Here is a 144,179-nt window from a genome sequence, read left to right as displayed (position 1 = left end):
GCCCTAGGAAGGAAGCAATGGCAAACCACTTCTGAAATCTTGCCAAGAAAACTGCAGGGATTTGTCCAGGCAGTTCCCAGGAGTCAACACTGTCTCAAAGGTACCAATAAATAAATAAATTAAAAAAAAATCTGGTATTTGGTGACCAAACCCATCTTGGAGAGAACGTTTCGAAGGAGTTAAGGGATGAACTGCATTAAGAAAGGGCTTAAAGCCTCTATTTTGGCCCTTATTGCCTCCCCAAAAAACCTCTAAAAATGCAAAAAAAGTGGTTATACTCACTCTAAGGTACAGAGGACCCAAAAGGGATGATAGTGGGTGGCACATACCCCATAGGCAGCACTTTTTGCATCATTGGTCTAGTCTCTGTTTTGTTGGTTTGTTGTCTACTCAAGAACACAAACTAGTTATTTTTTGTGAAAAAAATGCTGTGTAATGCATATAGTGCTTTCAAGTATTCTAAGCAGTTCACTTGTATTACTTAGTTGTAACCCTTAAAAAATCTATATCACTGGGCATATCCACACTACCATTTAAATGCTCCTGTCCTGTGCTCATGCCAGCTTGACTCTAAAGCCAATCTAAGAAAATCTGTCTAGGCTAAGATACTTTGGCAAATTTGCAAAGTGTTTATTCTGGACAGCAGACTGCCACATCCTCTCATTAGACCGTTCCCCTCCTGCTGTGCTCTCCCATACTTTTCTTCCACTAAACAGTGACCAATACTAGTGAGGTTTTGCCTTCTAGGAATATTTATAATTTTCCATGAAATAAAAATAACCAAAATACAGAGTGCAAATATGCTTATTTTAAGGCTGTGTGGCACTCTATTCTTTGACCAAATATTGTTGTTTGAGAACATCCAGAAACATTTCCTATTTTCAGTCTGGGTTCAGTAATGGGGGTCATGCATCCTATTACAGAGCAATTGAAAGCTCTCATGAACTCATTCAGGTCATATCCACACTGCCATCCACACTGGCCCTGTCATAAGCACAGACCACCAACAGTTTCCACTTTGTTATACTTCTGGTTGAGTGAACAAAAACAGAAGGTAAATATCTTTTCTCAGAGTTGAAATCATAAAATCATAGAGTTGGAAGGGCTGTTTAGGTCATTGAGTTCAAACTCTTGCTCAATGTAGGAATTCAACCCAGACAGATGACTGTCTAAACTTGGCCTCAATGTGCCCAGTGAACGGAAGTTCAACGGAACCCTTAGTAACTGTCAAACTATTGTTAACTGTTGGAAAGGGTTTTTTTGTTTGTTTCTCCTGACACTGTTTTCTCCCTTATTTCCAAGATGCTAAATTTGGGCCTGGTGATTTAAATCTATTCAAGGAATAGAAGCATTCCCTAATCATATTTCTATCATTCTCAAGCTTCAGTTCTCCTCCTTTATCCTGCCCTTCACAATTTCCAGGTGGAATATTTAGCTCTTTGTTGGAGAAGTCTGAACCAAAATAGGAGCCAATTAACTTTGTGTTTTCATTGTTACTGGTTAACATTTTGCTTGCTTCATTGAGAAGCTGGTATACTGATTCTTTTCTCTGAATATATATTTAAAAGCCTTTTTGTTGTTCCTTTCCATTCATCATTTGCTAATCTCAGCTTACTCTGAGCTTCTGCTTCCTTGACAACTCTGCAGTTGTGGCCACCTGTTTGTAGTCTTCCTTTGTGGCCTGGCTCTGTTTTCATTTCCTATATGTGCCCTTCAGTAAACTTTTTGTGTGTCAGTGTTGGCATTCTTTGTTGCCTTCCATTTTTATCCTCACTGGAATTGTTTGCAATTGAGCCACCCAACTTAAGCACCTTTTCCCATTAGCTTCTCCTGCTATGGGATTGTACGTATGATTGTTCTGATTTTATTTTTAAAAATGCTTTTTTGAATTCCAAGGTACCTATCTGATTCTGCTCAGTTTAGTTTCTCTTAAAATCAAGAATTCCAGCATTACGTGGTCACCTTCTCCCACTGCTTCTGTTACCTCCACTATGTCAACTAAATCTTCCCTATTGATTAGTATTAGATCAAGAATAGCTGATCTCTTCTGCTTGATCTATCCTCTAAAGGAGAAAATTACTAGCAAGACTAATCAGGAATTTCTTAGAATGACCATGCTTGGCAGAGTTTCTCTCCCAGCAGATGCTGGGGGTAATTAAACTCTTGCATCATTATGACTCCATGCCTGTTTGAAAGATTTGCCTTTGCTTTTGGAAAGCATCATCCATGTCTTTTCCTTAGTTGGACAGATGGTAGTACAGTGCAAAAGTAGTTTTGCTTTTATTTCTTTTTCTACTTACTTTAACACAGATGCTCTGCGCAGAATTGCCAAATTCATTCATTTGGATTTCTGAGCAGGAGGGGGTATTTTTTAACATCAACCTCTTCCTTTTCTATTGCTTCTATTCATTTTGAACAAATACTCTCCTTTAATTGCTACAATCCAGTCATGAGTGATCTGACCAGGTTATACATATGGAATCCTATTTCTCTTTCTGTACTAAGAACTCAAGCTCGTCTTGTTTATTACCAAAGTCTGAGCATTAGTGAATAAACAAAGAAGGCCATATGTATGTGCTTTCTGTTTTTTTTTTTTTTATTTACTAGTTTCAACAACATTCTTATTTTCTACATACTACATATGTTTTTATCTGAGGTCCTTACTTCAGAGCTTTCATTTCCAACCTATTTCCCAGATTCAGTTTAAAACTCTCTTAAGCTCACAATGATTTAGTCAAGAATACTTTTAACAATCCTTGTAAGATGCAACTCACCTCATGCCAACAATCCATCATCTAGATGTCCCAAATCATGTCTCCCCAAACCAAATCTTGCCTACTGACAATGTTTGGGTAGCCAGTCATTTACATATGGTATTCTTCTTTCACTTTCTGGTCCTTTTCCATGGATTGGAAGGATGGACAAGAGGATCACCAAAGCAACAAAGATGATAAGGGGTCTGGAGGCTAAATCCTATGAAGAACAGCTAAAGGTATGTTTAGCTTAACAAAGAGAAGACTGAGGGGAGACATGATAACAGTCTTCCAATACTTGAAGGGTTGCCACAGTGAAGAGGACATTGATTTATTCTCCAAAGCACCTGAGGGTAGGACAAGAAGCAATGGGTGGAAGCTCATCAGTGGGAGATTCAATATGGAAATAAGAAGGAATTTCCTGACACTGAGAACTATTAAGCAGTGGAACAGCTTGCCTCCCAGAGTTGTGGGTGCTCCACTGCTGGACATTTTCAAGAAAAGATTGGACAATCATTTGTCTGAAATAGTATGAGGACACCTGCCTTGGACAGGGGGTTGGACTAGAAGACCTCTAAGGTCCCTTCCAACCCTGGGATTCTATGATTCTATGATCACCTGAACCACTTGGGGTTGTTCCAAGATTTCAAATTCTGTGGTGACAGAATTGTAGCTGTTTTATGAAGCATCATTTATCCCCAGATGTATCAACAGGAGGGGATAACCACCAGCGGACTTGATAAGTTTGGGAGCTATTCTGTTATGTTCCTGATCCTTGTTCTGGGAAGATACAATACTACTTTGGCCCTACATATGTTCAATATATGCTTGTTTCAGTTTCTTCTTCTTAACTTCTCCTATGACCTAGTTGCATCCTTTCTGCCTTTCATGGTCCTTCTTCCTATCTCCCATTCTGCAGTGACTCTTTGTCTTCCCTTGAACACTTAGAAACTGTTTGTTTCATTTTCAAGGATCTGAAAACTGGTTCTGAGGATGCAGAATAATTTCTACCTATCTTGCAGTTGTTACTGTCATATACTATACCCCTCTGTTTATCTCCCTTACAGAAGGCTGTTTCAACTATCTGTTTTTGTTGCAGAGTCTACTTTCTTTGAAATGATAAATAATCATACACTCTCATTGACTGAAATGTGGTCTCACTGCTTCAATCTGTTGACTTCAAGGACTCCCATTTGTACAAATATAGCCTTCCCTATATTGTGACATTCCCCCCCAAAACCTTCCTTAAAGTGAATTGATATAAAGCAGGACACTGAGCCAGTGGGGGAAAAAAAGGGATTGTGTGATATGGTATCAAATTTTGTAACCCAAAGGCATTGACATGCACTCATAAATTTTTAGAGCCATAACAACTACATTACTCAAGCATATTTTCTTCTCTGTCTCATGATCTATGTACAGTGAAAATATTTTCTCCATCTTTTCTACACCTGGATTTCTAATGTGCATGGTTATCATGGTAGGCAAAGTAGTAGAACGCATCATAGCAGTATGAATTTGATTAGCCTTCTTCATTATGTTGTGCACAGTAGGTTAAAAGTTCATCCTAGAGCTAAGGTTTCTTCATGCCCTTTGGCGCAATGTAATATGTCTAACTATATTTTCAGAGTTACAGAGGTCTTTTCCCTTTCCTTTTGAGGAAGGGATTTAACAAGGTATTGATGGCTGTTTTGACCTATATTAATAATAGTAGCTATTGCACAAGCAGGAATAATTCGGAGAAGGTACACACAACTAGAACAACTGCATGACACAATGGTAAATGAGGGCAGAAACGGGTTTTGGAGGGAGAATGTTTAAACTGTTTTGGTGAAAAGAAGCCTTGACATATTTTAAAATCTTTGGTGCAAGTTAACTATGCTGGCACAAATCCCATAATAGCTGTTTTCAAAGAGGAAGGCAGACAAGCCACAAGCACTGCAGATCACAACTGCAGGCTTCTGTTCATTCATCTTCATTTTTCCTTCTTAGAGCATCCTCTCACAGGTAGAGAGGTTTTATTTCTTATTGTTCCTTTCTGAAGTTCTCATGTTAGCCACAAACTATGGACTTAGAGGAAAAATTTGTTCAGTATCCCCTTAAGCTACTCCACCTAACTTCCCAGGCACATTTGTTTGTATTTCCAGTAAGCTTGTTCCCTGGAGCCAAACTACCTTATATTCCTGTTACAGTCTCTGTTTACTCAGCAGAAAGCAATCAAGTACTTACCCCAGAACATACATTCTCTGCTGTAAAAGCTGCTAGACATTCTTTACTACCGAATATGACTCTTATCTACCAATTTGTCAGGAGACGAAGTGGCTGAAGTCACTTGTATATTTGATCTGCAATATATATGACATTTGAAGCAGACATGCTCCACTTTAATGACAGCCTTTATAACACAGAACTGAAAAGCTTTGCTTCAAATGCTTTTTATAAGCACTGAAGATGGGGTGATTAGCCTCAATCAGCCATCTGTCCTATGGAAGCCTTAGACCAGTGTTTCTCAACCGTAGCCACTTTAAGATGAGTAGACTTCAGCTCCCAGAATTCTCCGGCCAACCCTGCTGGCTAGGGAATTCTGGGAGTTGAAATCCACTCATCTTAAAGTGGCTAAGGTTGAGAAACACTGCCTTAGACTAATGCAGACAGAAAGCTTGGCAATTACAAGTTGGAGAGCTTTTATTCACATGTTGTAAATTTTGAGGCAGACATAAGGCCTGGCAATTGTGGGAGAGAGAAACCAGGTTTGAAGAGTTCATGAGAAACTGTTTATCTTGTAATTATACCTAGTACTGCAAGCTGCTAATCAAGAGAATTTGGACAGGAATGCTAAGAAAATAGTTCAAGATAGTCTGTAGGCTAAGCACTAGAGAGTTCCATAAAAGCTGTTGGTAAGTCAAGCTGAGAGTCCAATTACAGGGCAAAAAGCAGGAGATATTTGGAGCAGGATGTTACAGAAGTCAGGTCTGTAAACAGGAATGCACATGTGTGTGTCTGGAACATGCTCTTAAATTACTGTGCTTGTTTAGAAGAGTTGACACCTATTCTTGGCAAGGAACCATGCTGACTTCATCTGCTAAGCCCTCTTTAACTGATGGTGTGACTTAGGGCTTGGTACTTTCCCAAGTTCAGACTCATTTCCTTACTATTGGACACAGTGGCCAGCTGCATCAAATCAGAACCATTACTTAGAGCTGGCTGACGGCCTGGAGTCTAATGAAGTTAGAACTAAGTTGCTAAGTTCTCTTCTTCTGTCTCCAGATCAGTGGAGTCAGAAGACCCCATAAGACCACTTAGGTTAGGAAAGTGTTTCTGTACATGTATTGTGCATAAACAGAAGCCACTTTCTCCAATGAAGTAAAGCAGCAGTGCTGCTTAGAAGAAAGGGGATGCTTCTCTATTAGAAGGCATTGGTGGGGCACCACAACTGAACTTTTTCTCTAGGCAAAGCAACCCTTCAAAGCCTTAATTCATAGCAAAAGGAACATGGAATCAGGGCCAGATCCCAAGAGATATCCTTATATCTTGTCTGTGGTACAATAGGTCCTCTGAACTTTTAAGTGGTTTGAGGAGAAAAGGTGAGCTTGTGACAAAAACATATTAACATTTGTACCATTGTACAGCAGTGATCTATTGCCATCCAGATGGTAATTCCAAATGGTTTTCAGGGACCTGCCCCTTCACAGAAACAAAGCATGTTTTATTTGACTACTCTGAGATGTTTTCCTATACTTTTGTTCAATGTATTCCAACTATCTTTGGAGGCTGTTCATCTAGCTGTCCAGGAAAAGCTTGATTCTCTTTGTATGTTGTAGTTTATAGGCTACTGGTTCTCATCAGGATATATAAAATTGTGTTCTAATCATATGCAAAAAGTCAAGTTTAGACAGTTACAATAATGCTGTATTAAGCATTAGGATGGTGGAGTTCTTTGCATTCAATCTCCCAAAGATGCCTCAGAGCACATGTGTGTGCAGCACTGTAAAGTGTCTATGTCTTTTCCTGGGATTTTGAAATGGCTGGGGAGGGTAGCCACACAAACCCAGGGAAGATACAGGTATGTTTAGTTGTTGCAGATAGGTACTATGTACATGTTTCTACATGCTCCAATAAACCTCTGGAAGATCAAATATGAAACTGGCAGAGACCCTAGTGGACAGAGAGCTGTGGAAGTGACTTGTGCCTATCAGAAAGCAAACACTGGACTCTCCAAGGACGTAGAGAAATTGCTGAAGTTATGAAGTAACTTGCTGATGTACAGAAAATTCAGGGACAAGGGCTGAAAACAAAAAGAGACTCCTTGGAGCCTCAGCAGTCCAAACCAAGAAGTCAAAGTAACACTTAAAATAAAAAAATCTGCCCAAGGAAGTAAACGGATCTGGCAGCAGCAGTTTAAGGCTTGGTCTCCAGCTCTTACCCCAACAGTTTCAAGAAGGCTTCCAGCCTCAGCTGTGAGCATACAAGCAACTCATTCCTTCCCTCTGAGGAAGGATTTCCAGCATGAAAAGCCAGCAATGTTCTCTACCTGGGCAATGAGCTGAGTCCCAGCCGCACAACACAGAAGGCTGGGGGAGTTTGCTTATATAGGCCTGATAAGGGTAATCCAGCAGGTGTTGTTTCTGCAGGCTTCTTTTTGTCATCCCCTAGCATCTGTGGTCTTCTTCAACCCCCCCCCCCACATCTGCCTTTTCTTCAGAGAGACTTCCTGCTTCAGCAGACACTGAATCAGCACACACTCATACTCTGCTGCTGTGACTTACGCACAAGGAGGCTGTGTTTTCCCTTCACCAAACTAGCACTGGACAGCCCTATTGTATGTTAAAGCTACTCCAGACAGACAGATATATCTACTCTTTTCTAGTTCATTCAAATATGTGTGCAGTGAGCCCTTTAATGAATGCTCATAACATTCTATATATTAGAGTTCTAATGAAGTCACCCTGAAGTGACACTTTACTTCAGTGGTGTCCAAACTTGGCCACTTTAAGATGAGTGGACTTCAACTCCCAGAATTCCCCAGCCAGCCATCCTGGCTAGGGAATTCTGGGAGCTGAAGTCCACTCATCTTAAAGTGGCCAAGTTTGGACAACACTGCTTTACTTGATACCTATTGGTTCCCTCACCAAGCTGACTTTAAATATATATATGTATGTATGCTTGTGTGTGTGTGTGTTCTCAAAATTTCAAGCATGCTTGCTGCTCCAGAAAGGATAGAGACCGCCACTAGATATGTAGCCCTCTTGTCTGCCTCTTCACCTAGGTTGGCTTTTATGTACATGGTGGTGGTAATAGTGGTTGATAACAAACATCAACATTTCAATCTGATGTTCATGGACATAACATAAATGGCTGTATAATAATATCTCTGGTCTGTTATGTTTTTCTGATATTCAGTTGATTTTATAATTTCTTCAGTCTCTATCAATGAACTAGTGATATACTGATGGAAGTTTCCCATCTGTTCCAGCCACTACTTAGGCTGGTAGGCGATGAAATGATCTGAACCTAAAAACATACTCATAACTTATCTATCTACTGTACAGCTTAATGCTCTGTGACTATAAGCAGATGGTTGCAGGCAGATGTTTCATCAAATAGATTATTTTCAGGAATGCCAACTGAGCACAGGGGGTTATTATATTTGTTTGAACTCTTACAACATACTGCAAGGAAAAGAATTGAATCAAAAACTGGTTCAAGAACTAGCTGACAACTAGAAAATTAATAATAGTGAGTTTGTTTCCTGTTGCCATTTAATAATAATTAAGATTCCATCAACTTTGCAACAAAGATTTTGGTTAAAAATAGTACAAAATAACAGGACTTTTAGGGAGCTTAAAAACATACAATGTTGGTGAAGACTGAACTTGGTTGGCTGTTACTTATTATAATTAAACTTGAAGAAATAAAATATGAAGCACAAACTAAAAATACATAGAGAGAGTTAAAATAATAGATTGGGGACAAATAAAAGCAAATGGAAAAAAAAAGAATAATGACCTGGGAATGCTTTCTTGCTTTACTTATTTATCTATTACCTCAATCCTCATAGACTCCAGGTAGTTTACTAAAGGTGGCATTTATGCCTCGATATGAAAATGTGTTGAGTTTCTGTTTCTCTCTCTCTTTGCATGTGTGTAGGCATATATACCTACAGTATATGTGATTGCATACATGATTTTAAAAGATACAGGTAGTCCCTGCTTACCAACCACTCATTCAATGCCATCTGAAGTTACAACAGGGCTGAAAAAGGAGACTTATGACTGGTCTTCACAGGTGTGGCCATCACAGTGTCCCTGTGGTCATGTGATTGCAATTTGGGCACTTGGCAACCGGCACACATTTAGAATGGTCACCATGTGTGATCACCATCTGCAACTTTCACAGCTGGTTTCTGACAAGCAAAGTCGATGGGGAAGCCACCAGGAAATCGCAAGTTGTGGTCACTTATGGACTCAAGTTGTGGTCATTTGCTTAACGACCCTAGCCGGAACTGATGAACTGATGTCATAAGTTGGGTGTCATCACATGACATTTTACTTTATGACCATGCCACTTAGCGATGGAGTTGCCAGTCCTAATTGCAATTCTACTTGTAGTAGAAACATTGAAAATTCCATATTCAATGTTTCTATCTATACTGACATTTGTAGATTTGAAGGCACTCTGTTAGAAAAAACATTGCCAGAAGAACTAGTAACTAGATATTTAACCTTCATTATAGGATCTTTGCAGCTCTCTATTCTTATTTTAATTTCTCAGCAGGAGCAATTTCCCACACTTTTAAATACTACTGATCCAAGGAGAGAAGTATTTTATTTTTTCAGTTTTTTGTGCTAACAGATGTGGCACGTAACAACAAGAATTCAATTCATTTTGTGTGTTGTGTCAGTTTAAATGGCTTAGGAAATACGAATGATAAACTAACAGCAGGATTCTTCCCAATTTCTAAAGTGACTAACTGAGCAGTGTCAACAGTGACAGGAAGATGTACCGGTTTGCTTACAGCCCAGGCAACATAGATTGGAAATATTACAATTTGTATAGAGTAAATTTAGCAGAATGTGGATAATTTTCATGGTCAATTCTAGAGGTGTGCAATTTTTTTTTATTTCAAAGCAGGCAAGGGTGCTTCAGATCTGATGTAACAATCCTCCTAATATCTGTCAACTGTAAAGGAATTGCACATTTTCTAGGGCTTACACACTAGATTTGCAGACTCAGAAACTGTAATGGTGGGAATGATCTTGGGAGATAGGAGGAAGAGCTGCAGCCTAGACATTCACCATGCAAAGGGTATCTTAGCTGGCTTCTGGGTGATGTTCCATGGTGAACTAGATGTCCCTGAAGGAGCAGGGATGGTACTGCGGCTGAGATTGGTAGCCAGATGGTAAATTCTGGCTGGCAGAATCTTTCTGGATAAAGAGAGATAGTGAAATCACCTACCTGCACTTTGGACAGCTGCTCCTCAGGAAAGTTTTTGTGGTCAGCTTGTGAGTCAAGCAGCTGGGAGTTGAGGGATTCCAGTCAGGCTCATAAGTGCAATGTAGCCTGTAATGGACATAAGTGTGATGGAATGTATCTATGAGGAGGAGAGTGATGAGGGAGATCAAGGCTATCAGGAGGGAGGGGTTGCATTCCAGAAGGGGAACAAGAGACAATGCAGTCCTCAAGGGGAGTGTGGGAAGCAAAGAGGTTCAGGATAGCCACTCCCTAGAATTTCCCAGGGTATATCCACTAGTTGTTGTAGTATAGATTTAGTTCAGGAAGATTGATATCAGGTCCAGCCCAAGAACAATGATGAAACAATCCAGTCGAGTATAGTTCCTTTATTTGCTTATACCTTATAGACAGAATCTTGCCCACTCGCTCCCCACCTTGGCTTCACCAGTCTTAATCTCTTTAGATGGTGACCAAAGCTTAACCTCAACATCTTCTATTAACCTCAAGAGGTTAGGACTTTCTATTTTGCCCATTACAACTAGAGGCCTGCTGCATTACTTTTTGTTTACTTGCACATACTTGATAGCTAAAGGTATTACTTGTATAAAACTGCCTTCTCTGCTAGCATGATTTAAGGATGTTTGTATTACAATCATCAGTTTTTTTATTTTAATTATAAGTTATACAAATTACTTTTATTAATGATTCATTGTGATATTTTCTTTCTTGTGCCCTTCATATATTATTTTTTTCCTCTTCACATTGCTGAAGAAAGAGCTGATAAAAGTGTGTGTGTGTGTGTCTGGGGGGGGGGCGGTATCAGCATATTTGTCTAGTAAATTTTTTCATATTAGGTTATTCAAGAATTTTGACTACCTGTGAGTATTGGTAACATCAGCTCCTTAATTTAGTCTTTTCCCGCTCAGTTATTTATTTTTATTTCTGCAAGAATGTAAGTATTGCTAATTATGTGGGCTTTCTCAAATTATAGATGGTGTTGATAATATGAACTAAAATTAAAATTCAGCCATAAATATATTTCCCTACATGTAGAGTCTGAGTGGAAAAATCTCAAGGATTTATCTGAACTAGTTATGTATAGATTTCTCATGATCACAAACATATTTTTCAGTAAAAATAAGACTAATATTTGGTTATATTTTATTGTCTAAAATATTTTACCTATTGATTCAATTCTAAATACTGTGATTAAAAATTATATGTGACAAATCTGAAGCTGTATAACTGTATAACCTTATAAACGGTAAAGTTTATAAAAGCTGTCTTTTATTCAGGCCTTTTGGCTATAATTTTTTTTAAAAAAATTACAAGCTGCCTTAAATAATAAATCTTATGTGGATTTCTTTATTTTTAACGGTTCTGTGCCATATTACTAGTCAATAGATGTGTGGAACAGCTGATCGGCCTCAACATTATCTGAGTGAAAGATAAAAATTGAGAAATGAGTGTTTACTGCTGATCTAAAAGCATAGAAATAAGAATATGGGGATATTTTTTTAAAAAATGCCTTTAAGGCTGTTGCAGATTTCCTGCATGAAAATTACTTTTTTGCTTAAGGGACTGTAAAATGTAATATGCACAGACAGTTCCATGCATGGAACAGCTAGATTTAGGTCATCTGTGCCTTGACCAAACTTCATGTTTTGTTTATCTGGGCACACCCGAAAATCAATTGTATTAAAATTGCTTCCTCTAAATTTCTAGAGGATTCGCAGTGCATTTATATCTATTATAGCAGCCTTTTTTAATATATATTCAGCAGTACTTTTTAAGCATTCTGTATATGTACAACTGCATTTGCTTACAGCCCTATGCAGATACTCAACATGTACACACAAAAGCTAAAGGGTTGTGACACTTAAGGTACACATGCAAGCCCCCCAACCAAATCCCATGTGTACTATTCTTACTCTCTTTTTCAGCTTGGGCATCAATGACATATAACATTCTCACGTTCAAGCACATTTAAGTATAGTATGAACCTTTTCAAATGTGGTTACAATAAGGCTAACAACAGGCATACCAATACCAACTCACACTCACCTCTGAAAGTATAAAAACTGGAAACAACAGTTTATGAGAAACTGATTTTTAAAGGGTTAACACATGCCCAAGTTCATATATGTGCTCATTCAATGGTTATTGCAAAGCTAGAGTCAAATATTTCTTTGGGCCAATAGATTTGGAGATCTGGAGGTCTGTCTGCCAGGCATATCTTTGTAGAGGGAGATTTCAAGAGCAACACGTGCAAACTGAATGAAACCATTAAAACAAGGTCATTCTCTTTAGGGATCATTTCCTCAGTGGGGAGTCTAAGTAGAAATATTGGATAGACCTTTCTTCCCCATGAACGTGGGTAATCAAATGTTTTTTACCGTTATTTTTAGCCTATGTGATTGTCTTAGACTTGTCTCATTCATTAATTTTAAATTATCTTATTCCTCCTTGTCAATGTGGTTCTGATGCAATGACAACTTGCATACTTCTTTTTCAATAGAATCTAATCTCTTCAGACATGGTGTTGGTATCTGATATTTTCTTGATCTCTTAGCTTGAACTTTATTTTACTTGGAATATATCTGACAGATAAATCACAAAGTAGACATCTTCCAGCCCCTTGAGTAACTTCTAAGAGAAAAAAGGTCCAAAGGATTACAGAATGAACCTTCAGAGTGTTGAAATTTAGTCACAGTTTTGTCATTCCTACCACTTTTTTCTTCAGCAACTCCTGTAACTGACACGAGGCTGCCATTTCCACAAACTCAGTATAACCTTCTCACCCAATCTGTGTGACACAGAAGCATCATGACTTGCTGGAAAAGACTAACAGACCAACATTCTAGAGGCTCAGCCCAAATCTTTGACATTTATAATTATTTTTCAGAACTGGAAGATAAAGCCAAGTGAGGGGGTCTATGGAAGGTCTGGCCGGTTTTGCTCTTGGATTTTTCTGTGGAGTTGTCTATGTCAGAGTCAATAATTAAAAAGAAGATAGTTCTGTCCTATTAGGGTCTGTCAAATTTATTAATCAAATTTAGCTATCAAAGCTTCATATGATCCAAATTGCTTAATACCTTAAGTCACTAGTATTATCTCAAAAGGGATCCATGTTTAATTCACTGTTGGTGCCCTGGTTACTTTGGCGCACTTTTGGTTACATTATGCCAGCTTCCTTTCTGACTTTCTGACATTATGAATGGTATTTCTAATGGTCCAGAGTAGGAATAAATATTCATCCTGACCTCCCTGATGGCTACAGGAAGCCTCCTAGTGATGTCCCTGGGAACAGCAGAGCCCTTTTCTGGCTTTTGTTTTCCCCTTTTCATAGGTATTTAAGGCTAGGAATGGAGCAGGAGACCTCTAGGAGACAAACTGATCCCATTTTCACCCTTAACCACTCCCTACACGTACACCTTGTCCAATATGATGCTGAAATTCACCCATTTGCTCCCAGAATTTGCTGGCATTATTTCATCCTTTTTTTTTTTAAGAGTAGAACCAAGAGAGGCAGTTCACATCCCATAGGCTTCCATCTTACTCTCTCACACTCTTTTTTGGGGGGGAAGGGGAGCTGAAAAGTTGTGTCACTGAAAAGCAGCCATTTTGCTATCAAATTTTGCTGGTATGATCTCAGTGGCCCAGGAACACTAATGGGGTTCTGAAGCTGAGCAGACAGAAACTGCAGGTTGTCCATCTCTGCTATAACTAAGCAGAATTTTATACTTTTTTTTTTAATGTCTACATTATAAAAAATTCAGGATATTATTTTTCTGATTTAGCTATATTTTACCAACCCCATCCCTAAACTTTTTTAGATATCTATAAAAAGTAAAGACCAGTAATTTCTTGATCTCTAAACAGGAATAGGTGAATCTGAAATATTATAGGAATGAAGAGCACAGTGAAAAACTAATAGTTTTTAACAACCACCTGTTTCATTATGTCATACACAGGGAACCTCAAAAAATGAGGCAAATTTTTCTATAAACACCTCTGCTTTCTATGCATGATTTCCTTTAAGCATGAAATTTCTTTTTCTCCTAATGTTTCATTGTGTTACTCCACTTTTACTATTTTGTCCCAAAATAGATTTTGACTGACTTGAGGAGATACACATCATTTTGATTACATATTTGTTATATCTGCAGCATCAGGTTCACTGATGGCACAGATGAGGTCATAATAAATAGAAGCTGCCTAGTTGGTATTAGAAATGATAGTTGATGAGGGAATGTTTTTACAAGTCTATACCAATGGCAAGCATAGTAAAAGCTTTAACAGCTTTTTAAATTTTCCACCAGCTTTTCATTAAAGCAATGAACTCAGTTTTCCTCAGTCTAATCCTTCCAGATTTGTAGGAATCACAGCTCCTTGAATTGGCAGCCAAATCAAAGAATCCAAGCAAAACCAAATGAAAGCAACATTACACCGATCACAATAAACCAGCAACTGCTGGATCAAAAAGAAATCATAGCACTATGAAGTGTTCAACCCTAGCAGTGTCTGCGGAGGGATCAAAATGAACAAGATGGCAGGTGCAGCATTGAGATGTAAACCCCACTGATTTTATATGGACGAGCAACACACCTACAAAAAAGGGATTGCAATGCCATGTCCACCACCTTGCCTGGCAAATTATGTATTATTCAGATGATAAAACAAATGCTTAGTGGAAACTGTTAAAAGATTTTGTTAGGTCTTCTGTATTTTTACAAGTAATTGTAATGTGATGCTTGAGTTTTGTAATGACTATTTTGTAATGTCTGTGTATTGTCGAAGGCTTTCACGGCCGGCATACGATGGCTGGTGTGGGTCTTCCAGGCTGTGCGGCCGTGTGCTGGAAGTTTTGTTTCCTAACATTTCACCAGCACCTGTGACCGGCATCTTCAGAGTGCAGGAGCACAGACAGGAGCAGTTCTCTCTGTCCCCAGGGTGATGTGACCCTTTTGTGGGACCCCCCCTCAGATCTCTATAAATACCCACAAAAGGGTATTTACCCTGGGCACAGAGAGAACTGCTCCTGTCTGTGCTCCTGCACTCTGAAGATGCTAGTCACAGGTGCTGGCAAAACATTAGGAAACAAAACTTCCAGAGCACGGCCACACAGCCCAGAAGACCCACACCAGCCATTGTAATGTCTGTCTTGGATAGAATATGCATTGTTTTTTCTTTTTTTAAATGGTTCTCTATTCTCCATTGGTAACATTATTCATATAAACAAATAGCTCAAAGAAGACCTGAATAAAATGTCAATAATGTTTGATTGACATGCTGCCTACGTGTGACCACTGTTTTCCATTTTGCTTTGTTTCTTAATTCGGAATTGCCACACAGCACTTCTACTTTGCTCAGAGAAAACAGATATATTTTCCCCATGGTACTACTAGCCTGTAGTTTACAAAAAAAAAAAAAAAGCCTGTAGTTAAAAAAAAAAGCCTGTAATTAAAAAAAAATAGGCAACACATCTGTACTTGTTTTCTTACATCTATAGAAACTCTAGAGAGGATTAGAGGAGGATTACGGGATGTGATGTTTTTAGTCCCACCATTTAATAAACAACTGCATTTAGCTCCTTTGAAATAAAACTAATATCCCAATGCACTTAAATTCAACCTGTAATTTGCTCACTTTGTCCTAACTATCACCATCTCCTCAAGTGAGGTAGCATGGATCTGGGGCATACGGGGAGCACCTTCAACTAACCATTGCTCTGCCCAGGTAGCCAATGGCTGAGCAACGAGAATGCCACCTAATCAGTGATCATTCTCTGCTTAGACTTGTGATTTGCTGATTATACTGTTCCTTGAAAGCTTCCAATCCTCCATGAATTGACATGAAGCCCATACTTCTTGCTTCACAAGAAGCAAACAACCCTTGGTTCATGGCTAGGATTACCAGATATCTGAACAGGCAAAGGAGGACATAGACAATTTGAAAGTAGGACAAAGGGGCGGAGGGAGAGGACACACTTAATTGTTTAACTTTCTTAGCATCAGTGACAAAAATTACAGTGAAAAACTGCAAAAAGGAAACAAAAAAAGTATGTAGGCTTAAAGGTACACCCATCACCCTACACCTGGGGGTGGGGGTAGGGGGTGGAATAGGTTTTGTATTGGGATTTTTATTTTTGTAAGCTGCCTGGAGTCACTGTGAGTGAGTTGAGTGGCCATATAAATTGTGTAAATAAATAAATAAAATGTAGATGAAATTACTTTTTCCAGCACCAGAAAAACTGTTTTTTCTGTGCAGGAAACTGCTAGAGCCAGTTAGGAGGCAAAACCCTTCAGCATGTAATTGATTAATTGAATAATCAATAATTATTAATATTAATTAATAATTAATAGCAAGTAATAATTAATTAATTAATGTCTTGTCAATTTCAGGCAAATAGTTGGAGGGTACTAATCAAGGTCAAAGATCTGAGCTGGTTAACTTGCCCTTAGCCCTTTTTAGGGGCCTGGTGGGCCACAGAGAAAAGCTGCTCAGGAAGAGATACTCAAAATCTTGACAATATTTGATTCTAAGGCTATGCCTGCTAGATGGAGGAGATGAGGAAAAAAAGGAGTGTATGTCCTCCTTTTGCCAGACAGCCCTATTCATGGCGCTATTCTAGAAAATCCTGTAAAGTGTGTTCTTCCAGCAAATTCTTATAGATACCAGTGAAGCTGCATTGAAGGACTTTTCCAAGAGCTGATCTGATCAAATCAGATTTGTGGGGTGTGTCAGGATCTCACCCACAAGCTGCTGCAAGGAGACCAAAAAAAAAAAAAAGTTTTTCAAAGGATGGTAAGGAAGCAAAGTGTTTAGAATTGTTATCTGCACCCTTTTGCCACTGATAATTTTATGCAAATGTACAACAGCAAAGGTAGATATAACTCATTGTATGCTAGACATATAAGTTTATAGCCTCAGAAGTCTGCTATGGTGGCTAATCTGACTAAATGTGAAGGTGCTTTGTTGGGTTTCATAAATACAACCCTTATAGTTTGTAAGCCATGATTTATATCTAGGCATGCTGAGTGAATGTCATCAACTGTCATGTATTCAGTAAATCCTGGTTAAACAAGCCATTAACTAGTTTAAGTTGCACAGCCACTCATGTGCAGAATTTATTTGCTGACATTTACAAAGCTTCCTTCTATTAAAGAAAGGATAACAGTTCATAATATGTATTTGAATTTTGAATTTAGATCCCAGTCATGCAAGTTCCCACCTCTGCTTTAACAACCCTAGAAAGCCTGTTTGGAACCAATCATATTATTATCAGTATTCTTCTCTTTTTTGGTGAATTTGTCTTATATGTTTAATATTTCCTGTCTAAAAATTCTGCATCTACAATTTGTATGTATCTTGAGCATATGTCACAACACTGCTTGGGGCACACTGTTAAAAATGTGCCAAAATTGAATGAAGCTGTTCTGATCTTATGGAGTAGAGTTGATTAATACATATATGGACGTGAAGTTATGAAGTAAAGGGCTCATAAATGTACATAATAATAAATAATAAAATTATTAATAATTAATAAAAGTATTAATGGGTGTCATTTACACAGTTGTTTGAAACTAGGAATTCATAGGTTGATGATGGTTTAATGTTACAGTCCAGTGAATTGTAAAAATAGAAGAACTAACTGTGGGGACAGAAACTGTGGAATCCAGGAGAAAAAAATATTCTCTTACATGATATGAATGGATGGATGAGTAGAAACAAGACAAAAGAGTAGAGTAAAGTTGATTCTGTCATCCAGAGACCCACGAATGGATTAGAATGGTGTCTGGTGAATATCTGCTTAGGAAAAGATCTATCTCTTTCATTTACACATGCAAAAAGAATGAATAAAAAATAATGATTAATTTGATTGTTTATAATGAAAGTTGGAATGAAAGGTGATGAGAGGTTTTGAATTTGGGACACATCATTTTGATAATGATGTGAGTAGATGTTGTGAAAAAATAGACCTGGAAAAATGTGAAAGAAAGTCTAATAAAAGCAGAGTGACTGCAGGGAGAGAAAGTATAAGTTCTGCAGGAAATCTTCCAGTAGAATGAAAGGAAAATGGATAAGGGAATATGATGCAGACACTGTTTGGAAGAGTGAAAGAATTATGTTACAGTGCACCACATAGTTGTATGAGTTGTGCTACAAGAAAGTATGAAAAAGAAGCCTTACAGAATGATGAAAGAAACTGTGGACAAGAAAAAGAATCTATGTAAGATGACAGCTGGTGCAAAAAAATAAAATGAAATAAAATACTGTATAATATGCATAAAGAGCAAAAGATTGTTCTAAAGCATGTAGTCAAAGAGAACATGGAAAAGTTAAGAACATGGAATGGTTAAGAGACAGAAAATGCAGAGCAAATTTGATGAAAATTTTAAAAATGGAGTAAGTTGATGAATGTATGTAACTTGATAGAATGTTTATTAAAGAGGTGAAAAAGGGGTGGGAAAATTTTAAGACATGCAAATGCTAATAGTAAGATAGTGGGTAGCATGTGATCTGGTGTGAAGAATGTTTGCGGGGGGGGGGGGGAATTGTGTATACGAGTTTGCATCTATCTACTTCGTCATATGCAAGTTAGTGTTGGGTGTGCCAGGAGAAAATAAGTTGAATGCGGTGAGAATGAGGTACTTAAGTGTGTGTGATAAAACAAGAACAGATAGAGTGAAGAATGAATTGGTGCTGAATTAATGTGACTGGTTACAAAATAAAGACCAATATAAAGAAATATGTTGAATTTGTTCATATAGAAAAAAATGAGAGAATTACAGAACAAATATATTCAGGAATAATGAATAAGCTGAAAGGAAGGGGAAGACTAAGAAGGAGCTGATAAGATCTTCAAGAAGGAGCTGAGAAGTTGAGAGAGAGAGAGAGAGAGAGGGAGAGAGAATATGAATGAATGAGTGGATAGATGGATGGGGTATGAGCAAGTTTGGTTTACAAGAATAAAAAAAATGAAAATATATAACAAAAAGTATTGATTTAAGTGAGATTTAACTATATTTACTATTTTTTCTTGTGTCTTTAATTTTTTTGTTTCTCTTATTATTTTGTACTACTTTTCTACACTTTGCACACAGTAGGTATTTACCCTGAAAGTGAATATCATGATGGATATTTATGTATATATGCATAATTGACATTCATTGTGGTGGATAACTGTTGAGTCTTCCATGAAGTTCCTTAGGTCATGGACTTTCATTACAAGCTTGGGATTGTGCACAAATTTTAATGTACCAAAATGTTGTTGATATAAAATAGCATTTTCCTTCAGCACACATTTAATTTAGCAGCTGTAGTATTTCTAGCATTTACCCTGATTGCTGACTGAAACAAAAATTAACATTACCTTTGTGCTTGGTTTCATGAGGTTTGTGTTCAGCTAAATTAAATGTTAGACAGGATTGACAGCTAATTTAAATCTAACATTTCCTGCATGACATATGTATTTGAGGCTAAGTTTGGAGACAATCTAATTAGTTTAAAAATATATGCAAAGCTAATAACTTGTCTGCCCCCAAAGAACTCCATTCCAGGGATTCATCTGACATGGATTTAACTAGGACTTTGTTGTTTGGGGACTTACAGTCAAGGAACTGGTATAAAATGGTCTGGGTAAAGTTAACATTCTGCTTTGCTTTGAAGCCTTTGATGAGACAAAAAGAAAATGGAGAAAAACTGAAAAAAATGCTGAAGTCTTGTAATATGATATTCAGCTATATTAATTCAGGTGAAGCATCCTTCTATTTCTTCCTTAATATTCGCTGCTAGACATAATAGCTCTCAAACTCACAGCTATTAAGTCTTCAGTTTTGATTTGTGCTAATTCAAAACAAAAGGCATCCCCCATTATGAAAGCAAAGCTCCCTTCAAATATAGTCTTCATCAGTATTTTCCAAATTGGTACCATCGTGATGTCTTGGGGAGAGAACTACCAAGTCATTTGAAGAATACATATTTAGAGATGACTAGAGTGCTTTGTTCTGGACATACTATTGTGTTTATCTGCAAGTAAATGACAGAGTAATCCCTGGAAGGATCTCAGGGTTACCCAGTTAATGATGCAGTTAATGGTGAAAAGCAAAGTATGATTAAATATGAAGGAGATCTACATTTTGGGAGAACATCAAATTTATTAGAAGTGTGCACGTGCTATAATGTGGTTCTTTTATAGCATGAGGCATGGAATTGTCAAAATCCCTCACCTTGCCCCGGTACCAGTATTTCTGAAAAAAGCTTTCCTAGAGGTTTACAGCATATCCACGCTGCTGCTTTAAGCTTCTCCTGTCTATGTTCATGCCAGCTTGTCTCTAAATCAATTTAAGAAAATCCCATCTGGCACTTTGGCAATAGCTTGCAATGTACTCAGTTTGGATAGCTGGCTACCACGTCCTCCCATTGAACAATAGCTCTGATGTTGAGCCACCCCAGTTTTGTATTCCAGAACAGCACCTGCCACACAACACCTTTTGTTCCTGTGGGTGGGTCCTCCTGGACACATCCCACACACACATATGCATTTGCCCACAGGCCTGTTTTGCGGACGTGTCTTCTGCTACACGAATGGCATTGAACAATGTTCTCTGGCTTATGCATTCTCTCATTTTGTTTCATAATTAAGTGAATTGCAAGAATCAGCACTGCTGTCAGAACAATTTATTTAAATGTTGGATAATGCCCACAACAAATAATGCATCTATAGACTGATAAAGAGTTTATTGATTTCGCAATGTATTAGTTGCCATAAAGTTATTCATTTGCAAGCATTATCATTAATTTTTTTCAAAAGCTATCTTTCAGCACTCTTGCCACATAAACAAAAAGATGATAAATTGGCACATTTCCTAACAACAAATAATTAACAAAGTGAATTATATACCCAAGGTCTGAAGGCAGATGCTTTTTCAGAATGGAAAGGTGCTCCTGAAAATCCAGAAAACCTCTTCAGATCTGATATTTTTCTACCAATCTGCTGCCCTGATTGCTTTTTAAAGCCATCTTTTTAAAAATTTCAAGTCATTCTTATTTGTAGTAAGAATATAATCTTGAAGCAAATCGCATTAATTATTTATGCAGTTATGAGTTTGCTACATTCACATCTTGCTTTTCAATTAACATGACTTAAAAAGCATTATCACTTTTCATATTACAATGTTAGCTTCTAGCTAACATGTTTCGATGCTCACTTAAATTTGTCTCCTCTATGACAACCCAAGAACACCAAAGATAAGGCGAGGCGATTCAAAGTGAGGGCAAAGGTAATACTATTATCTGTGACTACTGCTTATGTGCTTGTTTTTATTTTGGCAATTAATATGATGCCTTTCAGAATAAAAACCTCCCCTTATTTGTACTTTCAAATACAAAACTAAAATTAGCAGCAACTTCACAGACTAGCATAACACTTCTTAATAATACACAGGTACTTAAAAAAAAAAAACCAATAGAATTATACATAGCCTTTTTAAAAGAGAAGCAACCACTTCTGAAAACTGCTTTTTGGTAGTCACTAGCGTAATGAACCATGATATGATGTTGGAATACTGTCTGTCTGTCTGTCTGTCTGTCTGTCTCTCCTTTATGCTGGTCTTTGAAGATTTGATTTGAAACATTTTTAAAGATTTGATCTGAAACATTTTTGCTCATTTTAAATCATGGAGTAGTTCAGGTCTAGGTAAGATCAAGTCTCTTTAAGTCAAATATAATTCCTGATGATTTCATGAATACATCCATGTAGTTTTTGTGGTGAGAATATGGGAATAGTTTACCATTATTTTCAGGATATTAACTTTAATCTCCTGCTCTGCCGTATAGCCCTGCTATTTTCTGGTGATTTCCCATCCAAATACTGAGTCTGACAGTCCTTCAGATAACCTGGAGGTTTTAATCAAAAACACTTTAAATTGAGTCTGGAAGCAAAGAGGCAACTAATGTAACTGGTAGGATATTGGTGTCATATTGTTTTAATAGTAATTTCATTAAAAATTACAACAATAAAAAATAATGCAAACTAAAAAATAAAAGAAAAAAGAAAAATAAAAGGTGCAGAAAAGAAGAAAAAGAATATAGTAAAGAAAAAAAATGAAATAAAGAAGAGACTTCCCTCTTCATCACAAGTATAAACAATTTTAGTAACTTATCCTCTTCTCTTAAAATACAACCAATGATCTCTTCTTCCCGTAACCCATCTCTTACCTGTAAACAAAACCTTAAAGCCTCATTGTTTCAGTCCTGATCAGCAAAAGTCCATTAAGGGTTACCAGAGATAAAAAGGTATCTATTTTAATCTTGATCAAATAAACCAACTTTATATTCCTTCCTTTGACTTCTAACAATTTTGATCTTTAGTCCCTTCAAATAATGTCCTAGAACTTGATTTCTTTTCATTTTTTCTTTGTCCCTTCTCACAATTTTTTTCAAAGCTTTAACAAGCCTCTTTTGTAGATCCAATATAGGATAATTTTCTAGGTCACTCTCTTGGTTTGTTATTTGTATATTTGTTTTAATTATTAAGACATCAGCCGGTTTCTTTTGTATGTCCAATGTAACATCTTTTCCCATGTCATTCTTGTAGCCTGTGATTTTTAAATACACTTTTAAATCAGTCTCAATCTTGTCAGGTAAAATTTGTTCCTCTTCCATAACATCTTTTAAACACAGTCTATCTATACAGGCAGACATTTTAAAATTAACTTCTGGGTCCATTGTTCAAAAATATCCTTCAACATGTCTAATGTTAAAATATTTTGCTTCATTCTGTAATTGTGAGTTGAGTTTGAGTGTTCTCCTTTAATTATCTTTAGTTACCTCTAGTGACCATTTTTTAAAGTCATATCTGATTATGTTTTTTTAAAAAAATGAAAACAAAATAAGCATTTTCCCATGAGAAGGATTCTGAGTGAAGCTATCCACACTACATCCTTAAGCTTCTCCTGTCCTATGGTTTAACTCTGAGCTGGTCTATGAAAAAACTGTCCAAATAGATGCACTTTGGCAGCCGTTTAAATGGATTTAATCTGGACTGCCATATCCTCCCACTGGACAATTCCCCTTCTTACTGTCCTCCCATTTCCTCTTCAGGTAAGCAATTACCTGCATTAGTTTGAGTTCTTGCAATGAATGGGGGATGGCTGAATGATCTAAAGCAGTGTTTCTCAACCTTGGCAACTTTAAGACGGGTGGACTTCAACTCCCAGAATTCCCCAGCCAGCCTTTCCCCTGGCTGGCTGGGGAATTCTGGGAGTTGAAGTCCACCCGTCTTAAAGTTGCCAAGGTTGAGAAACACTGATCTAAAGGATCACCTGTTGTTCACCTCCTTCTCCAGTAGTAATGGACCTGTGAACTGACCATCTGAATATTTGTTATTTGGAGGCCTTCTAGTATTACATCTGGCTTTCTCAAATTGCTGTTTGTGTAGATTTTTATTTTTTATTTTTGCCACAGCTGTACAGGCAAAGTCCATCTCATTGGAAATCTTGGCAACAAAGTCCTAGATGCAACTTTTGTCTGGGTTTTGTTTGGGTGGCTCAGTTGTTCCATTAGTTCCATAACAAGTGAAACTAATCATAAATATGTTATTAAGCATTATCACTGATTTATCTCCAACATATCCGATTAAAGTCATAGATTTGATGGTGGAGTATGTGCAACTTTAGATTTCCTATCATCCCATGATAAGGAAGCATTGTGTCCTGATTGTACAACTACAGTTTTATGATCCATTTGAAGCGTTTTCAGGGGGAATATAAGGAAAATCTTATTTTAATGTAAATGGACTGAAAAATCACTAGGGCATTGAATATGCAACTGCTTTCTTGTTAATATGTTATAATATGAGAAATGTTTCAGTATTCAAATACCATTTAACATAGCATCAGTTTAATTAGCTATCATTTAACATTAATAAGGTCAGAATTTTTAACAGTAGATGTCTAATTAGCTATCAGGGCCTTCATACTCATGTGTGTTCAACTCATGCCAGTGCTTAAACTTTCATAGGAGAAATAATCCAATTTCCTCCATAGAAAAAATAATACAGTGACTTAATTTTCTCCATACACCAAGCTACAATTAAAAGACTATTATATCATGCTTATGACACCAAATATATGGAAGATTTACACTTTCAAGAGGGGAAAATATTACATCTGTTGAAACAATGCATATCTATTTAAAAGCACACCACATCAGGAGAATTAAATGTACCTGAAAGGCTTTAACAAAATTAAAGAATGCTGAGTGAAGATTATATGAGAATTTATGAGAATTCAGACCAGAAGATTACATTTTCTTTGCTCATAGATGAGAGGCAGGACTTTTGCGTTCTCAGTGGTCAGTTCTTTAAACGACATACATTGCAAACCCATTGAGAAAGCTACGTTTCTGTTTATCATCTATAAGCAAAGAAAATTTAATGCAACACAATGTAATACTTTTCAAAATGTACAAAAGGTATATTACCTGGCTTGAGTTTTCATGCAGTTACTTAATTGGATTTTTATTCCAAAGAAATGAGATATGCTAAAATGAGTCATGAAGTCCTAATGATAGCAATAGAGTTGTAACAGGGTTGACTTTAATTTTAGTTTAGTTCTTCATTTTAAAATGATGCCCTATTGTCACATTTCTTAGCATGCAATGTATGATTCTATTTTGAATAAGAGCCTTAAACAGTATATCAAAATCAGAGGCGGCAGAAAGAAAGTTACTGCTGATTTAAAGAACAGCTGAGTCATTGTATTTTATTCTTGATGAGAATGTAGAAATGTAACTAAGATGCATGAACTGGAACAACTGCATGAACTGGAACCCATCTAGAAATATCTATACATTCTGAATTTACTGAAGAAAGCAGAAGGAAGAAAACTGTCTTTTTCATGCCAGTGAATATTGGCAAATGGTATTCTGTCTTAGTCCATGCTTGCCTTGGAAATTAAGCAGCATTGGACCTAGTTAGACTGGAAACTTGAGGAAATACCAGAGCTAAAGGCTACACTGGAAATCTGAAATGAAAAAAGGAGGCAGCAGCAAATCACTTGCGCTACCACATCTTGGATCAACTACAGCTTCCAAGTGGTCTTCAAGATATTCAACTGGGTATCATCAGCATACTCATTTCATTTATTTATTTGTACCTTTGAATCAGTCTTAACTCCTGGTGACTGTGTGGACTAGTTCCTGCAGTTTTCTCGGCAAAATTTTCAGAAATGGTTTGCCATGGCCTTCTTCCTAGGGCTGAGAGAGAGCTACACCTGGCCCTGAATCAACATACTGAATGACCTCACCCAGCAGCCTCAAGTTGATGTTAAACAGGAGGGGTGAGACCATTGGTCCTGTCAGAGATTCTGATTCAATCTCTTCCATCTTATCAACACTTTCTGGAACCAACCATCGAGAAAGGAGAATTACCTTAGAACAGCTCATGCTACTCAGTCCCCAAAGATGGTCCAGACATATCCCATGATCAATAATATTGGAAACCTCTAAAATCAATATCAGGACCACTGCTCCAGCCCAAGTCCTCCAGAGGTCATCAAGTTAAATCAATGCCATCTCCATACTGTGTCCTATTATACATTGCAAAAGAAAAAAAATGATGAAAATTATGATAATTATAATTTTCTCTCCACTACCATTGGTACAAAGAAAATGACTATATTTATGTTGCTTGATACAGTAAAATGCAATCAGAAGGAATGAAAGTAGCCTGCATTTTCTTGATGACATTCCAGAGTTCATCAATGACATTTGAATAGCTACTTCCATGGGTTCATCCGTTTTGATCAGAAACTGTTGAAAAGCAGGGAGATTACTTATTTCAATACTGAAGACTATACGTGAAAAAAGAAGCTACTGACTACATCTAACAATGCTTCAAGGGATCTTAGGTGGAATTATTTTTTGGCCCTCACTTCGGCCATGTGTTTTAGGCTTTTTCTTTCACTTTTTCATCAAGATTTATTTATTTGATTTTTATTCCACCTTTATTATTTTTGTTTTCTAAATAAGCGAACATACCTAATACCCCTTCCTCCTCCTATTTTCCCCATAACAACCCTATGAGGTGGATTGGGCTGAGAGAAAGTGACTGACCCAAAGTCACCCAGCCAGTTTTTCATGCCTAAGGCAGGACTAGAATTCAGAATTTCCTGCTTTCTAGCCTGGTGCCTCAGCCTCTAGACCAGACTGGCTCTGGAAGGCTTTGGAAGGATTTTAATGAGTAGAGAATATCTTAAGGAATGGCACTGTGGGGAAAAACCTTCACTCTTAAAAATAAATAGAGGTGGGAATAGTTTGCTTGATTTTTCTTTGGCTTAAAAGTGTTTTGACCAGCTGAAAGAGAAAAGTTTTCTTGCCCATGAAGATGAAGTTAATTCCACAGTTTGTCATTAGCCTGATTTCTGAAGACACATTTATAAGAGCTGGTGAACAAGTTGACTACTCTAACAAAGACAGTTTGCACATCTGCATGCTAAATTTTTTTAAAAAACTTTTGCCTGCTGCACAGATGTCAGAGGCACAGAGGAAAAGAGTAGTCAACAAGTCTTCTAGGAGGGCAGGAGGAATATGGATCTTATGTGTCTCAGCCACCAAAGGTGTCTCACACTACTCCATCATCAAAAATTAATTAATTTTTGGTTCAGTTAGACAAAGTGAGTTTGAAACCTCTATAATTTGTTCATGTGAGCCTTGGCATATGTTCAGATAACTTTTCAAAGAAAAAAATCAAATGGGACTGGAACTTTATGAAGAAGTCCAGGAAGTTAGGCACATAATGAGGGTGATCCCTCTGGAATTCACAAACTAATTTACAGGAGAAATGGAAATGACTGCCTACTGTGTAAAAATAATTGCTTCCTATACCAGCTGGTGGCAGTGTGAAGTCATGTTTAGTTTCCTTATAGTTCCCTTTCACATGGAGAAGAAGGCTTTAACAACCTGAGGGATACTTCATTTTAGGCAAAGTTCACAAGTTTAATTCGAAACTTGTCAGGGCCAGGGATCAATGTTTGCAGTTTTATGAATAACAGGGGCCTGGGCTTTAACTCAATCATAATGTGGTTAGCTTGTTTGTGACTTGTGAGTTGTATGAAACCTATCAACTATGATTCATTAAACTATGGCTTACCTGGTATCTTCCCCTGATATCCTCATTTTAGCTTAGTGGACTTTGCAAACCCAGCCAGAAGTATTAGTTTATGGCTCAGTATGTAAACCCAGGAAAATGTATTACTGAATAAACCATTAATTTAACCAAAAACAACGATGATATACAACCAGACATTGAGAAAACTTTTCAGTAAATAAAGAGAGGAAGAGGACAGGGGAAGGTTACCTCATAGTGTATTTCTTTCTATCCTCCACAAAGTCAATTGCTACCAACTCTTCCATGGGAAAGACCCCCCAAATTATTATTTTTAAACTGCTAATTATATTTAATGTACGATTGCTGATGTTATATGTACATCTTTTTGGTAGGACTTATAACTGTAATGATGTGATATGACTAAATATCCATTTATTCAATTATTTCATGGGGGAATGGTATGCATTTGGAATACTCTGGGTGAAAAAGACACTGACATTATATTCACAAAAGCTACTAACTCATGGTTAACTATCCTGTGGTTTACTGAATTAACCTGATTTCTTGAATTTTGCACATGATGCTGAAACATACCAAACTGGCTAGCTCCACAAGACAGATTAAGCTACAAGCTAGCCAACAACCTTTAAGGGTAGCATGTATGAATGCATTCTTTCTACCATTCTCTAGCTACTTTTCTCCATCTATATTTGGACTTACTTTTCAGATGGTAACACTAAAGTAGTTCTGTTAGAAGCTGGTGATTTGGGGCAGGAAAATGGCAAGTATGTTTCTCTTCAATCTGATTCCAATTGCCACATTCTGAAATGGTTTATTCAGTTGGGCTACTACTATATATATAGATTTATTCATTTAAGTTGCTCTCTTATTATTGATAATCTTTCAAGTTAAAAATAGGTGGAGAATGTTTCTTTTTGCAGAAGGAGGATTTTCACTTTCAGACTGCTGTAGAGAAGCCACTTTTTAAATCTGGATATTTACAAAACTTGCCCAAATAACTATACTTGTCAATCCAGTATAGTGTAGGATTCTTTTGAATCTGATGCATACATATGCATACATCTAATATATAACACTAAATTAAGATCAATGAGAAAAAGAAGAAACTTCACAGATCATGCTCCTTTCTCACTCTAAATTTACAATCGGTGATCTGCAAAGGTCTAGTATTATAGCCCTGGCAGAATTTAAAGAGCATATATGAAGAAAGTTCTGTTAAAAACCTATACTGAACGTCTCTTATTATATCTTTCTTTAACCCAGTGTTTCTCAACCTTGGCAACTTTAAGAGATGTGAACTTCAACTTCCAGAATTCTATAGCCAGGATGCTGGCTGGAGAATTCTGGGAGTTGAAGTCCACACATCTTAAAGTTGCCAAGGTTGAGAAACACTGCTTTAACCAACTTGCCATTTTTGCCTGTTTGAGTCATCTGAGTTAGCCATCATTATCCTTTTCATGTTTCTGCCTTGATGGCATGCCAGTGTGCCTTTCAATTGATTTGAAGTTTTAGCTACCCATATCTGCTCCTTGATTTGAAATGCCCTTATTCATTAATGATATACTATCCAGACTTAAAATCAACCCAGTATTGGTCCTGTAAAGTTGATGCCAAATTATAGACCTTGGCATTTAGACCTTATACTCACCAGCCATTCCTAAAACTCATAATAATTGTTCTAAGATAACTGGCTTAAAGTTAAGTGCTGATTCATATAAATTTGTTGATTGATAATTACTGTATCAGGATAGATGGAATTTCAATTTTCTAGATGCTTGGTTGCCTTGTGCCCCAAAACCCTTTATTGTCTCTTGCATGCCAGCATATTTCTCCTATCTGAATCTTTCATATCTAGGTATAATCGTGTTTGCTAAATTACAGCCAACCCCATAATTTCACTCTTTCAGGGATGATGTAGGAAAAACTGAGCCTCTGAATTTTTATAGCAGGACCATTTACTTTGATATGAAACTTTTTTTATGCATCAGAGAACAAAATAGCAAGATTTAAACTATTGCAATAATTCTGTTTTCCATACTTGGTTTTCAGATAAAGGCAGTTGTTGTTGTTGTTCAGTCGTTAAGTCGTGTCCGACTCTTCGTGACCCCATGAACCATCTCGCGCCAGGCCTTCCTGTCCTTCACTGCCTCCCTGAGTTTGCTCAGTTTCATGCTCATTGCTTCAGTGATGCTATCTCACCATCTCATCCTCTGCCGTCCTCTTCTCCTTTTGCCCTCAATCTTTCCCAGCATCAGGGTCTTTTCCAAAGAGATCTCTCGTCGCATTAGGTGACCAAAGTATCTGAGCTTGAGCTTCATTATCGATCCTTCCAATGAGCAATCAGGGTTGATTTCCTTTAAGATTGACTGGTTTGACCTCCTAGCAGTCCAGGGGACTCTCAAGAGTCTTCTCCAGCACCACAGTTCAAAGGCATCAATTCTTCGGCGCTCAGCCTTCTTTATGGTCCAGCTCTCACAGCCATACATTACTACTGGAATAAAGGCAGTAGCAGAAATGTATGGGAATCAGTGCCTCCAAAACTCCTAATGCTGGTATACTGACAAGTCTACAGCTTGGCCCTTTTTCCTAACCATAAGAGCGTGCTGCTATAATGCATGGTGAGCCAAAAGCCACTCCAGTAGGAGCATAACACAAGGCAGCAATCCACTGCTCTTTGTAAGGGGCATATTTTTGCCTTGAATCGGTATTTTCCCTCCATGGACACAATGCTGCTGGCACACAGATATATAGAAAATGCCCCAGTTCAACATAATTTGAGCAATTGTGAGGATGGGGTCATCTTGGTTAAGAGTACTGGGAATGGAAGCGATTTTTCTACTAATTGCTATCAGCTGCGGTCTTGGCCCAAACTTCAGTTTAAGAGTTAGGTATGGGTATACTCTAAGACATAAAGCCAAATAATGAATACACATCACATTTATGCAAAAATTATGCTAAGTTCTTAAAAATTATGCTAAGGTCTTAAAAATTATGTTACGGTCTTATGTTCTGCCTAGAATGATACTTAAGTTCCTTTGCTACAGACAGACACAGACAACAAACATTTAGATGATGCATGCTGGGACAACTACAGTCCAGGTCAGAGTAGACCAGAGGGAACAAATGCTTTTATAGCTCAAAATACATAAACTCTGCAGTGCATGTACATAGAATATGCATTGATAAGCATAGGGTTGCAAATCCAGCCTCTGTCATATAAGATCATACTGTGGATTGTGATTAATGTGAAAAAAATAGTAAATGGTTATGACAAAATAATTTATTTTTATGATGAGCAGAATCTGTTCACCAAAGTGGGTACTAGAAATTCTACTTTCCTACCATGGAAATCCAGATTTATTTTAGTGCAATAAAGAATGAGAAAATATAAACAATCCCTCCAACTGGATAAAATATAAGGTAATTTACATATTTTTGATATAGCCTATGTAGAAGCGAAAGCTTTCAAGGGACAAGTGGAAACTGGAATGGGACTGGAAAGAAAAGTGGCAAAGCTGTCACCCAGTTTCAACTGTGATACATTTGGCATCTGAGTCTTCACTACAAAAATATGTGGGCATTGATTATGAGGCCTTGTGCCTTCACTGCCAGCTTGTGGGTTGCCAACCTCAAGAGTCAAACATTTTTTACAGCTAGCTACATCTAAATCAAAATACCCCAAAAGAGCTGAGAAAATGATCATGAGTGAGCCCTCAAATATCAAAACTCCAGTCTTTAACAGAGAACAAGGAAAGAAAAGAGGAGAGAGGTATGCGGTCACCTAACAGAATGGCAGGGCATTAAGCTGGAAATAAGTGTCAAATACCAAGTGGGGTCACAAAGTTATATCAGTTGGATGTGCACAGTGTTACCGGGTGATGGGGTAACAATAAGGTAGTAACGAGAAGCCAAAGTTAAGGCCAACGAATGAACATAGTCATGCTCTTCAGAAAATGAAACTAAATCAAGCCCTAAAGGCCATGGAGTTCTAGGACCATTACAGTAAAGATTAAAACCCAGCTTTGTAGGAATTGCTATGCATTTCCTTGGGGACAGAGTTCTCAGATTGTGGGGCTACTGCTGAAAGTATCACCCCTAAAATATCCCATTCTGATAAATCTTACTGCCAGATTAGGAAGCATAGTTCCAGATGTTGACATTCATGCTCTGGCAGGCATATATCTGTACATCCAGACTTTCAGATATTGTCAGATAATCCCAAAACATTAGAAGGGTGTGTGCATACATAGAGAGAGAGTAGCCCACAATGTGTTCTTCATACATTTACAATCCCTTTGGTTTTGGTTTTTTAGCACTAGGGAATGGGTGATTTCTTCCGCAAGGTTGGTAAGTTTGAAACAAAATCAAACTTTTTGTAACCCACTGAACATTTTGATTGCAACTGCTTCATTTTCCTTTCTCAATGTTCCACTCTGTGCAATGCATTTTTCCCCTTGAAAGAGTTTTGTTAAAATAGTATATTTGCTTGTCACTGGTAGCATGACTTATATGCAAAGTCAGGCTACATTGTGGCAGTGAATGTAATTACACTGGTGGCAAACTGTAATAACACAGTTATCGTATGAGTGATCACAGTCAATTTCACAATGCTTTCTGATAACATCATAAAATGGAGTTTAGCAGTAGCACATTCATGCCTGCCAACAAACTGAAGTTCAGGGATTGGTATTGCAGCTCATACTTTATAATATTTTATTTATTACATTATCTGTTTATTCCAACATATAACCAATTACCTTGCTACCAAAAAGGACAAAAAATCCAGACTATAGAAATGCAGGTATGATCAAAGAGAAAATGAGTTTTGTAGTGGATGTCAGTACTAGAAATACAAATGTTATGATCAGAACGCTTTCAGTCAGTTCAATTGAATGCCTTGTGATTAAAAATGAGTCACTTGACTTTTTAAAGAATAGTCACTCCTGTGTACATAGAAGCAGCTAGGGAGATAACTATAGGAGAATAAACCCTTAGCAAAGTCTATTGTCAGTTTCATGAGACAGCCATTAAAACTGACGCTAAATTAATTAGTCTGCACACATTGTATTAAATGGAAAAGTTGATCATAATTCATGGTCGTCAGACAAAATTGGAACCTAAAATTGCATCAGACATGTGGAAAGCAGTGAAAACTCATTTGAAATGCAGTCTTCTTTTTTTCACTTTGTAGTGTATCTGAATGATCTCTAACTGGATTATTTATTTAATGTATCCCATTTTTAACATGTGGAACATAAAGTGCAAACATGGAGTTTTCCAGATAGAGTTCCATTCAGGCACTAACATAAACCCAACCTATTCTGGAGCTCACATTCAAAAGTCCAAGTCCTGCAGCCCAGAACATCCTTGGTGAACACCCAGGGAGCAGAGGCACTGGAAACAGCTAACACAGTGTTTTTCAAACTTGCCAACTTTAAGATGCATGAACTTCAACTCCCAGAATTCCCCAGTCAACATGCTAGGGAATTTTGATATATCTTGGCAAGAAAGGTTTGATCCACTGCTCACCACAACATCTTTTCTTCTTATTTTAAAAAGACTTTTATAAACTAGAGGTAGACAAGAGGGAAAGTTCCTAGTGACAGATGCTCATTTATTATTGTTATTTTTTTAAAAAAAAATTTCCAACAAGGAAAGAATTTATTTTTGAGTAATACACATGGGGTTTAAAAGGACCTCACTGCATTGTGACATCTGCTTAGCCTTAGCAAAAAGACTGCACTGTATCTCCTGAGCATGTTTGACTTTTACAGACTAAGACCAAAAAGGAAATCATCTCATTAGCAATATTACTTACATATCCAGAGATAGAACTAGATGTAAATCAAGTGCTGCTAATAATGCAGATATTATTTTTTTAAAGTTATTATAGATTAAAAATGAGTTGCTATTGCCTATTAGGCTTTTTTGAGATACTCAGAATGCCACAGATTTCTTTCTGGTCATTTGTCCTGTTTCAGGCTTCAAACTCACACACATGCACAGTTGTTAGGTGAGAATAGCAATTTACTCAAGGCTGAGCAAATAACAGCAACAAGGGAAGGAATGTAAATCAACAATGTACCTTGGAAAGAAAGCTTGCCTGGGTGGTTTTGCTTTCAGCAGAAGCATACAGAAGAGTAACCAAAATCCAGTCTGAAGTTCAGACAGCAAAGTCAGGTTTGTGAGCCAGTCAAAAGTCGGAGTTTCATGAGCAGGATTCACATGAATGACACACCAGACCAGGAAATCAGATGGTTGTTTCCAATGGAGAAACATAGGTTAGGGTTGACTCTTCAATCAGGTTGTAGCCAGCTATCTTAAGACAGTTTCTTCTTTGCTCAGCAAGGAACCTCACTGAGCATCTTTGTTCTGCTCTCCACTCCACTCTCCAAGTCCAAGGCCTTGGGGCCATACTTCATCATCTGACTTCTCCAGCTGCTCAGGTAGTGCCTGTGTTTGATCAGTCTCAGGTGATTCCTGGCTTGGTGTCTCCTGAGGCTGACATTCCACTGGTTCAGCTGGATCAGCTTCTTCAGAGTTGGAGTCAGAGTCCTGAGCCTTGGCATTGTTAATTGTGGAGTCAAGTTTAATTTTTTATCTGTTTAATCCTGAAGGATTCTATGACAACTTCTGTATGTTTCAAAAAGAATATACAGTGTAGAGGTATAACTCTTATCGGTGCCATCCCATGTGTTTCTTTGAAAGACCCCCTTTTGGTGAAATAAAGAATGAGTGTAAATTTAATATTGTATACCCTTTAGTATGTCTTGTAAAATCCATATTTTTGCATGGACTCTTTTCTAATGTCCCTATTTTATATTAGCAAAATTCCATAATATAAAACATTTGGTATATTATATTCATATGCATATTTTGCATGGACTTTAAAAAATGTGGGATAGGATAAAAAACAAATGTGCAAAGTTGAGGGATAATTGCAGTATAGGTTCAAGGTAAAAAAAGGTGTGTTTGCATTAAAATGAAAGTGGTTGCATTTTACCCCTGATAACATTTCCATGGGACAGTTCAAGATTTGAATACCCACACTGTATTTTGTTTTGGTTTATTTCTCATGCTAATTTAATCCAGCATGTTTAGATTTATTCTAATCTTGCCATTATCTCAAGTGGTATCCTTCTTCCACTAAGGTCGCAGGCAGCTCCATTTTCTATTATTTCTTTACAGTCTAAGCCAACAACATTTGGTCCACCCATCAATGAGGAGATGAGAAAAAGAAAAGTAGCTTTGAGAAATGAGATCAGAGATCAAAATGTAAGTAGAGAACGGTTCAGCTATTCTTCTCGAAAGCAAGGAGGCAGGTGGTCAAGCCTCCTCAGTTGTATATACCAGATGTCCACTGTAACCCAATCAGGTTACTTTCTTTATGTTCTCAGACTATCATGATCAGGACAGCGTGCTTCATCTTATGCTTTTTTTAAAAAAAATCTTGGAATCTAATCAAAATCTGTAAGATGTATAAAATGCTTAGCAGAGGCATGTTGCTTGTCTTTGGACTAAATATTCACATAATATAATTAACAAGATAAATCATACCTGGCCAACTAGATGGTACATGGAAACAAGTTTATCAGTCTGTAAAGCAGCATGCTTTATTTCTTTATCTTGAAATAGACATGGAATTGGTTGGAAGCCACTCACCTCTCTCAAAGATTTTTAGATGCATATTTATAACAATTAGTACAATAAGGGTGTTATTTATTAAGCTTGAAACCATCACAGTGGATTTTGGTGTTAGTATCTAATGCTTCTTGGGATATTATTCCAATTTAAGATCTGTTTGAGTTTTTCTTACCCTGCGATGATGACAAATTATAGGAGACCTTTATGTGAGACCTCTGCAACAGTTCTGAAAGACCTCTAGACTTGTCCAGTTGCATTACCTTACTGTATTGGAGAGCTAAGTCAACATATTTCTTTTTCTGCACTGGTTATTTGAAATCAGAATAAAGCTGAGTCTTCTTTTACTAATGCTGCAGCTTTGGAGAGCTTACTGTTTCCTCTGTTTTCCCATTAGCAAAAATGTTTGCCTCATTCCAGCTTTTAGTTTCTAACAACTATAGCATTGCTTTCTCCATGCCTTCTTGTGTCTCTGTAAGGTCACCATAGCTGAGAAATGTACTAACTTGTTCTCTTTTCATCATCACAGCATGGGAGAAGCCCTCAGCGCCTTTGCAGTAGGGAAGATTCCCCTCATAGCAGCTGATCAGAATTTTTCTGCAAATTGCTAGACAAAGGCATTAAATATTCTAAATATTAGATCACAATGGTGGGGGGTGGGGAGAGACAGCATTAGCAATGTATGTTATTTTCTTTCGTGTGGAGTGCAGGTAAGAAGTCTATAGTGGCTCAGGGTACAGGGAACATTTTTTTTTTTTTTTTACTTATCTATTGGCCAGCTGGAGGTGAGCACTGAACTGGCTTCTGGTGCATGTGGCGTGCTCTCAGTCATGACAGTTGCAGACTGGGGTGGTGCCACTCCCTCTATTAATATGATGTTTTATTGGTGTAAGAAATGTTGAGGGGAATTTTGAAATGCATTTTGTGCTACTATTTATAGCTGAAACTGTAAACAGTAGTTTACCTGGTTGACTGTGGCAAGTAAAAATCTCTTGCAAGGGATCAGGTATTATCACCTGAAGATCGTTTTGGGGCCACAACCTGGCTTACCTAAAGCAACCAAATCACACTGAAGATGGAACATAATTTTATTAGCATACATACAATAATACAGTATACAGTATACTGAGTTCTCAGCAAAATGTTGGCAGTTTGTTGGGCAGCCCTGAGCAAAGGCAAAACCAGAGCTTATATACCTTTGGACTACTACATTGCAAAGGCAAGACCAAAAAAAAAAAAAAAGGCAGACACAGTGTAAATTACAGCATGACATTGGAATGTTTTTGATAAACCCATCTGGGTAACCTTGTTATTTATCACTTCCTACTAGGTCAGCACGCTAGCTATACTGAGATATGGTCAGTGAATATAAACAATTTGGTTCATTGGGCCAGAGGTTCCTGATTGATTCTTCTCCCTGTTGCTACTCAGGGTCAATTCAGTTTACTGTGAATGTTTTCTTACAATACCACTTTAAGCAGTTCATGTGTGTGTGTGTGTGTGGGGGGGGGAGGGATTTAATAGATTTGGTAGTGAATGCACATCACATATGTATTGGGGGTGTGTGTGTCAGGGCCAGCCCAAGAACAACAATGAAACAGTCCAGTCCAGATCCTTTATTAGCTTACACCTGATAGACAGAATCTTGCCAAACTAAATCTATACTACAGCAACTAGTGGATATACCCTGTGAGATTCTAGGGAGTGGCTATCCTGAACCTCTTTCACTTCCCACGCTCCTGTTGTGGACTCAGCTGCCTCCTCTCTCCTGGAATGCACCCCCTCCTTTCCGACAGCCTTGATCTCCCACATCACTCTCTTCGTAGATACATTCCATCACATCAGGGTTACCTTTTACTACCATATTGGCTAGTTAGATAGATTTATTTCAAATCAAAATAACCAACTTTGGCATACTGATTATCTAGTGATTAGATTAGCTAGTGATGTCATTGTTTTGAGTTAATAACTGTTGGCAACTTGCTTTCAAATTTTTCCTAAGAACTGCCTGGCTACATCACCTTGATCCTATACAATTTGCATTAATTACTTATATGTCTGGGAGGCAAATTTAAAAGTTGGTTATGACCTTTAATATCCTAAATATTATGGAACTGATATCTGAAGATTTGTCTATTTTCATGGAAAGTAGGAACATGCTGATCAAATGATCCATAGAAACCATAATCTGAGTACAATTAGCTGTTGACTTGGAGACCCTGACAATAGGTAACAAGGCTTACTTACTTACATACAGCCTTACATTTGCTACAACTCAAGAAATGCAATTAGCATAATCCATCCTTATTTGGTTTCAGATGTCAAGTTATTATTTTCTCTTGAATATTTTCTTGACTGATGACTTATGGTGCTTCATCTCCTCTTTCCTCATGTCAATGTTTTGTCTATGCCATTGTTTTTTGTTTCTGCATTAATTGTTATTTGTATATTTGATGTGTGCTTGCTCTGACACTGACAAACAGAAAGGTGAGTGCATGAAGGCATGCAGTTAAACCAAATGGCTAATGAGTGAGGCATGGATTACATGTACTTTTACATGACATCAGGATGTTCTACAATCAGAGTTATTCAATCAGTGAATCCTTTTCTCAACTAATACTCACCATTGGACAGGTAAAATGAAACAGGCATATGTATGTGCATTTAAAATCATCTGGTACTGAATGGCTGATAAACACATGGAAATCATATCAATGCATCTGTGAGAGACATCTGTGAAAATAAGCCTTTTGTCTGTAGCTGCAGGCAGAATAATTGTGCTAAGAATCAGGGAATGTTTTATTTTATTTAAAAATAACACAGAGCAAGGAAGAGGGGCTTCCCAATCAGAATAAAAAGGAAGAAAAGAAAGAATCTGTAAGTAACAGGTGGATGCTCTAATGAATTTTTGAAAATGTATTAAATGTTCTTTGCTATTGACCATCTCTGAAGAGATTGAACTCAGATGTCATCACAGGTTGAAAACTAGCCTACATTTCTAAGAGCTATGGCTTATCTGTTGGAATCTAATTGTTGTATTCAGCCCAATATTTAATTAAAGGAAATATCTCCCCAACATTTTTGTGTGTTTATTAGGAACTGATTCTACAATTGAATGTGCAGGCCAAGCAGGATCATGCAACTAATGCAGCATTGCTGTTTGATGTACTTGGCAGCCAAAAAAGTTCAGAAATTAAAAAAAACAAACAGATGTAACTAGAGATAGCTGCTCTGGTAAAACATAATAATAATGTGGGATAATATGGGTGGGAAGCAAAATCCTCTACATCGTCAACTACTGTCAATATGATTAGGTCAATAGAGTACTAGCTGCTTTATAGAAGTGGAATAGATGATTGATTGATTGCTGTTTATCAGGGTGGTTATCTATCTCCAGTCTGGAGGAGAAGAGAATGGGCAAAATGCAAAACTGCAATTCAAGAAACATGTGTTAATACCCATATACCCATTTTTGGGGGGAGTACCTAAATGTGCAGCAAAAAATGTCTATAAATCTTTCTTCCCAAGGACAGCTGAAAGCTGGTGCTGAAATGGGAATGAGCAAATCTGCCTTGATGAAATGCAAATGTTATAAAAAGTAAAGCAGACAAATTCATCTCGGCCTATGTGCAGCCTTTGTATGGTGAATTTTGGGATAATTTTTCAATGGATTAGGCAGGAGGCTGAGCTGAAAAATAAAATTCTCTGTCTGGTAATAAATGGGAAAACCATAGGAAGAAATGCCACAAAGCAAGGGACAACCTGAGTGGGACGTACAAGATTTGATTGCAATACAAAATAACTCTTGATCATGAGTGATCAGATAAACCCAGGAACCACGTCTGTATTACAAGCATAGATTGACTTTTGCTATTTCAGAATTACCTTGGATGGAATAAACTACACTGGATCTTATTTTTGAATTGAAATGCACAAGACTGTGCTGTAAATTTTCTACTAATTATCCTGAGTACTAAAGTTTGGTGGATAAGGGTGTAGAAAAATCCCAGATATTTATTACAAGTTCCCCATTCCCTGGCCTCATCTCTAGGAAGAAGAAATGGCTGATTTGTGTGTGACTTTTATTAAGCCAGTTGATGTATGAATACAGTTGATGGGCTGATGATTTTGTGTACCTTTTTTTGTGGATTCAAGCAGCCTTGTTAGCTATAAGCAGGTGTGGGCTGCATGTATCTTAAAAGGGTAGTCATTCCATTTTTTAACATTTGATCTCAGATGAGGGAAGGACTATTTTATAGTTCCATCAGAAGAACTGTACTCATTAACTAAGGTCTAAGCAGAGGATATTGGTGCTTCCTTAGGAACATAATCTCTTCTCAGTTAAAAAGCATAAATCCCCTTTCTGAATACCTTAGTTACCTATTGGTTGGAGGAAGAAAAAAGAAGCTTGATTAAATGGGAGCCAAGAAAGCAGATTGCCCTTCTGATTAGAGCAGATTGGCTTAAATCTCCAAATCCACCTTTCCAAGCTAGACTGGCTTCTTTTTCCTGAAAACAAAGCTGCAGAGGTCTCCTTTGCCAGTGGAAATTTGGTAATTTTCAACAGCTATTACAGTCACAAATATTAGTTCAGAGCCAAATCCTAGGTCAAATAAATGTCTGCAATTAGTATGCAGTAGCTCTCCTCTGGGAAGGAAAGACATTCCCCCCAGCCCGCCCTCAGCAGATCACACTGTTCTCTTTCTAAACCATAATAATATACATGGTGCATTTGGGAGAGCTTAAATGGCTTGTTTCTAAAAGGCTGTCTTGCATCATCTGCAGAGGGACTTGACAGACAGCAGCTGTATAAGAAATCTTTAAATGACCTTTCAGTAGTTTAGGTAGGAGAGTGAGCTGATCCAAAGGAGCCACAGCTCATAATTGTCTGAGTACAAAAAGATCTGAACTGCAGCTTTCTAATTTTGCTAAAGACGTCAGCAATTCCTGGTTGGTAAAAGAAGCACTTACATTTTTATTAGTTTTGTACCATTTAACTCTATTCTGTCTAATCTGATCAGTCAATTCCAGCATGTTTTTAGATGGAGTGAAAAATAGGAAAGTGCATCAGATTTGTTCCATACCCAATTTCTGCAGAGGAGCAGAATAATTTGAAATAGACATTAATGTACCCAGACATACAAAAGAAAGGAAAATAGAAGATTAGTTATTTACTTAAAATATGATGATGATGATGATGATGATGATGATGATGATGATGATGATGATAATTAAAATCAATCACTGATCTTCCCAATCATAGTGTCTTTGTTTTTAAAATACAGAATTATATTTAAAAGGATATTGTTCATAAACTCATGTGGAAATTTCTGTGAAATCTAGTAAGGGTCATGCACACATAACATTTTTGTGTATCTAAAATTATTGTTGGTTATACATGAAAAGAAGCAAAAAATTACAGTAGTTCATGTTTTTCCCATTCATCCTATGGGAGAATGGAGCCTTACTGTTCTCAATGAACTTTCCAGATACAGGCATTGAGGTGGATCAGATCAATTCCAGAGTGATCCAGATTGGATCAGGCCATTGTCAGAGCTTTGAATACTCTAGACTGGGTAATCTTTACATACTTTGAATGAAAAAGTTAATTTTCACCTCCAAAAAAAAATAAAAAATCAACAATCTAGTGTTGCTAGGTCTTTATAAATTATATCAAATCCTAGTTCAATTGTTAATTCAAGTTTTAAAAATTCATCCAACTCAATTCTATAATTTGAATCCATGTGGATAATCGATTTGATTCAGCTCAGATATTTGAACCAAATTGAATTAATATGATTTAGATGTCCAGTCAGATTCATAAGATGTATCCAAAACAGCTGAACCTATTTTGATTTGGTTCAGTTTTCTGATTGAGGTCAGAATGTCAGTTTGACTCAGAAATTTAATAAAATTGCCTTTGAATCAAATTTTTGTACAGTCTTACTATTTATTTTCTATGTCTGACAACTAGTGCATATTATGAATCGTTCATGTACATGTTAGTAACAACCATTGTTCAACTGCTTATGGATTATGCAAAGGAAGAGGAAAACGTGAATAATAAGCCAAAGTACATACTTCATTCAGAACTTGGATTTAGATCCCCATCAGGATGGCAGAAGTCATGGAAGGTGGTTTTCGTATAGCTAAAAATAGATGCTTAACGCATGGCGCTAAGTAGATAATTTCTAGGACATGAGATGGAAGTACTGTAGTTCGTCATATCAAAGGCAAAGACTGGATCTCCTTTGTAAAAAGTGTTTAATAACCACACTTGCAATTCTTCCTGCAGTAAAAGAGCCTTTGATAGTTTAAATTCTGACAAGATGTAAAGCATAGGCAGTATAGCATATCATATTTTAGTCAACTGTTTCAGACCCCCTGAATCCAGCAAAAATCATGCTTTGTGTAAAGAAAAAAAGGAAGAAATGATATTTCTTATTGCAGCATACTACCTATTTCTAGAACCCTATACTGTACTTCCTGAAACTCTGCATATTTCTGGATGCTTTGCATTACATGCTCAGTAGATTTTCCCCTCAAGTTTAGCTTGTGAGTGGTGGTGTCCACAGAAATATATCTGAAACAAGAACTTATCAAGAGGTACATCAACTCTCACTTAACTATTGGCTCTCTCTGCTTCATCCTATTGGTTAAAGCCAGCTAGATAACAGGATCTGAACCTCATGATTGTATTAATCTTTACACTGGTTTATAAAGCCACCTGATAGATTGTAGACCATTAAAACTTTCAACATTTATTTTGCTGTAAGTTTTTAACTAGTGAGTATGATCTGGTTTTAAGTACAGAAAGAAAAATGTTCACTGTCAGACAAAAATATTTTGAAAATGTATCACAGGTAATTCTATATTAGGGACCCACATTTCCAGACAAAATGTCATTTTTAATTATACTAAAACATAATTTTTCTCATAGGAAAAAATATATTTTTTTATCTGTAAGCATTTATTTGATAACTGTCAGAGTTCTGACAGAAGATCTGGTCAACAGAACAAATTGTGGCTACATTTGGACATTAGGCTAACCATGGTTTATCATCACGTGCTTTCACATGCTTCTCTAACATATTCACAGATGGCTACTAGAAGTTTTTGTTTCAATACACTTAATCATAGTTGAACGCTACATATGAATGGCCAATCTTAGTTATGTTTCTTGCAACAAATACTTTCATAAGCCAGACTTTGGAATGGTCTTATTTCAAATAAACCAATTGTTCTGTGGTTCAGATTATGCTTTATTGAAAACAGAAGTGAAAGCTTCAAATTTCTCTTTGTGATCTTACTACAAAAAAAGGATGGAAGTTCAGTTTACCATCCAAATGCATTAAATTGTAACTGGTTGGTTGAAATGTGATAGCTGTGTAACTATAATTTCATAAAATGAATTGAAATTATATATCAGAAGCCAGATATTTTTAATTGTCTTGGGCATTAGATTTATAGCATATCTTGTAAACTATGCCAGAATGAAAAGTATGTCCAAAAAAGTATGTTCAAAATGGAAATGAATAGCTGGAATGCTGATTTTCAGATTGGATCCTTCTGACAGCTAAGCATGATTTACCTGTACTAATTATTGTGAAATCTTTTCAGAGTTACAGCATGTTCAAAACAAGTTTTGAGTTAAAAAATAACATAAAAGCAACCCAGAGGGAAGTTTGGTCTGTTGCACTCAACATAATTTTGTTATTGCTCAGAAGCAGTAAAGATCAGTACATTCCAAATAGGGTAAAGTGGTCATTCGTGGTAGATTGGAGGCTAATAGCCATTGATATTGATGTCAGTTAATTATACCAAGAAGTTCACTTTCAAGCTAGTAGCTGGAATTGATCTGAAGGACTTAAAAAAACCTACAAAAACTACTGCAGAGCTAATTAAATAACGTGGGCACTTTTTTGGGGTGGTGGTGTTAGGTGTCATTTTATAATCAACAGAGTGGAAGAAAAGAAAACAATAAGGATTATTGATGGTATTATTTATTAAAAGAATGTATGCTTAAGGCAATTTATTATATAAATGTTAAAAAAATGTTCAGCTAATAAAAATAAATGAATAGTGGACAGACAGAGATTACTATGATTAAAGTATTTAAATATTTGGATTAGCACAGGCATTATACAAAGATTTATGTAGGCCATCCACTGCCTCTTTCACAATAGATGACACTGACACATGTACACATACACACACATATACATAAAACAAATAAAGAGGGGATCCAAATGACGTCATGATGAGAATTGCTAACATCTGAACAATATTATCATCGCTACTTGGACAGCAAACATATTCCAAAAAGAATACAGAGAGTTTCATGACACTGACTTTGGGTCCTTCCTTCCTTCTTAAAATAATGTGCTCATTTTACCTCTGCCTATATGTTCAGTTATACTATAAAATAACTTGTTCAGTTATTGCCATGGGCAAGTTATTATTTCAGAATGCTCTGTTTGCAGATTTCCTAATGAAACCACATGTTCCAAGAATACAATATTCTTCCAAACAGCAGTGTTTCTTGATGAGGAAAATGGTTGCCTCGTCTGGTTAACTCAATATTCATTGACTGAAGTAGCAATCATTTCTGCTCTTTTTCTCCTCAACATCCACTTGGGAGGAGAAATACATTCAGTAGGAAATCTCTGTGACAAATTCTATACACATTCCATGCATACTGCTTCTGACAACTCTGGGTTCTCATCAGCAACCATGGATGATGGCTATTTGGACATTCAATTGCCTCCTGTCTTACCCCAATAGATAAAGCCATGAGTTCATAAATAGTTTTAAATGTGAAAGAAGAATATCAATAAGAATATATTTTCAAAAAACAGTCTAGAACTGATCTAAATAACCGGAAGACATTATCAGACCAAAGGCTGTTTGTCCAAATGTTCTCATCTAATTTAGAACAATCAATAATAATTGCTACAAAACTAAAGTAGTTAATGCACTGAAGTTGTAATGCACTTGATTTTGTACTTTGGATAGTTATACAGCCATCATCCAAGAGTGAGGAGGTGTTCCCATCACCTATGAAAGAGGCTGTGATATGGTCCCTGTTCATGAAGCCTTATTCTGGATAATTTTAGATCTGTCTTCAACAGGTTATAGATAAAGTTATGGGCCTACAGTTCTAGAGGACTCCTGAAGAAGTGGATTATACAGAACCTTGGCAGTTGGGTTTCAAGTCAGGGTACAGCACAGAAACTACACTGGCCATACTTCTGGATGACATTTAGAGAGACTGGATCAGGGGAGTACAACCTTCCTGGTCCTTCTTGATCTCTCAGTTGCTTTTGATACCATCAACAATGGTATCCCTCTGGAACATCTCTGCAAGGTTGGAGTGGGGCAACCTTTTGTACTTTTTTGCACTGGTTCTCCTCCTTGAAGGGATAGTTTGACAGGGAAGAAAGATCTGCTCAAAGACCTCTACTCTGTGGAGTGCCTCAGGTCTCTATAACATCTAATGCTGGGGGCAGTCATCCATTGGCATGGGATCCAAGATCATCAACATGCTGATGATGCTCAGCTATACATCTCGGCCTCAGGCCAGACAAGTGATGTGGTAGAAGTGCTGCCCCAATGCTTGGAGGCTGTCAGGGTCTGGATGGGGAATGAACCCTTCAAAGATGGAGTAGCTTTGGTGTGTGTACTAAATGATTCCAGGGAAATATTGTCTTTGACTTTGAATAAGGTTGTACTTCATCATAGTTCGCAATTTGAGGGTCCTTCTGGACTCATAGCTTCTGAGTTTTTGTACCATTACATCTTGTGTGCCAATTGTAGCCATTCCTGGATCAGGAAGCCCTGTTCAAGTTCCTCTGCCTCAGTCACTTCCTGCTTAGATTACTGTAATGTGCTATTCATGGGGTTGTCCTTAAAAAGCATTTGAAAGCTACACTAGTACAAAATACAGTGACTCAATTCTTTGGGAACTGAATTGGATGCCAGTTGGCTTCTGGTGAGATTCAAGATGCTGGCTGTTATTTTTAAGGCCCTGGACTTGGTTATCTAGGTGCCTGCCTTCTCCCATGTTCATCTGCTGTCCAATCAGGTCATATAGGGTCAACTAATGAGACCCTGAACGTGAGTATTTTCAATTGCTGCATCCCATACTCTGGAATTTGCTCCTTACAAAGATCCAGTCTGCTCCTTTCCTTTAGAGTTTCACAAAAGCAGTTTAGACCAAGTTATTCCTTCTAGAGGAAGAGGAAGGCCTGCTGTGACTGAAGGTCTGAATTTAGTGAATGCACAATTTTATTTTCTTATTTGCATAATTTTGAGATTGCTGACTGTTTTGTTTATTTTATGGGTGGGTTTATCTATTATTTTTCAGTTTTTTAATTCTGTGATGCTTTTGACTGTTAACCTCTCGAGTCTTCAATAAGCAGCATAGAAATCAAGTAAACAAACATTTGTAGCACATTAAAAGGAGATAATAATAAGTAATTATGGCTCATGCATCTCAGGCTGATTATTCATCTACTAACACTTTTTGGGTAGATGGGGGAGAATTTGGTTTGATTCATTACACAATCAACATTTATAAGCTGGATACATTTGAGTTCCAAGCCAAGTAGTTATATCATTTGGTGATATTTTTTTTAGATTCCAGAAAGGAGAAAAAAACCAAAAGTTCATGAAGGACCCTTATTTAAAAGACAATTTATATGATTCCACTTACTTTGAAATGAATTAACCTCTATTTCATAGGCCTTTCTGGGCTGGAGACCTAGACTTTGTCCCAAAGCCTGTTCTGATGGCACCTTTGATGATATATGCTATAATTTAGCATAAATAGTAAGACAATATTCCAGCAGACTAGCTGTGGTGTTCAGCTCTGAAAGGCAGTTCAAATTTAAATAAAATCTTTGGAAAAGTTTGGGGCAAGTAGGAAGGCATATACCTGTAATTACTTTTTTGGTTACTTTTTTACTTCCTGGTTGTAAAATTCTACATACATGCTCAATGGCAGACAGGTGGAAATAAAAGCATATTTGCTACAAACATGGAGTGTTATCAACAAGATTTCTTCTTCTGTCCTGTCTGATCTAGATGAATATTACAGTCTGCTCTCACCATGTTGCAAAAGTCTGGTTAAACCTGCTTTTAGGCTACTGAAGAAATGTTTTGAGTTAGTCTGTTTTAATTAATTAATTAAGTAAATAAGTATAGGGATCAGAGTGATGTGTAACACATCACTTACAGCAAAATGTTGTGAGCCACTTCTTTTGTGTTAGGGAGAGGAATGGTGAACTAGCACGTCTCTGAATGAGGGGAGATGAGACTGTGGCAAAGACCAAAGAACTGGTGAGTAGACGAGTTCTACAAAACCTTCTGGATAAGGAGAAAAAGGAGATTACCCACATGTGTTCCAGATGGCTACTTCTAATGAGGAGACCACAGGACAGTGGTCTCCCACGGGTTTCAGCACCAGGAGATGAATGGAGCAGCCATCATGCTCACCACTGTTATAGGACACTTTTATAGGACACTGGGTTCACTAATCTCACTTTCTAATCACTTTCAGAAATTACCTATTTAACTGTCTTAAGACTATTAGAAATCTTTGGAATAACAAGTTTGAAAAGCCACCTGGTGAGTTTACCTTCATTCTTGAACAAAAGAAAAGTTAACTATAAGCTTAAGAATGTAAAGAATTGGAAATAAGCAGCAAAAAGCTAAATAAGACTTTGATCCAAAAAAGTGATAAATGAGTTAAGGGTCCAGACAAATTTAGAATATTAAGATTTTTACTATAAGATTTTGGAAATAATTCTATAAATAAACAGCCTTTTGTGGGATCCAATTTTTTTGTGAATCCTAAGTCATAATAGAGATTTGAGACTTTATGGTTTCAGAAATTGGAGACTAGACAGGACTAAAGATTTCAGGCAGAAAAAAAAAATAGAAAAGTTGCCTTTTCTTTTTGGTTAGTACTAGAATTTACAAAATGACACAAAATGTTATGATGTGGGAAATACTCCAGGAGATTTTTGAAGAATGGGGTCAGAAACTAGCAGCTATTTTTGAAGAATGGGGTCAGAAACTAGCAGAAGTAATGATGTCTGCTTCCATGGATAGACTATGTCCAAAAGATGTTAATGAAGTAATGACAGATGTGAAACAAATTTTGTCTGTGTAGAAATATTAGAAGCAGAAATATTGGAAAAATTTTAAAAAGTGTGGATTATAGAACAGTGAAGACAAGTAAAATGGAAATACAAATGATAAACCAAGAGAATGACCTGGCTAAGGACTTTCTACTGGTTATACAAAAGAAGTTGGATAAAGGGTTGAAAATTAAAGTGGAAATACAAATGATAAACCAAGAGAACAACCCGGATAACGATTTTTATTGGGTTTACAAAACAGGTTTGCTAAAGCCTTGAAGGAGCCTTTGGGATGCGGGGGGTGGGGGTGGGGGTGGGGGGTGGGGGGGAATAGAAGAGAGGTCAAATCTGATGGCAACATCTGAATGAATTAAAGATGAAGTTTGTTACAAGTAAAATGAAGGACCAGGGTTAAAATAAGACATGTTTTTATAAAGCTATGGTAACCCTTTACGGATTTCTGCTGACACCAGGAACGAAAAGTTGATGATTTATGGATTTGCATATAGATAAGGGACAGGTTATAGGAAGAAGAGTTATTTATTGGTAACCTTATAAGGGATGGAAACTTATTAAGTTTGTTTATGCTTGTGATGAAAATCGGAAGTCACTTCTTTAAATATATCTTTGCCTTTTCTTTATTTTACTTCTTTTTCTTTTCTTCTTTTTCTTTCTTTGCACTTTTTATTCTTTCTCTCTCTCTTTTTCTCTCTGAGTTTAGTTTGTATTTGCTTTTACTATTGTAATCAAACTCTCAATACAAATTATTTAAAAGAAAGAAAGAAAGGAAAAGAAATAAATGGCTGTATGGCACCAAATTTAAATGAGGTTCACCCACTCCCAGTCTGTTAAAGGGGAGCCTAAAGGCTGTAGGCTAGATAGGATAGTCAAGCAATACCTAGCAAGAAGACAGCATCAAGCCATTTCTGTATGCTGTCAGCATTCTGGACATGTGTATGAAGTCATGAAGAGTTGAGTTTGTACTGATTGACAAGAGTAAGGATGCTGCTGCTGCCAGCAGAGTCCAACTAAAGCAACTGCTTTAGAGATGATATACGAACAGCAGCTCTATCTTGGATGAATTTTACTTTGCTTCTTCCTATCTAGTACCTGTTCCCAGACACCCATTCAAGACTTCCACAGCTTCTCCAGTGTACCCAACATGGCAATGCACGGTCATCACCACACCCAACCAATAGAAGACTTCATCCTAAGATTTCATATCAATATTAAAAAACAAAGCTAGAGGACTCAGCTGCCATGGCTGCCAACTGGAACCCAGGTAAAAACAGTTTTTCATACACTGGATTTAAAAGAAGAAAAAAGTTAATTTATTAAAAGTGCTGATTTTTGGAGAATGTAGATTGCAAGTTTATGTTAAGAAAGCAGCAATAATCAGTATGTTGTGTTCCAATGTGTGAACATTTTACTCTCCTTTTAGAAATACTGGTAAGCAAATGGACTGATCTTATGCAATATAAAAATAAATTTTATAAGGAATATTTAAAAAGTAATTTCTTAGGTTTTTACTTAGCTGCATCCACAATAGCACCCATGCTTAAATATTCACAATAGTTAATTTACTTCTTGTCTACATATATACACAAAGTGACATAGCAGACATATACTTGTAGTGCCGGAAATGTAAACACTTGCCTATGTTCAGATTTTTCTCCTTATTCTCTGTTCAAAATAAAGCACCAAATAAATATGACACAAAACACATTGGAAATTAATAACATTTAAGAAAGTATATAAATAAATGTGCAGTGCCTTGAAATATTTGCAGGTGTTCTTTGGGAGAGGGGGTTTGATTTATTCAACAGATTTCACAGGGGAAGTCTACTGTGATAGTGAGATTGAGTAATCTTACACATCTCCCACTTTTTTATATGTAAATAAGATTAAAATCTTTGGCTTCCAGGCTGCCTTCAACACATAAAAGCAGAATGGAGAACATGGCTATAATAGCAAAATGTATTAAACTAGTGGAATATCCTTAATAAAAGAACATATGGAATCTTTACATAGCAACAAAGATTTGTATGTTAAGTTCTGAGACAGACAACATGTGTTTGCTAAACCCTCTGGACTTCTACCCTCTTGACACCATTATAGTTTTGTATGGATTACTTTAATTAAAAGAAATACATGTGAAACAGGCATGTTGTGAAAGAATCCTCGAAGACATATTTTTAAAAAATAAAAATGGTGGATAGCTGCAACCCGGTGCTTTCTTTGGAAGAACACTTACTTGCCCAGGAAAAAAAAAAAGATAAAGCTTCATTGGAGAGGTAGAGGAGACAAGAGGAGGTAGGTGTATTTTGAAAAAAGAATTTGTGATTGGACCTGTTCAGTATAATAGACATTTCTTGATCAGTTAAGCCCGTTCCATGAGAGTAATTTGGTGGTAACACCCATAACTGCCTAAAGTTGTGACCAAGTCACTAATAAAATGTTCTGCCAAGCCATTTCCAGATGTTATTGTTTATAATCCCTGTCCCTTAAGAAAATATAAAAAGGTGGCAAAAGCCTCCAGGTGCTAAATCTCAGTATAAAGTCCTAGGAAGAATTGTGCTGCCCAACAGCTGGCCCCAATGGGTCTGTCTGCTGCCCTTTCTGGGCTCCTGGCAAGCTGAAGAGATGTGGATTTGTTTTAACTTTCTTCTCTGTAACTCTCCTAATAGTTATTCAATAGAATCCTTTTTGGCATTTCACCCTGATTGGAGCCCATTGTCTCCGAATCCTAAAGAACTTATTGGCTCCCAGCTGGCCATCATGTGGCAATTCCATTGCCTGATGTCTTGAACAGTTGATTAACGTGTACATGGTTAGTAGCTCACTGTGAGCATTCTGAGAGTACAATCCAATTATATTTCACCACGATCCCAGTGGGATTTGGCCCTTCCTGAATGGGACAGAAATGTAAAGAAAATGCTGTTGAATGAGGTCCTAGAACAATGCAAACACTGTCCCAAAGTCTCAAAGGCCAACATTTTAAAAATGTGCAGGAATAAACTAAGGAAACCTCAATTTCAGAACTTCTTTCAATTAGAAATTATTCCACTTGGGAGTTAACTATATGCAGCGTAACAGTTAATTAAGCCCTAAGATATAAAACTGTTGAAGCAGGACTTGTATGTCACTGCAAAATATATCACACAATCATCAGCATTATATGATTGCACAGATTTACAAAACGCTGTAAAATGGAAATTGTGCAGTTAATTACCAGCAGCTGAAAGAACGTCTGATAAGCTTGTTCACAGACCTTTTATCTATGTTGAAGTTATACAATTTGGCCATAAAAACGGCATGGAAATCTTGCTATGTTCATTTTGTAAGCAGTTTCCCAACATGAAATCAGGGTAACATACTATAATACCTTGTAACAGTTGTATTAAATTGATCAGCAGGTATTTAAAATGCTCCTATCTCAGCCAATAGTAAATGTGTGTATGTTTGTGGATATATGTGTCTATTTGCATTGTAAAAGCAGGATAAATTTAGCAATATTCTATGTATAATTCAACAGGCAATGTTAAGTGTTTCTTCAGTCTTGCAGCTTCTTGTTTATCTTACTCAAGGGGGAAAACATCCCAAGCATATTCCCATTTGCATTTAGCATTTTTAGTTCATATTCATTTCTATTGCTACCTTTCTTCGGCCTCTCTGGTTGCATATTTTGGCTGAGCTTAGATGATCATATTGATGTTTGAAACACGATACATATTGAAATCAGAATTTAAATGAGAAAGTTAACTTTAACAGTGGCCATGGAGTGGGGGAACCCCTCATCTTCTGAATATTTTGAAGATTCTATTCTGCAAGCTGTATTTTAAGTTTTGATTTGTAAGCACAACATTAACTAGGGGCTTTATTAGCCTTGGTCTAAGAGCTGCTCCATGTGGCATTGTTTCCATTCCCCAATCCTCCCAAGCCATTTTGAAGCAGGTCATGTGATCATTTTAACTGTTGCCAGCCATTGAACCCTGAGAGAACTCTTACCATGACCCAAACAAAGCTGCCTCCAGCTGGCCAGTAGCTACTGCAGATCCTAGGATAGCAAATTCTCTCCCTCTCACACCAAAAACCACATACTCTAAAGGAAATGCTGTCATTGCCCCACCCAAATTGTTGTGATGGGCAGTTCTGAGGAAGAGTGTGAATCTATCTATCTATCTATCTATCTATCTATCTATCTATCTATCTATCTATCTATCTATCTATCTATCTGTCTGTCTGTCTGTCTGTCTGTCTGTCTGTCTGTCTGTCTGTCTGTCTGTCTACCTACCTACCTACCTACCTACCTACCTATCATCTGTCTGTCTGTCTGTCTGTCTCTCTCTCTCTCTCCAAACTGCCTTGGCACTTGGATGCTTTTTCTTTGTTGCACTGAATAGCCTCTGAAGATGAAATGACAGTATATCAGTACTTTTACAGACAGGCTCTTCCCATTATATCGCTCCATCCATTGTGGCAGAGTGGTAGAGAGGAGGAGAGAAATGTCTGTTTCAGCTTCCAAGAACAAGTTACTAAATCTCTGTGGAAGGGAAGAGCTAAAACTCACATCCTGGAACTTTGCCACTACAGACACAAGGCCCCCCACAAGGGCCATGGAGTCATAGTGTTGCAGGAAAAAAAAAAAAAAAAAAAGAACAACTTTGCTTTTGTTTCAAACAAATCAATACCAGAAAAATGCCAGAAAAATCACTACTAGAAAAATACTGTCTCAGCTTTCAAGTCTGCTGACATCATACAGTCAGACAGATTCAGAGTTGATTTCCAGCTGCCTGAAAGCCATTGCACAGAACTGCCTTAAACCTGTTTGGATATCTATAACTGTATATAATGTATCTCCATATATTTTTGTGTCTGCCTCTGTTTTGCTATTTTCTGCAGGCCTAAAGAGTACATTTAAGAGGCAATATAAGCTCTTGTCTTATGTTTTAGTCTTTAGGGCATAGAATTTGAGTGTAAAAGATGATGGAGAAAAAAAAATGGCAAATGTCATAACACACACCCTCATCTTTTGCACTTGTACCTTGATGTCAGATGAAATTATGTCAGTGCAATTTCATAATCCACATGTCATCATTTGCCCCTGCCCTGTCCCTCCTGTGGGTGCCTGTGCTCACATTTTCTTCTCACGTTGGAATTGGGCTGGTTTGCTAGCTTGATTGTTCCTTCTGCATTCACTCTTGGCTAAGATAAAAGTTTTGGTGGAGATTCTTAGCAAGTCTAATTGAAAATCATCCCCATGACTGAAAATGATGTGCATTTGTCTTCCTGGCTGCACTGAGAATTTAAAATAAAAAATCAGTCTGAAACCAGTCAAATGGGGTCAGGTCTGGTGTATGAAGCCTTGTTCTTGCTCTTCTTCTGAAGAGACGGCTATACTCAGCCACAAAAATGAGATCGTTTCACAAAAGGAGGAAGGTATTAATATGTAGAAACTTTTTGCTTGTACAAATGAATGTGGTTTTTGGAAATTACAGCACTAGATTACCAGATAGCATAGCAGGATATGGTTTATTTCATAACAGATTCAGAGTATTCTTCTGACATGCTTCAGGCTTACAAGGAAAGGCTAGATAAGATCAAATTGCTTTTCTTCATCAAATGCTTTGTTAACTTTTCTCCTGCTCTGCCCTTTCAATAAAAGACTTTTATTCTATTTTTCCTAACATATTTTGTTTTAGGCTACCACAGTTTTGCCACAGATTAAACCACCTGCAAGTCTCCAATTGTTGTAATAACTATTTTCTATTATAAATGATTCTACTGGAAGTATATTTGACACTTCTTCTTCTTCCTTTTTTTGATAAAGGAGTAATCAAAATATTCATACATTTCATTCCTGTATTGGGCTGCTGCAGCAATGTTGAAGTTTAAAAACATCCTACAGTCAGTATATAGTTGCTGTTTCCATCCAGCAAATATGTTATAGTCACAAAGCTAAGTTACACTGGTGAATAATTAGCTTAGGAAAATATGTGTGTAGCATACTTTCTGCTGTATTCTTGCAGACTTTGAATATGACATGGGAATACGGATGATCTCTTCTGTGTGTTTAACTATGAACATGTTAAGAATGGGAAACACAAGTAGAACCTAACAGCATTCAGCATAGGGATAGATAACGTATTCTTTCAGGTTTTCCCTGCTCCTGGTTGAAGATAATAAAGTCACCTTGGTATCATACTTCTCTTTGATCTCATATAGCTTTGATTGTGAAGATTCTCAGTCTGTTTCAATTTAGTTCTAAATCCAAGAGGAACTTTTACTTTCATTGCATTTTTAGTAATGCTCATGCCATACCCAGCTCATACTATTTGATAACTTCAGCTTAGCTTAATATTTTGATCAAATATGTTGATTGTCATATCTTCTTGCAGTACAGGTAATCCTTGCCTAACAACCACAATAGGGACCAGTAAATTTGTCATGAAGGGGGAGGTCATTAAGTGAAACATGTGACTATACCCAATTTTATGACATTTTTGTGGCAGTCATTAAGCGAATCACTGCAGTCATTAAGTGAATCACATGGTTCCCCATTAATTTTCCTTGCGGAAAGCTGGCTGGGAAAGTTGCAAAAAAACCAGGATGTTGCAAACATCATAAATGCAAGCTGGTTGCCAAGCACCCAAATTGCGATCACATGATCATGGGGGGGGGCTGTGACAGTCATAAGTTTGAGGACCAATCATAAGTTATTTTTTTAGTGCTGTCATAATTTCAAACAGTTGCTAAACAAATGGTTGTTAAGCAAAGATTACCTGTACCAGATAAAGGACAGTGTAACTTGGTGTTCTGAGGTTATTCCCTATCCTGGTAAACTATGTTCTGACAACAAATCATGTTGTGAAGAGAGGTTAGGAGGGAGGAAATAAGACAGAGAAATTCATATTCAGCCAAAAATACAATAGAGGTAATAAATTGCAGTTGAATACATTCCTTATTAAGCAACAACTCAAAAGAATCATGTAATAAGATAAATATTTTCAACATATTAATTGAAAAGGCAGCCAAGAAAAGGAAAAAAAATGCATTTTATAATTTAGCTTTCTAATGTTACTGATTTACAAAGTTAGATTAAAACATTACTGCAGATCTTTTTTTATTAAAATACTTGATCTTATTCTTATTTCAATAAACCATAAATAGTTGCTGCACAATCCCAATTATTCAGTAATTGGGATGTTGCAGTCTTCCTTCCAGAAATTATTTAAATGCATTATTTTTTATGGAATTGGTGAGACAGGAACCAACAGTTCCAGACTCAGGAGAATCACTATATCAAGATATCTTAGTTGCCTCCCATGGCCTTAAAGCAAATGACTCAGAAAGGCAGGACAAAAAGGGCTAAAATTTAAATCTTGGCATATAGAACTACAGTGGTACCTTGGGTCACGCTTCTGTTCACGACCAATTCGGGTCACGACCAGCTCCGTTCGCAAAATTTTGCTTCCGTTCGGATCGGGTGATGAACAGGATCTGCGGCCATTTTCCCTCCCGTGACACGTGGTCATGGCTTCCTGTAGGGATGGGTACTCTCCCTCCAAGCAGTAACCGCCTCCCCACCCGCCTTCCTGTCCTCCACACCAGAAGTCGCGTCGAGCAAGGTTAGCATTCTCTCTCTTCGTACTGTATTTTGTGTCATATTTTTGTGGTTTAAAAAAAAAAAAAAAGGTTCAGAACGGATTAGCCGTAATTACATTGAACCTTATGGGAAAATTTGATTCAGGTCACAACTAAAATTGGTTGGCGACCAAATTCGGAGGGGTCAGAACGGATTAACCGTATTTACATTGAACCTTATGGGAAAATTTGATTCGGGTCGCGACCAATTCGGGTCGCGACCAGAGTCGCAGAACGAATTAAGTTCGTGAACTGAGGTACCACTGTATATACATATACTTCATTGGGTACTGAACAAGGCAGAAGTGTTGTAGATGGCTTCTTTCAAGTCTGCAACAAAGTAACTAAACTAGTCTTCTGTAAACCACCCACTGACTAAGCAAAGCCCTCAATGAGGAGCTCATATTCTGGTGATTCTAGACTTATGCCAGATGATGGCCCTGATAGCACTAATCTTTTAATTCCGTTCTTCTTTTCAGGTCTCTCTTTAATTATTTACTTGTAAATTTAGCCATTCTTTAGAAGCAAATACCAGCAGCATAGTCCCCTTCAGAAGAAACCCCATAGACTCCAGTTGAATTTACTTCTCAAAAAGTGAGTAAAGCCAAGGGTATCTGCAGGTGGGGGAAGGACAAGGAGCTAAGATGGCACATACAAAGGCATGGGGCTTGGATCAGGAGGTCACATCCATTGACTTGCCCCAATTCTTCTGTGTGAAGCATTGCAGTACCAGTTGTATGTATGTATGTACATATGTACGTATGTATGTATGTATGTATCTATATATTTTACCTGAGGTAGTAGCAAGTGCAGTGCTGGCTGATGAATGAGAAAAATATGACAAAGCTCCTTCTTCTGCCTGGTTGTTCCATATAATCCTACTAGCAGCTACTCTTAAATGAATTTGCACTGAAAAGTGTTAGCCTATTGCACGTCCAGATGAAAACTGTGCATGATTGTCCCCTCATGTCTTTTCTCTACAGGGAGAAATGGCGGAGGCAGTGATGCAGACACAACTGTGTTAGTTTTGTCTGAAAGCAATATTGCATAGTGTGACATCTGGTGCTTACACAGCAACTTCAAAGTATACTTTCTCAGTCATTAATCACCTTTGTGATTGACCTGGGAATAAATGTTTATTAACTGGAGGCAGTGCAACCATAGAAATCACTGTTCTGAGGAAGAGTATATAAGCAGTTTATTATTAGACCATGTAATCGCTCAGTCGACCTTTATTAGAAAATCACTTACAAAGTTGTGTGCCCAAGTAAACAACAACAACAACAACAACAACAAGGACGATGAAGAAGAGGAGGAGGAGGGGGAAGAATAATGGCCAAATAAATTTGTTTTTCAGCAAATTGGCATTTCTCTCTTCTTTACATGCACTTCACCTTTGTTGTACTTTCTCAGTTACTAGCATATCCACCAATTCAGAATTTTAGTGAGAAATACTGGAAATATATAACAATAATAGTTTATTTTATGAAATCATTTTTAAAATCAAACATAGGAAGTATTGATGTTGGGAAGTTTGCATCTGAAGCCAGTCAAGCCACAGGCAAAGCGGGGAAAGTGTGCCTACCATTAAAAATGGAGAGAAGAGACTGTAGTTAGGTGATAGAGCAGATTTTCAGGCCAAGCTGTGGTCCTTTGCTGCCTGACACCAAACAGCAATAGCACTCCCCTGCTAGGCCAAGGTGTGTAGTTCTTATAGCAGGTCATATTATTTTAGTAACCCCACAAGCATACAAATTACTCCATGTGATAAAAATCAATTAAGTAAATCATAATTATCTGTCTATTCATGTCTAAGAAAATCTGTTGCCTGTAGAAACAATTTAACATTTATTTCCATTCAAAGAATCCAAGGTCAACCGTGATGAAAAGCAGTCTTCTTTGGAGAATATTTCTTAGAACCGATAACAAAATAGACTAGATTTTCTCAACCTTGCACCCCCAGATATGTTCAACTGTAATTCTGAGAATGTCCAGCTAGCATGGTCAGCACGTGGGAAATTGGGGGGTTGCAAAGTCCAATGCTTCTGGAAGGCATAATCGTGGGAAAGTTAGAGCAGGTGATTCTGGGCAACATTACCTAATAAAATGTTGTTTTATATATCCCTATGATTGCAGCAAGTTGTGGCGATTGGTACTGAGTGAACTGGCCTTTGCTTTGAATGTTAAATAAGCCTAGGCTGGGTCTCAGGAAAAGAGATCTAAAGGTTGTAGATTAATCATCAAGCAGATTTTCCTATATAAGCCTAAAATAATAATGTGTCACAGTAGTAGAACTGATGACAAAACTTTTGTCATGGGAATTAAGAAAGGTGGCACTTATTTATTTATTTATTTATTTATTTATTTATTAAATTCATATGCTGCCCATCTCCCCCAGAAGGTTTTTTAGACATATTTTTAGAGATATTACAGCCAGGCCACAAACAGAAAACAACACTTGCCCTGTACACTTCAGTCTCCAGCCAGCTGTGGCCAAAGAAAATAGTGGCGTCAATGCAAGAACTCTGTAGCACCCAACTTGCTGCAATTCATTTACTCTAAATAGAATTATCAAAAAAAGAAGTGAAGTGACCTGTTTTGGGACATATCCGTATGGTACAATCTTCATTCTGTTTTCATACCCCCGATGTCTCACAAATTAGTCTGCAATTGACCTTGAATCCTTTTCACTTTTTGGGCCAGCCTCAGGCTACTTCTCCCCAGCAATTTGTAGCATCTTCATAGCATCCCCTGACTATTGCTGCAGTGATATAAAATCTGACTTCATTACATTATATTGGCACAATGATAATTTTCTGCCATGTGCTTTCATCCTCCTGCTTGCTTGGTGCAACCTGAAGACATCCCACTAACCATTTTTGGAGACATATCCTCATGACATGGCTTTTGTTTTATCCCCAGCCCAATATGGAGGCACATCCTTGGCTGTTAGTGTTTGCCATCTTCTCCAAAACAAATCTTGACATACAAGTGATCTAGGATGCTTCTTCATTCATAATCATAGCCACAACACAGTCAGGGTCTGGCATCTGCTGAACCTCTATGGGCTGGATGTAGCTGCTTTTGGCTCCCCTCCAGTCATTTGGCACTGCCCTCCATGGCCATTCTGGCTTGAGCTTCAGGAGAAACTAGACAAGTAGCTTCTGTGGACGCATCTGCCTGTATAATGCCTGACGTGTTTGACAATGCTCCATTCAGGTACTAAATGAGCAATTTATATGCAGTGGTATATTGGTCTTCTGAGAGATTGCTAGATCTTTTATTCAACATATATTCACTGATCTTTCAAAAGATTGGTAGACCTGTCTGTAAAATAAAGAAAATGAAAAGGCTGCCAGTCAATTGAAACTGAGAAAGAGATCCATTGCTGGTTCTGTCCCAAATAAGTGCATTACAGATTTTTTTCTGCTAATTCTGCCAACAAGGGGTTTTTGCAGGGTCTTGCTTTTTATTACTTTTATTCCCTTGGTAGGGAGGCCAGGTCATTTGCAGACTCTGATGTCATTTTGAATGCTCCATGGGTGCTGTTGACTGTAACCTTTTGCTGCCAGCACTGCCATTCCCTAACCCTTGCAGCACTTATCTGTTTGGGATAACTGGGTGAAATGAATGAATTCTGCCAGTTTTCCCTTCTAGACCAAGTGACATTAAAAAAAAAAGAAATGTAAATCTCTGTGCATAAATAGCCCAGCTGAGAGACTGGGGAGGAAAGCAATTTGGGAAGAAAAGAGAGAGTACTCTCTCCAAGTGCCATGGTCTCTTTGTGCTTCATCCTGTACACTTCATGCATCTGATTGACTTGTCAGCCAGGCTATTTTTGGATACAGAAGCCTGGAGATCTGTGTTCAGAAGGAGCCAGAGAGACAGATGAGTGGCACGGAGAACCTCCACACTGGCAACCAGTCACTTGGGTAGCTTTGAGGGCAGCTGAGGCCTGTGTCCCAGGCACCAACCCACACTCACCCAAGCCTACCACACCACACTTTAAGGAGAGCAATTGCTGGTGGTTTTTCTTGCTAGCCAATGATGCTGGGTAGGAGGGGAAACAAAACTAAGGAATCTACCAGTCACCATCCTTCAATGTTATCATAGTACAGCAGTAAGAATAGGACCATTCACAGGCCTTATTACTAAAGCAGATTAGAACTTGGTCATTGGGGTAGCTAATTAGTTCTCCCTCTAGCTGGTAAACTGGAGAATTTAGAAACAGGATTAATTCAGACGCAGTTAATTCAACTGATCAGACACAGTTCCTGGAATAACAAATACTGTACCTTTTCATTCCCATAGCACAGACCCATGTAGAACCTTCCCAACTACATTAAAAAAAAAAAAAAAATACAGTAAAGCCTTGATTTAATGGATCTCAGTTTAGCAGAGTCTGGATTCCCTGGACAAAATCTGTATGCAACCTATATATTAAATATGTAAAATGTGCATGTAAAATATGCATATGAAATATGCAGTTTTTTACACAAGAATTGTGAAACTGATTAAATTTAGGCATATCCATGCTGCCAATTGTCCCATCAGTTTGGGACAACTCTATGCATCAACATAGAAAAATAAGTTAGTAAAAACTATATCAAGTTATGCAGAGCTATCCATCTGATGTAATACTGAAAATATGGAGTGAGTTCAAAGCTTGCATTCCTTTTATGATGTTTCATTATGCCAATCTAATATAAATCCTGGGGTGCTCATATTTGGAAATCAGTGAAAAAACTATGCTTTGGTTTATTTTTTTCCTACATTAACAAGCACATTTTAAAATAGTTTTCACAATTGTTATGATCTTACAGTAACAAACAGCTTCCTAAATATTTTCTTTAGATGCTCATTTGTTTTAGGATATACCAGCACACATACAGTACATGATGCAAACACACATCAAGAGAAGGTTATTCAATATTCCAGGAGAGTACTTTGAATGATAAAGATGAAGTCAAAGTTAAATGTTCCAACTACAGACCGAAAGCTCTCATGACCCCTGGGCTAATGACAAGGTAGGTTGAAGACAGAATGGAAGTATGTGTAGTAAAAGTAAGAAATTTCAGAGGTATTTCTTTAAGATTTCTTTCTGAGCACTTCATCCTTTTATCCTTTCAAGTTAAGATCATCAGGATTTAGCCTGACTTTTAACGCTTGACTTAGGAGCTGAAAGGCACAACGTATTTGTAGTTGCCAATCTATTCTTTTCAGTACAAGGAATTCATCTAGCACAGTTAGGGATCCTGTTCCATAGAAATTATCCTTAGTACAGTTGGATGAGTGTCTTTAAAGATTACAGGCTTTCTCTGTTTGTAAAAATAGAATGTAGAAAACTCAGACCAATACATTATCAATTTATATGTCACAAATGATGTAAGTAAACTCTTACTTGAGAGGATTAGTGTGTGCATTGCCACAAAATCAGCAATGTAAACAAATGTTTGTCACTTGTTTGAAAATCCATGTAGGAAGGTAAGGGTGGAGAGTGACTGGATTTTGTGACTGACTGGTCTAGCCTCAAATAAGAATTAACCTTCTGTTCAGACTGTTATCAATAACTGGGTCTTAGATGGGATGTAGAGATCTTGAGAGAAAGATTTTAGGTTTGCAGTACATTCGACTTCATTATTTCCCAGGCTTTGATGTCTGGAAGCTTTATGATGATATTTTATGAGATGTTTTAGCTATCTGAATGGCCTAATGACTATTATTATTTATGAGGGGTGGGGGAAGCAACTTAATCTGTTAGACTTCTTTCCTCCCTCATGTCCCAACAATCAGCTTCATCACATACAGGAAATATCAGTATTATTTCTTATTACAATCCCTTTCCTTTGTACAAAAGTCTTTATTTGAAATAGCTATTCCAGAGAAAAGCCGCCATTATTTTCTGCAGATTTCATCACATTCTCTCTCAAAACTATATTCACATTTTAAAATCAGATTGAAAAGAAGCATATCTCAAAAACTCCAACAGTGATTTTAGCATGCTTCATGCACACGTTGTGAAAATGTCTTTCCATTCAGAACAAAACAAAACATGGTCTAGAAAAAGGGATGAAAGAGCTCAGATTTTCTGAATCTGCTTGATCAAGTCAGACCATATTATCTCAAGAACAACCCAAAGCAGTGACCCAGAGCAGACAAAGTCACTTCAGGAGCTCCTTGGCTGACCTCTGAGTATCTCCTTGTTCATAACCAAGAGTCATCATGGAACATTAATGGCTAACACATTTGTACCACCATTAACATAAGCACCTACTTCATCAGATAAATCTGATAAATTCATGCCTTTAGGAACTCATGCCAAATAAATTCACTTGTCTTTAAATTGCCATTTAACTTGCGTGGGGGGGGGGGGAGTTTGCACCATATCTTTATTTCACATGTAGTATTTTTGTAATATTAGTCATTCATCTTAAGCTGACAAATATTGCCCTCGCCCAAGGGTAGGCAATCTGTGGTTCCATGTCTGCATCAGCTGAACAATGGTTCATCTCTGGCCCACCCAAAGAGTACAAGATTTCTGAGTCTTAAAGAAGAATTAGAAACTTTTCACCATTTCCTTGTGATGTTATCTCTTTGTTTTGTTCATTGTTCTGAAGTGACTTGAGCTGGATGCCAGAGAAAATAATATCATGTTTTAGTTTATTTCATTATAAATATTTCTAGATTGCCTTTAATGGCAAAAATTCTCCCAAGATGGCATACAAATTATAAAAGCAATAAATACACAAAATATAAAATACTAAGTAAACCAATCTTAAAACTAACCAGCATGATGAAAAGTTAAATCCTACCCTTCCAAAGTACTTAACCCCATTTCCAACTAGAATCTATGGCAAAACAGATATGTTTAGGGGAAAACCTATACAAATAAATGGTCTAATGACCTTTTGCATGGAAGATTGCAGTTTGGAATGTAAAAGAGTAATAAATGACAAACAAAATATGAATTAAGGAATAAAATAAACATACAGTATATATGTTGCATGCCTGTGAAAATAAGAGAATGGGAAAAGATATAATAAATCTAAAGGAAGGTAAGCTAATCTTGTAGAGTGGAATTGATAAATACTGTACATGCAGGAAGTGAAGGTATTACAGATAGTCCTCAGGTTAAGGCCACTCATTCAGCAACCGTTCAAAGTGACAATAGCGCTGAATAAGTGGTACTTACAACCAGTCCTCAAAGTTCTGGCCATTGCAGCACCTCTGCAATCAAGTGATTGCAATCTGGGGGCTTGGTGCCTGGGTTGCGATTCCAATGTTGCAATGAGCCACAGCCATGTGATTGTGATTTCTGATGTTCCCTGCTGGCTTTCCATGAGCAAAGTCAATGTAGAAGCTGACAGGAAGTTGGAAGCTGCTCCCACTTCTGCTGCTTTTTTTGCCTGCCTGTGCTTCTAAGCACCTGTCCGCAGCACTCCTTGCCTCCCTGTGGCACCTGTGCATCTGCCTGTGCTCCATAGCACTGTGCTCCATAGCACCTGGAATCCTCCAGCCTCCCCACACCACCCGTGCACTCACCCACTGGCCTGCTTGCCTGGGACTCCCGCCTCTTCCCATTTAACAACTCAGGCAGACCTGGGGTTATGATAGCAACTGGGGCTGCCGGGATTTCCATTGCTAAGTGATGCAGTCATGTGACATTGCGCTTTACAACACCATCACTTAGTGACAGAAATTCCAGCTCCAATTGTCATTGTAACCTGAGGATTACCTGCACTCTAATTTTGAATGAAAGGCTAACATTTATTCAGAAATGAGGAATTGTAGTTGTGGGTAGGTATGAAAGTAGGGATCCATAAGGTATGAAAGTGGTGGTAGTTGCATGTTATGCTCCAGCAAGTGGTGATCACAGAAGAAGCAGATACGAGTTTTCATAACAATTTTGCAACATTCTGAATGGATGCAATCCAGGGGAAAAGAACAGCAGTAGCAACAATAAGAATTTTATTATATGACATGAACGGAGTGGAAAAAAATATAAGAGAGAACAGAAAAAGTGATTGGGTTATTAGGAGACTTAAGAATAAATGAGAATGGTGACTACTGAGAAAATGATCTGTTTCTTTCAAATATGTTAAGCACGTCTATTCATATTAGCATATGCCAAAGGAATGTGTCTAACATCAAAAATCTAAAACCATGATTGATAAAAACTGAGAAATTGAGTGAAGAATACAAGAGTGGAAAGTGGTTTTGAAACCTTCATAATGCCACGGTGCAACTAACACAACATCTGGGATAAAGCTCACCTCAGCTAGGAGTGGCACAGCAGCTGGCAGCCCAGCCAATATTTCTGTGCTCTCCTTGGAGTTTGCTAGAGAAGTCTGAAGGAGCCCAGGACCAATTCTTAACTTTCAGAATTGAACGTTCAGTGTGTATTGTTGATGGTGGATTGGCCAGCAGAATTCCCTACGGATCACACCAAGATTGCACGTAATAGAGAATAGAGAGGATTTCAAGACTGATGTCAGCCTTTCAAGATAGGCCAGGTCAGGATAGGGACTTCACAAGAAATACTGGAACTCTACTTCATTGATATAGGCTATAATAACAGAGTCTTGAAAGCCTGACAGTGTTTTTTCTTCCCTCTCTCTTATACCAAAGAAAGTCAAGGCAGGCCAGCTTTAAGTGTCTTTCTCAGGCTATCTTGTCTTCCTGGGCTTAATTCATGTTTTGCTAATGGTCTTTTCATTCCTTCTCCAAGGTCAGTTCTGTGGTTCTCTACAGCCTGGAAAGATGTATGGCAGAGTTCTGATAAAAAGTATATGAGAGGTGATAATAAGCAAGGTTTCAGAAGTTTAGTGAGGCTTTATGACAGGCAGAGGATATGCAGAGAGGAGTTCTGTACTTGAGCAGGTCATTGAAATGTATACTAATCTGAAAAAGCAAGTTTATTGTATGCTTGTTGATTTAGAGTAGGCTTTAATTATGCAATAGCTTGTGTGACTATGGAGTTGAAGGTTGGCTACTGAATGTGGCAAGGGTATATATGATAGAAGTAAAGCATGCATGAGAACAAATGGAAGGCTTAGTGAATCATTCAACATTAAGTGGGGAGTAAGACAAGGATGTATGACATCCTCCTTTTAATGTATTTATGGATAAATGAGTAAGGAATGCTTATGGTGACAGTAGAAGTGTGTGGCTGAGAATGTGAATGTACACAGATGATGCTTAGGTTTGCAATGGATGTTAGACAGATTATATGATGGAAGTAGGGACCTGAAATTTAACGTATCAGACTCCAAGGTAACTACATTTGTCACAGAAAATGGACTGAATTATTGTAAGTTATTCCAATGTGATAAAGAAAAAAGCACATTTAGATGAATTTGTGTATCTTGAAAGAATGTTTACTAAAGAAATAGATGGAGAAATGTTAAGATATGCAAATGCTGTTAGAAAAGGGATGTTTAACATGAGTTCTGTTGGGAGGAATATATGTCAAAATAAGTAAAAACAGTTGGGCATAAGAATGTTCTGTCCATTTTATTATAGAGAAGTGAGAACTGGATGTCATAAAATAAGTTGAATGCACTGGAAGTAGCATACTTAAGTGTGTGCAATAAAACAAGAATGAATGGGTGTTGAATCAATGTAAACTGAATATAGAAATGGGTATCCTGTATGAAAGAGGTATACTGAAGCATTTTTGTTCATATGAGGTTTAATCATAACTGGGGTCTAGAGAACAGCAAAGGATAGAAATGAATGGAGAGGTATTATCTATCTCTTGTAACCTGATACTGTATAGCTAGAAGTTACTTCTCATTATCTTTATTTTGGTTCTGGTATATCAGATCAGGGCTGCCAAAATTCAGAGAATTGATAGATGGCAGCAAAGAGACACAGAAAATTCTAACTGTTTGCCACTTTCTTGTGGCTATGTGAAATTTGCAGCCTGGATCTGGCAGCCCTAACATAGAACTTAGTACAGAAGATAATATCAGAATAGTTGAGATTCCCTACTTGCACAAATATGGCCTTCTCTTGGCTCACTTAAAAAAAAAAACTACTGAAATCTCAGTGGCATGGAAATTAATGTGCCATGCACAATTTGACAAACAACACTAACACTTTGGAATGTTCAGCCTGCAAAGGAGAACAACTTAGTAATGACAAAATATCAGTAACCAGTTTTGAAAGCTATGTTTGAGCTATTAAAGGTTCACTTTTTAAGAAACTAATATGTAACCCAACTGTTCTTGTATTGGTCATTTTTTTCTGCCTCCATATTATTCTGGTTTTTAAAGCCTTCATTTGCTGAAAATTACCCATATGCATCAATTATATCACACAACAGTTCTTTACTTTAATTAACTGTGTCATTCTCTCCAATGTGGTGAGAGCCATAAAAAACTGAAATTAACAATCAATGCAGAAACTGTTACTTTGGGATTGAAGTACTGTTTTGGCAAACACCTTTATCTGCATAACTGCAGAGCATGTTAGCTATGGGAAAAATCATCTCTGCAATATGATGGATATGTGGCTCATTAAAGTAGAGAGAGTTATTTGTTTAGCCTTCATTAACTCTTACCTGCTGTATTGTCCAATCTCTTCCAGCCTCACGTACACTGAGAGCTCTGCACCTTTTAAATACATGATTGATGCTTCATGTACATGTTAGCATGGTTGAATCAACAGCTGTTAGGCAACAAGATGAGATAACTATTTATTCTACATACCAAGCAGTTGTCAAGTAATATTAATATCCCTTAGTCAGTAAAAGAGAGCAAAACAACTTTAACAAGGTTCATGATAAACAGATGGTAAGAGTAATGGAGTCAATCTTGTATTGACTTAACCAGTTTTGTTCTATTTCTCATGTCCTGTCCCTTAGGATGGGCTTTTATTGGAAAGCAAGTTAAAAATTCAACCTCCTTAATAGCTACAACAATCTAACTGCCAATATAAATGTCTGCATTATTTTTTAAAACTTCTTCACTGCATAAGAAATTGCCTGCATATCAAATCTACAGAATATTACTAGAAATGTAGGTAGTGACAGTGTTCATTTTAAGTAGCTTAAAATCATCAAGGAAAGTATTCTTAGAAGAGAAAAAGAGTAGGCTTCCTGGATTATAGTATGTAAAGTCAGTTTCTAGAACATTTTATTGGCTGATGCTTCTTAACACCGAATATTATAGATGATGGTAATATTGTAAACGGTTGCCCTTTTTGTTATCCAAGGGGTCTAAAGTATTATTTGCATTATATGTCTTCAATAAAATCTGATTCTGCAGGCATATTAAAATATGCTCCAAGGTAAACATTTACATGACTTTTTAAAACCACCTGTTTCTGCTTTTCAGACTTAGGTACGATTAGTTAATGGAATGTATCAGTCCTGAAGACCCACGTGACATGAACCACAAAAGAACAATTTCTCTAATATTTAGTGCAAATTGGCATTAATACCATTCTTGATTGCTTAACATGAAATACTTCCACACTAAGATTCATTTTTTTAGAAAACCTCTGCATGGACTAGGTAGTAAGGGATTTCTCTTTCTGCAGGACCTGTGGTTGCTTGAGATAAGGAAATGATTTTTTTTTTTTAAATCCTTATTCTCAGTGTTTTGAAATTATTTTGAGTAAAGCAATGGCAATGTGAAAGTGCTCAAATAATATTCCAAATGTGATCTTTAGTACAACCCATGAAGGATGCATTTATCTTATCTGATGTACTAGGGAATAGTAAAATATTAAGCATTGCTCATAATTTACACGCTGGCATGATGATTTTATGAACTGAAGGTTTTATTGTCAGATAGACTAAATGACATTGACTTGACAGCAGGGACATCTGGAGGATAAAAAAAGTTAAGATGGCAGCTATTACACAGTCAAAGCCCTTCCCCTTTTTTACATTTATCTCTGCTTGAGTATAATGTATAAAGCAATACAGAATTATATTCTCTACTAATATTTATATTATTATTGTTTTAATGGAGGTTTCAATGTTTCCCCTGTGATGAATTTATAATAATTCAGAAAATATAAAATCAATCGCATTATTGTCTTATCACATTAGTAGGATTTCCCTTTATAATATTTAACATTCTAATAACAGAACAAAACAGCATTCTGAAAATTCTGCGGAGATGAAATTATGAACATACATGGACCTCAAGCCATCTTAAATTAGGCACAATTATAATCAAGCTACAGATTAGTTGCCAGCACAATGAGTGCCATTGACGTACTAATTCTGTTTCCCTCATATAGCCTCCTCATGCCCCCAAATCTATCCTAGAGAAGTTGATTTGTGGGATATGAAAAGTAGAGAAAAGGGAAATGCCATTCCATGAATGGAGATTTGCTCAGATGATATTGGATGTTCTCCCAAATTTTAGTGGTAAATCCAGTTGGAAGAGGCAAGATTTTCCTTCAAAATTATGTGAGGGTGATTAGATCTCACAACGTTCTTCCACTTCTCCATGTCAGCCTGCAGCTATGGATAGTGAAAGTGAGCATATAAGGAGCAAACGTTTTCTTTTTTTTATAACATTTTATTAAGATTTTAAAGATACATATTTAAAAGTTAGAAATGAAAAAGAAAATTGAAAATACAAATTATAAAGAAAAGGAAAAGAAAAAGTGAGATAAAGTAAAAGAAAAAAGATATGAAAAATAGATAACTTCCAATCTATCTCTGGTCTTAGGAATAGTAAGACTATCATAAGTGCTAGTTTTTAATACATTAAGTAGGAGTAATTCTTTGTCAAAACATATCCCATTACATTTATAATCTAATCTTCAAATCCCCATGTAAGCTTCAGCCCACCTGCATTTTGCAAATAGTCCAGCAACGGTTTCCATTCTTTAAGGTAATAATTATTTGAGTTTTCTTTTAATAAGCAAGTCAGTTTATCATTTTCTGCCATATCCATCAGTTTTAACAACCATTCTTGTATTGTTGGTAGTGTCTGGGTTTTCCAAAATTGTGCATAAAGAAGTCTTGCTGCGGTAATCATGTATTGAGTAATTCTAATAAGATGTTTTCCTATTTGAAAGTCCATTATCCCCAACAGGAATAGTTCTGGTTTAAATGGAATCTGTATTTGTAGTATGCACTGCATCAACCTTTGTATTTGAATCCAAAATTTCTTTGCAATTTTACATGTCTACCACATATAGTAAAACAATCCCTTTTGTTGGTTACATTTCCAACAAATGTTGGAAATTGTCCCATACATCTTTGATAGTCTTTGGGGTGTCATATACCATTGATACATCATTTTATAGAAATTTTCTTTCAAGTTATAACATAAAGTAAGTTCTAATCCTTTGGACCACATATTTTCCCATTGCTGGTTATGTATATTATGTCCAATATTTTTTGCCCATTTACTCTTGTATTCTTTAACTTGTTCTTCAACCATTTCTTCTCTCAACAATAATTTGTACATTTTTGCTATTAAATGTTCATCTGTTTCACATAATTGGATTTTAAATTCTGATTTATTCTGTTCAAATCCAAATTCTTTTTTATCAATTTTAAATTTTTCTTTGTATTGCATATAAGAAAGCCATTGAAAAGTATATCCTTCTAAAACCAATTGTTCTTTTGATTTAATTTTATATTCTCCTTGTTCTTTTTCTAATAAGTCGGGAGCAAAGGTTTTCCATATTGTGACTATATTGTTCTGAATGGAGTTGAAACTTCAAACCAGATATTTTATATAGTTTAATGATACACTTTAGTTTTTTTACATTTTGTTGTTCATCATTATGGAATCTATTGGAAAGATGGTCCTCAGATATATTAAATAGGTAAAATGTAGGTACAAGTATTTTACAAACCACACATAAATTCTGCGTATATTTTCAAAGAATCTTAAATCACTCTGATAATCTTGACTTGAAATTGGGTGGCACTTTTATTTCTTGTTATTTGTGACTGAAATGCATCATTGTCTTGAAATTTGTGAGCATTAATGTGGGATTTATGAAAGTGCTCTGTCTTGTCTTATTTCTGTGAAATCCATGTTTTTTCATTTGCTTGCTGGATTTCAGCAGTCTCTAACAAATGCTTATCTTCCTTAAATATCTGTGGCAGATTGAAAGCATCAGCCCTGACTTACAGCAATCTCCACCATAAAAAAAGAAACGTTATACTTTAGGTTGACTTACTAAAATACTTACATATTTTAAGGTGGAAATTACTAAAGTGATTTCTCTGAATAACAGTAGTTCTATAGACAGTCCACCATAATTATAGGTTATTTATAATTGTTTCTATATTTTCAGAGATTTTTTAAAGGATTTACATAGAATAATGTATCCTGTGAAGAACATTGCATCATACATATAAAAATAATTAGTAGTGATCTGTCTTTTTCAATCACACACAGAGACATTTCGCTGTGTGAAAACAGCAATACATTTTGCTTTCCATTTTCACCAAAGAGTTCAAGAGGTGAAAAAATAATTACACTGAAAAAGATTGTTCTGGTTTTAGTGCTGCTTAGAGAAACTTTTTTTTTTAAGTGACATTCTAGGGCTTCCATGTTCCAAATTAAATATTTTTTTCTTATTGGATAAAAGACTCCACTGTAAGACCTTGACATACCACTCAAGGATATTTTGCAGGTAGATGAGTTCATCATTGTTTTTTTCAATTAAATATGATAACTTTAACAGTCTGTTTATTCTTATCTTGATGAGACCACAAAGGCAAGACTTTTTAAACCTGGGCTTTTTTCTTTCTTGATGGCTAAAATTTTCCTTCTTTATATTAAAGACACACGTTTTTCTGCTAAATATTTTAATTACTTCATGCTCATGACATTGTCTTCCAGCTATCAGATAAGCACTTTGAAAAGTTTAACACTATTCATACTCACTTCATACTGTATTTGTGAAAGCAACCAACTCCTTTCATAAAAAGCAGCAAACAGTTTAGAGAAGAATACTGGGTTATTGTTCACTCACCAGCTTCTGCCACAATGTAGTTTCCAAAGTAATAGCAACAGAACAATCACAAAGTAGACTCAGGAAAGTATGCTTAGAATATGATAGTTTGTTATTTTTCATGTAAACCTGACATTATTACAGTGGTACCTTGGTTCACGAACGCTTCTGTTCATGAACAATTTGGTTCACAAACAGCTCCATTTGCAAAATTTTGCCTCCGTTCGTGAATGCCGGATCAGGTTTCCGTGGCCATTTTCCCTCCCGTGACACGTGGTCGTGGCTTCCTGTAGGGAGGGGGACTCTCCCTCCAAACAATAACCGCCTCCCCACCCGCCTTCCTGTCCTCCACGCCAGAAGTTGCCTCAAGCAAGGTTAGCTTTCTCTCTCTTCATACTGTACTGTACTGTACTTTGTGTCATATTTTTACGGTTTAAAAACAAACAAACATATGGTTCAGAACGGATTAACCGTAATTACATTGAACCTTATGGGGAAATTTGATTTGGGACGCGATCAAAAATCAGTTGGTGACCAAATTCGGAGGGGTCAGAACGGATTAACCGTATTTACATTGAACCTTATGGGAAAATTTGATTCGGTTCACGACCAATTCGGTTCACGACCAGAGTCGTGGAACGAATTAAGTTCATGAACCGAGGTACCACTGTATATGGAAAAAAAAATTCATGAATGGCATTCATGATCTAGTGACATAATAAAACATAATAATGACATAATGATTGGTTACTTTTCACTCTACAAATATGAAATAATTCCTGCTCTGAAACTGAAGGTACATTGAAACCTGACTTACATAGAAGCATGACCCAGCAGACAGGTGAGCCGTCCTTTATAAATTATAAAAAAGGTGTGCTACTCCAGAGCCACCGCAGAGAACATGGTGCTGTGTGCTGAAAGTTTCCTATCTTGATAATTCAAACCTAAACTGGCCAGCTAGACTTGAAGCTAGGTAAGTTCAAGTAAGGGTAAGGATGGGTAAGGGTAAGGATGTATCGGTGTATGACGGGGTGGGCAAGTGGAGCATTTGGTACAGAAAGTGAACTTTAAACCTAGGAAAACTACACACTGTTTGATTATTACTGGGATATATAGTCACCCTAACCCAGTGTTGTCCAAACTTGGCCACTTTAAGATGAGTGGACTTCAACTCCCAGAATTCCCCAGCCAGCCATGCTGGGCTCAAGTGCCCAAGTTCCCCATGCTGGCTGGGGAATTCTGGGAGTTGAAGTCCACTCATCTTAAAGTGGCCAAGTTTGGACAACACTGCCCTAACCCTAATCCAGATGCAGTGTCTTCAGTATTATATCTTAAATTCTAATTTATTTGGAGACACTACCAAAAGTTTGGTGGGGAGGGGAGGGGAGGGGAAAGAGTAAAGGGCCCAGATGTTTTAGTCTGAAACATCATGAGGAAAGAATTGTACAACATGCTTGAAGATAGTTATGGAAAGGAGGAGTCTGTGATAGAAATGTCCCAGAATAGATCCTAGTTTCTCCCCTTACTGGATACTGTACCCACTCACCCCCCCCCCGCCCCAATTCCATTTCACTCAGCCCAGCATGTGGGAATTCCCTGGAATGCTTCCCTGCCCGCTGAAGCTCTTACTAGATATGTAATACAGTTCACTTGTAATGCTGATCTGGCGCCATGGAGAGACAAAAGAGTTTCAGGCTTTTTAGTTTATTTGCTAATAGTTTTAAAAATCAATTTTCCCTTGCAACGGCCTGCCATATCTGCCCCTCAGGAGGAATGTTTTGCAAACTATCAGACAAATGCATACAAATATATTTGGATAAATGCATGGGCTCTGTCTGTTGTGTGAGGAAGTAGAAACCTATGTGTTTGTCTTTCAGTGAACAAAGGGGAAAGGGCTGTTTGTTCATTCACACAGAGCTAGACTCTTTTAATGGCATAGGCAGTAAATTCAGGAATCAGCAAATTCGACACAGAGATACTAGGGGCTAATTCAGTGACATTCTTGGTGCTCAGCTACAAGCAATCTCACCCTCTTTTTTGTAACATCCTCAACCGCTCACCCACAGCTCCTTTAACTAAAATTGCTGAAAATCAGCAACACAGTCCCCTCACCCAAAGCAGGTTGGAAAACTTTAATTTAGACTTTCCGTTTAAAAAAGAACTAAATTCCCCAGAAATGCTGTTCAAAACCTAGGGGAAAGGTGATGAGTTCATTTTGCATCATTGTTGCCTTTATCAATTGTTAAGTGAGGGCCTTAGTCCCTCAAGATTGCCTGCATATACTTCACAAGATGAAGCATAACAAAAGAAAAAAAAAATTAAAGCTCTGTCCACAACTGCCACAGGATTGTTACAATCTGTGTGACTCTTTTTCCACTCTAGGCCTGTCTTTTCTCTAATTTTTGCCTACATAGTTCCTCTTCAAAGTCTAGAACATGGCTTTGATCTGAATGGGTAATCCTTTACTTTCTAACGATGATTCAGTGAAAGCAACACATCAAATGCACTCTGATCCAAAGCCACAGTTAGTACAATGGAACAGTCTTTCACTGTTCCTCCCACCGCCTTTGCAGTACTGGATACATCATCCCCATACACCAAATTGTTTCCTTTATGGTGCAGAATAGAGGAGGGATCACCTGGTGTCCTCCTTTCCATTTATTCAGCTACTGCTATATACCAAAACAGGTTAAAGCTGGAACAACCAAAGGCCTTTCCCTTTGGGATAGTCTATACTAATTACCTACTGTATTGCTTCCAGGAGCTCTGGAAAGTTCTGTGCCTTTTAATATATATAGATACATACAGTAGATATATAGATTCAGCATATAAATAATGTTGTCTTGGTATTCAAGTTTCAGGACCCCTCATAAGTGATGTTGTTGATCAGTCCTTAGTAGCTATTCTGGTTTACCTATGGCTTGTTCTCAAACATTGATCATTACGCATTTGTCCGTGATAGCACCCTATTATGGCTGTTGATTACCACAGAGATAACACACACATTAAGCTCAGGTGTAGTTTCTTGTGTGAGTCCGAGATGCATCTGTCGTTCTCTAGTCAGACTCATGTGGCCAACATGTGAATGTTTCTAAGCTGTGCCAAAACCTTTCCTTTGTACAAAAATTATTATTTGAGATAGCTATTCCTGAGAATAGCTGCCATTATTTTCTGCAGATTTCATCCCGTTATCTCACATAGAAATCAGTACCATCTGCACAGGATGGTCAAAATATGCAAGATGATGGACATGGTATCAAGATCCAAGCCCTGCCCCTTTGTACATGCATGTGACATTGATGTAGGATTGAAGGGGTAGGACTTGGATTGCAACAACATTTCTACCATGTTGCTCATTTTGACCAACTCTGTGGACACTGATGGTACGATAATTTACACTAAAATTTCTCAGTTGAAATAGAAAAAAAAAATGGCAAAATCTGGTTAAAACCTTTGGCAGTTATGAGCTTTTATAATATTGGTGTTAAGAAGGTCCAGGCATCAGGGGTATTACATGAAATTCTCAGTGTTCTTCTCAGTGTATCCCTTTTTTAGAATCTTCAACTTTACAAGACTAACGTTACTGTAGTTCCAGAATATTTAGTTGAGTAATCTACTAAAATACTCCATGTGGTTTTCCAATATGTAACATAGTTTACATTGGTTATTGCGAGCCACAGAAAAAGACATTAAGTGCATTTGGGGAATGGCTGCACCTCTTGTTTCCATTAGAAGCACTTTGCATAATGATGAGAAATCATATTATAATGTAACAGCAGCCTGTTGTTTCATTTAGATCAATATTTTATGGTGAGAAGGCAAATTTCAGACAAATAGACCTACTAGACAAGATACTAATGAAATAAAATTAATACTGAGCTGGAGAAAAAAAGAAAAGAATATAGATAAAGATAATGTCTGGCTGGCTTTTTAAAGATTTCAACTCCACTATGACAAATGTCTTCTCTCATCTAAAGAAATGCACCATTCTGCTGAGGCGGTGGTCAACATTTGATGCAATCATAAACTCTATTGCAGTTTATGAACTTTATTGCATATACTTCAAATAACACTGGATTGAGAATATGCCCCTGCTGAATGACAGACATTGGTGAAGCTCAACTTTGTCAGCAGCTTCAGCTAACATCCTAAGGGATATTGGGAATTGCAGACTAGCATGTGGGTCAAAATCCACCCTAAATTGAGGCATTCCAAGTGCTAATTTGAGACCCATCCCGGTGTAATGATTAAGGCATCAGGCTAGAAACTGGGAGACCCTGAGTTCTAGCCCCACCTTAGGCATGAAGCCAGCTTGGTGACTTTGGGCCAGTCACTCTATGTCAACTCTAGGAAGGAGGCAATGGCAAACCACATCTGAAAAGCCTTGCCAAGAAAACTACAGGGACTTCTCACCAAGAGTCAACACTGACTCAAAGGCACACACAAAAAAGTGCTCATTTAGGCCATAATTCCCTCCCCTACATGCTTATCTGGAAGGAAGGCCCATAGAATAGACTATGAACACCTCCTTGGTTCTTATAGCAGTTTTGGAGGGGAAATACAGAAAAGTTCCTTTTAAAGCTTGGTACACCCTTGTGGCATGGGTGCCATAGAAACTATGGCAGTGCCCCCTTTACTTGCCAGTTTTTCAGGGATATTCACCTTCAGCTGATTGTCCCCCAACCCCATCTAAATTTCCAGAATTCCTGATTAGTTTTATTTAGATGATCAAGATAATTTTACTTCCCTAAATGTGGCAACATTTTGTTTCATTATAGATATTTGAGGGTTATTTGAGGGACCACTTCTCCCCACTTTTATCTACCCGTCCCACTAGATCTAGCAGAGTAGGTATGTTACGGGTTCCGTCATCTAGGGAGATACATTTGGCGGGCCCTAAGTGGCAGGCCTTTACTGATGTGGCACCCGCATTGTGGAACCTTTTCCCCCAAGAGATGAGATCGGCCTCATCACCCCTGAGTTTTTTAAAGTCCCTCAAGACCTGGTTATGTCTGCAATCCTGGGGACCCCAGGGGACAGGGGAACTAGTGAGGTGGCTCTATTATTAACATCCCTTCACCTATTATTTTCCTTTTCTGGTTTAGTCTGTTTTTATAGTTTCGTGTTTTTAATAATTACGATACTGTATTTATTGTTTTATTGGACTGTTGTAGATGCCCAGAGTTACTTTTTATGAGATGGACGGCCATATACATTTGATAAATAAATAAATAAATAAGTAAGTAAGTAAGTAAGTGAATGAATGAATGAATGAATGAATGAATAAATGAATAAATGAATAAATGAATAAAATAAACTCTGCCTGCAGATGATCAGTAATAGTTAATGATGCAGTCTAGATGCTCATATTATGATGTATGGCCCATGACTGTCCCAACATAATTAACTTACCCATAGCCATCAGAGCCATCAAACTGATGAAGACTGTGCTTATAAATTTGTATTTTGTTTATTATTTTAGTTCACTAGGCTTTTAGAGTTATTGCCATTCCTCTCTATACGCCATTTTACACTATACTATTATAGTATCAATATTAAGTATAGTTTTACTTGTACATTTTAGTAAGATAGTGATTTTATATTTTCTGTTAGCTATTCTTAATTATTTTTAGTTATTATTCCACAGTTTGATATATTAACATCCAAACTAAATCTATACTGTACCATAGTCATACATGCCAGCCAGCATGCTGGGGAATTCTGGGAGTTGAAGTTCACACATCTTAAAGTTGCCAAATTTGAAAAACACTGCACTATTAGCTTAAATCTTAGCCATTCATACAGTATACTATCACAATTGCATTTCTGTAGTTTTATCACCGAATGTTCTCTAATGCTGGTCAATTACTGAAATAAAGATCCTACTATTATTACCACCACTGTTACCTCCTGAGTAAACATGCATAGTAAATATGTTGTAGGAAAACATTACAGTTAGAGATGGGGAAACACATCTGTCTCTACAAGGGATCTCATTTGGATTTCAAGATATATGATATTCTAAAGCTATAAGCATATTATCAAAACTCATTTATGCACATTTTTATTTTATGCACAAGTACAGAACATTACTATAAATAAGAAAGAACTCTTCACACTGGCCTGGATTTGAATAATTATTCTCACAATTGACAGACCTGTATTATTCTACATAGGTATTGCTCAGCATATTTCTTGATAGCTTAGCAAACACTGCCTTGTATTTCACCCATACATCAAAATATTAATATTTTAAGAAAAGAAATAAGTAACACTATTTAAGATTATCCATTGCTATCTTGGTTTTCTCTCCCAACCCTAATGGAAACTCCAGCAACATTCATTTTCAAATGTCTAAATCCTTCTTTACCTCTTTCTCAGCTTGTGAAAAGAAATATTGAGAATCTAATGAAGTGGGTAAATAAACTCAACATCCAATCTTCATCTAAAAAAGTGCAGAACAAAGAAGAAATAGAAACTGCTAGAAATGAATTATTTCCTGGTATGGGGCTGTTGCTCAGTAACAAGAAAACTCTTTTGAAGGAAAAAAAAATGCATTAAACAGGAGGCTTTTTATGGCTGTTGAAATAGTACATTTAATTATTGATCAGGCACATTCCTAAATGCAGCATATCAATTAATAAAAGAGGGTTAGCCCCAAAGTCTAAAAATACAAAAGGTGACATCCTACGGATTCTACTGATTGATGGAATGTCACCTACCAGCGCAGCACATTTCCCTTCCTGTGAAAGTCTTTTTCCCAAATACTTGTCGAACCTAGGCTAAGCCCACCTGAAGATTTTGGGGTGGAGTGGGGGAAGGACAGCCATGGTGGTTCATGCTGCTGCTGCTGCTGCTGCTGCTAAAGTTCATCAAGGTGAATTAAAGGATCTAAATAGGGAAATTGAATTCTAATCCATCACACCTGCATTTTTAATGATCCATCTAAGCTCTTTCTAAATTTCAATCAGAAAAAAAAATAATATGGAGAAAACCAGTCCAGGAGAACTCAGACACAGAGCTTCAACATTTCAAGTCCAGAATATGTCTTGGAGAATATGCCAAGAGAAGCAGCCAACAAACTGGAGAGAGAAAGTCACATGAGCAGCTTTATTAGAAAAAGAGCAATCATCAGGCACTTCTCCGAACAGGGTAAAGATAGCAGAATATGTATGTTTCCAATATACATATCCATCTAACTAATATATAAACAGCCATACAAGGTTATCTTATATCACCTGCAGTATGCTCTTCTAGAAGATTCATATCACCTTCATTCTGCATAGACATTCTCTCTTTATCTGTAGAGAAGGAACAATTCTGACCAGTTTTGGACTAAGGTGGTTGTAACAACACTAGGTTACTAGTGTTCGCTTTCTTTAAAGCTATGTAGTTTCCAGCTAGTGTTTGTATATACTGCTTCCTTCATCTATTTCTCTTTCTTAACCAAGCTGCCTCCACATATGCTGCCACCTATGACCCATCACAGCAGCTATAGGGTTTTTCAAAAATAGAGGGTATGAAGTTCAGCCACAACGTGATCTTAAGTGTGACTTCATTCCAAGTGATCAAAGCTATCAGATTTGAAGCAGTTGTTTCACTTTAGAGAAGTGTGCCACTTCACTTTGACTCCTCTAATCAAAGCAGGACAACTCCATTTAAAGCCATTAGGTCAAGGTTGTTTCAGCAAGGCTTTGGGGCTTGAAAGGCAAGGCGGTTCCTCCTGTAAGGAAATGTTCGGGATTATGGGATTTTCTGGAGCTAGGCGTTACTTTTTGTTAGATTATGTTACTGTTATTATGATTGTGACTCTTTTTAAGCTGATTACTGAATGAGGTTTGTGAGCTGCTCAGAATCAATTATTGATTACAGTACCATATAAACCTACTAAGCAAAATCAATCAACAGTGAATAAAATAATTCAGTAAGCATTTCACTTTGGAGAAAAGGGAATTTTTCCATGTATGCACACGTCCACAAAGTCCTCTTTTATAAACCTGATCAAAGCAGGGCAGTGCTCTGATCTGTCAGGCATTGCTTCAACTCAGCACTTGGCTTCAAAGGGACACTTCTTCAAATCAAAGTGCTGTTTTGAAGCTCCACATAACCATGCCTGAAAGCACTAAAAACCATAGTATCACCCTTAAAAGATTAATAAGGGAATATCTGAATCCCATACAGCAGCCTTCAGTGCGGTGATGTCCTCCAGATAGTTTAGGTTACAATATTCACCATCCATGGCCATTGATCATGATGGCTGGAAACAGTGAGAGTTGTAGTCTGATACTTTTACAGGGCACCAGCTTGGGGAGACATCCACAAATGATGTTTATTTTAGGAGACTTAAATACTTGTATGCATGTTAGAACACTGCTCTTCCACCCATTTTCCGCTAAATGCATAAACATGGTAACTATATGTTACCTTCATTACACTATTCCGAACCTAGGCCTATAAATTAAGGACCACCTTCTCCCAAGCAGACACTTTCCAAGATGTGTTAAACTAAAATTCCCAACACTCTTAGCTGGCTATATTGTCTGGGATAATAGAAGTGGCTGTGTACTTTATCTGGAGGAAATTATGTCGGGGAATGTGTGCTACATTGCACATGTACACACACACGTAAAAACTAGAGCTTGCACAAATATGAGTAAGTAAAACATGAAATAGATGGTTTTTTGAGCGGATGTGTGATTGAATGTGCCACTCTGTCAATAGGAGAGGTGGGGAACTTGCTGTCTTCCAGATTCTTTGGACTTCAGCAATCTCTTGCCATTGCCCATGCTGGCCCAGATTGATGAGAGGACCAAAAATTGCCTACTGAGGTATTACAAAGTATGTACTGGAATGAAATCCGTGTACTGCTGCAGTATTTCCTGATCCGTTTTAAACTTCTAATTATAACAAAACTGGACCAGATAAGACAGCACCTGTTGGTCTGTTAGGAAAGAAATATACTTTTACATTTGTCAGCTTAAGTGTGCTCTATTTTTATTTATGCCACCTTACTTGAGCTCCTGAAATCTAAATAGTTTATTGGGTTTTTGTGCACTTTAATAATGCATGATATTGTATTACAGCACATGGTTTATTCTCTTTCCTACTTAATTTTTGTTTATAAATATTAAAACATCCATTCATTTTTTACTATGACCTGAGGGACACCTTCAACTTACTGTTTGCATCACATGCCCGAAGGCTGACCTTGGAGATAAAACACTCAAATGCTTTGGGATTTGTGTTATAATTCAGAAAAGGAGAAGGATAACTAGATTTCATGACACTGCATCTTTTTAACACACAATAGTTTTGAATAAGGCTTACCTGATTTTCAGTATGAGAAGGCTAATATGATTGAACTATATGACAACAGGTTTAAGTCAACTTCTCTGTTTATTCTCAAGAAGCTTGCTTGTTATGAGTTTCATACATGATCTATGAAGATGATTCACCAGGTAAGTAGCCTGCTTCATAGAAAATGTATTTCTTTGATTGCATTTTCCAATAAAAGAGATGCATTCAAGGCCTTAGACAAACAACTAGTACTAGGGAGATCTAGGGACCACATCTGATACTTCAACAAAATAAGACATGTTCTTTGTGCATTTTATCAAAGCAAAGTGAATGTCATTGCTTAACTAATTTGTGTTAAAAATTAATGCTGAAATTACTTCACACAGAATCAGTACATTGCACTAAAGCTGTGCATTCCGATATAGATGCTAAAGTTTCTGGGATGCTAGAATCTGGCTGAAAACCTCTTATGTGAGTCTAGTGAATCCTTGATTTTATTTTCAAACCTTTATCTCATTGTACATCATAATATTACATGTATTAAGTAGATATAGAATGCAGCCTAATAAAACAATTCTATAAATTGGAAGTAAATGGGCTTTTTTTTTTTTTTGTCTGCGCTCAGTCATTGCTGACCCTGCAGTGACTGCTTGGACGAGTCCTTGCAGTTTTCAAGGCAATTGTTTTTCGGAAGTGGTTTTGCCAGAGGCTCCTTCCTAGGGCAGAGCCCAGTTGGCGAGCGCAGGAGGCGGGGTTTCCATTGCTTCACACCCTTTTCAGGCGCGTGCGGTTTTTTCGTGCTTACCGGCAACTGCTCCCAACTCCTTTTTGCAAGGCGCCGCCAGCATTTTTCCTCCCACCAGAGTGAGAGTACCCATTTATCTACTCACGTAAGTTTTCGAACTGTGCTTACTCTGAGAAAAATACTATAAATTTCTTCCCTCCCTGTAAGCCCCTGCTCTGAAGTATTCTTGTAATGATTATTCAAATCAAATAGAAAGATGGAGCCATCCTTTAAGTACTTTTAAAGTTCAAAGTTTAAAATTCAAAATACTTTATTTTGGTCATTGACCAGCCTTATATAATGTGTAATATTATGACTGGCCAACTTGATTGCTTACATCTGAGATTAAGTTTATCTTTCCATTGATTCAAACTATACCTCAATTTCCAAATTCCCCCAATTAAGGACAGCACCTCATTTAGAACCAAGTAAACTAAGTGAACATAAATATTCTCCAGGAAAAAAAATGGCAAAGAATTCTACTGGTATTTATGCTCAGAAGTCTAGTGCTATAGTCAAGCAAATACATAATTTGGTTGGCTTACATTTTTATTTTATGCAGTGTCTAAACCTATGTTCCAAAATAATGTATATTCAATACAGTTCAGAGTAAGTAGATTGTATTTTAGCTTCCCCACACCCCAAATCAATGGATAAATTAATTATGTTTAACTTAAGACACAGTTATTCTTTCTTGTGCTTTGCTGCAATGGGTTTATTAAAAGTATCCATTAATCTTAATGTCCATTTATTGCAGTCTGGGCACAGGTGTTTGCAGGGGGGCAAGTGACAAAATATGTGCCATACTATTGCAATACAAACTTGTATTATATATTGGTATGTGGCATTATGACACAAGTACCAGATGGCAAAGGGTTGTGCGGCGTTACCGTAACTCACATCTTGTCGTTCTGGCATCTGCATGGTTAGGAATGGGCACCTACTTGTGTACAGGCCAGTTTAGGAAGGGAGTTTGACACAAATTTCCAACATGCTACAAAAAATGATAAAATGAGCCTTGATTCTGATGATTCTTTTTTTTGGAAAAAATCTAATTGCCCCATAGGAAGCATATGAATGAAGCAATATATGTATATATGTTTATGGATGGGGTGTGTGTATGTGTGTGTAAAAGTCAAAGAAACTATAGTATTCAGGAAATGTACCTAGGCCAGACAACTGCAGCGTGGTGGCTCAATTCAGCTGAGTTTATTCTCAAGTGAAAATATATAGGCCTTTTTTGATATATTTGCATTCGTTGCAAAACAAACAAACCCCCAAGACTGCCTTCTTTTCCTTATTTCTAAGGCAGGGGTTCTTAATCTGGAGTCCATGGGTAGATTTCAAAGGGAAAAAAATACAATTTTCACATATATTACCATATTACATATTTGTTCTTTTTGAATATTTTAGATAACTGTATTTGAACATGATTGGGATCCATTGGTTTTTTCCACAAAAAGATGAAAAAGCCCTACTCTAAGGAGTGTATACTAGTGCAGGGGGTCTGTGGGATGTGCCTGTGTATGTGTGTAAAAAAGTGAAGATGATGGTAATAATTGTTGATAGAAACCTAACCTCTTCTTATGTCCATTTATGATCATGCATCTACAAAGGGGTTGGATTTCAATTGCATAGTCATGACTACTATCTTGTTTTTTGGACTCCCTCTGGGGTGTATATGGAATATTCTTTCCTTTTTTAAAAAATCACAATAACAACCTTGAGCGATGGGTTGGGTTGTGAGATGGTGACCAGGCCAAAATCACCAGTGAGTTCCACAGTCAAAAAGAGGTCTCAACCCACTGTCTGGTCCCCATCTAACATTCTGAGTAGCAGGTTACCTAATAGCAAATAACACCTACCTAATAGCAAGAAGAGACACCCTGAAACACTCCAGAGGTTCTAGAACAGTGTTTCCTAACCTTGGCGACATTAAGATGTGTGGACTTCGACTCCCAGAATTCCCCAGCCAGTATGGTGGCTGGAGAATTCTGGGAGTTGAAGTCCACACATCTTAATGTCGCCAAGGTTAGGAAACACTGTTCTAGAGCATCTCCCTTCAGCCCAGTTAGCATGGACAATGCTTAGGTGCTGGAGGAGTTGCAGCCACATTATATCGAATGCTCGAACTTGCCTATTCCTTCTAATGTTATCTCTGAACCACAGAGATGATATCCACTGAAAAATGAATCTGGTCTGATAACTGTAATATAAAGGAAGACACACTTTTCTTTTTTCTCTTGTATTGAAAACTGCATTATTTTGGAAACTTTGAATAGTTTGTTTTGTTGAGAAATTCCTTTGGTTTTCACCACCAATTAAAATGCATTAATATTTCATGCTTTTAAAATCAGTGAATTAAATACATGGGGGGATATTGAATAACTGTCAAGGATGCAGATGGATGAATATTAGGTAAAGTTACTTTGGATATTTTTGCAATCATCTTATACTGCATTTAGCTGAAAGAAATGAAAGAAGCTGATATCCTCAGTTCTAAACTTTTCTATCCCAGCTTAGTATTAAAAATACAGTAGAACCTTCCATGTGAATACAGAAGTCAGCCTAAATTGCTGGGGTTTTCCTTCTTCATAAATAAATAATGATCCAGCAGCAAAAAATATGTATGACAGCAATAGTTAAAAAAGCATGCACGATCACTGTCAATACTGTGCCCCTCTAGCAATTCTTATCAGAACTGTTCTCCCCAAACATCCTTAGGCAGAACTAGGAATTTGTCTTAATTAAACTCATATTACCATTGGGTAGACATAAAAGTGGCTGGTTGCCAATTGATTAAATCTGCATTGGGGATTATCCTGCTGCTCAGAATGTTTTCTTTTCTTTTTTTAATGTTTATCACTTTAGTCAGCTTTACACTGCACTAGCATTCACAAGTCTACTGATTAAAAGGAAAAAACAACAACAACCCCGATCACTATATTCATATGGATATACAATTCCTTGTTCTTTCTGCAATTTTTTAAAAATAAATGTAGGTGTTTATATGGGATATTTCCTGAAAAAGAAAGCAAAGGTGGTGGTCCCCGAGTTGATTTGTAATTATGCATAGAAGTATATAGATAATATCACTCTAAATGTTGTCATGCATTTACATCTACTGAAGTTTCAGTAGGTTACAACAGACAGGGCAGATATAACTTAACACTTTAGGGATGGTGCTGGCCCTTCCATAAGTAGAATGAAGCAGCTCCCTAGAGTGGTGGACTTGGAAGGTTCATACTTTATATCAAGTTGGCCCTATTGATTTTCCAACTCTGTTGCCTGTTCCTATAGAACTGCTGGCAAAGTGGTTTGGTACTCCAGGGAGACTTATCTTTTCCCACTTCATCTGACTCTCTCCTAGAGCCAGACACTGACATCAGAGTAGATTCCAAGCACATTATGCCTTGCTCTGGAAGAGTTCTTACAGATCGACTCTGCTTAGAGCAGTGTTGTCCAAACTTGGCCACTTTAAGATGAGTGGACTTCAACTCCCAGTGGCTGGCTGGGGAATTCTGGGAGTTGAAGTCCACTCATCTTAAAGTGGCCAAGTTTGGACAACACTGGCTTAGAGCTTTAGGCACTTCATCAGGAAACAGAGGAAGAGGTGTGCTTCTTTCAGAATAAATGAGGTCACTCAAAAGCCTAAAGTAATATTGGATCTTTACATGCCAATACAATTATGCCCATGAGCAGGCCTAGTTTTAAGACCAGGACTCTAAGCACAGCTTAGCATTTATATACTACTAAAACTCTTATGTAAGTAACCTTCAACTGGCAGCAATTTTTGAACCAAGGTACCTTAAATGGGCTATGTGACAGAATGCATCCAAAATCCAAGACCCATGACTCCCATGCGATTGAAATTTGGGCAATTTGTGGCTGCTTCAGCACTGCTCTGCTGCTGTACCACCATGGTCAACCCAGGTCATGGACATATTCCTAATCTCTTTCCCACCTCCCTCTGTTCCCTGTGCCCAATCAGCTGGCAGCAAGGCCTGATGGGCAAGTGGTGATTGGCTGCTTTGGAAACAAGGCAGAAATCTGAAATCTCTTAATAGCTGTGGGAATTGAGGGAAGGATAAGGGAGTGACTGGATGCTGCTGGCAAGGTAGGGCTGGCTGGGGGGCACTGGTTGTCGATGGGTGAGCCCTCTTCCTCCCTTGAAGGAGGGGGCCCTTGGGGACATGCCAGAATGAGGAGCAGGGGTGCAGTTTTCCTCATGGTCTGCAGCTCCCTTTGTTCCAACTCCTCCCAGCGAAGTGGCAGGCAGTTCCATGGGCCAGTTGAGGAGGGGGAGAAGGAAGAGGCTTCACGGGGGTTTTCCTGAGGGTTGTGATGGGAGGGCAAATGGTGCAAGCCTATATTATATGCGCAAAGGAAGAAAGAAGGGAGGAAGGAAGGAAGGAAGGAAGGAAGGAAGGAAGGAAGGAAGGAAGGAAGGAAGGAAGGAAGGAAGGAAGGAAGGAAGGAAGGACACTCCCTGCCAGCTTCCCACAAGCAAAGTCAATGGGGAAGCTGGCAATAAGTCATAAGTTGCTCACACTCCCACTGCTTTTTTGCCCTTGGTCATTTTGTTTCTCTGTTTAAGTAAAGAAATATCTCTGAAATGATGACCCAATGAGTTATACGGGTTGTATAGTAATTATCTAAAAAGAGGATATTCCAGAAAGGGGGTGGTTTTATCTAATGTGTTGCCTGCAATCTGTTTTTCAAGCCCTAAAGGCATAGCTCTAATAGACCAGACTAGGTTTCCTGAAGCAGAAATGATGCTATGAAATCTAAGAGGATATTGCAGTGGCCAACAAACTGTAGAATTGGACAAGATATAAGTAAGGTAGAAATTAATCAAAGAGAGAGTTTAAAGAGCTCCAAGCAGAATTCTCCAAATATGGCAAATGGGCTTCAAAATTAAAAGAAAGAAAGAAAGAAAAATCATAAATCCATTCATACCCACAATGCAAACTTCACCTATATATTAAAGAAATCTGAGCTAGAAATGACTGACCATGAAAGAAAGTTTTGAACTTTTTGTTTTATGAAATTTCAGGCTTTTCATATTGAAAAGTTGTATAAAAAAATATTCTGATCCCGTTTAAATACTCTTATGTTAGACCATTAAAAGTTTAGGCTACGTTAGTTATATACTGGTGGGTTATTATGCTGCATTAAGTTTTTTTTTTTTAATGAAGAGCAAGAATCATACTCAAAGATTTCTCTTTATTAATTCATGCTATATGAATGTAACACTAAACTCATCTTATTGTACTCTATTGAAATACTGTATATTATTATAAACATTTATATTCCAAAGCTTCTAGAAATATAACTGAATAGAATTTTTAAAAACCAGTTCCTAATAAAGTAAGCAGGTACAATTCCATATTACTAGTCCCAAATCTATTATATAACAAAATGTATTATAAAAGAATTCTGAATAATCTCCAGGGTTCAACAGATCAAAACTTTTCTTCTTCCAGCAGAGGAAAGAGCTGGCGTAACTGACTCTGTATCAATAACAAAGTCATCTATGTACTGTGCATCTAAGATTACAGGCTAGATTCACAACACAACCGTATGCTTACTGTATATATGTATACTAAAGTATATTTAAAAAACATAAGAACAAGTCTTCTCAGATTGAAAACCTTTCTGGTTCAGTATTCTGTTTGCACAATGGGCAATGATATGCCTATACTCCAAGCCATGATTTTTTATGCATAACATGCCCCTTCTCTTAATAGTAATTTTTATAAACTAAAACCTTTTGTTATAAGACAGTTGTTCAAACCTCTTAGTTCAAGTTGCCTTTTTCTGCATAAAATAGATTCTACTGTTTTTTTTTTTTAATGCAGTGACCAAAATTATACAAAGTTACTTAAGTATGACCATATCATACATTTGTAAAACGGCATTATGGTATTACTTTTTTATAGTACTGCTCAATGGCTCAGTCTTTTCAGTCTTAATATCCTTTCTTGAGAAGTAACATCATTCTGTGTAAGAAAATGAATAGATTCTATTTCTTAAATTTTCTCCAGTATGTATCATTTTATATCTGCTCAAAAGTTGTTTACCAGAGTTCTCAAGCTGAGTAATTATTGTTTCATGAGAATCAGTCACAAGACTTCTTAGTTCCACACTCTTCAGTTCCTTGGCCTACTTGGGTTATGAGAACAGATTTAAAAGGCAGAGAGTAGGAATAAATAGACAGTTCTCATGATGTTCAGTTGAACTTTATTGATTTAGTCTATTGACCATATCAAGTATAAAGGGAATAAGATAAAATAAAATAAATGCCATTATAAACATACAAGTAAGAATTAATAAAAATATAAATATAACTAAAATTATAATACAAGTTCATGTCAAGCCATCACCCCTGCAGTCAACACCAATCTGCTCTAAATAATCTGCATCTATTAATGGTCCCTGTTAGGGCACCATTTGCTCCAGTATGTACCCTTAGGCAGGAGTTTGAATATAATGCCTTGATTAATAGAAGGAGTCTGGGTTACATGTTCATGTCCGTTAGTTTCTTCCAAAGGAGGTCCCTATTTATTGAGTCAAATGCTGACCTAAGATCGATGAAAGTAGTATACAGTTGATTCCCATTAGCTGAATATTTGTCTATTAGGTGACATAGAGTAAAACAGTTGTCAATGGTTGAGCATCCAGGTCTAAAACCAGATTGCTCTTCAGGTAGCAGGTCTTTTTCATTCACCCAATCCTCAATCTTATATAGGAGATATTTAGCATACAATCTGGCTACTATGTCTATTAAACTAATTGGTTGGTAATTTGAAGGGTGACCCTTGTCCCCCTTTTTATAGATGGGGATCACAATAGAAAGCTCCCAACCATGGAATTTGGCAGGAGTTATTTATGTGGGTGAATAAGCCTGCAAGTAGGGGTGGTTCTCATGATGAAAAGAAGTAAATAGTAAATAGTGAGATTCCCCAAGGAAATGTTTTCTCACTAGTGCTTTTCTTTTTTAAAGCTTGTTTATAAGCAATTTGAAGTCAGGAATGAGTAATGATTTGCTGTCATCAAATTATATAGGATGACTGAATCAAAAAGAGGTAGTGAAGACTTAAAAAAAGAAGAAAAAGGAAAACAACTTTCCAACTTGGGTAAATGAACATTAAAATGCCAAATACAGGATGAAGTGACCCATCTATAGGCACTTTACACTAGAAATCTGTTCCATATGCAGGAGAAATAGATTGGCCTATATTAGCTTTCAAGGAAAAATGTAAATGTGAGATTTTATCACTGTAGCCAGAAAACAAACTTGAAATTGAAGCTGCTTATCTTATAGGTTTCTTTTTCCTTTTAGCTCAAAGCCTATTCCCATTCTTTTGATATTCTTGAGCTATATTGTACTGTATTGTATTTTCCATTTGTCACAGCAAGGGGGGAATCCTTGAAGTGAAAGCAAAGAAAACAAATAATTTTTTTCAGATCTTTTTCCATATCTTCAGAAAAATTATTTAATAAAGTACACATGAAAATATGTTATGACCCAGATGCTGCTGAGTTTACTGTCACGAGATCATATGTGAAATGTTTTATTTATTTTTTTGAGGGGGATAGGTCAACCTGGCTTGAGTGGATGGAGGAGTTCAGAAGCTACAATTGGTCCAGAAGGAGTGGTGTGGATAACTATGTGTATTCCTCTATCCTCCCACATGACACCACTACTCTGTGAGCTGCACTGGTTTCCTATAGGTTTCCAGGTGCAATTCAAGATGCTGGCTATCTCCAATAAAGCTGTACATGTCACAGGACCTGGTAACTTGCAGGACCCCTTTTCTCAATGCTATGCGCCCATCACCTGCTCTGGCAGTCCCTTCTCTGAAACAATGTCATCTTTTGGGACTTAGGAGATATGCCTTTTCTCTGGAATGATCTCCCCAATCCCAACAAAGAACTGGTGTCAGCCCTATGAAGTAGATCAGACCAAGAAACAAATACCAGAAGTACCTAAAACTAATTTTATTAAGATTGGCTATAGTAACAGAAATACAAGTCTGAATATGTTTGTTCTCCTCCTCTTCTTTTATCTATATGTGAATTTGGGGGATGTCTGTCTCAGACATTTTTATACCACTTCCCCCTTGCTTAAGCTTCTGCAATGCTTATCTACTCATTGGCTTGGTAATGGATTTCCCCTCTCTCTGTCACGGCCATCCTCATTACTCTCTAAAGCTGGCCCCAACCCTGCAGGTCTTTAGAAAGGCAGTGAAAACCCTGCTGTTTTCTCATTTAGGTCAGAATTATCAGTGTTTCCATCAGGAAGAGTGTACTACCTTTGAATCTCTGATCACTGCCTATCTGTTATATTTGTTTTTAGTTGTTATTGGTTATTGGTTATTTTTCTTCATCAGGTTATTGTACACTGGCCAGAATTGCATTGCTCAAATTGGGTGGCCATATAAATGTTTTAAATAAATACATTCACATATAAGGGCCCAAATAATAATAAGGGAGGGGGTGTTAGCTGGGAATCGGCATAAACCAATCTGAATGTAAACTCATTTTAGGCCACAGTTCCATGAATGCTAAGTACACCTTAGCTGTTTAGTCATAAAAACAATGCTTTAAAGAAAAGACATGATAATTTTTAAATGAAAATGAGGAGGCTAGGAATTGAGAATGAGATCTATTGTTTTTGCTCCTGATCACCATATTGTAATATTTTATGCCTAGAAGAATCAAAACATATCACCTTTTGTTGAATAGAAAAAGTTCCCATTTGTGCAGAGCACAGCATGTTTAGAACAGCAGAGGCTCACGATCCACACCAGTATATTTCTGCAGCATTTATTTAGTCACAACTCAAAATATTGGAGTGGAATTGTAAATATTCCATGATAAAGAAAGAATTCAAACATCTGCAGGAATGTTGCTACATTTCTCCCCAGGTCTAGATTAGTAACCTGATCGACTATATTAGTTGATAAGAATTAGCTGAGGTTAGCCTCACAAATGATAAATTTAAGGTGGTGTATGATATTCAATGTTTTGTGAGAAGTGAAGATTGGCACGTTTAATAGAAAGATGCATTCATGCAATAAATGAAGATGTTAGGAAAACCCAGCTTACGGTGAAGTTATTATTCACCTGAGTGGTTTCCTCATCTCACATCAATGCAGACACCCTCAGACTGAACAGCGTATTAAATATTGTAGATAAAATACATATATAAGATTTCACAAAATGTCTACGAACATCCTATTCACTTCCTTTTGCTTTCTAAAAGGCCTCCTCACTTGCCTAACAAAGTAGAAGAACCTGGCCAGGCATACCAAAAGGTTACTGGATTTATTACATTGGAAGTGCCATCTGGAGCATTGAGAACATGTTCTCACAGATGCGCAGATACTGCCTAATGCTATGTTTTAAAATGAGAAGTGTTTATCTTCCAAATGGCATTTAATGATCTTAACTCCAGAGCAGATAGCAATAATTCAGAGGATTTATCTGGATATCCTGACCAACTTTTTCTTTTTCTAAGACTGATATGTATTGCTTGTGCTCTTATAGTCCTAAATGTTGACAGTCATCCATGTATTCCAATTAGAAATGACATTTACATAAATACTGGTTAATATTATCCTCTCCCATAGATTTAATGGTAGTGCATAATGACAGGCAGGATTTATTGTAGAACATGTTCTTACTCTTGCTACCACATTGCTAAAAGAAGTCTCTGGATGTTACAAGTTTAGCTGCATCACACAGTCCACAAGAATTTAATCAGGCATTCAGTGTAACAGCACTTTGGAGTATGTTGTAAATTTTTTAGTAAGCTGATTTTCCGAAACAAAACATTTTCCTAGCCTGAGAGGCAGACTATCCAATATGAAAAGAATTGTGTTGAAGCAGTGTGGAAATGCACAGTAAAATGCATTAATTGAGGTCCCAGAAGAATGTGGTCAAATGGATAAATAAGAAGCATCTGAATTGTTGATATAAATACTTACATATACAGCAAGCATGAATGGTTACAATAAACCCCAAAGTCTGGCTAGATAACATTTTTATTGTTGGTTGCACAGTCAGTCAGATGTTTAGACTGGATTTGGCATTTTTATCCACCTATCAAGTCCTTCCCAAGGACCTGGGATGTTGTTGTTTGATGGCGTTAAAGGTATCATTGCAGGATGTAAACTGTTCTGAGTAAAGCTGCCTTTTGCAATTCACTGATGGTGGTTTTGTCAGTAGTTTTCATTGTTTTGAGATTGCACCTAAGGCACCTATTACTACTGATACTATCTTTGCTTTCTTTTGCCACAGTGGTTGTATTTCTTTTTGTTGTCTTTATATTTTGTGATTTTCTCCAGTTCTTCCTCTTCTATTCTGCTGTCTCCAGGTATTGTAATGACCACTTTCCAGACTTTTTTGTCTCTTTTATCAACAATTGTTAAATATGGGGTGTTGTGTGGCAGATGCCTGTCTGTTTGAATTCTAAAGTCCCAGAGCACTTTAGCTTCTTCATTTTCTATGACTTTCTCTGTTTTGTGGTCCCACCAGTTCTTGCTTGCAGACAAATGGTATTTCTTGCAGTTATACCAATGCTCCATTGTTGCTACTTTGTCATGCCGTTGTTTGTAGTCAGTCTATGCGATCTTCTTGCTGCAGCTAACGAGGTTTTCAGCTTCTTTGCAGAGGTGGCATTTGCTGTCTGTTGCTGTCTTCTCAATTCTGGCTTTGTATGCATTTGTTCTTCTTATTTTAAAAGGCGAACCCTTGTTGTTTGTATATTATGGTAAAACTGCCTTGTAATAAGAAAATGTTTTCTGTGTCTGCTGTCAGTGGCTTTCAGCAATTCTTCACTTTCAGTGAACATCTTTATTTAAAAGAGCAACAATGTTTTGTTAATTATCTCCTAGATGTTTTGAAGTGATCTAATAAATGATGAGGAAAAGAAGTCTTTGTGCATAGTTGATAAATCTGTTTTGGGTTCATATCAAATTAGGGAAAGGCTCAATAAATCTTCTAATAGGTAGGGAGTTGGGAAAATGTAACCTATGTGAGGCAAATGTAATATAAAATCAGGTCATGAAATTGAAGCAGATCACAGTTTCACACAACTTCATAGCCCTGTTTAGGTGTTCAGCTTACCATGTTTCAGGGTTTTGAGGTAGACCAGCCTTGGAAATCAAAGTTATGAATATTAAAGCTATTTTTATTATAGGGTTACAGTAACAGAATATTTCAGCCTTGAATGTACATCCCCCCCTCCCTGCCTATGTCCTAAAGAGAAGTAGGGAGGGTCATGTCTGAGACATTTTCTCCAATTGCATTCCTGCTTTGGACTCAGATTTCTCTTATCTGACTATTGTCTTGGCTGCAGTTCTTCCTCCTCTTCCTCAAGGTTATTCTCCCAGTGCATTATACCGTGTCAGCTGCATTGGAATACTCTATTCATTAACATCACACCCACCATGTCATACCAGAATAGGCACTTGCATATAGAGAGCAGATGTCTAGACTGAGAATTTGGCATGTACAACACAAATGCCAACATAAGTAGGATGCTCAACTGTGGGGGTTATCGTCATTCACATGGTGATTTGAACTCTAATTTATAATGCCTAAATTGACTAATATATGGAAAGGGATTCTAAGTATGGTAGATAGGATAACGTTTCATAGTTTTCTACTTCTTTTCCAAATAATTCTGAATTACTTTGGCTGAACTCTTCAGCTTCAAGAAGCATTTCTTGTCTCACCAAGCACCTCTAAGGCACCAGCTAGGAATGAAGGTTAATTTGGTTATTCTTGCATTCTCAATTTTCGTGTTTCATTTGTCTGGTTCATATATGTTTTCTTTCTGAATATAATTATACATTCAGAGCATATTTTGGATTCTTTGTACTGAGAAACAGTATATAAATATTTTATTACATACATTAATTAATTACATTAATTATACCTGTTATGCATGATTTTGCAAGTATTTCACTAATATACTGTTTGCACATTTCATGTATGTTTTACTCCTAATATGTATATGTTGGTATGAAGAATTTGGAAATCTCTGTATTTTGAATCAAAACTGCATTTCAGCTCATATATGGTTGGAAAATATGAAATTAGGTAACTTTCCATTAACATGTGAAACAATTATTGTTCTCTATATTCTAGCTGCTGTGATTGTTTCAAAGACACAGTCTAATTTTATACTTGGCTGAGAATCCCTAACCCTTTATGTTATTGTACCTTAACTTCTTTACTCAGGCAAATTGGGATCACTGTAAGAGACAAATAACACTTTTTCGTATTTTTCTCTCAAATCAAATATATTTCATGGTCAATATTGAAAAAAAAAATACAGCAGTTAAAAGACATTTGTAAACTGTTCTGTAGCTTAGTTCGTTGTTAATAATGAGGGAACTTGTGAATTAAATTGCAGTAAGAGTTGTTCTATCATCCTTGTGTGATAGAAGATGCACATAAAACCTTTTTGGCCACCTAGACTATGGTGAGAGAAGTGGTGTCAATAGAATAATATGGGAGTCTCTTTCTCTCCCTTGCTTTTGAGTTGAAAGCCTACTTAAAATCAGTGAAGGCAGCCCACAAAATTATTTCATTACTACCATGTATTTTTTGATAGATAGTAAAGCACTAAGTCCATTTCTAGAGTGAGTCAACCTGATGTAAAGTCTGCCTGCTTATCTAGCAAAATAACCTCTTCCCTCCAAGCAGTCTAGCAGTTTCAGAAATGTCAGGTGTAGAATTTGCTAATGAAGTTGATAGATGGTTTATTGGGTCATTTTTTCTGCCCTTTTTGAAAATATAGATAATTGGGACTAAATTCCATCCTTGAAATATCAGGATAAAAGAGTGAGGCTCAGATTTGTACGCATCAGTCAAAATGATTTAACATCAGCTTGGAAGGAATTAAGTCCCTCCTGGGATCTTTCTGGATTTTGGTCACTACCTACAGTAATTAGTTTGATACTTCTGAAACATTGACTGGTGGCCAGCCAGGCAGCTGATCATCATCTCATTCCAACGTGGAGAAATGTAAAGTTTCTTCTTCATAAAGCTTTCAGAAATGTTCCTCTCTCCCAGATTTTTGCTGGGATATGGCAATCCAAGCAGTGCTGTAAGTGTCCAAAATCTTACCAGATATTTGTTGCTGCTGCTGCTACTTTCAGCAACTTGTACAACATTCTTTCTTTTTAATTGCTAAAAAAAGATGTATTAGCACTTCTCATGGAGGACAACTTTCAAATAAGAGTCGTTCTATGAATCCTGCCTATGGGCCCTATAACTGACAGATAGTCCTGTATTTGCACACAAGCAATTCTGATCAAACCAATTAATTGATCTATTCCACATTGCTACAATGTAAAAAAAAAAAAAGAGTGTTTTTCATCAGGTTAGTTTATTTGGGAATGGGCCTGTAGTAATTTGTCAGAGTTCAAAATCTCAGGCAAGGTTGTACTTATCTTTGATGACCCTCTTATATGAAATAGCCTGATTTCTACAGATTGGAGGGATATTTTCTGACAGCTGGATGAAAGTTCAGGACTATTAGGAGAGAATTGCTACCTGGGCAATAAGCAAATGTAAAATTTACTTGATGAGTTAAAAGTCCCAGAGAAAAACCTATGCAAACAACAATGTTCAGTTTGGGCCCAGCCTCCAAAGTAAATTTCCCTCTCCTATCTCCACAACAGCTTCATTTCAGATGGACAGATCTACTTCACTGGTGAAGTGTGCTAGGCAAAGTGCAATGTAATTGCATTTTCATGTTTGGATTAGCATATACATAGCTATCTGGAAGCTTCTGTTATAATTTCAGGCAAAGGGATGGCCCCAACCTGACATTAAAGCCACTACCTAAGTTAGGGGCTGGCTGGCTGTCAGTGTAATCATGTAATTTTGTAATCTGTACATTAGATCTCTAATGTGCAAGTTCTCCATTAAAGGGAGTAGGTAAACACTTATGGGCAATAGACTAAATTTGAAAAGCACTGCTACTGTGAGCCTTGTGAAGAAGGAAGTTTTGTGTAAAATGCATGTAGTTTGGCAAAGTTAACAATATATAAATCTTTTACTTTGTCTCTTAATATTACTCTGTCTGATATCATTAACACTCAGAAGCATACTCTCTAGAGGATTCCCGATTCTCAGTTTTGGATTTACACAAACTGGATTTTGCCTCAAAATTTGGTAAATGCAATGCATGAGGCTGAGGATAAGTGGAAGCACTGGTATTCATTATTCAGGCTTTTTGGTTTAGTGGGCTTTGTGAACAAAACCTCTGCTTTTTTGATGCAGTGTAAGTTCTTTTGCTGAGCCCAAAGAAATCCAAGAACCAGTGTCATACCAATTTTCTTCCTAGCAGTGAGCTAATTATATTCTTACCACTTTTCCATTATACTGTATCAGAAGCCTTACCTTTAATATTATCCAAGTAGTCCTCGTTTAGCAACCATTCATAGTTACAACAGTGATGAAAAAGTAACTTGGAGACCAGTCCTTGTATTTACAGCCTTTGCAAGTCTGTAAATCAAAGGAAAGCTGAAATAAGATCATAAGCACAATCACGGTTTCACTTAGTGACTGCTTTGCTTAAAAACCAAGTTGCCAGTCCCAATTATGTTTGCTAAACGAGATCTAGCTGTAATGAAATTTTGGGTTGGCGTTCTGTATTTCTGGTAGAAGCTATCAGTGTATACTGGCCTGAAACAATGTCTCATCCTAATTTCCTACTCTTGCCTTAAGATCAGTGGAACAGATTAATCCAAGTCTTTTGTATAAATAGGAAACAAAACGCCAAGACAGTTATGAAACTGAAAGATACACAGAAACTAGAATTTGCCCTTCTTAGAAACCTAATGAGGAAGCCATGACTGTTGATGTGATAATGCTGTGAGCCTCCATTTCTGCTCAGTGGATATTATATTTGGAACTATATTATCACAAAAAACACCACAAACTTCCAGTGACTTCTCTTCAAGGAAGTAAAACCCTAAAAGCCTACCACTAAAACAAATGTGGTGCAAGGCCATAACTCTTACTCTGTACCAGAAAAAACAAAGGGGCAAAATAGTATTAATATAATAGCAGTGGGATCCTGAATATGCATATTCTTTGTTCTTGTTATTAAAAAAAACAACTGCATATTATTGACATTTTAAAGATAACAGTTTCTACCATTTGCCTCTGATTGCACAAAACCTTTTTATTTCTGTTTGTTGCTGCATTGTTTAATGAAGGCAGTAGATTTTCAAACAGAACATAATTGAGAGTTCTCATTGGTGTTATGAAAGCTTATCTTTTGTGTTAGCACAATAGTAGCAGTTAATTTCTCATTGCTTAAAACAAGTCTTCACAGCAATTATTATTATGACCGGATATACAAGGAAAGCTTATACTGCTGCTATTGAACAATACTTGTTGGTGAGTGTGTGTGTGTATGCGCACACACCCACACACATACATACAAGAGGCAAAAGTCTGCTAAAATAGGAAATTATAACATCTTCCCTAAGAGAAAGAAAACAAAGAGAGTGCATATTATAGGAACAGGCATGTTTATACCGGTTGCTAATTGCATTGATGCCAATGTTGCACTCTTCTTTTTTGCTTTTAAAAGTCATTGAACGGACATATATTTGGACACAATCATAACAGCTGATCATATCAATTCATTTTTAATATTCTTGCTTTTATCTTCTTATTGTTAACTATTGAGAAACCATGATGTAGTGAGTACCATATGAAGCATAACCACGACAGTGACAACAACTGTATTGTGCAAAGGATGGCAATATCCTTACAGGGAATCAGTCCTAAGTTGGAGGACTCATATTAGAATCAGAAAGATTTGGAATCTCAGATTCTGAGATTTATAGTAATAGGCTAATCTGTGCATAGTGGGATACCAGTTAAAAGCTCATATATAAGTTTTTAGACTCATATATGCCTATCAGTGCTTATACATGGAAACTAATATAGTGCTACATAAACCTATAGCTATATAAAATGAAATAGGGGAACGGCATTTTATTGGAATGTTTAATATCTAGTCAATTATTGAGAACCATGAAACACAAACTTCCTAATTACATGACAGAAGCAAAACTGGGCACAAATAGCCTTCAAAATTCTTCATATTTGTGGACAGGGAAATTGATTTCTCCAAATTTGTCCAGGGAAAGAAGAATTCTCCAACAGTTTTTTTTTCCCCCCTATAGTGGAGATATTAGTATCAGTATTTTAATAAAACCCAGTGAGGAGATTCTCAGTTATGTTTATCAAACTAAATTAAAAGTGGCTAGAAAAAAGCAGACATTTCTTGCTTGACCATAAGCAAAAACTCTTTCCGCTTCTGACTATATGTGTGTACCTTATACAAAAATGATTACATGTCGTTACAAATTCAGACTTATTGTGGGAATTCTGCCTCCTATTCCATTGCATTATTTTGTGTAGAAAAAGCTAAAAAGGTTGGATGTAAAATCACAAAGATTCAGTGTTGTGCCTATTGTTAGGATCTTCCACAACTGTAAAGCCCCCAGATAATTTCTATTTTTGGTTTTTCTAATTGATTGTTAGTGAGCAAAGCATTGTTTTACATCCAAGCTCTTTTAATCAACCCCTTAATAATTTATGAATTGCATCTTTATAAGCTAGTATAGGAATCACCATTGTGTTATTTACTTTTAAGTAACTGGAAGTGTCTACTTTTACTGTAACTACCGAAGAACAATTGCTATGGAATTGTTTCAAATCTTTCAAAGACAAAATGACATAAAATTAGTAAACAGTTCTTGTCTGGATCAGTTTCTTTATGTTTGCTCAGACAGTTTCTATCCTTTAGCATTTTATGCTTATGTTCTACCTCAGCTCAGGATCATGCATTTGAATCAAGACATATTACACAAACAGAATAAAAAAGTATTATTTCATTCTCTGGTTTGATTCACACATGCATGTGCTTATGCAATACCAAAGGCTCCTTTCATTTTCACATGAACAAATGAAATGTTTTCTGCCTCGATGCGACTCTTCTCCCACCTTCTCCCCACCCTGTTGAGTTGGCCTGTGCTCTCTCCAACAGTCCAGTGATAAAGTGCTAAAATAGTAGCTACTTGGCTTTCCACTCCTGTCACTGTTCTTCCCTTATCATAATAAAATAAAATAAAATAAAATAAAATAAAATAAAATAAAATAAAATAAAATAAAATAAAATAAAATAAAATGAAATGAAATGAAATGAAATGAAATGAAATGAAATGAAATGAAATGAAAAAGATCAGTCATTGTGTGGGGTACAACAAAGCTGTCCTTGGGTATCGACACTGAAGGAGATTGGCAAGGACCTTTTTTATCCCTTTGCACATACAAGAAATACCTCTGCAGAAAGTTTCTGGGTTTTTGTTTTGTTTTCCTGGCTGAGGCAATTTGTATTTGTATACTGCAGATTGTCCCACACAGTTCCTTAGCAGAGCTTTGAGGATTGCGCCGCTGAATTGCTAGTGCTTGCCTCTCCCACCCCGGTTTCTCCGCTGCTGTCTCCTTTTTCATTGCCTCTTGCTCAGCAGGACTTTGGCTCTGTTTATTCTGTCTCTTCTTTAGTTTTACTCTTTCATTTTATTCCTGGGCTTTTGGCTCTGCTGTGAGTGGGCATGTGATACCTTGGGTGCACTCTATGAACTTTAGCATTTTCTCTATCTAGTCATCTGGAGGTTTGCAGCCAAGATGTAGTATGCCTTCCCTACTATCCAATAGGTGTATATCAAGGACATGCCTTCTGTATTATGGCCCCCCAAATCCTGGAATAAATAATATGGGAAATGTATATAGCTTCTTCTACACTGGCTTTAACAAAACTATGCCTTTTTTTTTTAAAAAAAGGCTGTCTTTATTGTGATGATTTTATTAATTTAACTATAATTGTTATAATATAATAAATATAATACAATAAGTATAATTATATATAATGATTATTATATTTAAGAAATACTTAATCTTCTGCCTGATATTGCCTTTTTATTTTTCATTGCCAGGCAATATCCATTTCTTCTCTCTTTTATCCTCTTATAATTCTGCTGTTTAGTTGGGTTTTAAGTAGTTTTATCCCCTATAATAAAATTCCTATTTTTGTGCTGCCTATTTTAATCTCAGCAGATGTTGGACAATAATTACCAAACAACAGAAATTCTTTAAAATTGTCTATTTCATTGCATTTTAGTTCGTACATGGCTATGTTTCACAATAGGGTGATTTATATATCTTAGGAATAAGTAAATCCCTTTTTTCCTATTATTTTTTATATTTTGAATGTTAAGATGATGATAGATAGATAGGTAGATAGATAGATAGATAGATAGATAGATAGATAGATAATATAGACACATACTTGCTTTCCAGCAGTCTACATCCGAAAGATTGTTTTAAATACATTAGAATCATGGTAGTAGTATTTTATTAGGTCTACTCCACATATGAATGTTTTAAATCAATTTTTTTTTGTTTTCTTTGATGTTGCTGTTAATTGCCTTGATGATTCAGTGGAACAAAAAGGCAGACTATGATATGAATAAATGAATACAAATGAATAAATAAATAAACCAGATTCTGCTAGTGTAGTTTTTGAGAGATGAATATAGAGGCATAAGCATTCCCACTGGGACAATAATAATTTATAACTCCATCCTATGGGACTTTTTAGCAAGAGCAGGAACAGTACAAATGGAGATTAGCAAGATGGTTACTAATGCTGTAGCTTAAGCTTGATGAAAATTAAGGCATAGCTATTTGATTTCTCTTCATTGATCAGTGAAGCCTTCTGGGAGATAGGAGTGTCTCTGTCCTCCACAAGCAAGTGCTTGCTGCTTGGGTGAAGTGGTGGCAGCACGGGGGGTGGGGGGGAGGGGGTTGTTTGCACACACTGCCTACGGAACCTGGTCTCTTTCAGATATTTCAAAGACAGTCACCCAAGAGAGGCAATGGATAGGCAACAGTAGCATTTGCCTATAATGTTTGAACTTTCTCACAGCTAACGTTTTGGTGCACAGAATTATTTTGTCCCTTACTGATATCTGGCTCCTCATTTATTTTGGAGTCATCAATAGTATTGGGTTTGGGTTCAACAGCCTGGATGATCATTGACTTCAAACATTAAGGCATTCAGAAAGTAGGTCAAAACTGTCTGACATATTTTTTTATAGAAAGTATCCTGTGCTGTTACATATGGATAATGTACCACAGTTTGAATACTGTTTATTAGCATCCTTTGTCCCATACACCTGTTTTAGGTATGATAGTGTATGTCACATAGGGACAAGGTCCCGCTTTCACAAAATAAATGCACTGTTAACTTGTAATGGAACTTTCCCCAAGGCTGCAGGTTTTCCAGCTACCAACTGGAAATTCTGAGTTATAATCCCAGTATATTTAGAGGACACCAGAGCTGGACAGTCTTCTATTGTTTATATGTTATAAAATACACTGGATCATGTACATAGTAGATTCTGTTGTTAATCACAAACACAAGGAAGTTAATAGTTTCATCGGAGTGCTTAAACTTGTATATTTATTTCAGTTTCAACTCATTCAGTCAAGTCTAATATTCCTCCCTGCCTTCTTTAAAGGATACCTTCAGTTCATCACAACCAATTGACTAATGGAGACTCAGGTATTGCAATCAAATCTGCAGTCAGATCGGAAGGCTACCCATAAGTTCCATTCATGTTATCTTCATTGCTTTGCAATTTCTCCAAAGTTGTCTTCCCCACCAGAAGCTTTTATCTTTCTACCTTCTTCTTAAGATGCTTGGCATTTCTCCTACATTTCTCTTGGTGATCTTTTTGACTTTACTTTCTTGGTGGAGGGTGCTGAAAACTGAAGAGTGTTGTTTTCAGTTAGGTATCATTTCATCATTCTAAAGCTTCACAGGCTTCACAGGCTTTCTCCTGATCTGAAAGAGCCTAATGGGAGGAAGTTTCTTCTGTTGTCTTCCCTTTGGATTTAAAGAAAACCTGGGAGGCCAGGAGGCTAAAGATCATGGGAAAGATGGGCATACAGTAAAAACATGGATATTCACAAGCCATCTTGTCATTAAATAAGGATAAGAACACTGTCTTTCACCAAAATTCTTTTCTCCTTTGAAAGATGATTTATATTATTTTTCATTAAATTAAATGAAAATAGGTACAAGAAGCAGAATTTTTCTGTACAGCACTAGTTTAAAGTCCAGCTAAGGAGTATATTTTTACATATAGTACTGTATGTACCCTATAACTGTATTTTACACTCTGTAGCCAAGCTGCTCAAGAACCTTACTATCCTCAGTAGATGGTGGCAGATAATACTCCAATGGTTTATCTTATTATGGGCTTGCTTTCAGCAGGAAAGATAGGACCTTGAAACAGCCACTTGATTGGCTTTTTTGTGAGTCCAGAGGAGATAGCAGGATACAGAAAAAAGGAAGGACATATAGGAGGGGGAAATATTCTCTTTTTTGAGGATGAACTGGTAGAAGTTTGTAACTTTCTGATAGATCTAGGATAGATCAAATTTCACCAGAGGGTGAACATGCTGCAATATGGTGGCTTTCCTGACATGAGGTATGCAGATACAAGTCTGGGACCCATTATCTACATATTCCCTTGCTGATTCACTGGGTCTAGCTTCAGTGAAACTCTACATAAATCAGCAGTGGGACAATCTGGCATCCCTACTAGGCCCCTAAATGATATGGATTGAGTATACTGTAGGACTAACCTATAGCCTAGTTAATTCCTGAGGGTTAGTACTTATAACTAATTCTATTTGTTCACTCCATTGGAACACAACTTTAGTAAAACATTTTTCTTTCTCTGCACCATTATCAATAATTTCCTGCTAAAAACATTTTTGTCTTCTCAGATAGACTTAAGCCATAACCCTGAAATTGGACTGAAAATCCTTTTAATAATGTGATGGCAATAGAATAACTTCAGAAGATTAGCCAAATAGCTTTCTTAAACAACTGCTGTTGGATGAAAATGTGTGCAATGATCTATTAATCCCAAACTACTTTAGAGAATGTTCATATCCTGGGATTCCTAGTATGATTATAGTTTTCCAACACTCCTTAAGAATATTTGAATTGTTGCCATACTAGCAAGAATAATACTGCTGGGAACATTTATGATTGCAATTTAAATTAGTTTCACATTGAAAAGAATGAACTTGTAATTAATAAAAAATCCCTTGAATGGTTTGATACTTGCATCATATTAAAAACACATTGCTTGAAAATTATATATCTTTTAAACAGGAGAAACAACTAAAATAGGTAACGAGCTTCTTGCATAGTACATGTTATGACCAAGTTAATTATGTTCTTTTTAATACTATCACATCTACACTTATCTGGGAATTATCCCTTTATCTTTCCTCTAAGGACACTTCAAGACAAATCAAGAACTCTGTTGCCCAAATAGTTCAAAACTGAAAAAAGCCAGGTCTGATTGAGTTGTTTGCACCATTTCCTTCCCAGAGTTATCATATATATATATATATATATATATATATATATATATATATATATATATATTTTCATCTCACTGAATGACTCTGAGTTATTTGTTTTCTTGATTTACTGTTCCTTGAAGAGCTTCAGAAAGTACTGTATCACAGGAATCTTTTACACATCAGTAACTATCACCCTGATTATTTTGTTATTTATTTCCATTAAAAACTATGAACTTTCTTCTTTAACACATGATTCTGTATAAGTCCACACATATGATTATCCATCACTGGATGAATGTAGAGTAAGCACTAAGTTTTGCATTATTGAGAATGACTGTCTACGTTGCATGTATGCAGATCCTCCAAAAATAGAAACAATTAAGCTCTTTAGTTTTTAATTGAGAAACACCCAGGTAGGGGGCATTTATTTATTATTTTGTTAGGCTTATATGCTGCTCTAGTTGCTGTCAGTTCTGAATGGTATACATCCCTGACATCCATAAATCAAATTAAACAAAAACAAAAGGTAAAAACAAAGCACATCTTCTTAAATAAGCACTAGGAATATCAATTACATTAAAGAACACTTCCAAAGCCAGAGGGAACAACTTTAAAAGAGACCAACCCCCAGGTTTTTCTGGAACAGCCAAGTTTTAATGGACTTCTTAAAGAATTATTGTGTAGGAGGCACTGATTTCTGGGGGAATGCTGTTCTGAAGAAGGAAGGCAATTAGGAGTAGGCAGCTTCAGAGATATGCAGGTTCAGACCCATGTAAGTCTTTAAAGCAGAAGACTGCATAGCCTAAATCTTGCCTAAACATAGGTAGTCCCCAGCTTAAGAATGAGTTCCGTTCCCAAGATCTGTCCTTAAGCCAGAACAGTATTATTGTATAATACTGTATAAGTAGCATTTTGTAATTAACTTGAACCATTGTGTATTTAACTCAAATTTTGCTATAAAAGGCTCCATTCTTAACTATGGGTCATCTGTAACCTGGGTATTCTTAACCCAGGGACTTCCTGTACCATTAAGGTTTGCTCTTACTTCATGAGCAACCATAAAAGATCCATGAGCCTGAGGGCTCTTCCACCTGGCATGATACTCACAGGTAGGCAATACTTGTGCAGTCACACTAAAGGATTTGACGGAATGATGTCAACTTCAGCTTGCCCCTGTGCTAGTGCAGAGGCAGCCTGCAAGTGTCCTTTCTGACTACTGCTTCAAAAGTTATGTTTTCCAGGATGAGTGGCCATGCTGTTTCTCTGCTGTGGTTCACTTTGATCTATGTAATAACTGCATTTCTACTGGTCACAGCCAGTATGGTTGCTGGTTCCTGGTTCCTGGTCACTGCCCTCCACAGCCATTTTCAGGATGACTGGATTGGAGGAGTGGAACATGCTTACACAAAGACGAAATATCACTACGCTTTGTGAGACAAGCATTGCATAAGTTCTTTTTATATCTCTAACAAGTGATGGTCTGAAGTACTAGTCCACCAATTCTTATTCACAAATGCAAGTGGTATATCAACAGTTAGGGCAAGTGAAAATTGCTCCAAGAGGATCAGGAAACCAATGGTCTCTCTCCCTCCACCAGCCAGGGGAGAATATTTTTTTTCAACCTGATGGAATTGAGAAGAGTTTGGTCAGTTTCCCTTCCTAGCCCAAGTGACAGGCCAAATTATAAAACTGCTCTGCCCCACCCTCCCTCCCTCCCTCCCTCCCTCCATCTGTGGATGCACCAGTGGGAATGTGTCAAGTACAAGGTGCAAATGAATTTACCTGGAAAGACGATATTGAGTGAATTTGAGATTAAAACATATTCTTACAAGATTAAAACTACAATAATTTCAGATTACTCTCTAATTAGTAAATTGTCCTTTGTTTTTACTGTAATTGCTGTTTATTTAACTCATAAAATTATTAGTATACACTCTACACTGGGGTTCAGGAGACTATTAATCATGTTTCAAGAAAATCTCATGCCATCATAATAACCTTAGTGTGAAAAGCCTTCACAGCTAGTTATTAATTGATTATGAAGAGCTGTTTAAAATGTATGAGGTACTTGGAATTCTGGACATGTATCAGATCATTTTCACATCTGTCTGGAGAAAGGTCACTCTGACCTAAACACTCACATATTAAACAATTAAAACAGATCTTTATGTCATTTTTAGGCTTTACACACATATATATTTTGTTGCTTTTGATTGTTATTATAGTAGGTTTGCTTTGGTTTTAATACTTGTTTGCCATGTATGAGATGGATAGCTATATAAATTGTACAAATAAATGAATAAATAAAATAATGTAGTTACAAATTTGTAAATGTATATGTTTGGATTTTATTTATTTACTTGTTTTTAATATCAATTTATATAACCACCCATCTTGTAATTGCAACTCTGGATGGCAAAAACAAGATAATATAGTATTGCTTATCTGAAAGTCAGTTCTTTGTTTTACATTGCTTCAGCTTATCCATCATGCTTGATGGGAACATAAAAGAGAACTAACAAAAAATAGTTGCATTTTCACCAACATCTTTTTCTCCCTATTACCAACAACAACATCACTTGTTGGGCTAGGAAGTTGTAAAAAAAAAAAAAAAAAAATCCAAACTCCACAATAAAGTAATATTTCTAGAAGAAACCATAAAATGACATAAAAGAGTTCATGCTTTTATATTCTCCAGAACTTTTCATAACATAAGACATTTCAAGATTCAGGGAAGAAACAAGAAAGTACAAAAATTAGACCAAACGTTACAGCCCTAAAATCAGTCTTGAGACTATAGACTGAATCTGGAGGGAGATCTAATCTCTGTCAGATATACCAGCATTCGATGACAATAAAAATGGCAAGGCCACCCCAGCTCTAAAAATCCAAGTTCCATTACTGCACAGCACGTAAGCTCCTGAATCTAATATAACTCAGTATAAATGCCCCAAACAGTGCTCAGAACCAGACATTTTTAGCAAATAAAATGGTGGAAGGCTGCATTTTAGTGCTTTATTTGGAAGAGTTGTACCTCTCAGACAAAAGTCAAAGATATGCTGAGATGGTAAAGCATAAAGAGTAAAAGGAATATGTCTTTGAAGTCTGTTGTATGCAGTGATAGAAAAAAATCTTACCAGGTTCGTTTCCGAGCCAGGAATACAATATAGAGGCAGTTGCTTGAACCAGAGGTGAGGTTTATTTCTGAAAGCACAACATACAGAGTCAGCTGTCGGAGGTGGACATGCTAAGTTTTCCTTTTAAAGCCCTTTATATAAGGGAAACCTTGCTATTTTTCCCCGACAGTATGTAAAAGTGCACCTCTAGAAATTCTGAGAAAGTGCCCTTAGCTGGCGTTCCAAGAAGGAGCACCTGCTGAGTTGTGATTTCCGCTTGTTTAGCATTTGTTGATTGAAATGGTAATCTCTTTGGGGAAAGGATCTTTTCTTATTTGATCAAAGAGACCTCCTAACTTCAGCTAGGAAGGAATGTTATTAAATTGGCATCTCTCGATGCATTTTAATTTATGTATTGGGACCATTCTAGTTGTAGTTTCTCACCTTTTGCTTTGATTATGGCAGGAAGGGTTTGATTTCCTTCCAACAGAAGAACTGTTATCTAGACAAAAGGGGCTGAAGCATTTTTTAAGTCCACAATGATGAGTTTACATTTGGAAGTGCCTCAGGAAGATGCCTTTCTAATTCACTGAACTATAAGAAGAAGGAGGAAGTACAGCACAATGAAACTTGCAAGATTCTGTTACAGACAATCTCAGTAAAAGTAGTTTTAGCCTTCCTGTGGAGTTGATTCCCTGGTCTGGTCCACCTAGTGGGGCTGAACATGTTGGGAGCTAGAAAGTAAAGTAGTAACAAGTGACTTCACCAGTTTGTCTTCTGGGAAATAAATGTTCCATGATCTTCCCTCTATTTCTAGAGTGCCCATAACACACTCTCAAAATGCCAAATGAACCCACTGATTAAAAAGATTTGGTGAGTCATAGCTTACGCCATTTCAGCTCCCATTGCTATTAAATGAGTGGTCCAGAGAAATATAACTTTGTCATTCTGGTTTAGCAATGCCTTCAGCACTCAGTCAGATCCCATTTACTAGTTTTAGTTTATTTAAGATCTATGATTGTATAGCCTGGGCATAATCATAATCATACTGGTCACCTCCAACCTTGATTATTGTAATGTGGGTAATATACTTTGAAAGCAGTCTGCAAGCTCCATTTAGGTCAGAATGTCAGAGTGGCAAGACTATTCAGTACTTGCCATTTTGAACATATTCTCCAGTACCAAAAAGACTGATTTCCTGTGAGTTCTCCAGCCCATTTCAAAGTTGGTGCTGATCTTTAAAAACTAAATGACTTAGAAGAGCACCACCCAAAGGAGAACATTTTCCTTGCCTAATTGTTAAGGTAATCATTGGAGGCCCTTTTCCATGGCATCTACAATGCTATGATGGATTATAGAAGAAAGATCCTTCCTTCTATTTCCTCCTCCACACCTTCTATTCCCTCCTTCACACCTATGAAATATACTCCCAAAGGAGAATCATGTTCCTTCTGGTAGGCTGAGAACTTGAATGTGTTAAAGTTTTGTTGGCTTTTTAACATTTTAATTTATTGGCTCTCATTGCTTTGGATTTATTATAACTTATTTGCTGATTTTGTCTGTACATGTATAAAGTATTCTGAAGGGATTTACCAATTGGATGTGGTTGTGGCATAGGAGTGTATATATAAAACCGAGACAGCTATTCTGATTATTCAGAGTTCCCCAAAGACCACTGGCTTCCAAATCTTGATTAACAACTTGATTGCCTGTTTCTACTAAATGCTTCAGTCAAGAAAAATATATAATTTCTGGAATTCTGAAATATATGAGATAAATTTTCACAATGAAGAATAATAAATAGTTCAGCCCCAAAAGGATTTGAAGTTACATGAATATGTGGAGGCTTGGAAATTAGATAAAAGCTAATCATGCAGTTGGACAGGTAATTATGGATTTGTACAATATGTTCCTGCATTTTTGGCCCATTCATTTGGGGTATTTATGGAAACTCCAAAATTAATCCTGATTTCCTTTCTTTTAATAATAATCTAAATCTTGCTCTTCACTGTACATTCAAATATAGGTATATCCCCTTCTTTTCAATGAGAAGCCCATTGCTGTTCCTCAGAGATGGAATTCCCAGTAGCCAATAATTTGTTTCCTATCAGAAAATAATGTGAATCGAATAGAGCAGATGGTGGATCAACAATAGGTGTCGCTGTATCAGAACTTCAATACAGTATCTGCCAGATCAACATAACTTTCTTAGTACAGTAGGTAATTTGAGTTATGATGACTGAATAGATCACACTTCAGTCTGTTGTTTTCATGGGTCTCAGTGCTCTTTCACAACATCTTTCTCTGTGTATGTCCATATAGCTACCTCAGTTAATAACTGTCTTTGGTTGCAAGAGTACTTTGCTCATAGAACTACCTCCATTCCTATGAATGTTGGGGGAGTTGCCACGGAACACATATTGAAGAAGTCTACTAGCACAATTGTTCTTTGTGCGTGCTGAGTCACTTCAAAGAAAAACATGCAACCTAAAGAGAGAAAGGAGAGCTTGAGTGTATTTTTAAGAAATTAAGTGATAGTTTTCTATATTGAGTTTAAACAAACCCAATTATTTCTGGAACATGTTTATAGAAGAAATACAGATGTCCCAAATAAGGCAAAAATCATGTTTTTGAAAAATAATTAATTCATCATACAAAAATGAAAGCCTATAAATCTATGGGCAAAGTGAAGCCTTTATCATTTCTTTATTACTGGAAAGGATGTCTCTGCTTAGTTCTACATATTAAGTCACCTAGAGTGTTTCTCCTATTACAGAGTCAGTATCAATACATGTCTGGAAAAGAACATAAAGGGTAGACTGAAACATTCAGCCTGGATCCTGTTACCCAGTTAATGGCCAATAAGCCTTGGGTTTTTTTGACATTTATCAAGAAACAAACCCAATATTATTTGTTTCCTTATTTTCTTCCTCCTGTATGTTTTGGCAATTTTCTTAATTTTAGAGTCCCTCTAGGACTATCTGGTATCACAGTATCTCACCTCAAATTAGATTTCAGTGAGTCTTAATGTAATACTCATGACAAAGCATTACCTCTAATCTTATTTCACTGTCTAGTGTGTGCATGAGTGCTGGGTTTATCGTAAAGAATATCTTCTGTGTATAATAAACAATTTCCAAACTTTTCTGAATAAGAAAATATTTTAAGCCTTAACTTTCCCTTGATTTTTCAGTCAAAGCTTCAATCTCCATATTTTATTTATATTTAATGTCTTTTAAAGTAAAATACTATTACTGAACTGATTTTAAGCAAATCTAATCCTTGTGATGTATTTTCTGTCATTTCACATATATTTACTCTTAAGGAATAAATCCTACCTGAAAGTGTGCTGATTTAGAAATGCTGTGCCCTTCAGTTTTCCCAGAGTCTTAAGTTTTGCTATCTTATTTTCAGTATCCTATTAGATTTGTTTTGCATTTATTTTGATGGTGATTTCAATTTTGCTTTATATACAGTGAGCTGATATGCCTGATACTACAGGCAGTCTTCACTGAACAACCCTAATTGGGACTGGAATTTCCATCACTAAATGATGTGGCCATTAGGTGAAGCATCACATGACTGCACTGCTTAGTGTCAGCAGTTTTGGTAGTCCCAGTTGCGGTCATTAGGCCTGGATCGTGCCTTCGTTAGGTGAGGTCCTTGTGCTTCTTCTGCCCTGCTGCACTCACCACTGCTTCAACTTCCCTCACCCATCTCTCTGCCCTTTTGGCCACCTTGCAGTTTGCTGCCCTGATGCCCAGTGGCCTGTACTCTGCTCTGCAATCTGCTCTGCACCCCCACCACCCTGCACTCTGCCATCCCCCACTGCACCCAGCTGAGCTTCACCATCTTCTTCCCCCAACTGCTGATCAGGTAAGCTTGGCCTGGCCCTTTGCAATGCAGCTGCTGGCCATGCAAGGCCTTCCCAAAGCCTCCAGAGGGAAGGAAAGGCCTTGTGTTGATAGCAGTTGACTTGCTAAGGGCCAGGCTGGGCACATCTCATCACTAGTGGAGGAAGAAGATGGTGAAGGTCATTTGGGGCTGCGGGGTGGCAGCAGGAGCAGCAGAGTGCAGGCAACCAAAAGGGGAAACATGGAGGGGAGAAAGGGGGAGTTGAAGCACACCCTGTGGTCATAAATGCTGGTGGGCTGCCAAGTGCCCAAATTTTGATCATGTGACCATGGGGGCACGGCAATGGGTATAACTTTGAGGACTGGCCATAATTACTATCCATTCAGTGCTGTCATAATTTTGAACAGTCACTGAACAGGTCTTCTGGGGAAGCTGTGGCAAACTGAAAACAGCTCCGCTGAGAGGAGCCGACGACTGCGGCAGAATGAGGAACCAGTGAATGGACCGGCTTCTCAGAATTCCTCTCTGGACAAGGAGAGGACTTGGGACTCCAGAAGTAGCTTCCCATGAGGAGACCGTAAGACAGCAGTCTCCAACAGGTTAAAGCTCTAGGAACCAAGGGAATCATCATCTTTGTGCAAGCTGTGGTCAGTGCCTTTAAAAGGACACTGGGTTCACATACTTCTTTTCTTATTACAGTTTTTTGGATATTAAGAACCTTCAGAACAGTAAGTTACATTACATTGGGTAAGTCTCCTTCAATCCTCAGTGAAAGAAGTTTTATACAAGTTTAAGGACTTAAATATATATTTATATATTAAATATATATATATATATATATATATATATATATATATATATATATATATTGGAATAAACAGCAAAAGGGTGATTAGAATGTTGATTTTGGAAAGTTACAAATCCAGTAAGGGGCCAGATGGATTTGAAATCAGATCTTGAAATTAATTACAAGAATCCTTCCTGTGGATTGTTTAGAATTTGAAACTAAGTATAAGAAACCATCCTGTGAGAATGCTGTTGATTGGGGGGGGGGGGGGGACATGATAAGATGTGACTTTGAAAATTGGACACTAGAGGGAACCAGAAAGAACTAAATATTGTAATTAAAGGAAAAGACATCCATTAATACAGAATAAGCAAAATATTCTAACTGATTTCTGAGAAGAGACAAAGAGAAAATGAAAAGAAATCAAGTTCTAGAACACTAATTAAAGAGATTAAAGATCAAGATTTTTAAAAGCAAAGGAAAGGAATATAAAGCTGGTTTAACTGATCAAGGTTTTTATGTATGTATGTATGTATGTATGTATGTATGTATGTATGTATGTATGTTTCTGGAAGCTGTTAATGGATTTTTGTTGACCAGGACCAAACGATGAGGCTTTAAAGATTTATTTATAGACAAGAGATGAGATATGGGAAGTTGTATTGTCAGACAAAGTGATAAATTACTGTGTTAAAAGTAAAGTAAAGGAATATAAAGTTGGCTTATTTGATTATGGTTAATATATATATGTTGTTCTTTCTGGTAACTCTTAATGGACTTTTGCTGATTAGGACTGAATGATGAGGCATTAAGAATTTCTTTATACATAAGATATGGGAAGCAGAGATCTCTTTATTGTAATATCAGAGGAGGTGATAAGTTACTGAAATTGTACTTGTCATGATGAATTGGGAAGTCATTTCCTTATATATCTCTTTTCTTTTGACTTTATTATATATTTTTTTCTTTTTAATTTTTTTCTCTGCACTTTTTTATGTTTACTTTTTGATATTTTTCTTAGTTTGTATTAGTTTTTTATCTCTATCTGCAAACTGTATTAAAAATTATTATTAAAAAAAAAACAACTTTGAACGGTTGCTGAACAAATGGTTGTTAAGCAAGAGCTACCTGTATTGCTCATTTTCTGTTATATATTATTTTCCCACATCTCTGGTTTTCATTACTTGCCCAGTCCATGGGAGGACTTCTTTGAACAGATAATTGGGCCTGCCCTTGAAGACCATCTGGAAGCTTCAGCTGGTCCAGTATGCAGCAGAATGAGAAGTGACAAACATGGTTTGGTATGCCCATATAACACCTCTGCTCCACAAGCTATACTAGTTGCCAGTTTGCTTCTGGATACAATTCAAGGTGCTGGTCTCTACCTACAAAGCCCTGCATGGCATAAGGCCTGGTTACTTGAGGGACTGCCTGTCTCCCATAGCATTTGCCTGGCTGGTTCGATCTGGCAGGGCTGGTGTGCTTTGGGTCCCCTCGACTAAACAATGCCACCTATCAGGGCCCTGTAGCAGCATCTGCCCTCTGGATTAAGTTCCTGCCAAGGTTCAAATGGCCCCTACCCTACTGGTATTTAGAAGGCCCTAAAAACCTGGCTCTTTGCCCAGGCCTTTGGAGAGGATGACTGACACCCCTTTTTTCCTTTCTGTTCCTCTTTGGGTTTGTTTTCTTGGCCATCATTATTCTTTTGTCTTGTGCTGTTTTTGTATTGTCCTTTGTTTTTAAATGTTTTTAACAATTGTAAACCACTCACAGTCACTGGAAGTCAGGCAGCATAAACATTTTTTTATTTTTTTTATTTTTTTATTATTATTATTATTATTATTATTATTATTATTATTATTATTATTATTAATGAAAGATAGGATGCTCACACATAAGCTTTGAATACCCTGTAGAAAGATATTCAGGAATAATGGTATGACGGTAACTTCTGAAATCTGCTTCCCATCAAAGAGATTTTGATGCAAAAAAGTATTCTCCTTTGTGGGAATATATATATTTCTATCAAATTGAATGAGAATGGTTGAAAACAATGCAGACAAATTTTCATCACAGCATTAACTTTAACTCTTCAGGCCTTACTTACATCCTTAGCTATAGATAGTAGTTGACAGCAGTGATATTTTGATTTTGGAGATCCAGATTCCGATCCCCAATTGGTCATTAACTTTACTAGGTGACATTTACTAGATGGCCAGTTTGTCACCATATTTCAGATTAATGTACCTTGCAGATACCTTGCAAGATACCTTGCAGTAATGGAGGAGCCATGTGTGTTATGCAGAGGTCCTTGGAGAAAGGTCAGGAAGAAACTAAAATATCCATTCTATATTCTTCAGTGTTTGAGCTTCATAGTTCAGTTCAAAAGCTAGTCTAGTCAAAGAGCTGTTAATACTCCAGTGCAAATACTATTACACTACATTCTTACCCAGGACTATTAAGGGTTGCAATAAATTGCACTCAGTCCTGTGGGACGTAGGCCTAAATAAGTGAGGGCAGGATTGCAGTTTAAATTCTTAGTTTACCAAATAGCATACACAGAAGAAAATAGGACAACAAATGTGTGCAGAAGGACTGCCTTGGAGAAGTCACCATGTACAACTTTTCAAATACTTTCTTCATAATAAATGGCCATATAAAGGGGTCTTTGGACAACACACACCCACTGACTTCATTGTTCAATGAATTCCTACAACAGCTCTGTATCAATGACTTATGGGAAGATTCAAGGTAAAGGAAGTAATTCTTTATGAAATGCTGATTAAATTATGGAATTCACTGCCACCATGGTGATGGCCCTCAATTTAGACAGCTTTTCAAAAGGAATTAGACAAAATTCATGGATCAGTGGCTTCTACTCTTTATTACTATCTTCTACCTTCAGAATGAAAGGCAGCATGTCCTAAATATCAGTTGCTTGGAGGCATTAATGGAAATGAATTATCATCCTTATGTCATGCTTGTCATCTTTCTGGATGCATGTAGTTGGGCAGTCTATCACAAAGCTGAATTTTGGTTCAATGTACTTGGGTCCTTATGTTCTTACATAATATTCATGTATTCAAACTTGTGTATGTGGGTCTGTGTATGTGCGTAGTGAGACCAGACAGCATTTGAAACATTTCAGCAGGTGAAGCAGCATTTTTGTAAAATACAGCAGCCAGGTTTTTTTTAACCCTTTTATCTTGTTTTGTCACCTAATGTGATTTCCCCCCACAAGAAGACAACGAAGAAACTATACTTTTAGCTAAAACAGTATTTTGCTTGTGCCTAACAAATTATGACAGAAATGTTTTCAAATAAAGGAATGGACAGAGGTACTAAAAATGAATGGCCTCTTGATGGAAGCATCATATCTTGCTTAAATGAAGAGAACATTTTGGGAGGGGCTTCTGCTTGGCTTCTGCTTTCCATAAACTGGAAAGAAAAGAAAAAAGCTAATCCAACCCCTGACATTTTTAAGAAAACTGACTGTGATGCAGCTGCAACCTTCTGTATCCTCAGTACTGAATGTTTCCAAACCATAAGTCATAAGAGTTCAGATCTGCCAAAGAGGGATCATGTCCCTAGATAATATAATGCACTCAACTGTTGAAACATTTTGCTTTCAGCTTCATACACCTGATATACTTTTTCAGCTGATTCAGCTGCATTACATAACTATGCAGCACAAATCAGCACATTTTAATATAACAGTCAATGTATCTGGACACGTTACCCTTGCTGTGTTGTAGTTAGGGTATTAGACTGGAACTGTGGAGACCCAAATTCAAATCCATCCTCATGGAACCTCATCACACCCATTCTTTTGGACCAGACACTCCCTTCCAGCATCGAAGATGTTACCTAGTCAGGTAATGAAACATCTGCAGGAAAACAAACAAGTTTAGAGAACCTGAAGGACTTTACCAGTCTCTGTTTCTCAGATCAACCTGTCTCATGGGAAAGGAAAAACAACAACAGCAACCAGGAGGATGGAGTGCTATCTATGCTTCCTTGAGGTTCTGGAGAAAAGGCAGGAAATAAATCATACATAAATAAACTTGCTAAAATCTGTTCTTCAATGGTGGAAATGAACCTTCTGAGGACAAATTAAAATCCCTTGGTTTGAAGCTTACCAGTTGTTACAAAGTGGCTGAAAAAGCTCTTACTTTGTCTTATTTTCTTTTTCTGGAACATATCTCCATCATTCCAACTTCTGGAGCTGAAAAAAAGTATCACGGGAATCCTCATGCTTTCTTCCCTGGGCCTGAATTGACTGCAAGAAGCCTGCAGGTCATTGGAAAGAAAGATCTTTGTACAATTAATAATAGGACATTCCCATGTACTAGAGTAAAGGTATCACATAATTCCACCACATTTTCTTCCCTTGAGGTAAACCTTCCAAACTCATTTCTTTTCCATTGTTGAATGAGAATGGTTATTATTATAGTTGGTCGCAAAGTCAGCCAGATGTTTAGACTGGATCTGACATTTTTATATATCTATCGAGTCCTTCCCAAGGACCTGGGATAGGCAGATGTTGTTTGATATTGTTGTAATTATTATTATTCAGCCAAGCAAAATATATTATGTAAAATATCTGTGGTAAGGGTTAGGGGAGCAGATTATCCACTGATCTATATATATCTGCAAATTCATTCATTCATTCATTCATTCATTCATTCATTCATTCATTCATTCATTCAATCAATTATTCTCAGCAATGGATATAAAAGCAAAACATTCCTAACTGACAAAGCTGGTATTATTTTTCTTCTAGGAGATCAGCATTACCTTTATCAGAATCAAACCAAATGCCATAAAAATATGATTTCAAGTTGGTGATACAAAAAGTTGAAAATTGGGGAAGAAACAAATAAACAAATCCACAAATTATGTCAGACATTCTAGCCATATCATGAAGTTTCCAGCTCCATGTCATAGGATCTATGAGGATTATTATTATATTTGGCATAGGAGTAGAGAACTGTAGCAGTATAACATAAAATAAGGATGTGGATGGATATGTGAGAGCAAGCAGTTTAATTTCCCTTTTGTGTAGACCAGAGGTGGTGATATGATTTTTTGCTTCTGTAAGATGTGTTGCAGCTCAGGATAAAGATAAGATGGTGATTTTTGTTGCTAGTTCTCACCATTGTGAAGTCAGCAGGTTTGGAGATAATTGCGGATCATTTTTAAACTCCTTTTGCAGAATTGGGGATTGGAAGCTATGGAGCTATGAAAATCCTTTAAGATGCCATCTAAAGATACAGACTATAAACTGGATAAATTAATCACTAGTAGTTATTGCAGGTTTCAGATGCCACATGCATCATGGGATCACAAAGCAATGGTTAACTGGTCCACGCTGCAATTTTTTTCAAAGAAAAATGAAGTTTGCAACTGATTGTTACAATCTGGGAGTCTAATTAACTAACCAATGAAAAGGATAAAGAAGTTGGTAATTTTTCACTTTAGCTCACATTTTATCTATCAATCTTGGAGAAAGATGATATTTTTAAGTTTACAAGTTGAAATGTTTTCAAATCCAGTTCTCCAAGTTTAATCTTTGCCAAAGATTATGCTTCTTGTTTGACAGACAGAGAAGCACACACAAAGCTTGAATTGGGGAAAGAAAGGAATCAAATTAAAACTATAGCTTCCCTTTAGATATCCCATGTGGTATGCGAACATTAGAGAGAAGGTGGGATTTCCCACCCCATTTTGCATTCTCCACAGGCCTAGAATGGTCTGCCTGTCTATGAAATAGTCCCAGAATTCCTTTGTTCTTGCCAGCATTTTATTTATATTTGGAGAAGTTAATAGGCTCACCATTTGGTTTCAGGAGAGGGAACAATCAGAAGTAACCAATGACAATTATGTTTGTAGGCTTAGAAGCTAATGTAAAAAATAAACTATCCTGAAACTCTATCAGAAATTCACACCAAGGGCACATTATTTTTTTTCCCCATATAGTTTCCTAATATACTCTGCATAAAAGCAATTGTTTGAATCCTCCCAAACCTTAAGCCTTAGAAATGTCCTGTTTCTCCTCCTACACCAAGAACTTTCCGATATTATAAGCAGTAGAAAAACTGCTTCTTCTGGTGCATTCATGAGGCATTCATCATTGCAGAGCACTTCATGATGCAAGGATAAGCATAATTTAACAAAATATGACAGGATAAGTTCCACCTGGAGAGCCAGTTTGGTGTAGTGGTTGAGACACCAGGCTAGAAACTGGGAGGATGTGACTGATGCCACTCAAATTACATCAGCCTTTTCAAACAATCATGGTTACATCCTAGGAATCTGCAGGGGAAGCCAGTGCAGGAGAGACCTCATTTGATTGATGATGAGTTCTCCCTATATTTTATCCTCTGAAGGTAAAGCCCAGTGGCTTCCAAGTAAATGAGTGTGCTTCTCCGGCCTTAGGGAAAGAAATGTATCAGCTACATTCTTAGTTTTAAAAAATACTAATGAGCAATTCATCATATTTCATGCATTACTCACAAATTGAGGTTTAACTAATTTATCTCTTTCTAATGATTTCATAATAGAAATATTTACATTTATAGCTTAAGTTAATTTTAAATGCTACTAAAATTTAACATCCCACTACTTAATTTTTAATCAATATTCTTTTCATGACTATATTAATCTGCTGTGTAATGCACTCATGTATGTGATCAGCACTCTCAAGTACCCACCACGAAGCTCCATCATGTATTTGCTAGCTGTAGCACAAAACTAATTTTTCTTGCTCAAGAAAACTTGATGGTTCTCTCATGGAGTAAAGCTGAGCTGCACCTCCAATTTTTTTTTTTTTTTTGAAAACTGTACTCCAGTGTAGGATAAATATATGTGTAACAATAAAGTGAATAAGTTTTAAGAAGATGAATACAAGATCTGCTTAAATCAGCGGTGCATATCAACCATTAACTTAAGGGCTATTCTTAGGTTTTCACTGTATATCAAGGACTGCAATCCAAATATGAGTGGGACCAAGACTCAAATTGTGCATGGTGTATTGGGGATGGGAGAGTTTAAGTCAGAAAATGGGAGTTCTAAGCTTCTGGAAGGCCTAAAGCACCCATTTTGTTTGTTAATATCCACCAACCAATTAAAAAACCCATTTAGGGAGGAATTGTCCACTCAGAAAGACATTCTAGGGGCTATAAAATAGGATCTGGGGACGAGCAAGTGGCCAGCTGGCCAACTTTTTTTAACTTGGTACTTAGTTTATTGTTTTTCTCTGCTTTAAATCATGAGTCAATTCATAAATCTCAACTCTTGTCTTAAAACTGATATTTTTATTATCATAAATCATATCATTATTACCATAAAAATATAATTCAAAATATATAAGATGTTTAGATATTATAGCTAAGAACAGCCCCAACCCGTTCTGTATGTTACTGTAGATATGATAACCAGATTTGAAGCACAACTGTTTGTTGCAGTGCAAATCTCACATTTTAATTTGCAATTGAAATCAATTATAACGATGTGACATATTTATTGTCATTAATAGTTTCGGTACTCATCTTGAAAAAAATCCTAACAAAAATTATATAACTGTGTTAATTACAACAGTTGATCTTCTAAGGTGTTATGTTCTAGTAAACAGAGGCATACTGTTGGCTCAATTTACGCTTCTAAAGTACCATTCATTCCTATTTTTCTATGGTTTATTTACATCAAGTCTTACAAATATATTGGTATGCAATTATGTCTCAGCAATGGATTCTACTTAGCAGACAAATGGAAGTGGGTAGCTAAGACTCACTATGTTGGCAGGTGCATCAATTTTGCAGAATTACAGTTATGGGCCAAAGTTTAGGCACCCCTAGTCTAATTGTATATTTCAATTAATCCCTAAGTGAACAGAACTGAGCACAAGATGTATATAATGCAAAGCTAAGCAAGACATCTTTCTATAAATTTGAATACTTACTATTTATCCGCAGTTATACTAATTCAAAATAATAAAACAGTAAATATGGCAGATGGAGAAGTCTATATACTCTTATAGCAGTACTTTGGCAGAAGTAAGAGCTTCCCAACATTTTCTGTAGTAGTAAAAATCTTTCAATTCTTGCTTTTGGAATTTTTTCTCCACTCTTCCTTGCAGAACTTTCTGGTTTAGAAATACTTTTAAGTCTCCTTGTTTGCCCTCTATGTTTGAGGTCTCTCCACAGATTTCCAATACACTTATATCTAGGGATTATGAAGGCCATTCCAAAACCTTTATTTTTCTTTCCTCTAAGTACTTGTTTCAGATTTTTGTCTTGTTGAAGTATCCAACTTGTTTTCAGCTTCAATTACTTTGCTGACTGTGGGACTTTAGGATATTTTAATCCATCGTTTCTTCCTTCTGCAGAATATTTCCTGTATCACTGGCTGCCATACAACTCCAAACAACCCTTTGTTTGGCAGACTTTTCTTTAACATATTTCACTCTCTCTCTGCCCCCCCCCCCATGTATATTGTAAAATTGTGGCCAAACAATTCAGTTTTTGCTTTATCAGTCCAAAACACTTTGTTCCAAACTGTTATTCCAAATGTAATCAAGGTTTATTTTTGCATACTTTAGATGATATTTGTGATGAGGTCAGAGAAAATGTTTCCTTCTCACAACTCCTCAGATCTTTGTTGTGTAAGCAATGCCATATTGTGACCTGTGGATCACTCGACTGTTGGGTAAACTTTTCAGCAGGTTATTGGCAGTGATCTGTGGGTTCTACTTTATAGATATAAGTTTTAAGCAGGGATTTTCTTAATTATCCAGACTGTGCCTTGCCTTCAACAGTTCCATTGTAACTTCCATTTCTTAATACAGGTAGTCCTTGAGTTATGACCATTCATTCAGTGACTGTTCAAAGTTATGATGGTGCTGAATGAAGGGACTGACCAATGGTTGTTGAAGTTCCAGAGTGGCAGCATCCCCACAGTAACATGAACAAAATTTGGGTGCTTGGCAACCAGGTCATACTTACGACTGATTGCAGTGTCCCGTGGTCACATGATCGCCATTTGCAACTTCCCTGTCAGCTTCCCACAAGCAAAGTGAATGGGGAAGCTGGCAGGAAAGATCACTCAGGTAAGTCTCCCCCATGCCCCCCTACCTTTCTTCACTAGCATGCACCCATGCTCTCTTTCCCCTGCCTCCCTCTACTCACACACATATGAACCCTATGCCCTTTCCCCCCGGCCTTCCTAAGCTCATGCCACACTGCAGCACCGCTCTCCCCAACTCGTGCATGGCCTGCACTGGCCTCCCAGGGCCACCTCTGCCACACTATGGCACTCCCACGCTCCTTGTCTGGAACTCCCCCACTTCCTGCATAATGACCCACATGTCTTGGATTACAATGATAACTGGGGACTGCCTGGATTGCCATTGCTAAGTGATGTGATCATACAATGTTGCACTTTGTGACTCCATTGCTTAGTGATGGTAATCCCCGTCCCAGTTGCAGCCGTAAATTGAGGACTACCTGAAGTGATTTTCATGGATGTAATTGCTATCTGGAACTGTTCTTTATAGCCTTCCTCTACTTTGTAAAAATAAATTATCTTCATTTTCAAAAGTTCAGACATCAACTGCTCAGAGGAACCTACAGTTACTGAAAATAGACAGAACAACAATTACAACCAGAGAGGTTAGAAAGGTCAGAATATTTGTTCACTTGTAGAATTTTCTTCAGCCTGTTATTTTCACAGTAGGCCTAACAAGCCAGCTTCATTGTATGATTTTTTTTTTTAAAGTAATCTTGAATCCTCTAGAAGGATTTCCAAAACTTTGTCCATGGCATATTCACAATTTTCTTTTTCTTTTTGTTTCGAATAGGCAAAGAACTGTACATACATAAAAATATTCATTCAAATTTGGAGAAAAATGTAATGTTTAATTTTGTGCTACATAGAAATGTTATGAAATGTTCATGTCAGAGACGCATTGAAACACACAATTTGACCAAGGGTGCCTATTATTTATTTATTTATTTATTTACTTATTTATTTAATCAATTTATACAGCCACCCATTTCACCACAGGCAACTCAGGACGGCATACAACAAAGTTAAAAAAAAGTAAAATACATTAAAAAAATTTAAAACAAAACAGAGAATAAAAGGAAGTTAAAAATAAGGGAGCCACCTCACTAATTCCCCCATCCCGGGGGTCCCCAGGTCTGCTGGCTTAACCAAGTCTTAAGGGACCTCCAGAAGCCTAACTATGATGAAGCCAACCTCACCTTAGAGGGGAGAAGATTCCACAGTGCAGGTGGCACAGCAGAAAAGACCCACTGCCTGAGGCCTGCCCAATGTATCTCCCTAGGCGATGGAACATATAACATGCCCACTCTGCTGGATCTGGAAGGACGGGCAGATAAAATCGGGGAGAGGCAGTCCCTCAGATAGTATTTAAGTATTTAGGTTCAACATTATTATGTATGATAATTTTTTAAAAATCAGAAAGTTTATCTGCTTTCAACCAAGGCACAAAATGAAATATAGTTTTAAATATCTGTAAAATTTGCTTAGTTATCTTCATGAAAGACAGCTCCAGCCCAAATGGTTCCCCTTCTCTGCTCTTAAGGCATCAGCAGAATAGCAAAGAGTGATAGAAGCGTAACTGCAACTCTTGGTGTGTTACTTAGTACAGCTGTGGGATGGAAAAAATGGCACAGTATGCAGGGTTATTGTCTCTACTCTGCAAGGGCACCTTGGAAATACTGACAGACATAGCTAAAGAGGCCAATGTGCTGATGTTCAGACTGGGATGCCAAAAAGCAGATCTGCTATCTGCCCTCTGCCCTAACAATACTCTGCTTAAGCACCAAACCTGACCCAATGAGTACTGTACTTTAAGGCTGTTAACTAATACTGCCTGTGGATTCCAAGTAATCAAATACTTTCTAGGGCCAATCTTGGTGAATCAGAAGCTCTAAAGCTCTAATGTGTTCTTCAGTCAGAACAAAACAAAATTTCTTGGATCTTAATGAGCACCCAATTCCACATACATCCAATTACCAGCCTGATGGATGACCTGAGCTGGGAGAAAGGGTTCATTTTCTTGGACTTCGTAAGAACGTGGGGTTGCTTTATGGCTGTCTATGTCAAAGGTGGCTGAGTAAGACAAAGGTCTTTTGTTTCAGAACTTCCTTAATCCCTGAATACTTTTTTCAGAAAGTGATGGTGGAAGATTGATTACATTGTTTTACACATATATGCAGTACAATAAGTAAGATTATCCAGATATTTTGAGTCTTATATATTCAGTTATTCAGTTGCTATAAAGAGCTTCATAGATTTAGCAGAAAGATCTGCTGGGGAATTTTATGTGCATTTGGACAAATGTGCTTATAGCCATCTGCTTGTTCTGTTTAGTTATTAGACTATTATATCATCAATACTTGTTGAATGAAATCCAATAGAAATGCTGGGGGGCACATGATTTACTCCTAACTGCAACTTTTATGTCTGTGTGCCTGTGCATGGTAGCACAACCCAAAAATCAATAGGCCTTAATTTATATATGCAGCTATACATATATGTGCACAATATAGCCAAACTTTGGAGATACGTTTTAAGCAAAGAAGGAGCATAGAAATTATTATACAGAAAAACATACATTCCACAGGAAAGGCTCTATAGGCAACTAGCGGTGAAGAGCGCTCTTAATCAAACTTGTTTGGGCTGATTATCCTCACCCAGTCCAAACATAAAATATATTGATTTATTCAGTGTCATAACATTTGATCTGAAGTTTCCTAAAGTGATTATATACAACAAGATTTAAAGGAAAAAGGTTCAAGATTTTAAACAGTTCAGAGGAAATGACAAGTACTGCATTTCCATCGTGTTCTGAAAATGTTTAAAACTTATAGCTACTGAAAAGCAGAAGCTGGTGACATTTGCAGCATGATAGCCACTACATGTCCATAAAACTAGTCTCTTATACATCATAAAGATGTTTTGTATACTATGATATAAATTCACAGAAAGTGTGCAGAACTGCGATAAAAATGCTTTTAAGTTCTAAACCTCATGCAAGGTTTCAAGTGCAAAATTGAAACTGCTAGGATATATAAAGAAATTAGTATTTTTTTTTCCTTATGAAGTCAACTTACAACTAAGTCCCATTGATTTAAATGCATTTAATCTAATTATCTAGGTCAAACTTATTATATACAGGGTAATCAATCTGATGCCATTCTGGTATTTCTTACTAGAAGGTCTGTCCTCCCTGACCTTTATCCATGCTGGCTGGTGCTTATGAGATTTGTAGTCCCAAATATCAGGCCCCACTTGCTTACTCCTCATGTACACAATAAATTAAGTTTGTACTTAAATATGCTCAAATGCTTAAGTATGCTTATATGCTCAAACTACCAAATAGTAGTAGTAGTAGTAGCAGCAGCAGTAGTAGTAGTAATGCTGCTGCTGCTGCTGCTGCTGCTGCTGCTCTGGGACTTCAGAATTCAAACAGGCAAGCACTTGCCACCCAACACTCCAGACTTAACAATTGTTGATAAGAAAAGCAAAAAAATCTGGAAAGTGGACATTGCAATACCTGGAGGCAGCAGAATAGAAGAGAAAGAACTGGAGAAAATCACAAAATATAAAGACCTGCAAATAGAAGTATGCCAGCTATGGCAAAAGAAAGCAAAGATAGTACTACTAATAATAAGCTCCTTGGGTACAAGCCCCAAACATCTGGAGCACCACTTGAACACCATCAGCATTGACAAAATCATCATCTGTCAATCGCAAAAGGCAGCTTTACTTGGAACAGCTTACATCCTGCAGCGATACCTCTAACACCATCAAACAACATCTGCCTATCCCAGGTCCTTGGGAAGGACTCAATAGGTGGATAAAAATGCCAAAACCAGTCTAAACATCTGGCTGACTGTGCAACCAACAATAACTTATTATATTTATATGCACCCAGAATCACGGGGAGCTGGGTGGTATATTACTTTAATAAATTATTGTTATTGTTCTTTGAGTGTTTGAGCATACCAAAATTTAGCTTATAATCTCATGCATTTTTATTTGATGTGTATGGTTCAACATAGCAAGACTTTGTCCTGAGTAAACACATATAAGATTGTGTGATGTACTTTTCATGTTTTGTTTTGTTTCGTTTTGTTTTTCTTGTATCTTTACCAGTAACCTGAGACTAGAAAGTATAATGGTTGAATCTCTGGCTGTGCTCCTACATGGCATTCCAATATTATATGAAAAGTGATGCTTCCTGCTTCCAATGCTCATGAATATTTTCCCTGGGACATTTGGAAGTAGACATATTCTAGAAATAGACAAGCTCAGATGTGAAGATGGCTATTTAGTAACTTATGAAGGTTGGCAGGATATGTGATCAGAATCCCATTTTGCAATCAAACTCAAGGTTCCTGAGTTAATATGAAAACTTGGATTTCCTCTGAGCAGTAGTAATGCTGATTTCATTAAATTGCTTTCCCACAGAATAAAAGCATGCAAAACTACAATAATTGCTGCCTCAATTATTTTCATTGCATTGCAAGGTATTTTGCATGAACTGTTTTATTCATGGTATTATCACACCTCGCTAACAAGTTTATTTAATTTCCCATTCCCCATTCATCTGTGTCTGATTACTTAAAGCAGACTGTATGATCATGCATATGTATATTGTACATTTTCACATCCTTTGCTTTCCAATCCTATGCGGAAATTGTATATCAAGCACATGGTTGTAATATAATAATGCACAGTCTCCTGTGAGGTAATTCAAACTACAGCAAAAGTGACAACAGTCGTCTGTTTAGAAAACCTTGAAAACAAGAGCAAGGTAGAGCATAAAGCTATAAAGAGGGACAGAATGTGTTTTCTGTCAATAGTACATGCCAACCCATCAGGATACACGCCAGATAGCAGGAGCAAAAGCTACTATTGATTCATAAAGGAAAAAAAGTAGAAAGAAACTCAATAAGGTTTATTGAACAGGGTTACAGTTGTTATTGGATACAATATAAGGTGATCATCTTTGAAAGACTTTGATCCCAAATAAATCTGTTGACAGTTGGACAGCATCGTCTGATATCTATTAAAGGTTTGGTTCTTCCCTGCCTGTTCCAATAACAAGGTGTGTCAGCTGAGTCTTTTTAATGTTTAATGTTTGTATTGTGTTATCTGTATTTGCCACATTTATAGCTCTTTTGCCTTTCCTTGACTTGCTCCCAAAATAGTCGTTGATTTGAAAGGGGTTTTCTGCTAGCTAGAGCCATTTGGATCTATCAGTCATGCCATTAGTTATTCACAAAGTAACCATGGCTGCTTTTTAGCTTTCCTTTGTTTGTTCTCTTTGGTTCTCTAATTCTCCTTTATTTTTGGCTGAATATTTCCGTTGTGTTTTTCAAACTCATCTATATCCACTTTTGGCCATTCTAATAGGGGCTAATGCATTGACTATGTTTCTTTGGCTTTGATCTCATGGCTTTTCATATACTCTTGCAGGGTATTTTAGTAATTTCTAGGTTCTTTACTTTTCAGATAATGTCTTTTTTTCAAAGTTAATATCTGTTATACAATCACAACACCATTCATCTCTGGAGGGAAAAAGAAATAGATGAGGATATATAGAAAATAATTAAAGTTTTGTCACTCCTAACTAATATGTTTGAAACAGTTGTGCTATCTTTTACTTTCATAGGGGAAACATTACTTATTGTTACATTTATGATTTAGGAGATGCCTCATTAAAACATTTTAAAGTGATATGCATTTGGAAAATATTGGAGATTTAATATAGGATGGCATCTTCTGGTCTTGTTAATTTTATCTAACATTAGCATGAAGCACTCATTTAAAATGAATTACTATCATGGTGAGGTTGATAAAACTGTTCGCATCTTGAGAAGGTTACAGTTTATTTTTGTTCTCATGTTGTTTCCATTTAATTCTCCCATTGTTTTTCATAGCTATCAAGGTCTCCTAATTTAAGACAATGGTGCTTGGAATATCTTGAGCAACATTCACTCACCATTAAAATCAGAATGATTTTTATACTACCAGAATAATTCAGAGTAATTGAGATGCTGCTTATATGTGGGGCTAATCCACACAGACTTCCTACTCTGGTTCTGAAGTACCCAGTTACAATTTCTTAAGGATATGCCATTGCAATGGGGCCTCCATCTTTGGGTCTGCTTGCTGCTGAGGCAGGTTAATGCTGGATCAATGTGATCTGGTAGGAACAATATATTTTCCATCAGAAAACAGAACATTTCTTAAACAAACTCTATATCGCATGGAGTAGAAGATGGCGGGCCAACAATCTGTGTGGTTCCACTGCAGGACATACCCCCTCCCCCAGGCTGTAATGTTTTATGTCTTCACAGCTCTTTCTGTTTTGGTTGCCTGCTGTCAGCCCTTCAAAGTAGATAAGACTAGTTGAATGTGCTTCCCTCCTCCCTCCCTTTATCTTCATGAAAACTAGTGAGGGCTTGTCTGAAACATTTACTCAGGTTACATTCTGCCCCAGACTCAGTCATCTTTTATCGGACCATTGTCTTGGTAGCAGTTCTCCCTTCTGTCTTTCAAGGCCATTCCCTCTTCCCTTTGTACCTACAAAACAGAACCTCTCCTGGCAACTTTTTTCTTGTGGAAGGGGATGTTCAAGGGAATATTGGTCTACTGATATTGCATTAATAGGATACAGCTGGAGGAACTTTCTCCCTCTGCTTAGTTATTTTTCTCACCCTGAATTTGGCCTGGTTCTCCTCCTTAAAAGCAAAGGACAGGATCAGATCATTGCCTATGTCTGGATTGCAATGATTGGCAGCCACTGGAGCTAACCAGTCAGCATGCTTCCAAGGAGCAGGAACTGTGAAGCCTGACAGCATCAATAGCTGCCCATTGGCTGGTCTTAAAAGAAAACCCTGGAGTGCAAGGAATTAAAATGCCTGGCAGAGAATCAAGACATGGAAAGGACCCAGCACTAGAATCTGCACAAGCAAGGAAGGAATCCGCTGTCCAGCTTATTTCTCTACAGGGACTGGAGTCTGTTGATCTAGTATAAGAAGGGATTTGCCAGTTGCCTGTAACCTGGCTGCAGTCCAAGGCATTCAGTAATCGCATATCCTATTGTTTGAACTTGCCTTGCCTTGTCTAACAGTAGGCGACTGCCTCTATCAAGGGAGGGGAGCAACTCTACCAGCTTCATTATTTCAGTGCAGTAAGAGAAACAGTGTGAAGGGACTGTTTTTCAGAAAGATATACTTTTCCCCCATCTTGAAGACAAGAGGAAAGCACATTGACGGTGTATATGAATGAATTTTCCACCAATTCTTTTTTCTCTAACTCCAAACACTAATTGGTGACATTCCTAAGACCCCTGTCTGTCTTAATGACTTTCCCAGTTTTACTCTTGGCAAATCTATTAAGCATCAATATAGCTTGCTTCTCAGAAATCAGTCCTAATGTCTCTACCCTTTTTGTTCCCCATGAACATTAATTTTCAGTATTGATTATGTGTCATCAAGTTGTTTTTGACCCCTAGCGACTACATAGATAGATTTTCTCCATGAAAATCTGTCCCTAACCTGGTCTTTCAAGTCTTCCAGTGGTGCATCCATCGCTACTGTAACTTTTTTTTATAATAACTTTATTAATTTTTTTAAAGAGAACAATAAAAACTAACCAGATCTAATATTAAGAATAAAAAATAAGAAAAAAATTGAAAAAAGAAAAAATAGTTAAAATAGTTAAAAGCAAAAGTGCGGGGGGGGGGGGGAGAAAAAAAGAATTGACTTTTGACCCACCCCACAACAGATATAAGTAACAATATACATCAAACTCTCACTCTAAATTTACTACATAACTTCCATTATTTCTATTAACCCATTTTATTTCTAATCAGCAAACCTATATAACATAATTTCATTTTTGTGTATCTCTCAAAAAGATCCTCCACACACACACAAAAATCCAATTAACACTAAATTGCCCAATGCCTTATCTTAAATCAAAACTGTCAATTTGCCACCTTGGCCAAGTCCATCAAACTCACAAACCTTTGTTTTGTCAGGTTCAGCCAGCGCGGCGCGGTTAGGAACTTGGCCAGCCGCGCTTAGTCAGTTTCACCGCTCGAGCGCTAGCAAGGAAAGAGGAAGTGCCAAACCACAAACTAATTAATGGACCAGCTGGCGCCGCTTTACTAAACTGCAAGCGGATGCGTTGGGTTAACACCAGATGGCCGCGGGTGCTATAGACAAAGGGGAGAGCCATGGATCAAGGAAGAGCAATCAGCGCATGAGTGGAAACTCCCGGCTTTGTGCAAAGACCCAATGAAGACAACGACCACGCCAGCGGAAAACAACAATCAAAGAATAAAAGAACTGGGCTGAACCTGCCATTCGAGTAAAAGGGGGATTGCTGGGGGTAATCTGTAATCTGCAATATGTAATATGTAACATAGCAATGGGGCAAAGTGCGGGAAGGGGAGAACTATAAATTGTATCACAAGATGTGCCAAGCCAGTTCTGGCTTTGTTTGTAATTACGCACGTTGCGCTTGAGTAAACTTCTTTGTTGAACACACGTGTCATGAGAGTTTCTCTAGACCAACGGGGTAAACCTTACATGTTTCACTATAGATAATATCTTTTTTTTCTACTTCTATGCATTTAGTTCCCCAGCCTCCCAGCTACTCGACTCAAGAGCTGTTCACAGAGGCTTCAGTCTCCACAATTAGCTGTTGAGGAATAGCTGTCAGGAGACCAAATATGTTGATTTCCTCGCTTCCTTCTTTATCCAGAAGAAGTTGGGCAGCCAATGCTTGCTGCCAGCCACCAATCCAGCTGCAGTGTCATACCTCCGTGTCACAGAAAGGTGTTTAAGCCACCATATTCCCATCGGAAGTTGACCATCGCTACTGTAACTGAGTTCATCCACCTTGCTGCTGGTCATTCTTTTCTTCTCTGTCCTTCCATAATTTTCAGTATATACCCATATGGTTTGTTTTCATTTATTGCCATAATAATTAAGGCAACAATTTATTTATTTTATTCAATTTGTTCAATTTATATGGCCCTCTGTCTCACCAAAATGACCCTGAGTTGTGAACAGTTGTGGGAGATATCTTGATCTTTTGTTTTCTTGAAAATATTGCAATTCACTTATTGTTAATCTCTTGTTTCCAAGTCCTTCTTGAAACTACTTGCTGGCTACTTATCTTTCTGCTCAATAATCCACAATCTTGCCTAATAGAGGCTTTACTGAGGCTTGAGACAACTTGAGTTTCCCCATTCCCACTGAAAACTCCCAGTTCATTGGTGACTGGGATTTTGTTTGTTTGTTTGCATTTCTATTACTGTACGTTTCTATTTGTTAGATGCCTTACAGGGAATATGCACTCTATCACAAAGGATTACTTAGGTAATAAGTTCTATTTCTCAGTCCTTCCTTGTCTTTTTGATAATTTCCTTCCTTCCTTCCTTCCTTCCTTCCTTCCTTCCTTCCTTCCTTCCTTCCTTCCTTCCTTCCTTCCTTCCTTCCTTCCTTGCTTCCTCCCTCCCTCCCTCCCTCCCTCCCTCCCTCCCTCCCTTCCTGTGACTAACTGATTGATGATATGCCATCAAATTGTTGACTCTTAGTGACTATATAGATGGATAGATTTTCTCCATGTAATAATGATCTGCAAAAAACCATTAATGGTAAAGCTTTATAGGTAATTCCTTCTAGTCCTGCTTGTCTTTATGGAACCTTATGGACATGCTTTTTTAATTAAACAAGAGACCCTAAATTACTCATATCAGCTCCTGTTAATCTGTTTGAGGTTCATCGTTACAGTTTGCCTATAAATGTGTTCATCCATCTTCATCTTAAAATCCTGTAAGAAACAAGAATCCTGTAAAATCTTGTAAGAAACAAGAATTCAGTGCTGAGTGTAGAGCTCTTCATAGTCTTAAGATGTGCTTCTTCCTATTTATATGAAATCTGCCTAATTATGATGTCATTGGTTAATATGAAGAACAAATTTGCTTTTTTGTCTGCAGAGAATCAAGAAATCTAAGGTATTGTTTAAATGCTATAGAATGTAATAATGCTATAATGAATATTTAACTTATTTACATTGTAGAAAATGTAAGTGTATCACTGACTGAAGTTAGACAGTCAAAAAAGAATCCTATCAGTTTATATAGAGCATAGGATTTTTTATTATCACTTATTTACTTATTTATTTTGAAATGTCAACTTTTGCTGGGCCACTAGGCTGATAGATATAAAGTTAGTAGAAGGTCATTTTCAGAAAGTCCAGATACAGAGAGGCTAAGGGAAGCTATCCAGTGCTATTGGGAGAGTACGTCAACCAGTGTGATTAGTTTAAGCAGATGAAAACTAGAGAAAATGAGAAGCATCTGCAAAATGGTAAAAAAATTAGAGTGGAACTGAAATTATATAAGGTAGAAACTATGATAACTAGCAAAATCAGCAAGACTCCTGAGATACAAAAGCCACTAGCCAGATTAATGGTAGAAGGCACTCATCCTTAAAAGCATGGGAATATTGGATGAATAAACAAAGTAATTTCTTTGCAGTGTCCTGGTCATGAAATACTTAACTAGAAGGAAGGTGTCAGGGAAGCTGAACCAAAATGATACTACATCTCAAATAGATGAAAATCCAATATGGGAGCCATTGAGATACATGGCTCAAGGATGCTCAGTTTGCATCCTTCCAGTGTGTCCTACATCAGTGTGACCTAGATTTTGTCTTCTGAGTGAAGAACTAACTTGAATGGAAGAGGGATAAGGGGAATTGGAATTGAATTTTAGGCAAGGACATGAACTTGAATAATAATATCAACAATTCATAATATATCTGCTTATCTTCCATTGTGTTATACATCAAAAACTATCAGCAACTTTCATCAAGCTTTACATTGATTAAACTAGCCAGCTTTATGAAAATGAATAAATGAATACAAATCTAACATCAGAAATGACAATATATGGAAATCAGTGAAGGAATGTTTAAATTCTCTTATTCAAGTGGCTATCCTTGAACAAAGCAATTATAAAGACTGATTTCACCATCAGAACTAGAATTTATTAAAATGTTTAACAACATTTTTCATAGATGAAATAGTTTCTTTTCATTCTACATATATTAACTATCTCACCTGTACAAGAATATGACTTGCTCATAATCTGTAATATCACTATTATATAGGTCTGTATTGCTGCTTTATAATCCAGATTACTGAATTATTCTGCTTTGATTTTATACCTCCACTTTAAAAAACAAGTATCTCCAACTAGGGCATATAAGGAAGCCACCACTTTTTTTTTAGAATATTCTTAGTAAGAATAGAAATATTCTTACTAAGGTAGCTATCAAATTTTTAAAAATGAAATGAGATTAATTTGATGAGACTTGTTCTTGATAAATTTATTCAGAATTTATCCAGTAATCCCAACATTGTCTTCAAGGTGATTTCAAATGGAGTGCTCTATTTTTTTTTTTCCTGCAGTTTCAATGCCTTCTCTAAAAATAAGGAAATTAGTTATCTTCCAGACATCTTGCACTTTATCCATTCTTCAGGATTTCTCAAATATGACAGATAAAGATTTGGCCAGACCATCGCAAATTCCTTTAATACACTAGGATGAAATCCATCAGGCCCTGAAGATTTGAACTCATTCAAAGTCAGTTCAAATTCCCTGATTACTTTTTTGTCAAGCTTGAGCTAGAAATTTGCTCTGTCAACTAGCTCTTCACAGTTCCCTGGTCAACACATATCTTCTTCTCTGAAAAGAAGGGCCCAAATAGAAGTTAAATAATTCTGGGTTATCTTTCTTATTTTTTACTCTTTTCCCATCTCCATTAAACTGATTCTTTCCTCTTATTTTTATTTTGAATATATCTTCAAAATAAAGAAGGCCTTTTTGTCATTCTTAGCTTCCTTAACTGACATCAGCAAATTCTGAGCTTCAGTTTCCTGACACTACTTTGTAAATCAGGGCTATCAATAATGGACTAATCTCTCAACATTTTCTCAGAGGAACAACTCTGTATTTGTTGTTCTCTTCTGGTTTGTTGATACCCTTCTTAAACTTTACAGCCCAGAATGAATCACAGTGCCCCAAATTAAACCTGAGAAAGCTAGAACAGAACAGTATGGCCCAATCTGTATAATTTTGTTACTGCAGCTTGGAATGGCACTATGTGGTCTGCCAAAACCTCTAGATCTTTCCACCATGATATTTATTTATTTATTTTATTTATTACATTCGATTTATTGTCCGCCCATCTCCCCCCAATGGGGAACTCTATATACTATATACTATAGTTATATAGTTATATACTATAACCTCAGAACTTTTTTAGACTAAATGTTAAAACTTGGAATTAATTTATCCCATATCTATGTGTTTCCTAAATGCAGATTTATTTATCTTGTTGGAATTTATTTTCTCAGTTTTGGTCAGTTCTCTGACAAATAAATAGAATTTTGAATCCTGTTTCTGTGTTCTGATTTATTAGCTACCTTTTGTCTGCAAAGTTGGTGAGCATTGTTTTTCTTCTTGATCTTAGTCATTTATAAAGATGTTGTGGCATCTTTGTTATCTTTCTAAGTTGCAATGAGCCACTAAGGAGCACTTTTGCGTAATGTCCTTCACCTAGCCATAACTCTACCTATCAAAAGCATCATCTCACCTATATTTTACCAGTTTGTCAACAAGTATATTGTCGAGAAATTTTCCCCAAGCTGAGCTAAAGTCAAATAAAAATAAATGCTGTGCTGAAATCATTCTCCAGTTTCTCAAATCTTTTTTCTCTTCATGAAAAGAAGTATCTGTTTTTCTTCCTCACTTGTCAGGTGCTTAAGAATTTGAAGCCAAGTTACATGATAGCAATTAGCCAAACCAGGCTAATTTTGAAAAGCTAAGAAGCTTTTAACTTGATTAATAGATGGAAGGCAGACTACTATGAACTCTCTAATCTAGACTAGAAAGTTAAAAAAAAATGAAAAAAGGCAATGACAAACTATTTATGTAATGTTGCCAAGAGAGCTGCATGCATGTATCTATAGAATAACAAAGAATCATTTGACTCAAAGGCAGTTTTGCTTTCTTTAATAAGAATTTTGCTTTGTATGTCTTTGGATTGAGTTTCTGAATATGTCGCAAGATACTATTGGTGTTTTCTATTATATCTCACTCACTCTTTCTACAGCCTCCCTGGGGGTCCCATGCTTTTTGACATGAAGAAATGCCAATCCCTCATTATGCCTTTCCTTAGGATTTAATGGTTCTGTGTGAAACTAGGGAAGCTATAGACTTCTGGTTGTACAGTAAGACACACTCATATGTCTCTTAGACTCCTTGAAACAATAGGAAGACCAATAAACTCATACCCCATTCTCCTTTAAGAAAAAAATGAAACATGGTTTCTTCCCCATCAAACTGAATGAGAATAATTGAGAAAATGCAGCAGAATTTTCAGCATAGCACTATGTAATAATCAATACACTTTAATATGGTCATTGATCAATTCAAAAAAGAAGAAACAAGATAAATTCTGAAACAGCAAATACAAATCATAATAAAAGTAAATAAGTATAACACTGATGTACTACATATTTTACAAATGATTGATTGATTGATTACATGCTATCATGTCCTTGTCCACTCTTAGCGACCACATAGATGCATTTCTCCATGACGATCTGTCCCTAATTTGGTCCTTCAGCAATTCCAATGATGAAGTCATCACTACGGTAACTTCACCTTGCTGCCATATTCAGAGAATTTTTTTAAAAAAAAGTTGATTGGATAATTATTGGACAGAATAAATCTAGTTGCCCTGGAAATCTGACTGGGTAGGAAATTATTAGCAGTAACAGGCATCTTTGTAATAAGAGCAATAAAACAAAACACACTTAATATTTCAATAATTTCTTCACCACAGAGACATAGTCTTTGTTCTAATAGAATATCCATAAAATTTCTTCCAAGAATAGCTGTTGTTATGGGCATTAAATCTTGAGAAATTTAGGGCTTTTCCATATTTGAGATTCATTATTTGGCTAAGATATTTTGCTAGCTTTTCAGCTACCTGTTATATTTTAATACAACAATATTAACCAGAAGTTATTCTGGAAATTTAGCAATTTTAGCATGACTAAACAGCACGCTGTAATAACTATTTACTTCAGACAACAATGGGATTCCTTTTATTTTCTTTATTTTCTTATTTTCTCCTCAACAATAGTAATCCTTTAAAATATTTCTTGGTTGAAGATTTTAAAATAATAAACACAACCCAGTTTTTATCCTCCTTAAATCATTGTACTAGTTACATATTCCTGGCTGAACATGGCATGTTTAAAAATGCTATGTCAACATTTTAACTCCAGACTATTTGTTGCAGTTCCATTTCTGAGAATTTCAAACAGAGAGATAAGAAATTAATAGCAGAAGATGTAGTCAAAGTCTCCAACATGGTGCCAATGTATTGAACTGGGAAGACTTTAGAGGAAGATGGTTGAGTACAGTAGTCTTAAGTTTGTTTCTTTTAACATAATACTGTATCTTTATATGTGATAGCACAACTTAAACTGCATTTCTCAAACCAGCATTGCATACTCTTCACTGGACAAACAGAACAATTTCAATTCACCTGATTTCTTAAACCTTGGAAACTGGGAAGCTCAGCAATTTTTCTTTTTGAAAAAGAAAGTTATTTAAAACTTTCCAAATCCAATTAAGATTTTTACCTAGATATTCGGGTATATGTGTTTCAAAAATGATTTGAAAAAGAGTGTTTTGGACCTAATGTGAGCCCAAGCACAACACCTCTCTGCTAGTCATTAAAATAGCTTGGCTTTTTTCAACTTTTTCATGTGAGTCTGAGAATAATTTTCAGCTGACTTAAGAAATGCATTAACAGTAATGAGCGGACTCTTTAAAATAGCAGCATCTCTCTTTCAAGCTTACAAAGAAGTTGAAAAAGTTGGATTGCATTTAGGAATACCAGAGAGGTTCTGTACTTGCCTACTAGGTATATTCCTGAATAAAAAATAAAACTATAAGGACATAGAAGCCCATAGTAAGGGAAGGGTAGTGGGCAAATGACAAAAGTGTGTTTTGCAGTGCAAACCACATGACTTAATGGATGTGAGGATGCAAGCAAAAAGGTCAGGTTTTGCATTATGACATCACAATGCACATTTGGTTATGTTTGTGTCATCAGATGCTTGTGTATAAGGCTTATTTCATCATCATTGTGTCCTCCAGCTATGATGGATTACATTTCATGCTAGTTGGGTATAGATACTGTAGTCCTGCATATCTGGAAGATATCAGATTGGGGAAGACTGCAATAAATGTGTTTGTTTATTAATTTCTATTCTACCCTTTGCCACACTGCAAACAGAATGTGGGTAAAACTTTTGAATAGGCTCTGGAGTCAATCCAAAGACTTTAGGTAGTCCTATGTCACCACAATGATAGCAATTTAAACTCTCCCATTTCACTTGCCAAAGTGAACCACTCTCAGCATTGTTTACTCATTTTGTTGCAATGGAAGGCTAAAGAATTCCTTCTTCTCCTCCAGTATTATTGGCTTCACATCTCATTTTTCTGTAGCTAATGGGAAGCCAGCTCTGAGTTCCCCTACTCTTTGCAAGCCTTTACATATTCCAGGGATTGTCTAATGTCTGAAGACAGCTCTCTTTAATGGGTTTGACTTACCCCAATGGTCACATTGGTAATGTGATCATGAAACAAGTTGCAGTCCATTCAAGGTCCTCCACTAAGATGAAGTTACAACTGCAGCATCAAGAAGGTTGCTGGGCCTTCCAGGAGCTGAACTGAATCCCACCAGCTGATTGCCTCCTTAGACCCAAGAAACAGAGAAATTTCCCCAAATTCTGGGAAAGGCTCTGTGAAGTTGGGTATCACAGACTGAAAGAGTCAGTTGGCTTTGCTGTATCAAACAGGTCCAGATCAAAATATATCTGCATCCATCCTTTGAACTGGTCTAAGTCCCCAGTTCTGGGAAAACTATGGCTTTAGCTTCAGGAAGCCATGGAGTGCTATGAGCCATGCTATTTCCCCAATGGTTGTGACTTTTTCCTTCATCACCTTGCTGTGCCTTTCTTGTGTGTGTGACCGGAGGTGTTTGTGTGGCTGCCATTTTGAGGTTCATATCTGTTCTTAGTTTTTAAAATCCTTTTGGTTAATAGATCTTGGTGGTCCCTGCTGGTTGGTCCTTCATAACAGAGATGACTTTTTAAATTAAACTGATAGCAATTCTGCTCCTCAATTCTACCCCACAAAAGGACAAAAGTTTCTATTGCAATAACAGATACACTTGTGAGTGGGATTCAGCAGAAGAATTCAGCTGAAGATGTTTTGCTAATCCCACCAACTAAGGCTAATTATGTAAATGGACCCCAGGCCATTTGATTTATGAATTATGGAGAACAAGTTATCAGTGCTCTGAGAATCAATCTGTATCTGAGCATGGTAAAATCAGTCAGGTTTCTATTTTAAATGCTGGCTTTCATCATAGCAATTAATTCCTTTCTGATATTCCAATATTTTTCTTTCCATTCTGCCTTATATCATTTTTAGTGCTGTCAGAGATTATAAGTGAATATGCAGCAAAGAGTGCTGAGAAAAGCATTTTTGGAAAATGTTACCTGACAATTCAAGATATGCTGATTTTTTTTTTTTTTTTAATGTTAATGGCGATTACACATGAGCGCTGGTTGAAAACAGAATCACTGATCGGTTGGAATAAACCCAAGGGAATAAAAAAAGAAAATGAGTTGAGGGCATTTAACCTGTAATTCACAGTATAGTCATAGGTTTATTTTCCATTACTGATACTTTGGGAAGTAATAAATGAAAGAATGCAGTACAGTTCTGCAATCAAATATAAGAACTGGGCTTCTGCAAGAGGAGTCAAAAAAGTCAAGATGGTTTTATTTATGTTGCACTTGTCATTTTGACTTTTTCACATACACCCACCTCACTGAAGATGCTGCTATAACTGGGGGTTCAATAAAGGGGCTTCTTGGTAGGTCATGGGTTATGAGTTTCAGTTCCTGCACTATGGAATAATCTGTTGGGAATCACTGCAGAGTTGCAATAAGTGGTGGAAGGCTTAATGCCAAATATGGCTTTGTGAAGCCAAGGAGTACACCACTGAACAACTATTGGCGGGGCCATCCATTTTCTTTTTATTATTTTTCTTATTATGAAGAAAAAGGGGTAAAAAATCCTTCCCCCCCCCCTTGTCTTTCTAAAATGTTCTCTGTGCTCCTCTCCTCCCTGTAGCAAACTGCTTATTAAAAACAGGTCACCCTTACAGACAGTTTTAAGAATTGTACTTTTGACAACATTTAGTAATTTATTATTTGGGGAACCCCTGAAGACCACCCCAAAACTACAATTTGTACAAAGTGGTGAACTATGGTACTAACAGGTATGAATTTTCAGAAGCACATTCATCTGTGCTTGAAGGCCCACATTGCTTGCCAACTGGCTTCTGAGGGCAATTTAAGATGCTGGTTTATGGTTTGGTGCCAAGGTTTTTTTTAGGACTGCATTCTCAGAGTAGAACTAACCAGTCCATCATGGGAAAGCTCTAAGGATCTTTCATTTTCATGAGATTCTGGGGGCTGGAGCCAAGAGATGGTGTTTTTCTCGAAGGGTTCCAATATTGCAAAGATTTGGAGCAGTTTGAATTTAATTTCAGGGGATGAGTGTGCCAAATACAACTATGGTATGATGCCAGGACCTGAAGTGTTTGTTGATATGTATGGTGAGAAATATATAATTTCTGTGCCATGGGGACGAAAGGAAATTGCTGATGAATGATCCCAAAGGTGATTTAGTCTGTGATGTCTGATTATCTGTAGTAGTCACATACAGGTAGTCCTCAGTTAACAGTGGCAACTCGGACTGGAATTTCCATCACTAAATGATGCAGTCATAAAGTGCGACACAACATGACCACACCACTTAGTGATGGCAGTTCCAGCACTTCCAGTTACCATTGTTAAGTGAGTCCTGCACCGTTGTTAAGTACAACATCATGTGGTCACCATTTGCAACTTCCTGCTGGCTTTCACATAGACTTTGCTTGTCCGGAGCCAGCAGTGAAGGTCACCAATGGCAATCATGTGACTGCGGGATGCTGTGATGGCCAGAACTTAAAGGACCGGTCGTAAGCACCACTCCTTCAGCACTGTCGTAAGTTTGAACGGACACTGAACTAGTGGTCATTATGTGAGGATCACCTGTACAGAGCTGTTGGAATGATGGGGTGAGGTGGAAAATCATTGGAGAAAACACATATGAATGCCCTTTTCTGCCTGGTAGTATCAGATGGTCAAAGGATTGCTGTGGTGTAGTAGTATTTCAGATGAAATGACAGAAAAGTCTTATGAAATAAATTTATCTACTGCAGTTCTACTGGTAGCTACTTGAACTTTAACACTTTCCTTTTCCTTGGCTCATTATGGAAATTGTCCCTTAATGGCTGACAAGCCATTTGAGCTCTGATTGCTTTGCATGTAGTGATGTAAATTTGAGGGTATCGGAGTGCCAAATTTTAATGGTGTCTGCTAATGAAGCCTGCTAACATCTCTTTTCTTTTCCTGTAGTGGAATCTTTGAAATGGTAACATTTTAAATATCTAATTAAGTTAACTTAAGCAGCTCTGTCTTTCTTTTGTAATAATAATATTTTTTCCCCCTATGGCTGTAATGCATGATGAATCTAAACTAAATCTGCCTTCCCTTCTTCCCTCCTTCCTTTCTTTAATCTTAAGCAGGTTTAAGAAAGTTTCTTTTCAAGTTATCAGAAGCATCTGGTTAAGAAGATTTCTTAGCTTTTTAACTGGGTTTTTCTTTGAGACAAGGAGTATTACTAATTTAAGATATTGTAGTCTAATTAGGCAGATACCAATCTCAAAGAAGATTAATTGCCATTTAGCTAATATTTTAAAGTTCATCTGATATTCAGTAACATTCTTAGATCGGAAATACTCTTAAAGCAAAATAATCCATTTATTTTAATATAATTGGAGGTGTACCTAAAATGCATTCCTTCTCTTCTGATTAAAAACATGCATTAATCTTTGTGAAATTAGCTCACTGTTTTTGTTTAGGTGGCTTTTAGGCTATGCAATTCTAATTTGATTTGTGCAATAAAAAAAGCATAAGATATTTCCAGCATGAGATAAAATATATTTGCTTTTTATTCTTTACCTTGAATTTTATAGAAGTAAATTTCAAAAATATTATAATGTTATAATAAACAAACCGGTAAGAAATCTGTCTGCATATTGCAAAGAACATATACTTTGTTTATATTTGGTTTAGTTCTGTTTTTAACTGTTACAGGCCCCACTGATCTGTGAATAATTAAAAATATTAATCCTAAAAAATAATTTCGAAAAAAAGGAAATTTACATATAAACACTTCACAAAATGATATAATATCATTTATATGTTTCTAAAATTTACACTAACATATCCAAAAAAGAAAGTGGGCCTGGAAATTAAAATTATCATCCAACATTGCTGGAAAACTTTCTTCCTTTCCTTATTTTTGAAAATAAACAAATTCAAATGTTAATAGATCACTTCTATCTGCAATCCAGGTATCCTGCCAAGGCTGTATAATAATTATTTTGTCATAGACAAAAAAAGTAATTGATGTCTTCATCAATTCCACATACAAGGGAACATCTGCATTTTTACTAGCAGTGACTGAGTAAATGTCACACCAATAGAGGCGAATAACTGTGGCATCAGTAGGACAAGTCCAAACCATTTTTATTATTTATGTTAATATACAACTACATAACAGGAAGAAAAACATGTGAAATACTAGATAAAGCAAAACTGTGTGTGGTTAGATAGATAAACATTAAATCAAATACAATCAAAATGAATTACATAAGAGTTGCTACAATTTCCATTTTTAAACAATGAATTGAACTTTGACCATATCAAAGTGAATTGTCCAATATTTCTTTTATACAGATAAAGAGCTAATCAAATGCTAAGAGTTGACACATTTAATCAAACCAACCTTTGGTATCAGCTACGCATGTATCTTTCCAGGACACATTGTGATCTGTTTGGCAATTGGTCAGGCATAGTAATTCCAAAGTTTTTCATAAACAAACACATTCCTTTTTTTTTTTGCATATAATTTAGCAACATACTGGCAACTTTAACTGGAGGCTTCTGAGAACCTAGCTGACATACTGTGAATATCCAACCAGTAAGGAAAATGCTAAAGGACTCGACCAAAGGATGTGTATTAGCATACCTTCAAATTTGTTTCATCTCCACCGTAATAACATCAACCAACCTTTTAAAACTGTAATTTGAAGTGGACAATAAATATCCATATTTTTATTGAAATAATCTTGTTTTAAGATCATAACAAACAGATTTTACAGGACTTAAAACCTGAAGCTATTTAGTTGCAGTATGGGTAATCCCAGTTCTCTATTCCAAATTACTTGTTTATCGTCCAAGTTTATTTCAGTATTTTTTAAACTTGTTGATAAAACTGAATTATCATTTTCATTTTTATGTATTCAAAGCTATGGGGGTTTCCATGGCAGCCAATACCTCTGGTCCAAAGAGCATAACAAACATTTGAATTGAATGTATTGCCATTCAGCAGTTTGGGGAAAATTATATTCTTTTTATAACATTTCAAAAGTTTCTAAAATGTCATTGATAATTTGCTAGTTAAAAGCAGCTGTCTTCTTTGCAGCCCATACTTGCAATAATACATACACACGCACACACACACACACTTTTGCATGAGAATCCTTTTAATGTCTTATCCCGTATTATCCAAATACATCAGACCGACTTTTCCACTGGAGACACAATACAGTTCCTACTATACGTAGAACTAAGTACTTGCCAAGACTTCAAATGTATTAAATAATAGTCCTCCAATTGGGCTTATAATGGCACCTAATCAGTCTTGTTTTTATTCCAGTTCAATACCAAGGTTAATGATATAGCTGAAAATTAGGGGGTTAAACCCTTGCCCTCTATTATTATATGAAAGTGATAACTTTGAAAAGAATATACTTGAAGCTTGACCATTCCACAAAAACAATTAATAGCATCAATATCAATTAGAATTTTAAATACACACACATACATACACCTTATCATATATCATAGTCTTGAGACAGTAATTTTCACAACATTTCTTTAACCCCATTGACTCTTTTGAACCATTTATTAATGTCACCATTAACCTGCATTATAAAATCTGACATACTCAGTTCTATAAAGAAAGGTACTTTTCTTGCAATAATTATCCTCAAGTATTTCATAGAATCTGAACAAAGGACATTACCCTATTTTTACATGTTTCCAAAGAAACTTTGTAACATATTGGCAAAATACTAGAATTATTGCCATTTATTTTACTGTACATCTATATTATTTACCACATTGTTTTACAGGTTCCATAAAGCTAAGTAGAACATGTTAATACTTATTAAAAGAATCCAGTATTATACCTGCATAAAATAATGACATGAATTCATTTCTTACTATCTGTCTTTGAGCAGAAGGACTACAATAATTTTTCACCTGAGAAATAAAATTAAATAGAATTTTTAAATTTAACTTGCTGCAAAAATTTAATTTGTAACATATGAAAGGCTTTAACCACAACCAACCAGGTCATTATGGAGCATCAAACTATGTTGCTGAAATATTTACCAATAGTCTGATATTATCAGAAGCTGGTGCCCTTTCATAAAACATTTCATAAATTAATATAGCCACTCCTCTGGCCACTTTTGAATTTCACTAATCTAACTCTTATCAGTCTAATTCCTCATAAGTAATTGCTTTTCTTATCAGGGAGAATATGAATATGTTGCACAGCAAAATTAAAAACCTTACCTTACATATCTTCAGAAAATAGAGATACCTCTTAGACCTTCAACATTCTGCAATACAATCTTATTACTTAGGGAAAAAGTTACAGAAATGTATATTGGAAAGAGTCAACATGATCCCAAACCAAGGCCACAACAAAGGCAATGTGATATTCAGAAAGTGGAAACTTGTTCTTATTTATCCAAATTATCAGTTGAAAGAAGAAAGAAGACATGCTATTTGAGTAAATTGAAATTCACGGTAATAATAATGACATTGATAATAATAGAAAAAACGTAAGAGTGAATACAAGATAAAAAGAATAAATAAAAATCATGACTGTTGATATTAACAATAGCAGCAACAACAACATTTCTGAAGGACTTTCAGTGGAGACAGAATTTGGATGGCAGACTTAACATCTCCTTTCTTCCCAAACTGCGAGTCTCACCTATTCTCAGTTAAAATCCACCCCCGCCCCCATCAAAGGCATCTTCTAATTCCTAACTGAGTATAAAGGAAGAACAAAAACCATCATCATAGTGAGGGGTACTGTGTTGTACCAAACACAATTGAATTTTCAGACCTTATTTTTAAATTACTGGCAGTAGTTCAAGATCATAAAGTTTCCTTTCTCTTCAATACGAAGATAGGCAGAAAATTGAAGGATTAAAAAAAAAAAAAGACTTTATCCCATATTGCTTTGCAGACTCGCTGAATACATTTTATGCCCAGAAGATAAAGCTGGAAAAATGATTAATTTTTTTTTAGCATATTCAAAGGCAATTGCTTGGCTGGATAGCTGCAGAAGGTTATCGTGTCAAGATCTCTAAAGACATTCCAGAAGGACTCAGAGTACAATATGATTTAAATCTGGATTGACTTTGGTATCCAACTTTCCAGTATGCAAAAATTCTTCATGATTTTGATTAAACAGCTCTTGTGAGATGTGTCTCCATGACAGCTACTAAGGGTTATTCATCTTCTTCATTCAGAAAGCATAAGATACAAAGACATTTACAGATTTGACCTTGGAGTTAAGCCAGCTTGTCATGGCAGGCTGCCCACTTTTTTTTTTTTTAAAGTGTTATATCTGTCACCTACAACACCTGCATTCTTTTTTCATGAGATTCCAGCTCACCTAAGTTCTTTTGGATATTTCTGCATTTTCTCAAATGTCTTTCAAGCGCTTCAATGTTTAATACACATTTTAAAAACCTTGTGCTTGTCGACTGCAGCATGATAAGCAGTTAGTAAATACAGTTACTAATACACAATTAGTGAATACTCTTGGCTCAATTCCTGACAGTAACTCCAGAGTCAGAACTGCTCTCTGGACACCTCCCAACTGATAATCAATTGGGATATCTGTCAAAGCTGTTGCATCTTAAAAGAAGCCAAACACTTCAGCACAGCCAAATACAATCAGATCCACAGTGGTATACAGAAGGAACTGCACCTCTCTTTAGCTGAAAGTTGAGTCCAAACCCTTTGAGTTAATGTTTCAATTTCTAATTTGCATCTCCAGCAGTGACATAATTATATCTGTGATGATATGTGGGAAAGACCTTGGGAGACAGGGGGAAGAGATGCTGCCTAGGGAATAGTCAGATAAGAGACAGCATAGCCTGCAGCTGCATAGTGGGTGGAGCAAGAGACTCAGAAGGGACCCTCCCTAAGTTCTCAGGCTGTAAGGGTGAAGGCGGGAGAATTGTACTTTCAGACTTGCAAGATTCTGTTAATGTAGCTTTACAATAAAGTAGAATTAGTTTATCTGGTCACGTTTTCTGTCTGGTCTACTTGGTAAGGCTGACAATATCCAACATCTATTAAACCTTCCAAAAGTGCCATTCACAACATAGATTTTTCTAGTCTATTATCCTCATCGCCTACAAACCATGCCACAGCCCCAAGCCTGAAAGGCCTTTCAGTCAGTGCTGCAGGTGAAGGCTCCTCTCCATCTTCTCCCATGGTGAATGTTCTGCAGACAGAAGTGAGGTAACCATATTCCTTCCTGAAGCAGCTTCAAGGGGATGCTTCATTCAAAGCTTGGTGGAAATAAGCCATCTTTTGAAGCTTCGCAAACCCCTAATTAGGAATGGCATTAACACTGAAGGAATGGACAGGACAAAAAACAAAACAAAAACAGAGGAACAGAGAATTATTCTTTCTCATAAATGGCCTTCTATAATGTGTGCCTTCAACAACTCCAAATAGAGGAAAGAAACAAAGAGAATTGGGGGGGGGGGCACTGAGAGAAAAAATAGGGTAATCACAGTTGCAAAAGAAACTTCATTTTATCATGTTTTCCTATTAACCAAGGTCAACTACACAGAATAAATGAATTCCTAATTGGTAGCTGAATGCCTAATTAGAAGTTCAACAGCTGGTGCCTGAAGTTGATAATAGGCACACAGAGAGAGAGAGGGAAACAACAAAAGAAAGAAAAAGAAATATTTCAGTCCTCTGATGAGATTTCAACAGGAATTTAAGGTAATTCTTTTTGGGGGAGGGGGGGGACTTCTGCTGAATCGTGAAGGGTCCCAAAGATTTTAGGACATAAATAATACCAATAAGATGTTGAAACTTGCTGTAATGAATGACTTTCTGTACTGGTGGACTTTCTTAATATAATCTGGGAAGAATACAGGATTTCTTTCTGCAGTCAAGAATACCAATGGATTGTGCTTTCCCTCACAGCAAATTGGAGAAATTTCAAAATAAATGGCTGAGGCTTATCAACTGAATGAAAAGGAGAAGCTAGAACATGAAGAGTTGTCTCACCAACAATCTTCTCACAGGGCTAATGCTTCATATACAAGTGCTCAATAAATCAAATTGATTCAGCTTTTCCCCTGAAGCCCTTTTTTAGTCTAACAATATTTGCTGAACTTGATCCTCTTCAAGAGCTAGATCCCCAGCCCTATAAATTATACAATCCATCTTGGGTGAATCTTGATCTGACTGAATCCCTGGATCAGGAAAGTCTTCTACCATTTGTGTAGACTGAGAAAAGCCTGAATGGCTGTAGGTTTTTTTTTTCCCCCCTTCTCCAGAACAGGATGGAATAAGTGAAATATATTTGCATTTTTAATAGAAATTGGTACAGGAGATACAGTAAGATTTAAAAAGCACTACTTCATTATCTGATGTTTAAAGTACCTATAACTTTTAAGGAGGAAGGTTAAATTCATAGGAAAGTAGAAATTTTTAGTTTTATTGCACAAATAAATGACAAAATGTACAAATCTGTATAACTGAATTAAAGGCTGGACATAACTCCAAAATTAAGAAACACAAAATAGAGGGAGAAAGAACCTGAACATTATGTTATAAAACAAACTTTGATCATATTGCTAGATAATCTTTGGCAAAAAAGGACTACCTCAAATGTTGGGGGGGAAAAAAACATGTCAACAATCTATTGTTTATCTTATTTTTCAAGGTGTAAAAGCCACACTGAGTGGCATAAAAATTCCCATGTTTGTGAATCCAAATGAAAAACGAATAACATACCAATTTAAATAATAGGAAAAATCAATGGGGGGGGGGAACAGCAATACCACAATTAATTGACCTAAAATTAAATAAATGATTCCTCATGAAACAGAGCCATTATTACATTCTTCTTACCATCTGCTGGCCTGATGGAGCAGTTATATTTCTAAAAACCAGGAGGGAAGAGACCATTCTAAGATGAGTTTGATCTTGTTAGTCCTGAGGAAATGGACAGATTTCTTGGGGCTGTGGGCTTGGACACCAGTGTATTCTATTTGGTTCCTTGGCTTCCTAGGAGGTGATGTGTGGTTGGGTTTTGGTACTGGTGAATCCATACGTGAAAGAGGGGGTGATCCCACTGATGCTTAAGAATGTGGTGGTCTACCCACTCTTCAAGAAACGATAACTAGACCCTACCATTTTGAACAATTTTCATCCTGCCTCTAACCTTCCCTTTTTAGGGAAGATTATTGAGAAGGCGGTCACAGTGCAGCCTCAGAGAACCCTGGAGGAAGCAGATTATCTGGACCCCTGGTTTTAGGCATGGACACAGTCCAAACAGCATTGATCACACTTGTAGATGACTCCTGGCAGGAGCAGGATGGGGGTAGTGGATCTAACTTGGTTCTCCGTTATCTCTCACTATCGCTTTGTCTATTTTGTTGTTAAAGTGTAGCACATGAAAA

This window comes from Python bivittatus, unplaced genomic scaffold (assembly GCF_059951505.1).
Source record: "Python bivittatus isolate LINGU-HERP-01145 unplaced genomic scaffold, Pbiv_v1 ctg000850_np1212, whole genome shotgun sequence".
NCBI classification, from domain to species: Eukaryota; Metazoa; Chordata; class Lepidosauria; order Squamata; family Pythonidae; genus Python; species Python bivittatus.
The sequence above is the reverse complement of the archived record's forward strand: the minus strand, read 5'-3'. Positions refer to the sequence as shown.